This window comes from Trifolium pratense, linkage group LG7 (genome assembly GCF_020283565.1).
Source record: "Trifolium pratense cultivar HEN17-A07 linkage group LG7, ARS_RC_1.1, whole genome shotgun sequence".
Taxonomy (NCBI): domain Eukaryota; kingdom Viridiplantae; phylum Streptophyta; class Magnoliopsida; order Fabales; family Fabaceae; genus Trifolium; species Trifolium pratense.
Genome location: NC_060065.1, coordinates 34,464,070 through 34,606,628, shown reverse-complemented (window position 1 = coordinate 34,606,628; position 142,559 = coordinate 34,464,070). Strand labels below are relative to the sequence as shown.

Here is a 142,559-nt window from a genome sequence, read left to right as displayed (position 1 = left end):
CTAAGCACTTCCAAAATACTTCTACTACTAGAAAATTTCTCATTCCCTTCATCACAGTAATTCATATTCATCAGAAAAGGAAAACACACCGGAGATCTTGCCGGTACTTGATTCCTCCTAGAAGAAACACTTCCAATGTTACCATCTTTATCTTCTATTGAACCAAGAATCTTACTATTTGCTAATGAAATTTCATTATCAGGTAGATTTATTGAAACCTGCTTCAAATTTGATCTTGAAAGATTCATAGAAGAACTATGCAATGGTGATTGTTTTAGTATACTCTTTGGAAATTCAGAACTTGTTGTAGAATTAGAATTTTTCTTCTTTTGATTAGATATAACATAATCATCATGTTCTGAAATTGCTGGTGCTAGTGAAAACATAGCAACATTGAATGTCGCGATTCTAATTGGCTTTCTTGCATCACACTCCACTAAATTATGAGTACTACCATTTGAGTTACTTTTTGATGATTTGGTTTTCAATTTTCTAAACCTTTTGATAACAACTTTTGATCTTGGACGTTTCCATAGTAGAAATAATATTCTTGAATAAATGTACCTAAGTTTTCTTCTAATCACACTAAACATGTTGGATGAAAATTATGAGAAAAAGTAAGTGGTTATTGTGGAAGGAAAACAATTTGTGACATATCTTATACATAGTTGAAACGAGTCAATATATTGTAGAGGGAAATATTGAGACAAAATTAGGTTCTAACCACTCCATTTAGGGAGATAGATAGAGTCAAAAGAGTTGACAATTGTGGCTTGTTGTTGAGCTTCTATTGTGACATAAGGGGAAAAAATTATACCAACTACCACCAATGAGAGTTGACAACAAAAGTCCATTTATTTTATATTTCAATTCATCGAGACGTCTTTTACAAAGTACAAAATCAAAGTTGTCAGACTCACGATTCTATTCAGATTTGTAAAAGGTCTATACACTCGACTCGTAAATCAGTACGAGTCTATGTAAAATTAAAAATGATTTTCAATCTCGTCCTAAAACAGACAATATTTCAAAACATGGTGAGAAGTATTTAAAGTAGAACAGAACATTTTCTTTAAAAAAAGGAAAAAGGAACAATTATTTTTGTTACTCATTCCGTGATTTGCAGGCATTTTTGACTTGGTATTAGCCATTGCATAGGCTGATGTAAGATCCAATTTTAGCTTCATCGGATGTACTATTATAGAAAAAACTATGCTTTAATAGTTTAATTGCAATTATTGTTATTTCTTACATCCCAAAACAGAAAATTATATTCTTCTTTGATGTGAACTATTATTTTTTTCGAACGGGCCAAAACCCGTTCAAAAAGACTTGATGCCAAAAATCAATCAACATGCATATATTGCTCCTCTAAACATCACTCAAGAGAAATGTACAAATTATTATCACTATTTTTCACTCTTTCGATACATTAAGCGTCAGAATGTTAGTAGATACAATACCGCATAAAGCTCATGTCATCATCCTCTATAGTGTTAGCGCAACAATTGGGGAGGGTCGAGCGAGGAAGATTCAATTTTTGTGAGACTTTTTCTTTTGAGCAACGCAACTTTGTGGGAGACACGCCACTTGTCCACCCAAAACCTTAAGGTGATAGGTGAATGAGTTCTCCCACTTATAAATGTTCAAGTCACTACATTCCTATTCAATGCGGGACTATTTCCACAAACTTACAATTGCTATATTGTGAACTTATAGCATCTCAACAATTGTAGTCATAGTTAGAGATCCACCTCATATCAATTATTATATTAGAAGTAATAATAAAGATTCCATTCAAACTTAATTATTTAAACGACATAAACTTTATATAATGTCTAAGTTTTAATAAATTTGTACATGCACACTGTGTGGTACTGTGATGCAAGGATAGTTGTGAAGCAGAGATTGATGAGAGTCATTTTCACATAACAAAGAAGTCAATGGCGTAGGTAGAGAAAGTGTGGAGCAGTTAGACAAGATCTAATCTAATCTAACAACATATCAAAATCATCTCTTAGTTAATTGTTTCAATGACAATAGGAAAATTTTATAATACACATTTTTTGAGTTATACAGTATATGAGATAAATTTTACTTATAAACACTTTTATGCAAATATTTAAACACTACGATACAGATTACATATTTCTTTATATCTACATTTAATTGTAAATATTAAATACAAATGATATACCGTTGTGGACCATTTTTAATGGCCGGGGTCTACGTTAGCCGGCAGATAATATAACTTCTCACAATTATAGTTCAAAATGACATTAGAACCATTTAGAATATTCATATACCAGTCCACCGGTATTATTTATAAGACCGGTGATGGTCGGTTGCCACCACTTGTAGCGTAGGACGGAATAGGGGGATATAACAAAATAAGGGAGGACCGGGGCGTGTTTAAGAGGAGGATTGCACAGGGAATCAAAATTTTAGGGCATCAATTTTTTTTTTACCTAGTGTATGTATGCGTTCGTGTGTGTTAAAATAAATAAATTTATGAATTATCATAACTAAATTTTGAAATAGACTCAGACTCTTATGATCTTGACAGTGAAATTAATTTGAAGAACGAAAAGTTGTCAGAAAGATTCTAACAATTGAAAAGAGTAAACAAGCACTATGTTTTCTATGAAGGTGGGGAAATTTTCCCAGCTCCACAAGCTTTAATCCATCACTATGTTTGCTGACAACAAAGTCATACAAAGTTTGAAGATTTTCTAGTTTGGCAATTTGTACGGCCATTTCCCTCAATGCACTATCACTAACATCAAGGTGAATGAGATTAACCAATTTCCCTATGTCTTCCGGCAATTCAATGAGCCTTCTACAGCCTGCCAACAACAAGAATTGCAGATTGTAAAGCTTGCATGTTTCAGAAGGCAACCTTTCGATCTTAGTATGAGAAAGATTTAAGTATCGCAGGTATAACAAATTTCCAATAGAGTTGGGAACTTCAGTGATACTCTTGTAGTTTGACAAAGACAAGACGTGTAATTGTTTCATTGTTGACGGCAAGTCATATACTACTTTGCTTGATAGCAAACAAAGGGGCAATTGTTCTTATAATGGTAATGCTAGAAAGGTACGTAGACCTTTTAATCCATACAATTTATCAAATTTATCATATCCATATGAGTCATACATTCCTCTATTGTATGATAAGTTATGTATCATATCATGTAGGTTATGTTCGTCCATGTTGATACAATATGGAGATGAAACCTTTGTTGCTAAATCATGGATGAGGTTGTGCATTATCACCAATAGATCGCTGATGTATCAACGACCTTGACACTAGTACATCAAAGTATTCTTCTCCAATATTTTTGTGATCTGTGGACGATTCTACTAAGCCTTATGCAATCCACAACTGAACTACTAGATATTTTTCTATGATGGACTTTTTTGGAAAAATTGAACAATACGCAAAGCATTGTTTTAAAGGAGTCGAAAGATAATGGTAGTTCAATTGTAGAAAAGGTTGCACGTCATGATTTGTCAATTCCCAAATGTTACTTTCTAGCACATAATTCCAGTAATCTGGGGACAACTTGTTGCGAAGAAAATCACCTAGTGCTACTACAGCAAATGGTAATCCATTACACTTCTTTGCAATTTCCTCCGCCAATTTCTTCTAGATTTGATTGTTGTTGGTCGTTACATGCTCCAAATGCATGTCTGGCAAGTAAAGACCATCAATCTTCAGTTTCCAGAGGACTTAAGTAGTGGACAGAAAGATAGAATTGCCTGGAATACAACAATCTTTCATCTCGTGCTGTGATGATAATCTTGCTTTCCGTTTTCCCAATATCAACGATGTCCATCAGATGTAACAAATTGACGGATTTTACATCCAACACGCCATCCAATACAAGCAAAAAAGTATTAGTTCTAAGAACGTCTTGCATTGTAAAGTAGTTTGCCAAGAGTTGTTTTACCAATCCCTCCCATACCCGCAATGGAAACCATTCTTAGGTTACAATCACTAGGATGATCATTAGCATCTTCAGACAACACGAGCTTTTTAAGTTTCTCTATATCATTGTCTCTTCCATAAATACAAGATTCATAAACCACAACAGAACTTGTAGTAGGAGCAGTTCCAATCGAAACACTGCTTGAATTAGAAACACCACCTAATTCACCTTTTAGAGAGATCAATTTGAAGAATGAAAAATTATCAGAGATATTCTAACAATTGAAAATATAATCTTTAATTTTTCTTTCACATCATATATTTATAATTATATGACCTATAGAAAAAATGGCCTTTAATTATGTAACTGAATGAGCACCACCACCATCCTTATGCATGTGGTAAAATTTTAGGGCACCGATTTTTTTTTTTACTTAGTGTTTGTATGTGCGTGTGTGCACTCGTATGTGTGTGTGCACGTTCGTGTGTGTTAAAATAAATAAATTTATTAATTATTATAACTAAACTTTGAAATAGACTTAGATTCTTATGATCTTAACAGTGAAGTTAATTTGAAGAATGAAAAATTATCGGAGGGATTTTAACAATTGAAAAGAGTAAACAACCACTTTGATCTTTGAAAGTGACATTGAATCATAAAAAAAATATTTAAAATCCTTGAATGTAACTTTCGCTATTCAGCATTATCCCTGCCTTGATAGTGCTGACGTGGACGTTTTGTTGACCAATATGTGTCACTTCTCTTTAAAATTTGATGCCGTGTAAGTAGAGACCATATTGAAGGCAAAATAGAACAAAAAGGAAGCTGAAACGTTGAGGGACTAAAGTGACGGTTTACATTAGCGTTGAGGGACTAAATTGACTGAAAGAAAACTCACCCCCAAATATAAAACCCTAAATCAATTCATCTTCTTCCTCTTCTCATCTCCATCATCTTCCTCTTTTTATTTAACTTTTATCGATCATCATCTCCATCACTATTTTGGAAATGAGCAACACTAACATGTTAGTTTTTATGCTATTTTTTATGTTAGTTTTTTTTTTGTATGTTTGGGTACATTTTCATGTTAGTTTTAAAAATATATCTACAATTATCTATATGATAATATTAAATTAGATGTAAGTGTAAAATATTTTCATGGACAAAACATATCAATCAAATCCGATAAGCATAATTTAACACAACAAACAAATATGGTCCATGGACAAAGACAACACCGTGTTTATGTTATACAAAAGCAAGTCGAATATATATAGATGAATCTAGAGATCAAGAAGGAAAAGGTTGAATGAACAAAGTCAACCAAATAAAGTTTGAAATATAGGTGAAGTAGAATAAAAATATATATGTAGAATTGGTACATCCATTTATTTATTTTAAAAAGTAAAATTTTATTCACTAAACTATTTGACTAAAAAATATATCGACCGGCTATTTAGCACATTGTTTCAACATACTTTCTCTATTGGTTTAAAGATATATGGTCAACAGGGGTTCCCGAGGATGTTTGGGAGGAGCGGCCCGGACAGGACACCAAGTTTATTGGGCACCAAAATTATTATTTTTTAGTGTGTATATATGTTAAAATAAGAAAATATAAAATTGAATAATTAATATAAATATTTTTCAGGATAAGCATAAACTCTAAAAACAAAATTAGGCTAACACTAACATACAATTATAAATGTGACTTATAAATCCGTAAAACAGTGAAATTACGATTTATAAAAAAAAAAAAAAAACAAAAAAGGACATCAAGTTCATAATTAGAACAGGACACCCAGAATCTCGGGGATGACCATGATGGTCAAACTAAATTTACAGGACTCTAAAATTTTATTTGTGAGTTTGAAAGGGAGAACATGCGAGAGTTTTGAGGGAGAACGTACTTTTATATATATTTTTTTTTACTGATGCTTTTATATTTTTTAGAATGTGTTTTTGTAGGAAATAATAAATAAAGGGAAAATCAGTATTTTGGTTATTGGAAGTGTATCTCATTGTAGCATTTGTTTTTGAATGTATCAAAATTGCAATTAAGTAACAAATATTTTTTTTACTAATTATTTTGGTCCACAAATATATTTTTAGGTAGTCAATTTGATTCCACTTTTTCTTTCTTTTTTTCTAATATTCTCACCTCTTTTCTCTTTCAAACTCGCAAATAAATTCATGAGGTCAATGTGAATTTTATTAATTTATAAATTAGTATGTTAAAAGAGTATATTAATATTACCGACACTCCTTAGGTGAAATATATGAAATTAGGATCATTGTCTTGCATATGTACCTCAACAAAATATGTAAAAATTAAGTGCATATGTTTCCACTTTGCAGGGAAGAAATTTTTTGTATGCAATTACACTACTCTAACTTTTATTTATCAATTTTTCTCTGTCATTTTCTCTATTTTTTTTTTTCTTGGTTTGTTTACTCTCACATCTTTTTCTCTAATTTTAAACTTCATTATCTCTTATTCAACAACAATGATATTTGAATACACCTAATAGATTGTTTGGAACCACGTCCAAAACCCACCCAAAACACACGACTAGACCAAAATAGCTTCACAAATTTAATGTTCAAATGTTCAAATTACTTTGAGATGCCACAATTTGAGCACCAAATGCAAATCCAAACACATTCTAAATCTATCATATTTATCACATCACTCTCTGGTTGTTTCTATCTCAAGATTGTATACACTCACACGAGTGTCCACAAAACAAATTCTTTTGTCTAACTTTGCCTAAAGTCACTCTATTTTCCCCGCCTAAAAGGTCGACGATCCAAATCTATAGTTTAGCGTCAGTTTCATTGAATGAAGCACTGCCACACGCCCACACCACCATTGGACACTCGGAGTTTTCCTCTATAAAACCGTAAAAAATTATATTTGTCTATTAATTTGAGAAATGGATTCTCTCCATTTTTTTTTCCTCTCATGTTTTCTCAATTTCTATAACTCAACTATTAACAAACTTCTCTTCTTTTTCTTAAATTTCATTCCTACTCTCTTTTTATAATTTCAATGGCTAAGATTCCACATTATTTCTTATTTTTTTTACAATTGAGAGGATCAAAATTCGTTAAATTGTTGTGTGTTCATTAATATGCCTTCGTAACCTTGACTCGTTACTTTTCTCCCTCACATTCTTTAACAAACAATAATTTTTTTCCTCCACAACCAACACAAAACAAGCCATTAACTCAATTTTTGAATGAGGTCACTCTTTAAAAACATTTGAATTAAGAATCATCAAGTTAACTCACGTTTACCATTATCCATCACTTGCTGAAGGATATATGCTACGTCCATCCAAAAAATATAGATTTTGACAACCAAAATTTTAAAATAAAAAAAGACAAAATATGTTTGATTTTGCAGTGGCAAAAATTTAATTTAAATAAACTGATTCTTATAAATTTAGTTGAAAGCAAAGTGAGTTATATTTTGATTATATAAAAAATGGATGGTTGTTCTTTGCCCCACATAAATTGATCAAAAATGTTCTCCCCATCTACCAAGAGATATTTTCAGGTAGTGCTAATCTTATCGGAAGATATCTTTCAACAATGCAAATCTTACCGGGAAATATCTAACCGGTCCGGAAAATATCTTTCGGTAGTGTGTTTTCTAGTGTGACTAATTCAGGGGGCAAATAGCAACCGTCTAAAAAATGAGTTGAACGATAAATTTAAGGGTGAAAATCAACTCTAGACCTAAAACATCCAAGTTCTAGCTTCAAGTTAATTCTAAAGACAAAATCATTTTTACTTGAAAACATTCAAACATGTCAAAAACAATTTTATACATCTAAAATCAAGTTTGTCTTCCCTAAAAAGTGAAATCAAACATACACAAAAGAAAATAAGAAACCAATTTTCCTGGTAATAGAAAAACTACTCAAGAGAATTAAACTTTAAATAAAACCAAAACTGCAGAAGAAATAGAAAGAAGTACTGGAAGTATCAACCTTTTGCATTGAAAGTAACTTAATGTATCTGAATTCAAGATCCAAGATCTGAATGCATTATTCTATGGGAGTCCAAAGGACATTATTAAAAACACTCATTTCACTCAAATAAATAAAAATTACTATTATGTACGCGCATAACGCACAGAAATACGCTCCTGGATGGGGCTTCTGCAAGAAGGGCATTCTTGCATTCCCTGCTTCTCATGGAGCTCATTGCACTTTGTGCAAACAACCTGATGAGCACATGGAAGGAATACAACGGACATCTCCTCCGAAAGGCACATCACGCATTCCCTTTCACGTTTCACACCTCCACCCTTCATCGAGAAGTTATTTAACTTTTGAACCAGTTCTGAAATGGACGCGGTCTGCGGTTCTTCGAGAGCAGAACCATTTTTCATGTCCTTGCAGCTACCGGCATAGCTTCCATCGATTCCTCGTTTTAGTGCAGCGATTTTTGAAGAGTCGGACTTCTGTCTTATTTGTGCAATTTCCTTTTCAATTTTCTGGATGTCATCTTTGTATCTTTGAAGCTCCATCTCTGCTTCTAATTTGATCGTCTCCTCCTTGGCTCTGGCTGTCTCCTCAATTTGTTCTCTTTCTTTTCTTATAGAACTGGCTAGCAAGAGAAGCTCTTCAGTTTTCTTTGCTGCCTGCCGCCGTTTAGCCTGTGATATTTTTCCTTTACAATGAGAACAGATCCAGTAACACAAACTCATTAAGCATTCACTGATTGAATGTGTTTGCATCTGTGAAATCTCACAAGTGATGCGTGTGTACCAAGTGATTCATTTAACATAATGGTATTTCTCGCCCATTCAACATGGAAATTATGTTGAATGTTAAGCAATGCATTTGAATCTCTGATACATGTCAGTGCATGTGTCGGTTCAAACTTATTTCTAGGAATAAAGGATTGTATATTGAAGCCCCCATGAGAACAAACAACAGCTTGAGTAATACATGTTATAATGGCATTAAGACCTGGTGAAGATAAAAAGCATGGAAAAGCAATTGGAATAAAACATGATATAGTATATTGAAGCCACGTGATGAGAACAAATAACAGCTTCAACCATAAACGTGGGTATTAATATCTGATGAAGATGAAACGCATGGCAACGTAGTTGGAATAAACATGATTTATATTACCTCAAATTTCTCCGCTTGCATTTCGGCTTGCTTTGATTCCTTCAATATCTGTGCCAATTTGCTTTTTTCAGTATTTAGCTCTTCCTGTAACTGCGATTTCTGATTCTCCCATGATTGAAACTTCATTTGGGTCTTCTTTTCCCTTTTAGAGGCCTCTTGAAAGTTTGTTGCGGATTCTGCTGCACGTAACTTAGCAGCCTCCATCTCTTTCCTCAATGCAGCATTCTCCATCTCGAGCTTCCGTACTGCAGTATTAGCTCGTTCCACCTGTCCACCTGCTTTACCCAAGGCATTTTCCATCTCAAAAAGCTTTTTCATTGTGTTTTCTTCTAGACATTGTTTCTCCTTTTTAAGACGCTCAACTTCTTCTTTCTCTTGTTTTAGTGTCTTAAGCTCAGCCTTGTCCTTACTCAACCGACGAGCAGCCTGCATCACCTTTTGATTTGCCCACTCTGTCCATTCTTGAAGCTCGTTTTGCAGCTCCCGAACCCTTGGAACCATCTTTAAAATCAGCTCATCCTTTCTATCTTGGGGCAACCATTGTCCCATGGACTTGTCATATGGTATTCCCACACAGCTACTATTAGGTACCTTGTGACCACAGCATATAGGTGTTGTAGAATTACTTTTTGAAGACAGTGAAAGAGAAAGATCGGTATCTGTGGCTGGTAATGCATCTGGGGGGATACCGACTGCAGGTATAGGATTTTCTTCATGTTCTGAAGATGAAGGATCGGATGCACGAGAGATAGCACCGCTAGAATTCAGGCTAAATGAAGTAGGGGTAGATGGTCCATCATTAGATGATAAATCAGTGTTGAGATTGTCTTGAGTGACATTAATTCCCACCGCCTTGCTTATGTTTATGGATGCACTCTTTAAGTTTATGGTGGTAGATTCTGATACAGATTTAAGTTTTTTATCCAAGATTAAACCACTCAAGCCACTCAGCTTTCCTCCTCTTGAAGAGCCTTTAGACCCGTATGTCCGATAATTTTTTTCCACATGGATTGACTTCTGACGAAAAATGTAGTCCCTCTTGGTGCTACTGGGATGGACCTTTCTAACACTCCCACACTTTTCATGTAGCAAGGGAGAATGAGAGGTTCCAGAAGCATTAGATGACTTGTCAGCAGAATTAGCACCCTGTTTCTCTAAGAGTCCACCGACAGTTTGAGAATTTTCCGCCACAATGGATTTCTCAGATTGAGAAACTGATGGAATTGTATTACAAGGACTTGGAAGACTCAACTCGGGACTTTTTGTTTCAACTTTTGATTGTGATTCAGTCTGGACAGAAGAACAGCCATCAACATTGCCATCATTGCATAAACTGCTAAAAGGATCACCATCCATTGCACAAGCGTGTGACACATTCATGTCACAAATTAACAGACACCACATTGCATCCCCAACACTGAAAAATGGCCTAACCTCTCGAAGAACACAAACCAATTCAGCCAAGATATACTTCTGAAGCTGCACTAAATTTTCAAAATAGTGCTCCCGTGAAGGATCAAACTCTTGGCCGTTTCTTAGAAAAGCTAAAGTGTTCTCAACTATATTAGACACAGTGTCTTTGCATCCATAACAGACGCCAGGTCTTAACATAGCCTTTGTAGCAACATCTTCAGTGTAGCCACAAGCAACAACTTTTTTTATTGCACTCTTGAAAATGGTTTGCAAATTGCTCAAAACAAGTTCTTCCAACTGAGTTTCTGTGTGATCACTCCAATCAGCACCATGGGATTCAACCACCTCTAGTTCCTCCTTAGGATGGCTAATCCTAACCTCAGGTGAAACAACAGGGCTAGATAATCCAAGGTCAAGCTTCAAGCCATCAGAACAATCATGGCTATGGCTAACACTGCACAAGTCAGAAGCTGTGACTCGCCCAAAAGTTGGGGTTATTTCGATTTTTTCAGCAGCAAATTCATAACTTAGGCTCTCATGTTGAGGTGAAGATATAATCTTATTTGGCTCCCCTGAAGGTGGATCTGCCCTGAATTTTCTCTTATTCCTACTTCCTTTTTCTTGGACGGAAGACATTTGACTGTTACCACTGGCAACAAGTGATGCCATTTAGCTGCAAACAAAAAAGAAGTTAATAGCTGCTATAATACTTCTCATTTAGATTACAATAACAAGTTGATTAGTTTCAGGCCTTAGTTACAGAGCTTGAAAGAATTTAACAATTTTGCTCTCATTTTACAATGCAGTTTTAGTCCTTACAAATTCTACATTCTAAAATTCATTTTGCATTGTTGTCACATCATAATGATGGAATAATATTTCCACAATAAAACTTAGCTAATAACATAAGAAAGTGCTAAGATTCTTATTCATATTAGAAAACTACATAAACTATGTCAACAATACAAGTTACGATTTCTATTTCATTCATATAATTGATCCGTGGATCGCACGGTATCCACACTAGTTGTCTCATAATAATGGAATAATATTTGCACGGATAAAACTTAGCTAATAACATAAGAAATTGCAAAGATTCTTATCCATATTAGAAAATTACATATATTACATCAACAATACAAGTCGTGATTTCTATTTCTCTCGCATAATTGATCCGTGCATCGCACGGCATACACACTAGTAAATAAGAAAACTAATAACTTAAGAACACACTCATCAAGATTCATCACTTCATCCAGCTTCATTTCACAAGCATTCAAAATTTACTAATTCCAAAACCAAGTGGCATGAAAACACAATGGCATAATAAAAATCAATGAGGTAAATTCACAACAAAATTAATAACATTATCAATCAACATAAGTAATAACTAATAACTAACACTTGATTATAATATAATGCATTGTATAACAATTTAACAAGTGAAAATTTATTACCTCTAAATCTCAGTATTACAATCAACAATGAATAACTATCTGAAACATTGAAACAAATAAAAACAATCAAAAATTAATATTAATAACACTGCCCAAAAACATGCACCAGTAACAATATCAATATACAGAGCAAACCCAGTTGAAAAAAAATCAAAAATTGAAACTACCCAATTGAATTCAACAACATAACAAAACTCAGAACTCAATCACAGATCAGAAAATCGATCTAAATTTTTTTTTTGTCAATAAAATTTTACAATTCCAAGAAGATCCCCAATACATGATGAAAATTTTCAGAGCTAGAATCAGTATTAGAATCGATCGATACGCACCCGATTGATGAGAATTGATGAATAATCAATCGATCTTAGAACATCGAAGAATTCAGAAAGAAAAATCTATGAATTTTTTAGGTTTTTTTTTTCTCCTCTTTTTATTTTATTTTTTGTGCTGAGACAAAATGTGTTGAGCTTGGGGAGGCTTTAATAGCCTTATGAGCAAAAGAAAAATTTATGTATTTTACCCACTATAGTAACTAGGTTAATATAAAAGATTATATTAAGTCAAAATTATGATTTTTTAAGAATATATCAATTATATTTTGGTCAAAAAGATTGAATGATAATTATAATTTTGTCTTGATTCAAAAAAATATATAATTTAGTTTCATAAAAAAATTAGATAAAAAGATACTATTTTGGATGTTGCTATGAGTTGTTTATCGAAGATAATGTCATCAAAATACGGTAAGATATTGAATATGAACGCATCTTTTAGCGAAGGTTCTAAGTTCTAACTGTGTTTAGATATGTTATGGAGGTTTGTCGTTTTTAGTTAGATCTAATATACGTTGATAAAGACATTATGATCAGGTGCAAAATTATTAATTATATATATGAAAAATAATTATTTCTAACATATTGAAATTTCACAGATATCCATAGTTTAAAATATTCTTTAAATTTTCCCATAAAAAAACAAAAATAAAACATATTATTTAAATTTTAGTCAAAAGAAACATTCTTTAAATTAAGTATTTGAAACAAATTTCAACAATATTTGGTCAAATAGTATATTACAATAAAAGTCGCGTAGAAACAGAAATTAAATAAGAAATATACTATTTTAGTTATTCTTACGTACAATTTATCGGAGATAATGTATTCGAAATACGGTAAGATGATAAAAGTGAATGTATCTTATAATAAAAATTCTAACTTCTAATAGTGTTAAGCTATGCCATGGAGGTTTGTCTTTTTAGTTATATCTATTATATGTTGGTAAAAACATTATGATAAAAGTGTGAAATTATTTCTATCATATTTTTTAAATAAAATTTCACAAATATTTATAATATAACATATGCTATAAATTTGTCAAAAAAAAATACATATTCTATAAAAAAAAATTGGTAACACATATTCTATAAATTACTTAGTCAAAAGAAAAGCATATTTTCTAAATTATACTTTTAAAAAAATATCAACAATATTTGGTCAAAAATTATATGTCAATAATAATAATTTTGTCTCCGTGAACATAGTTTAGTTGATAGGGACATTGCATATAATATGTAGGGACCGAGTTTCGAACCCTAATACTGTTATTCATTCTAAAAAGGTGAAATTCTAGTCACAAAACTTCTTGACAACAAAAAAAAATAGATAAGAAATATATCATTTTAGTTATTATTGTTATATATCGTTTTATTGAAGGTAATTTTATTCGAAATACAATAAGCCATTAAAATTAACTCGTCTTTTAAAGAAGGTTCTTAAGTTCTAAAAGCATCTTTAGTGCAAGAGGGGTCTTTTACGCATCTCTTAGCATCCATGTATCATCTCATCATGACTCTTATACATGTGGTCCTTGGTTTTTTCTAGTACAACTCTTATGCACACATAGTCTCTTAGCAATAAATTGTACAAAATATTACTCTATGGACTCATTAAAGTATGAACTATGAAGTCAACTTTATGGACTCGTTTTTTTTTTTTTTACTAAACTTTGTGCAGCCGCCCGGATATGTGGGTCCTCAGTGACGTACTCCTCATAATTCATCTCTGACCTCGGCTTTCTCCAGTGACGAAAGCCAACTGCCCATCCAGCGGGTGATACGGTGCATGAAAGTTGTTCTCCGCCCTTTGTTCTGGTACCTGTTGTTGATGTCAGCCATAGGTCACGTTGTTGTTGGTTGATGAAGGAAGCTTTTGGTTTTTTAGGAAGGAAAAACTAGACGGTGCCACTGATCGTACCTGATCAGAACGTGCGACCGCACCGACGTTTGTTCTCGAAGGCCCCTGTTGAAACGGATGGGGGTTGTGTACCTGAAGGCTCTCCGACGCAAGTCAGTTTAGGTGTGGAGTAAGGTTTTCTTAGCTAGATAATACGTACTCCCTCCGTCCCAAAATATAAGCAAAAATGAGTCAAAGAAATTTGATGTATTTGGTTAAAAATTTGGACCAAATACATCCACTTTAGTTGACCACATTTTGCTTATATTTTGGGACGGAGGGAGTACCTCAAGAAATGGCAATTGGTTTCGTATATATAGCCCCCAGCGCTGGGCTAAGGCCCTTGATGACATTAATGGCCATCAAGTGGCTGCCGGAAAACGGCTGGAAAGCCATGATGAGCAGTTAATGCTCATCATTTCGGTAACAGTCGTTGCAATACGCGTTGGCATTGTGATCGTTGGTGGATTGAATATGCTGCTGAGCGTCCTTGTGTTAGGGCTTGCTCGGAAGCCGTTGCTCGTAGTCCTTCGGTATCCGAGCTTCTAATCCCAATCAAGAACAGTTTGCTCAAAAAATAAAACAAAAACAAAACTGAATTTTTTTTAGATTAAAACTGAGTCTTTAAATTAAAATAAAAAACAATAAAATCTTTTAATTAACAACATTGAACAATATATTTTTAGGAAAATAGTCATTTTAATATCTCAATGTGTAACTTGCTGTCATTATGGTCCCTCATTGAAGAAAAAGCACAAAATAGTCCCTTACTCTATAATCTATTAGGCAAATCTGGCGGTGGATAGACATAGGGTAGGTGATTTCGATCTTGCTCTTATTTGTTTAGGGTTGTTTTCTCTTTAACTATGTTCTATATATTATTCAAACTTGTTTTCTCTTTAGCTTCTAGCTCCAACATCGAGATACACATATCTGCTCTTAAATCTTTATATCAACCATTGAAATACAAACTTTATGTTTTTAAATCTTATATCAACCATTGTAATCATATCAACCATGAAGAAAAGAATGAGAGGAAGAAGATAAAGAAATGCAAAGAAAGAAAAAAAAGTACCGTCATTTTGGTCTTGCCATGCAATTTTCTAATTAATGTCTACTCAGAATGCCACGTGTTTCCAACGAAGGTCACGTCAATTTTTTTTGAAAATTTAACTGCCAATTACCAAAATAATAAATAAATTGCAAATTCAAGGACTATTTTGTATTTTCTCTTCAATGGTAAATGACTATTTCCCTTATTTTTTTTTATGATTAGCACATAATAAGCTTTGGAGCGATGGAAACAGAGAAGTGCCCTAGAAAAAACACTGCTCATAATCTTATTCTTTGTTTGATTATCCCGTCTCTTTGAGTCTGCAAACCAGAATCCCGTTTCTTTGTTCCTTAACCCAGAATTTGAGAGCACTATATAAGGTTTGCTCAAATTTGTAATTTTAAGAGCATTTCGCGGACACGTTAAAATGGAGCAACAACTACCTCACACGAGCGAAGTGAAACCGTTGGCGGCACCGCAACAACCTCACACGAGCGAAACGAAACCGTTGGTTGCAGCACCGCAACCACTTCACCGGAGCGATGCAGATGACGATGATGAGAACGTCAAACAGCTCGATGAGTGTTCTTCTCTCTATCTCTTGATGCAGGTAAACCTCATTTCTTCTTCATCTTTCCATAACCCTAAACCCCCTAAATTTTTTTGATTCGTCGATTTTTGGATGATTTTTTCTCTATTGATTCTCAGGATTGCGTTGTTCGTAGTAACAGGAATTGGAAAGAATGCCAGAAAGGTACATTAAGACTGTGATTTAGGGCTTAACATTTATATATTTTTAGTTGATTTTATGAGAAAGTATTGATGATTTACACATGTTTAGCACATTTTCAGTCATGTTAAGAGTTTGTGATGTTACTCTTACTAGTTTCTCAGGCGCTGTTTGGTAAAAAAAAAAAAATAACGGATAGCTTACAAGCTAGCTTTTAGCTTATGGTGATAAGCTAGCTGATTGAATTTGTAGTGTTCGGTAAAATTAGCTGTTGAACTATGAAATGACATAAAAAAGATATGTTTAATTAATATTTAATTTTTTTCAAGTAAGATGATAGGGTTAAAATTGGAAGAAAAAATGATAAGCTATAAGCTCATAAGCTACTTGAAATAGCATTTGAAAACTAAGCTATAAGCTCTTTTTTTTTAAATGTTACCAAACTGAGCTTTTAGCTTATAAGCTAGCTTATTGGCCTTCCCAAACAGAGCCTTAGAACAATGTGTTGCTACTAATAAGTTGTTTACGATTTCAATATTACATTAACTGTTTTTGACAATTATACCTCCACTTATTTTAAGGATTGAAAAGATTTTTTACACAGTTAATCAATCATATGTAACTTATAGATCATGAAACACAATTGACTTTTTTCATAACTACTTTTAAAGTCATACATATGATTGGTTGTGATTTGTTTACGGTGTAAAACTTGTTGAAGTATCAAAATTAGACTCTTAATCACTCTTATATGAATTGCTGATCTTTTGGCAGAAATACAAGCTCTGAGGGAATGCTCTGAAAACAGAAGGAAAAATAAGCGATGAAGATTTTAGTTAGTCATTAGGTTATTTACTTTGGTTCCTAGCTATTGTTCAAGGTATAACATTTTTTGTACGCATACACGTCCACCCATCAGCATGAATATTTTTGGGCTAGAATTCAATTGAAACTGATTGGTATTGAAATTGGGGGAATGGAACGTTTGTACAGAGATCTAAAAATAAACAGTGTTTTCAATAGGAAATTCCAATGATTAGTTTTGAAGTTAGAGTAATTACCTCTGTTGTCTTGATTTTACTTAAATAATTTCAACTGCACAATTCTTACTATTTGATGATAATGTTGTTCTGTGAACAATTTGTCAAGCACTAAGCAATTTGGCCTCAGGACTTGATGTAGTTTTAATATGTTTACTTTTAATATGATCATAGCTAATGAAGATACAAGTGAAATCAGTCTCTTATGTCATGTGCTAGCAGAAGGATGATTTTAGTTAGTAATAGCAGTAGAAGTAATAGAGCACTAGAATGCATAAAGTAGGATATTTGACGAAATCATACATGGAGAGTGGGCGATTTTTATTTGTAAGTGTTACATGTAGCATTCTGAGACACCTATCGTAGCCTCACCTTAGAGTCCAAAATCTTAGAAAAGTAGTGAGATTCTTCAACAATGCTAAAATCTGTAAATTCACAGTCTTGCAAGGTTCAAACTTTACAAGTTATTAAGGATTTGAGGGTTCATATTTATGGGCGAAGTCTTACGAGGTTCAAACTTTACGAGTTATTAAAAATTTGAGGGTTCATATTTATGGGCGAAGATTCGGTGCCTCTCGAGGCCACAACAATTTCTCATAGAGTGCTGTTAAGTTACTAGATGACAGTTGTCCACCTACTCACGCTTGCTTTGTCTTGGTTTCTAGGATTAAGAGTGTGTCAACCTCTCTCTTTTCTTTCTATCAAATTTTGTCTAGAAAAGCAAATGAAGTAGCTGATACACTTAGCAAAGTTTGGCTTGTCTTTAGATGTGGAGCGAGTGTTTAGTAATTAATGATTTTCCTGATATTATTGTAACCCCTTTATAGAGAAGGATGCTGGTTTGGTACCTTTGATGGTTAATATCAATTATTGAATTGTGATTGGGGCTCTGCCCCTTTATTCCCATAAAAATAGAACTACAATTTCTTGTTAGAGGGCAATCTTATTTAGAAAGCTCTCAGCGACTCTCGGCCAATACTATGACTGCTTGCAATAAGAATTATGTAAGTGGCCGATGCTTGAGAAACATATGTTGAGATAGGTTAACGTGTTAAATGAATTTATATCGTCTCAAGAGATTAATCTCTCTTTGTAGTTGTGTGCGACGATAGATTTGTTTATTTTTTAAAAATGTGTAAAATAGTTACAATTGGTGCCCTTGCACGTTGGCGTTTTGTAGTTTCTGGTAGCTGTAGTACCATGAGGGTGCTTCCACTTTAGAGTTTAGTCACGAAAAGATTTTAGAGTTTAGTCACGAAAAGAGAAGTGGGGTTTTACAAACTTTTTTTTAAATTCATTTATATGAATAATTTCGATTTCTCATTTACAATTTTTTTTTTTAATTCATTTATACGAATAAGATCAAACTCATCCAAATCAAGTGCAACCATAAATTGTCGACCGTCGTCTATGGCGTTGTAAATTGATAGTCTATCGGTGTGAATTTGAATCGCCAAGGATATGGAAGACTTCATTTGTACGAATAATAATTCAATAATTTAACATTGAATGTTATTTGTGCTATTATTTTAATTAATCTAGAAGACTCTTTGTACCAAAAACTACTGTCTTTCTTTATGTCAAATAATCTTTTAAAATCTTAATTCAATAACCCATTGACTTAATTTTCAGCACAAAGTAATAATAGTTTATTTTCAAGCAACACAATCATAATTTTAATGTAAATAAATTTTAATTTATTCATAATTTTTTGAAATGGTTAAATATAGTATTAATCAGTAAAGGATCGAAGTAGAAAATGTATTGAACGGAACAATCGTGAGAAAGTACAAGCAGTCCTAAAACCACTTAAAAAACAAATGTAGGACAACAAAACTACCTGACGTATACAACATAATCGCTCTACTCCTATCTCCTTGATAGGATCAAAAGGATTCAATTTGGTGTGTAATATTTTCAGAAGTGAGATGCATGTTATTTTCGTATTTAGAGACTCCATGTTTTTTTTTTTTTTTGATTACTTGCAGGTTAGATAGAAAAAAATTACTGAAAAAGAAAAGAAAAAAATAGCCATGTTTTATAACTAGCCATCACAAAAGATCGAACAAAAATAAAAGGCTATCAATTTTTTAAACAAGACTTACGAGCAAAGAAATTATTTCACTAAACAACTTTAATACTCCCTCCCACTTTTTTTTACGTCTAACTTTTTAGATTCATCGGATAACTAATATATTTGATCTATAATTAAGGCCACATACATTAGTTATCTAATGAATCTACAAAGTGAAAATTTACATATAATTAAAGTCAGAGGGAGTATTCAAATATAATAAGTTATTTAATAATTAATCAAAAAAATTATTTAATAAATAATAGATACATAAATGTAGGGTATCATAAAAGTAAAATAACATGAGTTAAAATTTACAATATAATCACTTTATATTTGAATCAAATATAATTTTCATATGCATGATTTAAAGAGTCATATGAAGAAAAAAAGATGAGATTACTATTATTCCTTAAAAGATATCTTGTGGGTATATAGTTGTTGGAACCAACACCAATAATATTTTATTATTGAAATGCATGACTATAATCATATTTAATTCAATGAAAAAAAAAACATTTTTTTTTGTTTACAATGAGTTTGGGATTGAATCCAGAACCTATAGTGTAACCTATAGTGTACTACTCAAACCCCTCACTACTATATTAAATAAATCTAATGACTTAAAAAAGTCATATTTAATTCACGAGAATGAGAGAAAATAATTGAGTGTACATTATCTAATATTTAAAATTAATTACCATTGAATTTAAAATTAATAATATATTAATTATTATTATATTTTCTTTAATTAATATTCATAACACTTAAATTTCTAGATTAAATATAAAATTATTAACTTCATATTAAGTTAAAAATTAAATAAGTTATATATAATTTTTATATGAAGTAAACTCTACGAATTTACGAGTCGAGGTTACGTTTAAATTCCACCTAGACATGTCAAGTTCTCATTGTCCTGAGAATACACCTAACCTGAACTCAGATATCCATGGAGTAGGGACTGTCCTTAAACTTGGAGGACTTCAATCATATATCACCGGACCTTCTCATTCCAAATTGGCACTCATCCTAATTTCTGATGTCTTTGGTAAAATTCAAAATCCTTCATCAATTTCTCTTATTTCTACTTTTTCTACACTAATTAATTTTAATGCTTTATTTACATTATTCAAAAATAAAAGGCTATCAATTTATTAATTTCAGGTTAAACTTTGCTCAATTGTTCAAGCTTATTATAACCATAATTGTTTTGGAAACACCAAACAAGACTTACAAGCAAGAAATTTTTTCCACTAAAAACAACTCTAATTTATGATTATTACTACTATAAAGCAATGTTTCATATGGAAGAAGTAGCATTTCCCGGAATATATTTGACAGAAACACTATTGACACAATGACGTTTCATCAGTTGGAACCTTGAACCCTTCTCCTTTGAATACATGACCCAAGTGCCCACCGGCCACCACATGCTGCACAAGTTATCTCAGTCCTCCTCCCATCTGGATCAGGCTGAAAAATGAGAAATTAAGTTCCGTTATTATCGCATTACAATTCCAAAGTTTCAAGTTTCAACTGTTTCTAAGTCCTAGTTGAACTGACAAAAATATGCCGAAATTGTTAGTCTGGACGTCATGATCGGGGTTCGAACCCCGTCTGCCTCACTTGTGTGTGTGAATTCATAATGGTTTAGTGATTTCGTCCATGTACCCAAAAAAATTCCAAAGTTTCAACTATACACATACACATACATATACACATGCATATAGATATAAGATGTATGTTATTATAGTTAAAAACCAGCATTGTAAATTCCACGGTACTGGGTTCGATTATAACTAATACAAACCAAAATTGTTAACAAGCAGCATAGCATACTTACATAGCGATTGATAGCTCCAGGAAAACCCTCAAAGAAAGCAGGTTGTGCATACTTACATAGCGATTGATAGCTCCAGGAAAACCCTCAAAGAAAGCAGGCCAACCACAACTGGAATCAAATTTTGTAGAAGACTTGTAAAGTGGAGTTCCACATCCAGCACAATTGTAAATCCCTTCTTCATAAAACTTGTTATACTCTCCGGTACCCTTCAATCTGCACAGTGACAATTCAACTCAGTTTAAAACTTGTTATCCTCTCCTGTCTAGACAAGGCTCAAACTTTACTAGTTACTAAGGAATAAGGATTTGAGGGTTCATTTTTATGTGCAAAGATTCAGTGCCGAAGAGCAAATGAAGTAGCTGATACACTTAGAATACTATGACTGCTTGCAATAAGAATTATGTAAGTGGCCGATGATAATGTGTTAAAGAACAGTTTAAGAAAATGATTTATACAAGGCTTTTTAAAAAACATTTCAAATCAATATTTTGTAGTTTGGATTCAACTAATTTGTAAGGATTCATACGATTTTAAATGATTCCATGGATTTATAAGAACCACATAGATTTTTAACAAATTTACAAAGAGTTGAACAAAACAGATAGAGATAAATACTCCTCCCAATAACCTAGTTATCAATTTGGTGTGTAATATTTTCAGAGGTGAGATGCATGTTCAAAAACAAATTTTCATCTTTAGAGAGACTCCATGTGATTTTGGTTACTTGCAGGTCAGGCAGAAAAAAAAAAAGAAGCCATGTTTTATATGTCACTCTCACCTTTGCACAGACCTATCAATCATACCAAATCCAATTCTTCCCCCATCAAATAGAAAGCCATCACAAAAGATTGAACAGAAATTAAAGGCTACCAATTTATTAATTTCAGGTTAAACTGTGCTCAATTGTTCAAGCTTATAACCATAACTGTTTTGGAACCACCAAACAAGACTTACAAGCAAGAAATTATTTCACTAAACACCTCTAATTTATTATCACTGCTATAAAGTAATGTTTCATATGGAAGGAGTAGCATTTCCCGGAATAAATTTGACAGAAACACTATTGACACAATGTCGTTCATCAGTTGGAACCTTGAACCCTTCTCCTTTGAATACATGACCCAAGTGTCCACCACATGCTGCACAAGTTATCTCAGTCCTCCTCCCATCTGGGTCAGGCTGAAAATGAGAAATTAAGTTCCATTATCATCACAATACAGTTCCAAAGTTTCAACTATACATATACATATAGATATAAGATACTACTATATGTTATTATAGTTAAAAACCAGCATTGTAAATTCCACGGTACAAAGTTTGATTATTACTAATACAAACCGAAATTGTTAACAAGCAGTATAGAATACTTACGAAGCGATTGATAGCTCCAGGAAAACCCTCAAAGAAAGCAGGCCAACCACAGCCAGAATCAAATTTGGTGGAAGACTTGTAGAGTGGAGTTCCACATCCAGCACAATTGTAAATCCCTTCTTCATAAAACTTATTATACTCTCCAGTACCCTTCAATCTACACAGTGACAATTCAACTCAGTTTAAAACTTGTTATACTCTCCTGTCTAGAGCATTAATTTAAGATCAGACGATTCGGACAATACAATGATAACATCAATTTAAAACGTTCTTGGTTGTTAATTTGAAACTTCACAGTTGAAATTCAAAATCGGGTGACGAAATTCGTGCACCAAATCCCTATTATTCATGCATGCTTACAAACATCAAGCCAGATTCCTCTAACTTCTATAGAAATGTCAATCAATCCAAACATGTTCAAAGGCATAAACATAAACATATTTTTTAATGAAAAATAAAACAGAACATTTATTTTCCTATTTATAAGAGTTTAATTGATATGCACTAGTTTTACACAATCGTCCAATAAAAAACCATTATTTTGCCATGTCATATCAAGAAAGTGGGGTGAAGTGACGTGATGTGGCGGAAAACATGATTGATATTGGTTGACAGTGTAAAATTATTTTACACCGTCAGTGTATATCAATTAAATCCTATTTATAAACCATGATCACTAAAAACTGTCAATAACAATATTAAAAAAAAATAAAAAATTGCACTTCGATTTTATGCATACAGGATACCCAACATACCCAAAAGCTCAAATCAAATCTCATTTTCATCTCAGAAACATGCAAATTAAAAAAAATTGAAATTTTTAAGTCCCAAATTGAATCTCACAGTAATTATAATTATAACATGAAAGAAGAAATAGATAGATTATTACTCACTCAGTTCCTTTCTGGCGGAGGATGCGAAACTGCTCAGGTGAAAGAATGGCTCTCCATTCTTCTTCACTTTTCTGAATTTGTGAAGGTGATGATCCTGTTGATGCCATTGACTTCGATTTTGATGATGCACACCAAGCAAGTGTGTATCTGTAAAAGCTCTTTATAGTGATCAAATCCAAACATGGTAGTAATTAAGATTTGTAAGCGTTTCACAGAGAAAATTTTCGAGAGAAAATGAACTTGGACAGAATACTAGGTAAGGAACATAGATAAAAAAAATTGTCAATAAGTTGTTGCTGATAATGTATTTGACTTATTTATTTCTTCATAGAATCTATGTATTTTGTCTATGACATTTAATATTTTACGAATTTAAAATATAATGTTTTTTTTATGATAAGGATTGGATGAAGTAAAATATTGATAGTTAGTTGGTCCAATAATAATTGACATCGAATTAAGTATGAAGGACGATGATGCGATTAGGAGGGGTTGTAATCAATCAATGACAGATTGACCTCATATTATTTAACCATTAAACTATTTGAAGTAAAAAAGTCACCGGTACAAAACTTGTTTGGGATCTTCCGGAACAAATTTCAAATATCAGGTCTAGTTTGACAAAGTACCTTAGTGAACCAATCAATTGTCTGAACATAGTAGAGTCTATAGTATCACTATGGGTATTTTAAAATATTATCGATTTCATCAAATTGTACTCATATTAATCTTTTTAAAAGTTAAAGACTAAGGTTTATTAATAAACTGATCGACAAATTTTCAAGTTCAAATCCTCCCGGTGTTACTTTCTGTGTTGGACTAATTTATATAGAGATTTTATTTTCTTTTTACTTTAAATAAATGGGCGCTATCTTAAATGGACGATAAAATTTATGTCCTCAAATTAGTCGATTTTTGAATCTGATGAGTCTTATAAAAAATCAACAAAATTGTCCTTAATTGAATATATGAATCACGTAATCACATTTATATAAACTAGCGGACTAGGCAACGCGCGTTCCGCGCTTGCCTATGTCTAACTTAAGTCCAAAAAAAAGATGGCTTATGTTATGGCGAGTTCGTTAATAAAAAAAAATTTGATATTAAAAAAAAAATGCCTTATATTATGGTGAATTTGTTAATAAAAGATTTTTTTGCTATTAAAAAAAAAATCAAAGGTATTGTTGGCATTATGAAAAGTCCACACAAAAACTCATGTATCCTCCTTATATTGACACTATAGAATAAATATAGATAACTGTTAAAATATAAGTATCTAATTTACCGGTATTGAACTTTTAAAACAGTCATAATTTCATACTATATATTCTAGTATATATATTTTTTTACCATTACTATTCGAGTGTAAAATACAAGTAAAAGTTAAAATGTCTTAACCTCACTTACATAAATTACATAGTCGAGACTTATAAGTGATAACTATAATAAACAAGAGTTCAAATTTTAGTTGGTCCATTGGTGATTGACTTTGAACTTGGTAAAGAAACCACAATTTGTCATACACAACTACGATCGAAAAAAGACTGAAATCACTTGATCCTAAAACTAACTCCCAAACTAAATTAGATGGTCCGGTGAATATTTGATGAGTCAGTTCATAATACATTTACATATCAATACAAAATAATCTCAACCACTAATTCATGATCGGACGACTATAATTCATTACAGCGGCACGCAGTAATTAAATTAATGTGTAAATATTTTTTGTCTACCTGAGAGTTTTGTTGGCTCTTGTTTTTGAATAAATAGGTTTATCAATCGCACAAGTACAAAACAAGTACACTTTGTTCATCGTGGGTTGTTCGGTTTCTCTGTTACGATTCAATTACATTGATTCTCCTCGAACCCAAACCCAAACCCTAATCGAACTTCACAAATTTCCATTGATTCTTGAAAGAAGAAAAAATTGATACCACTCTGCAACTATAAAATTAATGCCATAGAAGAAGAAGTAAAAGCAAGAAAAATATGGACAAGAACTTTTCCGGATTTGATAAGCTTTCAGGACCCGGCACATCTAATATCCGACCCCCCTCTTTTGCTTTTGGCCTCAAAGACCCTTTTTTGCGTCCTTCTTCTTCTCCCATCATAGCACCAAATCCTTCTACTCCTCCACCTTCAAGACCCAGGTATGTTAAATTCAATTTACGCCCTAAAAGATGGTTTTTTTTTGTTGGGTTTTTGTTTTTTTGTGTTGAAATGTAATTAGGGATTTGAATCAATGGCCCCTTTATTTGTTTTGGTGATTTCAGTTGGTAATGTTTTGGTGGTGAAAATTAGGGATCAGAAATATCACATTATTCATGATACTATATATGATTTAGGTTTATTGGATTAATCTTACAAACTGCAACTAATTGGGGTGTAATGTAATGTAATACTAGTGCATATGATTTAACCTAGATGGATTGATCGGATAAATGGTTGTAGTTATAGCAATAATGATACTATGTGGCAGTGAATGTTGGGATAATATAAGTTACTGGAGTGAAAATTTGGTGTAACTTGAATGAGTGGATGAGGGATAATGCAAGATAATACTATAAGATTAGGAATAGGTGAACAAGTTTATGTGGGATAATAATTAGTCAAAAAAAGAGTGTATTTTGGATAATGTTATTGTGGCCCCTTTTGAGGAGAAGACGTAGAACTTGTCTTTAGTGATTTGGTTGTTTCAAAAGTGGGATAAATGGAAGATAATTCAATCAAAAGGGTGCGGCAATTTAAGGAAAACTTCAGAAGAAACCATGAAAGTAGGCCTTACTTACTCTAGATGGATATGATTTTAACAAAGCCAAATGGAATTGCTTGATCCATGCAAACGACTCTTACTCTACCTAGTGCTATCAGGACTGGCTTTCATTGCATACCTGATTTTGTGCAATGTTCATGTTAACTCAACAGCTATGTAACAACTAATGTGAGCGAGTTTAACCCTGAAAACAGTGCTTTGGAAAAAATGAGTAATGTTGTGCTGTCTTACAATCTAGTTATACAATCAAGAATTTGGCTAATATTCCAGCAATTCTACGTACCCTGTTGACGATAATCTAATTATACAATCAAGAATTTGTCTAATAGAGAGAAATGAGTTAAATACTGCACTGACAATCAAGAATTTGGCTAATATTCCAGCAATTCTACGTACCCTGTTGACGATAATCATTGTGGTGTCGCTTATGTTTTTTCTATTTATACAAAAAGAAAAACGTTGCATCTTTTAGCCACCTTTTTTTTTCAATGAAAATAACTTAGGTTTAACCTTTGTTCGGACAAAATATTCTCTTCTCGTAGTTTACTTTCATAAATATTTCTTTTTGAGTACATTATAGTTTATATTTTCTTTCAGCTCCATTGGGTCTCCTGGTTGGAGTGACGGTCAGAATATGTTGTATAAAGATTTGGGTGGCCAACCTCCTAAAAGGCCAACTTCAGTCACAACATTTATTGCTTCGCGTGATTCCACAACTGGTATTACAGGCAGAGTCTATAGATCTCCACAACCAGAAAGAAACCGATCTCCTATATCATATGCGGATATTGATGATCTGAGGAGCCCAAGTCAAACTGTCCAAAGAAATAAGTAAGATAATACAGTATAGTTTTAATACTATATTGTTTCTTGATTAAATTTATTATGTATCAGGGCCTTTGCATTGATGTTTCGTTGTTTGATTGAATTATCATATGCATAAACTAGACATTATCAATCCAGTGATACGTCTATACAGACTAAACTTCTGTTATGCAGGTTGGCACTAGATAAAAAACTAAATGTAGAAATATTTTCTTGAAAGTTGTGCATTCAACACCATAAAAGTTTAAATTTTGATTTTTTCAAGACTAAAAAACTCTTCTTTTGTTTCTCTTTTTGGTTCCTTAACAATTGGACACTTGTTAGCAAGACCCTTTAAATAATTATATCAGTTGCCTTGTTGTTTTGATCTGAATCATGAACATTTTTCAATGATAGATTCATTGTGATATTCTGGATTAGGAAAGTCATTTTAGTTTTGGCAGTCTTCTGTTTACATCCTTTGAGCTACTATTCTCTTATATTTACTGTAAACTGTCTTGCCCGGTGTCATTATCCTTTTTGTTACAGTTACTTATTTGAGGCCTCACTTTGTTTTTCTTTTCTGTTGATTGCTGTAGCCGCCCAAATTTTCTTACGGAGGAGCACAATCACTTACTTCCTCGAACATCACAATCACCTCCTTTGGCGCCCTTGAATCATCAATCTGTTCAGAATTTTCGAGGTCCTTCTATTTCTGTTCAGCAGTAAGTTTCGGATTATACCCTACAATCCTCTCCCCTTCCTTCGTTAAATGTATCTCTATTGGTTAGGTATCTCTATGTGCATTCAGGAATCAGAAAACTAAAATCGTAGTTTTTATTAAATCTCCATCTATGTTAAATTATGAAATGTTGCATTTTGATCTATAAAAGTATTTGTATTTCACGGACATGTCTTTTGCACGCATGACATTCCATGTTCTAGTTTCAACACCCAGTAGTTGGTTGGAGCCTTGCTGCATGATTGCCACTCTTTTTGTGATAAGGCAGTGCTTTCATGCTTTGGTCAGTTGTACATTTGGATGCTTTAACATAGGCAATTTAATGGCTCTACAATTTGTGTTTCCTCTTTTCTTTTTTTTCCAAACATTCATTGCATATCATTTGCTTCATCTAGATTTTGGGCTGATGATCATAACCATTTGTTAATCATTTTCCTTTTTACTAATGGCATCACCGTTTTGTGATAAAGTGCTGTCCTAAGGCCGTGGCGTGGATGCTTTTCCAGGGTAGCCGCTATTTCCATGATGGGATGGCACATACGGCAGCCATGGCGGAAATGGTGCTTAAACCAACCTAAAAATAAAGGGAAAAGTTGGGTGAACAAGAAAAAAAAGGATAACAATGATGTAACCAATTTTAAACCCTAAAGATAATCATGTTGTTGACTTATAGTTGTGATAAGTAATGCTCATGCAGAATTGTGTTGTTATTGTGGTCGGGATGGGTTGCCTTCATCTTAGATTTGCTTGCATTAATTAATGTTGTATTTATTTTTTATTTTCAAAATTCCTATGGTGACTATTGATCCATGTAGCCAACCATACTAGTAGGGCAAGATTTTGTTATATTATCTCTTGCAATACCTAAATTCAACATTGTGTTTACTTAGATTAAGCTATTTTTGTTACAGACCCACTTTAGCTTGCAGCACATTGGATGGACAGTCCAATCTATCTGTCAATTATCCTAACTTTTCGGTCGGTCCAGTCCAGTCCTCAGTCACTCCTCCATATATTGATTCTCAAAATCCTCGACCTAGTTATAAAAAAGAACTTAACAGTCAAGGTTCAAAGAGAACTAGGTCCCCTTCTTCACCAGCTACCAACATACACGAGAATTTTAATGAAGCTCAGAAGGACTTTAGAAGGTAATGCCGTGGACTTTTTCCCCTAGCCTTTCCTTTTAGTTGCAATGTAATATGCAGAAAGTTTATCATAACTTTTCAGTGGCCATGTGGGAAATTCACAATTCATTTTTCTCTGCATATGAAAATGATGGTTTATGTTTACAACAATATAGCATAGCCCAGGAAGCTATTATACTATCAATGTTTGTTGAGGTTAATGATGTAGGTGCATGCTCTGCTACTGTAGAAAATGAAACAGAATATGGATTTGTTGAGCCTGTTTGTATTTTTGTGGTTCTTCTAGGCCCTCTATATCTCCTCCTAGTTTTGGAAGAACATCAAGTGTTCCAAAGGCCAGCCCTCATTCTCAACTTCACCAGCCCTCATTTAGTGTTTCGGAAGCTGCTGGAAGCAGGCCTATCATCTCCACTACTCCAAAAAGGACAAGGTCACCTCCTCCATCATTTTCAGCCAGGGAAACCTTTGAAGGAAACTCTGGTTCCTTGGAAAACAACTCTGAACGGTAAGATATTTGGTGCAATAGTAATATTTCCATTGTGTGTGTTTTATCTTTATTCATTTTTTAATGGATCTTTATTTCTGTTGTGTTTTCAGTGAAACATCAGCCAAGGCTAAGCGTTTAGCTCGCTTTAAGGTAGAATTAAGCAAATCTGAACATAATAATGATGATGTTGCAGACCATACAGCGTCTGTGTCAGAGAAGAAACATATGGGGGGGAATTTAATGGATTCAACTGCCAACTTTACCAATGGCCATGGTATTTCTGATAATGAAGGCCGGGAAACATCCAATGTTATTATTGGCTTATGTCCAGATATGTGTCCTGGTATATCTCTCAGATTTAAAATCTAAGAATAAACTTGTGAAATTGTTATATTTCCATATGATCTATAACTCAAACTATGCAATGATTTTTTTCAAGACGCGTTTGGAATTCATTATTTGGTTTTAGGGTGGAAAAGTCTTGTTTAAGAGTTATGTTTCACAGCCTGTAAAATTTTGACAGAATTCACTTAGACTCAAGGGTGGTTTTTGGATGGGTTGAAGTGATTGGGACTACTCATCCATCCAAGGGTTAATAAGCAGGCCAATTTGTTCTGGCAAAAAATTTCTTTATCTAGAATTTCCCTTCTTTTTGTTGTCTGGTATTCTCACTCTGATAAATGGTAGTTTTTCTATTGTATGGGGAGTATAAGCATGTTTTCATTTCTTTTTAATTTGATTTGTGTTTCAGAGTCAGAGAGGGGAGAGCGTGAAAGGAAAGGGGATCTTGACCAATATGAACGCGTGGATGGGGATAGAAATGTGACCAGCAGGCTTCTTGCAGTTAAGAAGGTGATTCTCATACTATTAATTCTTTGTTTATCATGTGAAAGAACATTACTTTTAATATAAATAATAATCTGAATCATGACTCATGACAGTATACTAGGACAGCAGAGAGGGAAGCCAGCTTGATCCGACCTATGCCCATCCTGAAGAAGACAATTGGTTATCTGTTAACTTTGCTAGATCAGCCTTATGATGAGAGGTTTCTTCGCATATACAACTTCTTGTGGGACAGGATGAGAGCAATTCGGATGGACCTTAGAATGCAGCACATTTTCAATCAAGGAGCTATTACTATGCTGGAACAGATGGTAAGTCCTTGTGTTCAAGTTGTGTATCTGTTTGCAATAGCTTGAGTTCAAAATTCTATCGGCCTCAGAGGCCACTTACTAATGACTAATGAAAATATGTAACTCCTGTCAAAAACCTAAAATATGGAAATAAATATGTGACTCATACCTTCTGTGCTATTAAATTTTAGCAGAATGAACTTATCACTCGGGTTCCTGCCTGGGTTGGAGCATGGTCATATTTATCTTGTTGGTGATCTAAGTTATACTGTCTGAGTTCCTCTTTATTTGATGTACCAACTACCAACCTAGCCCCTTGTATGTTTTTGAACCTGGCCATCTGTTGGTATTTGCTTTCTGAAACTTCCCTTTTGTTTTAGTCATGCCTAATGTCGTGGAATTGCAGCCACTACCTATTGGTAATGTAACTTTAACATGCAACACTTATCAGATAGCTTGACTTTCCAGTTTGTTACACTAATTCTTATATAGTATCACCATCAAGATATGTTCCAAATTAAGCATCATCTTCTCTTTTAATAATGCACATAAAAGCCAGATGATTGCTCTTGCTTTAGTGATAATATCATTCAAGGCTTTTGGTAGTTCAATTTAAAGCTATATATGTATTCAGAATATTAAATACCAAATATACATTTATTTGTTGGTAGCATAATTCATGGTACCTTTATCAATAACATGCATCTATTTGTACAAAGCTGTATCATATGATTATAAAGACTAACAAAGATGTTGAATTCCTTGGTTTCAGATAAAATTACACATCATTGCAATGCATGAATTATGTGAATATACTAAAGGAGAGGGATTTTCCGAGGGCTTTGATGCTCACCTCAATATTGAACAGATGAACAAAGCTTCAGTTGAACTGTTCCAAATGTATGACGATCACAGAAAGAAAGGAGTGGATATTCCCACAGAAAAAGAGTTTCGAGGCTATTATGCTCTTCTTAAATTGGATAAGCACCCTGGTTATAAAGTAAGTACCCTTTGTAGTGCTTTGACCTTTTAGTGTTTTATTTGCTATACACATTCTAAGGAAATGAGTAACTTATGCTAGGTTGAACCTGCAGAGCTCTCCCTTGATCTTGCTAAGATGACTCCAGAGATAAGGCAGACACCAGAAGTTCTATTTGCCCGCAATGTAGCAAGGTTGTGATTCCCATCGATGTTGTTACTTGTTACTTTGTTATTGTGGTTGCAGTCTAACCTTTTTTTGTTTTTTATTTTGCAGAGCTTGCAGAACAGGTAATTTTATTGCCTTCTTTCGGCTTGCAAGAAAAGCAACTTATCTTCAAGCATGTCTAATGCATGCTCACTTTGCAAAGGTATTGGGAATTTGGGATATTGTTTTATTTTTATTTTGTGCTCAACAAAGACCCTATGATTGTACTTTTCCACAAGCAGCTTAGGCCTGCCATGTATAGGCTGAGCATGCATTTACTCAACCATTCGAGGAAAGTTTAGGAAATTGCTTAAGTTGATCAGAGGCAAACTAATTACACAATATGCAGTTCACACTCGAATATATGATATATGACTGACTATTTTCATGCTTAAAGACTTTGAGTTTTCTTTAAAATGTCAAAAAAAGTGCGTAACTTTTAGAAGGGTGACTGAGTAATTTTATTTTATGTTAAATCTGCTATGCAACAGTTGAAATAAATTTATAGTTCACTTTAGCTATGGACCATGTTGTCAATAGCGGTCTGGGGCAGCGTAATCCCAGTTTTGGAGTTGGCCTCTCTGCTCTGCGATCCGGGATTGACAACATAGGTTATGGTTTGATAATATGTGACTAAGCTACAATGCTATGCTACATCTAATTTGAAATCCCAATGTTTATGTTTTTTGCCACTTTGATCAGTTGCGTACCCAAGCACTTGCTTCTCTACATTGCGGTCTACAGAATAACCAAGGTCTTCCTGTTGCTCATACTGCTAACTGGCTTGCTATGGAGGTATATTTTATGTGAGGATGAGCTCTACATCTTTTTCCATTTTTATATGTGTTTTAGCATGTTTTTCCAACTTTGTCTTAACTGACCTTTGTCATTGTAATTAGGATGAGGACATACAGGGTCTTTTGGAGTATCATGGGTTCTTGATAAAAGCATTTGGAGAACCATACATGGTGAAAGAAGGCCTGTTTCTCAATGCTGATACTGAATACCCCACGAAGTGTTCCAAACTTGTGCACAAGAAAAGGTCTGAGAGGATAGTTGAGGATGTTTCACCCTCAATTCACGAGATTCAGATGACTAAAGCATACAAGCATGAGCCCCAGACAGTTTCAGCTGCTGAAAACAATAATTATGTCCAGAAGCTTGATGAGGAAATTCAAGAATCTAAAGCCATTTACTCTCCAAAGGAAAATAAATCAGGAAAGGCATTTAATGAAATGCAAGATATTCATGACACTGTGAAAGATTATGATATGGCCAGCACTCCTCCATCACCATTGAGCTTCCCCTTTGATAACATTATGCCTGAACTGCAACATACAAGAATTGGCGGTTTGAAGAGTACAAATTCTTTTAAAGCTTTTGAAGCTTCCCCAAGGAGACACTCACCCTCTAATGTGGATGTCAGGCCATCGGAGGTTATACCAAAAACTATTCCACCAGAAAGTTCAATAGCTAATAGTTTTTCTTTGCCACCTCCTGGTGTCCAGACTGTATCCGAGGATGATTCTCTGTTTATTCACCAAGAACATGAAGATGAAATTCATCAAGTTGACACTGTGTTTATTCACCCTGAATATGAAGATGAAATTCATGAAGTTAGAGAAAGTTGTCACGATGAAGAAGTTGCTGAGGCCAAGCTGAAGTTGTTCTTAAGGTTTGCATTGCCTTCTTCCATTACACAATTTTAGGGCTTTGGCATATGAATTACTCATATAATAATCTTTATTTATTGCTATTTTAAAGCTAATGTACTTAATAATCCACTTTAATCTTCCTTCCTTGTCTGCTCTGTCAGGTTATGGAGGAGACGGGTGTCAAAATTAAAGATGTTAAGGGAAGAGAGGCAATTAGCATCAAATGCTGCACTGAACTCATTACCATTGGGCCCCCCAATTCGACATTGTATAGAAGTAAGTTTAGTAGAGTTTTGTGAATTTTTCATTAAAGTGCTCTTTACTAGGTGAGAGGCATTGGGGATTGCCGGATTGGATGAAATAAAGATGATTGCTTCTAATGGAGCTTCCTTTTAAAAAATAATATGAGGGGAATAATGAAATTGCTCTTCCTTTACCATTGGATTGGTATCCATGTGGGATACACATACACTCATCCTTCCACGGCTATTAACATAAGTTATCATTTAGCAATTTTCATTTTCTGTATTAGGAAGTTTTTATGACTAGCTATTGTTGATTTGATTTATTTTATGTTTTCCTTTTTTGATGCAGAATACTGGTTACTTTGACAAGTTTGATATTGATACAACGATGAGGGAAAGATATGAAAAACAGGAAAACTCACGGTCAAGACTTAATGTTTCTAATATAGTTGGCGATACACTAGGCAGAAGAAATCCAGATGCTAAATGCTTGTGCTGGAAAATTATTTTATGCACTCAGATGAGCAGTACACATGAAATGGGGACCGCAGGCTTGTGGTTAACATCGAAGTTAATGCCTTCTAGCGATGATGATGTGATGATTTCATCTCCTGGCTTGGTAATATGGAGGAAATGGATTCCTAGTCAATCTGACATTGATCCTACCTGCTGCCTCTCTGTACTTAGAGATACAGCAGTTGGTAGTCAAGATGAGGTAGTATCAGGGGCAAGTGGAATTTTGTTTCTAGTGTCTGAGAGCATCTCTTGGAACCATCAGAGAGTTCATCTCCATAATCTTTTGATGTCAATTCCCTCTGGTGCTTGTTTGCCTCTACTGATCCTTTGTGACTCATACAATAATTCCTCTTCTGTTATATTCAATGAACTGGGCCTTCAAGACATCGATAAATTGCGTGTTAGTAGCTTTCTTCTTGTTTTTCTCAGGGAAAACCAGCAGAGAAAACACATGGATGGATTTTTCAGTGATACCCGGTTAAGAGAAGGGCTGCAATGGCTGGCAGGTGAATCACCCTCACAACCCAACCTCCAGTGTGTGAAAATACGAGAACTTGTTCACACACACATTAGTTCCTTCTCAGGGGTGCAGGACATCATTAGTAACTCCAAGTTGGGCCCTAATGATTGCATCTCATTGTTCAATAAAGCCTTGGATTGTTCAATACAAGAAATAGTTGCTGCTGTGAATTCAAATCCTGTTGGTTGGCCATGTCCAGAGATTGGTTTACTTGGCAAGTCTTATGATGAAGATAGAGTAATAAAATGTTATTTGCCAACTTTGGGATGGAGCTCAAATGTGAAAGCTCAACCTATCATCCATGCTTTGCAAAACTGTAAGCTCCCTACTTTTACCGATGATTTATCGTGGTTGGCCAGAGGTTCAAAACTTAGGCAGGAGATCGAGAATCAGAAGACACAGCTTGAGAATTTCTTGATCCAGTACCTGACTCATACTGGTAATATGATGGGAATATCATTGGCAGCAAAAGAGGCGCATGTCATAACACAAAGATGTGCTAGACTTGAGTTGTGTGGCACAAGCTACCGTGTAGTTCCACATTGGGGTATGATTTTTCGTCGAATTTTTAACTGGCGATTAATTGGTTTATCTAGTAGGGGGGAAGTTTCCTCTGCTTACATCTCAGAATGTCATCACAACGTTGCTCTTCAAAATGTGGGCACGGTAGCATGTTTATCGCCGCCTTATTATCCGGATATATCTTTAGATGAAATGATCAGTCTTAGCTGTGACTTTCCTCTTGCTAATGATGGGCGGCCTAGGCCCGAAGCACTTCAACGTCTTCCACAGATGGATTTTGATGATGAAACTACTAACTCGAGGGACGCTGAAAGAAATCTTCGACTTGATGAGTTGCCTAGCATGACCACAGCTAGCATGTATGATATCAACAATGCGAAAAGTGAAGCTTTAATGAGTAGGCAACCAAACAAAGAAGCTGATAAGTTAAGCAAGCTGTTGGAGCAGTGTAACTTGCTGCAGGATGGCATAGATAAGAAGCTGTTTGTATACTTCTGATAGGCACCTATCTTTTTTTTGTTGCCCGTGTATGTATCTTTCACTAAAGCAATATTAATTCAATGCTGGTTTACATGCAATTTTGTATGGTAAGTAAATTATTCATCATCCGTCTCATTATAATTATTGTTTAAGGTCATTCATGCTTTTTAAAGAAGTGATTAATTATGCTGCTAATATTTAAGGGTAAATAATATGTGAAGATATGTACCCAAAAAAAGAAGTGAAGATTAACATACCATTAGGAAAAGTAAAATATCATATAAATTGTGATTGTAATAACTAGTAATAATAGTAGCAGTTGAGTAATTAGATGCATAAGCTATATAAATACCGTCTGTGTAATTAGATACATTACTACCCCCTTGTCTCAAAATAAGTTTCGTAGTTGACTATTATATAATGTACAACTTTGTTCATTGTTATGAATTTTGCCACTCACATGCTTTTTGTGTGTTTAGTTCGACAAAAATAGTAACAAATTTTTTAACCGAATTGATTTTTTGACTAAACATGAGTTGAATGTAAAGTGATTTTATGTTTATATACATTCATGTAAAATTCAAAACTAAAAATCGATTCCAGTTTCAATTCTAAAGGAAAATGAATTATATTCAACAACTACCAAATATGTCAAAATCATTTTTAAATCTCTAAAATTAATTTTGCTTGCTCTAAAAATACAACCAAACATACGCAGTTTACAAGTTTATGTAGAGTAGCACCCAAGTTTCACAACAGAATCCTCTATATAACATCGAAAGAGAGATCCATGTAGCATTAAAAACTAATTCATAACACAGGACTAATTGCTGCATACACCCCATAAAAACCGTATTATTATAAACTTTTATGGTATTGTTACTGTATTCTTTTTCGTTTATTTTTCATTTTAGGTAAAGAAAAAACCGATAAGCCGCGTGAAACTCACGTGCAAAGAAAAATACAAGTGACTGAATGCGTTCATACAATTCACACATATGAGCCGTCGTGCCATATAGCATTCATTGCTGTAAAATTATTCACATATCAGCTACGACTTAATACGTTATGTCAAAAAGAAAACTACTACTGAATGTGTTTGTATAATTCACATATTCCCCGTTGTGCCATATATAGCATTGCTGCACAATAATTCATATCAACTATGTCGTTAAAATGAGTCGATTTTCTATGCCCATAACCATTGTTCAGCCACTTGTTTGCAGTAAAAACCTGATATGCAATAAAAAAGTAAATCCAGATACGTTCCTAAAAGATAAACTGAATCCAGTATCAGCATGAGAATAAGGATAATGGATTTACATTCTAATTAACTAACATAACATAAGCCTTCCAAGTTGGCCATTGACCATAATTCCATGCAAGTAGTAAAATTTAGACTCTCCTTTTATTTCAAGTTCTTTTTACATCCCTCTTCTAATGTTTAAATTCGGAGAGAGGAATTGCAGTTAAGTTTAAATGTACTCCTGAAGTGCTACTGGCTGTGTAGTTAAATGACATGTCAACTTTAATTAGCAAAAGATTGAAAACAGAAAGTATGCTTTCTACAAATCCAAGAGAAGTCCTTCAGCTGCTAATAGAATGCACCTTAAACCTGCTACCTTCAGCATTTTGACTCGATGAATGTTATATTGGTAATGCAGAAGGCTCAAAAAGATAGAACTTAGATATGTACCACCTAAAAGCTTCCATGAAGCCTCTTTCCAATCACTGTAAAAAGGAAAAAATAAAAAATAATTACACAAATTCTGATTAGATGATTAATAGTATGGAACGATGCGACTGAGACTGTACCAATTCAATTGGACTTGGACATGTGGGAGAGGGAACCACTATGGCTTGGCTTCTCGATGAAACCACATGCTGACAGGACATAGAATCGGATAAACTACTCCTCACGGCACGATGAACATCTCCACCGGTAGGGGCAGATACAGCAGAAGTTCCCTTCCCCTTTTTGGCTCTTGTTACAGTACTGACGTTGATCTCTCCTGATCCATATTCAGATGTACCTGACTACAGAAAAATTGAAGATTAGCTAAACATGTCAAAATGATGGGAAATAGTAATGGAGTTTTCTGTTCTTCATAGGGAAAGTGTATTCTAGAATCGAGACGCAAAAGGGTAAGGGTAAGAGGAATATTTAAGAGGTCCATACATTAGACAGGCCTTTGATCTGAACAATGATAATTGTTATATCATCTGTTCGACCCTCGTGTTCCAACCATAATTTGTAAGACTCTCCAGCAATGGCAGCACATGCATCACGGGGATCTGCATAACTTGAAGCCTACACACCATAAAAGAAATCATAGAATTTATCAAGATAAGAAATTGAATCATAGCATAGATAGAACTTCACCAAACATTTTTAAATCAATAAACACAATATGCCAGGTTCTACCCACCATATTTAGTAGCAACCACAGTGAACATATATGTGTATACTAAGGCAACAGATCAGAGACGATAGGAAGAGAGCAGAAGAAAACTAATGTTTCTCTCACTAATCGAACAACTTATGAAGGTTGTGCAAACATTTTGGATGTAAAGAATGATTCGCAACTAGTATTTATTCTTGTGGATGTGAACTATTTATTAATCAATTTTACACAGCTATGACAGTCAATACAAATATCTATCTCCCTGAATGTAGGACCCTTTCAAAAAAGTTGTCCCTAGCTTTAAGTCCTTTTCCACATTGCTAGATGCATTTATTATTTTTTTCCAAATACATACTCCTAATCAACACTAAATTGTTTTGTAATTGTAGGGTAACTTAGGAAGATTGATATATAAATTGGATGGACACATTAAATACACTACCTACTTTTCTTAATACGCGCGAAAATGGCAAAAGGTGCTTATAAGTTATAACAAGGGACAAAGGTCGTATGATACATAGTTGATAGATAATATAAGGAAGAATGTGGATAAGAGATATAGGGAAAAAATCACATATATGAAAGCAGAAAAGTTAATAAACATAGCTATATTAGGAAGAAAATAATATGCATCAAGATTTGTTAGTCCTAGTTTTTAATTGTAAAATCAAGCCAATAACAACTAACATACAATTCCATCAAATGTAATAAATGCAGTGTTGCCAATCGTGGATTGTAGAAAATAGTGGTTTATTCAAATTCTACTACTACCCTGGGTGGAACAACTTGGCCAGGCTTTACTTACCTCGCGGCCGAACTCTGGACTACTAGGGCCCCTTTCCCCTAGGAACCAGAGGGTTATAAACAAAAAAATAATAATTCTACTACTACACTGCAATAGCTTGCAATAGTCGCTATCTGAAAACATTTTCTACTAAATAGTGTATCACAGAACAATGGCGGTTAATTAAAATTCCCTAGGCTGTGCTATAGCGCTGCTGCTATTTGACAACAATACTAAGAATTTGTCGTACAATAATTACAGTATGATTTAACCAATGAAGACAATATCTGCATAATTAGTAAAGTTTATACCTTAAAAAAGGAAATAGAAAAAAAATAAGGAAACAAAAGGTTGCATTTGCAAGTCATAACTCATACCATATCAACAACAGTTTGGCTTGATAGGAACTCAAATACACCATCACTTGCAACAACAAAGAAAAGATGATTCGGTGTAAGCTTAACCGTTAACACCTCCGGAACTGCAATAACACCAATAGTCTCACCCAAACTATCCCCTACACTCCTTGTAAAAGCAGCTCCAGGAATCATCCCATTCTGAACCCACAATCGCGGAGGATCATCACCCTGACTCTCTTCATCACCCCAAGTTTGAATATCCGGATCCTTATGCCCTTCAACCTGATCAACACTCAACACCCTAGCACCACAAAGCTTCACTCTCTCATATTCATCTCTCCTAAAAGGTGTCTGATCAGAAGACAAATCCTCAGCAACAATTCTATTCCCATCCTTAACAGCCAACACCGCCCTCGAATCACCAACATTAGCAACATAAAGTGTGTCCCCTATCACCAACACCGTAATCGCAGTAGTACCACTCATACAATCATCAATCTCATTCTTATGCAATTCATCATTTGTAGCTAAAAATGCCGAATTATAAGCCTTAACAGGATCCTCTAACAATGCAGAATCATTTGACAATTTTTCAACCAACTTATCCTTAACAAAATTAGAACACCTTCCACCAAATTCACCATGTCCATCATAAACACCAAAGAAATGAACACTTGGATTACCTTGCAATATTGTCCTAACACAGTAACAATCTTGGTTTTCTTTATCAGGTGAGTCAGGGTAGTAACCTCTCTGAGTAAGAACAGAGTATTCCAAAGTGAAATTGTGAGAAGGAACATCAACAAAATGCAGTGACCTTTGTGTGAGTATGTGCTTCCTCTGTGCACTATAAGGACCAAGTTCTCTATAGTCCCTAGAACCACCAATTGATGGTGCAGGATAACGACTACAACACTTTCCATGAACACAACCCATCTTTGAAAATAAAGCTATATCACACTCAAAGCTAGAACAAACAACTGAATCTCAAAAAACACAATTCTGGGTGTAAATCATAAGCTTAAGAGCTTCTGAAACTCAGCATTGTACTTCAAAAAACAGATTTTGAAAACATGAACAAACCCTAGAGACAAAATTAGGAAAATGGAACAAGAGAATGAAAGATAAGATTTTGAGGTTGAAATTGTGATAATAGATTGATAAAAACAAAAGGGTAGTGAACAAAAAAAGAGAATGAATTGAAACAGCCACAAAAATTAAAAAGGGGTGAAAAAAAGCAGAACCCTAGAAAACAGAGGAAATGCAGAAAGAAGAAAAAAGTAGAGACATTTTGTTTGCAAATGAGAACGTGTGAAGTGGGGTTTTGGGAAAAGGAAAGGAAGAATTGTACGTTAGAGATCAGAGAGAGAAAGAATCGAAGGAAAGATGTGGTAAGAAGGAAGAGTCCAAGAGAGAAATTCAGAGACCCAAAGAGAATGACAGTGACACACAAAGACAGACACAGTCACAGGTATACATCATTTTTGAGATTCTATACTATGAGTGCAGTGCAGTGCAGTGCATGCTTGGCTTTTGTTTTGTGTGTTTGAGTGTGTAAAGCTCATATTCCAAGGAATCACAAACCAACTCAACTCAATGATTTTGTGAGTAGTGAATCATGTCAATGAGTGAGTGAACATGGTGGGTACTTTCTTTGCTCACTATTACTATCTTCGATTTTATATATAAGAAAATTTTTATTTTTTAAATTTATAGAATGATTAATATATTTAGCCTAAAAAATATATTAGATACATCGATCATTTCAGTCACCGGAGTAAGGGATTAGAGGGAGTATAATTTGTAAGTAAAAAAATTACGTATTTTTTAGATTCATTAGAAAATTAATGTATCTGATTTATAATATAAGTTGAATACAACAATTTACTTGTTTGATTGGATGATTAGTGAGTGAAACATGCTTTTTTTTTAAAATATAATATAATAAAAAAATGTTAAATAGTATTATATTTTTAAGTTACATCTAAACCATTCATTTTATTTTTAGAAAAATGTTAAATTGTAGTACTTTCTAGATTTTAAAGAGAAGTCAAAAATAAAAGACAATAGTTAAAGAAAATAATATAATTTTAAAAGTAATATATTTAATACTTCAAAATTTCAAATATTCAAAACATTAAAAAAAAAGTTTCCATGTGAAGAGGGTGTGAAATTTTTTTCTTATTTGATTTCATTATATTGAGAATTTCATATACAAACTCGACTCTACATATACTTACTACAAAACTACCATAATATGATTTAATTTGTGGCATGTCTCAGAACAAAAAAAAAAAGCTGAACACTATTAAAACAGGAATTAGTTAATTTGAACAATGATATCTTAATTTTGACGTAAGCATTTATTGACATTTACATTATTGAAAGATCGGATTTCGAACTATATAAACCGTTGTTTTGAATTTAAAGAGCGTTGCGTTTCCTCTATATTTTATTTGAATTTGAAATTTATTTGAATTGAATGAAACATAATAGTATATGTTTTACGGTCAGTTAGTTTGAATTGAACTCTTTTTAGAAAACATACATTAAATTTTTATTTTATTTTTTGTGTTTTTCATAAATTACAAATTTAAATATTTGAAAGAATATTTTGGTGGTTTTTCTATAAAATTAAAAAGATAAAATAATTTTTCCCTAGGATTTTGTTTCAGACTTAATTGCATATTTGGTCTCTTATGTTTATTTTATGTTTCAATTTGATCTCTTTACGTTTAGGATTGGGAATAGGTCAGGAGGCCTACAGGCGCCTTCGGCATGGCCTGAGTAAGCCTGACCTGTTTATTAAAATGTTAGGTTTAGACTTTGAAAAGAGTCTGTTTACATAAATAGGTCAGACCCAGGCTTCTAAAAAAGCCTACAAGGCTTGATAGGCCGACCTGTTTATATTTAATAATTAGGCAAATGTTAACATGTACCCTAAGGGCACATTTTAAGCTGCAATTAATGAACTAATATCATACTTAATGTGTTTTAAAATAGTAATAATCAACTTTATTAATTAAAAGATATGATCCATAATATTTATTAATGATTTAAATCAATTTCAAAGACAAAATGTAATACTTGCCAACCATTGGAAATAGATTACACACGCCTCCTGGCTAAATTATTTTGGTAAAAAGCAGTTTTTTTTTTTTTTCAATATTAGCAATTAAAAAGGAGTAATACATATCGTTTTTGTGCAATAATTTATAACACTTAAAAATAAAAAGATATGGGTATAATTTTTGGCCATATATTGGATGCATAAAGATATGTTGATTTTTTTTTTGACATCATGATCCTGATTGTTAATAATAACGGAAAAAAATAGATTATTAAGGATGAACAATGTCAGGTGCGTGTAACCATCATCATGGTTGGCAAGTATCAAAATTTCTCTTTGTAAATGATTTAAATAATTAATAAATATTGTGGACCATATCTTTTAATTAATAAACTCGATTATTACTATTTTTAAAACACATTAAGTGGGATAGTAGTTCATTAATTACACCTTAAAATATGCCCTTAGGGCACATGTTAGCGGAACCCTAATAATTATTATTTATATAATATTATTATTTATATCTTTTTTACAAAGAAAAAAATATATTATTTAGACATAATATTTCACGCAGCACACAAAAATTTGTATTATGGCATATTTAATAGATTTTGTCGTAATAATATTTGTTATTTTATTAGTTTTTAATTATCATGTTAATCATTTTATTAGATTTTTCTTAATGTCGTAGAAATTATAAAATTTAAATGTGAAATAGGCTTTTAAGGCTTGTTTAGCCTATTTAAAAAGACTATATAGAGGTCTTTATGCAACACAGACTTTTAAATAGGCTACAAGGCCAGACCAAACTTTCAAAAGGCTCAGGCCGGGCAAAAAAAAACATTTGATAGGCCGTATACCAGGCTCAGGCCGGAAGAAAAATCGTAGTAAGCCTGAGCCTGGCCTGTTCCCAACCTACTTACGTTACTAATATCAACATAAGTTCGTCATTTTCAATAAATTTTAAGTTATTTTCGTCTAAAACTTTCACGACACCCTTCTAAATTGTCCACATGTGAAAATCCGTTAGCCACATATACATACGATTTAAGCAAAAATTTGACTAAAAAAACTAACTTAAAACTTTTTAAATTTAAGAGACAAAATATGCAAATTTTTTTTAATGATTAAAACAGCTAAAAATAACTTCTACTTTGTCAAAAAAAAGATAAAATCTACTATTTTTTTTTTTGACACAACAAAATGGCAATTGAACAACAATGTAATTTCAGTTTTCTCTATACCAATCTCAATCCTACATAGTGAACCAAATAGAGGCTACTCCAGCGTCTATGCATGGGGTTGATACTATGGGTTGGAAAAATACTACTATTGTGAAAATAAATATTTATCTAAGTATCTAAAAAGTATTTTTAAACCAATAGTTAGTTGGTTCAGTGATGATTGACACTGAATTTGGTAGAGGTGATCGTAGTTCGATCTCCGCGCAACTGCAATCGAGAGGAGATGAAACCACACCCCTGAATCAGATTAAACTGGTGATGAAAAAAAACATTTTTTAAGCATTTATTTTACCATTTTTTTACAAAGATTTTAACCCTAAACTAAAACTATTTCTGTTTGGTAAAAATAAGCTATAAGCTTGCTGATAGCTGATAAGCTAGCTGATAACTGAAAAGCTAGCTTATAGCTGATAGCTGAAAAGATAGCTTATTGAAATTAAAGTGTTTGGTAAAATTAGCTTTTAAAGTGGTTATTAAATATAAAATTACATAATTGATAGTGGGTAGTTTATTTTTTAGAGTGTGTAGTTATTAAATTAAAGGGTAAAAATGGAATAAAGTGTAAAAAGCTATAAGCTATAAGCTCAAATGCTACTTGAAATAGCATCTGAAAAAAATCTATAAGCTAGTACAAAAAGCTTGTTACCAAACACCTCTAATTTTTTGAAACAAGCTTATAAGCTCATATAATAAGCTATAAGCTAGCTTATTTGTGTGACCAAACAGAGTCTTAATAGCTAAATTTCGTCAAAGAAATAATATTATGTTTAGAGGTACTATTGTTAATATATCTTTTATAATGTACCATTATTGTGTTTATTTCTTGATTTTAATTTATAGGTCGATTAGGGAGTCACACACCTTTTGTCTATTATGATTAGTGTAACAACCTCTTAAATTATTTTCTTCGCATACAATGCAAATAGTGTTTCTTCGAATCATAAAGGTTTAGTACACATTGTACTAATTATAATTCAAAATTTTATTATTAAATAATGAGTTTTCTGTAAATGTCACTCTCGTATATATTATATGCGGACATTTTATGTGTATACCCACCTATCAACATCTTACAAGATCCTATCACAATATAATTATTTCCTAAAGTCATTTTTTTATAGCCAATCATACTTACTTTGATCGGATATTGTAGTTGGATTGTTTGAAGTGTGCAATATTTTATACTAACTTACTAGAGTTAGGAATTATTTATAAGCTAGTTCACTTTTTTTGACTTATTATAAGCTAGTTCACTTAGATAATAAGATATTAAAACCACTAGCATGCCAAATGTTATCAAAATAAAATAAGTGTGGGATGGATGATCCATGCACTTTCCAAGTCATTCATTCTTCAAACTCGTTTAGTTTTTGTGCTCCATTCAAAAAGTGGCCTATCAACAGATTAGATTGTTGAACAAATTTGACTGAAATGAGAGGTTCAAAATAAAACATCTTAAAATTGTGTTCCAACAACTTCAAATCATTTCAAGTGATTTAAAAATTAATAGTAGTGTCTAGAAAATTTCCAAAAGTTAGTGGTTTCGCTAACAAGTAATATGTGCATGTATTGTTAAGGCAAAAGCAATCTCTGATCTTTATTCATCAAGGCAAGGCCTTATATAGTACATACAAAGAGGTTACAACAAACTAATCAACAAGCTAACAAACTTAACCAACTAACTTGGCCTACAAGTAACCAACGCGCGCAGGCCTTAGCAGCTGCGGTTGGCTCACACGCGTGCCTAGCTCGCCAATGAGCTTGCTTGCTGCATACACACTAACATAGCCTCTCCTAAACTGCATTCTGTACAAAGATTCAGTTTACATCTTCAATCTTACACAGGCCCAACACATCTCTGAACCTACAAAAAACATCAAGACTCAAAGCCTTAGTCATGATATCAGCAACTTGCTCAAAGGATGAGCAATGCAGCAGCTGAACCTTCCCATCCTTGGTTAGATCCCTAAGAAAGTGAAACCTGACATCTATGTGCTTGCTTCTTCCATGCATCACTGGATTCCTTGACAGCTTAATTGAAGAGCTATTATCACAGAATATGGTGATGCATTCCTCTTTGCTTGCACAGATGTGAGCAAGCCTAACTTGGCCTACAAGTAACCAACGCGCGCAGGCCTTAGCAGCTGCGGTTGGCTCACACGCGTGCCTAGCTCGCCAATGAGCTTGCTTGCTGCATACACACTAACATGTATCACCCCTTCTTTTTTAACGGGGTTCAACCACTAACAACAACCAATTAAATTATCAACTAAAGTGCTATTACAACGACCGTCAACATCATATCATCTAAATCTTAGGTCCTGAACGGATCAAAAATAAAGAAAACTAAAAAAATTTACAAACGAAAGGTTGAACTATCTAAAAAATATATATTTTTTTTTATATTAAAAACTAATTTATACATTATCTGAAAAACAAATCGTATATATTAAGTAGATTTGAAAAATACACAACAGAGTTAACATTGATGGCATTATCAATGGTGGAATGTACCTAAGTTGAATGATCATCATAACTCTAATTTCAATGGTGGAATGCACCTAATAATCACAATATTGGTTTATCGAAAAGATTACAATGGATCCTATTGCATCCACCAAAATAAGTTGGTAATCCATAAATTGTCATGTCACTATGAAAACGGTTTATGGTCATACTCATACACTATGGTTAGATTAATGGTTGCACAACTATCTAGGAATTATATATATAGATGTTTATACATTTAAAAAACTTATTTATACATCACATTTGAAGTTACTTTGGTATCTTCTTCATTAAAATTGATTAGAAATATCTTTAACTCATTCTTCAAAATAACTATGGAAATAACAACATATAATTGACCATGGAAAACAATCGATGTTGAAACATAAGTTTTTATTTATATTATAAATCTCATTGGAGGATTCTGAGTTGGATAAACTACTTCATTATCTCTTACCAAAAAACTACTGTATTATCGAATTTGACATTTATATTAATTTGAAACTTATTAGAGCAAATATAAATCAACTTAACTCATACTCAAATATCGAATATGATAAAAGGCATAACAACCATTAGTAAATTTTATTTTATCTATTTTTTTTACTAACATTAGAAAGTAGTCCTGACAATCGACCAACTTCTTATATTTACAAAGATCGGGGACAAAAGATTATTAGCAAAAACATTAACTTTTTTTGAAAAAAAAACAATAAAATACACAAAAAAATAAAATGAACAAAAAAAATTTAAAATGAATAATAACCCCCCAAAAAATAATAATAATAATAATAATTACAATTAGTACCCCACATTAAATGGATGTAAGTGGATGATGTGGCTAAATGAAATGTTTTCATTGGTTTGTAGATTAGGGTTTAGATAGGCAATTCCACAACTATCTGGGATTTATATATATAGATAGATATAACCTATTTCATTTTTAATTTAATTAATATGAAGTTAATAATTTTATTTTTAATCTAGAAATTTAAGTGTTGTGGATATTAATTAAGAATTTAATTTACATGCACCGTCAGTGTAAAGTTATTTTACACATGCATCCAATAATATACTGACACATCATGTATGATATTTAAAAACACATGACGTGTCAAATTCATTAAATGATGTGGCAACATATCATTGAATGTATGTGTAAAGAATCTTTACACCGACAATGCACAACAATTAAACTCATTAATTAAATAAAAATAATAATAATTAATACAATATTAATTTTCAATATTAGATAATGCACACTCAATTAATTTTCTCTTATTTTCATGAATTAAATATAATAGTCATGCATTTCAATCACAAATATTATTGGTGTTGTTTGAAAATATACATGTTTAAAAGTCTTGATTTTCCAAACAAATGACACCAACAACTATATACCTACAATATATCTTGTAAATAATAAAATCAATCTCATTTTTTTTATATGACTCTTTAAATCATGCATGTCATGTAAAAAAAAATATTATATATGATTGAAATATAAAGTAACTGTATTGTAAATTTTAAACCCAATTATTTTATTTTTATGAAACTCATATTACATTTATGTATCGATTATTTATTAAATAACTTATTATATTTGAATACTCTCCCCGGCCTTAATTATATGTAAATTATCACTTTTTAAATTCATTGGATAACTAATGTATCTGACCTTAATTATAGACCAAATACATTAGTTATCAAGTGAATTTAAAAAGTTGACATTTGCTTATAATTAAGGCCGGATGAAGTAATTGCATAAAATATTATTTTTTTTACAATACATAAAATATTGTTATATTATATTATTTTATCAAAATCTTTTTACTTATATATTTCGTCTCTGATACGTTTTCATATATTCTTTTGTATATTTTCCTTTTTCCTTCCTTATTTTCGCACACATGCATAAAATAAGAAACATTGTTCTCTGCTGACTGCTATAAGCAAAAATTCACTTTTAGAATAATTGATATACTTGATCTATAATATAAACCGAATATTAAACCTTATTAAAATACTCACAAAAATTCTTATTGTAACGTGATATAACCAAAAATGAAAAATAAAATCCCCAAAGTCTTTTTTGTTTTAAGAGTCCTCTCTGAGGCCTCAACCACCGCCACCAAAACCTTCCCTGTATGCTAAATGAAGGAGATTTGATATTGACAAACAATGAAATAGAAGGAGGAGATCATATAAGAATTTCAGAAGGAGACAGGTCTGCGACCGACCAACATTCGCGGGCTGCTACGCATCCAAAAAACACATGAATATCATCTTCTACCTAGGCATGACAATAAAACCCATACCCGCGTGTACCCACCCAAACCATACCCGCTTTGACGGGGAAAACCCGAGTTGACTGAGTTTAGGTTCGGGTTTGGGTTTTCCTCGATTTCAAAAGATGGATTTGGGGCGGGTAAGTTTGGTGTTTTAATTTATATATGTTGTTTTGTTTAGCTACATTGCGTTGAATGCAATGTCTTCCTGCCATATACTTATGACATTGAAACCCAATGTGACCGATGTGTTGATCAATGGCTTCAAAGGAATAAGAAGTCAAACCATGCTAACGAGATGCTTGCTGTTTTGTACGCTAGTCAAAAGCTTGGTTTTTTTTTTTATAATCAACATAGCCATCAAGATGTAACTAATCAGTAAAACAACTTTGTAGACCTATTTTTGCTTATTTGACTTTGACTTGGAGATCATACGTTTCTGTTTAGGTATCAACTGTAATTTTCTATGAGGAAAAACTCGTAAGAAGTGAATTTTCTGTTTGATTGGTTCACCTATAACTAATTTCTCCAAACGTATTAATACTCAGAAAAACTAGTTTAGAAAGCACAAGTGTGTGGTTTTAGAAAATAACCGTATCTACTTCAATTATAAAGGTATTCTAAACTCAAGTGTTTTGCATAGTCAAAATTTGAATTCGGCATAATTATGGCCTTTAAATATTTACTGCATGTGAGAAAACACCAGTTACTCGCTTGTCCTACGCGTTTCCCATTTTACCTTTCCGCTACTACGTTATAACGTGAGAAAACACCCCTAACATGAAAATTCACTAAAAGTCTGGCTACAAGAACAACACCAGTGCAAGGAACAAGGCCACCAAATCAAATGGATAAAACACCACTCTACAAAACCTCTGCTATGCTGTCAAGAAAAGAGAAGAAGAGGCACTAAACCACCAACTAGGCTGCCCATACAACTAAAGCCAATACATTCCAATACAAATAAGCTAATACAACTACTCAACACAGACAACATAGTAATGGTTTTCATTGCTTCCTGAAACAATGATTTCAGGTAAAGGAAAAAATGAAAATTCAAACACGATTGCTTCCTGAAACAATGATATAGGTGAAGAAAAAAATGAAAAGTTTGCTTCCTGAAACAATGATACCAGGTGAAGATAAAAATGTGAAAACCAAAAAAACGGCAGTTGAATGAATTAAATGGAGCAACAAATTCTCAATCCTATAACTTGATTGTAATCGAAACAGTACTTGAACAATACAACAACAAATGGAGAAAACTTGAACTCAAAAATTCTGCAGAAGGTGGATATCTTTTTCAGGTTCAGTTAAACAAAAAGGGGACAGTTCGAATGTGTAGACATCCGGCATCTGCTCCTTTTATCATTTGTCTTCAAGCCATTGTTAACACATTTTGAATAAACCAAATGAAATAATCAATTGTAGAAAATAGATTACTTAGTTTTTTGAATAAACCAAATGATAATAAAAGAAACAAAAGCACAAGTGCCTAAAATCAAGAGTAAGAGAAAATAAATAGGAAATAGCATGACAATATTTAGAAGACTGAAGCTTTTCTCAAAACAATAAAAGCTAAAATACTCATAAAAAAAATTGTGAGCAATTTGATCTTTTCATAACTTGTTAACAGCTTAAACTTGGTGCCATTTTGGCTGAATCCAGGTACCATTCAATTGTTCTCTTACATGATGAAAATTCACCACTTCATCATTTTTGAATGTGTGATAATTGTTTGTTTCTAAAGAATAAAACACAACACTATCACCATAAAATCTATTAAAATAGATTTTGTTTTCCATTCCAGGAATGTTTGCCACTGCAGAAAAGGATGTTTTGCCAACAAATAGCATATGATTTTTTAGGCTTGTAACTTTCATCCATGTCATTGTATCATCATTCAACTTGAACACTTGAACCCCTTTTGCAAAAGGACTCTCAAATACTGTCAATAGATTGCCATCACATTCAACTAGAAAGTTATTGAAGTGGCTGCTACATGGAGCTTGAGGCTTCTCAAGTATTTTCCAACTTATTTCTTCCCCTTTTTCTTCTATAATTGCTAACTTTCCTGTTACACTAAGAAAATAAAATAATCCATTATGAAAAGCAGGATTTATGTTGAAGAGAGGAAATTTCTTGTCTTCAAAATTGATAAGGCGATGACGCCCTTCCCGAAGTTGATGTACATGTGCTGTCGTGATGTTTTTAATTTTAATCAACTCGACAGTCACACATTCATAAGAGGTTGGGGAATGTGACATGCCAAAACACCTGATATTCGATATTCGTTTATTCCCAGATGGAAGTGGTAGCACTTCTTTTGTAAAGGGGTTGAAGAAAACTTGATAACCTCGTTGAAACGCCACGAGTAATAGCCAACCATCTTTTGAACAACAAATTTCATAATTCATGAACTGATATAGATTCTGAGGAAACTTTATGATGTTTTTGTACTCGAGACCATGCTTCGGATGCACAAAATTGATGATTTTATCCTTCTCTGAGAATGCAAATATAGGACACATTGAGAGATCATCGAACCTTGACATTGACATGGAAGAAGATGATCTCCATTGAATCGGCGGTGCAGCTTGACGAAGGAGTTTATTGCTAGCTCGAAAATGCAAATAATCAAGCACATTGTTAATACGTTTTGCAATCACTTCAATCACATCTCGAGGGAGTGACAATCCATTAGGGGCTTTATCCTCTGTATCCTTTGAATGAACTACTTCAGATATACTTTCTCTTTGTCTAACTTGATGAGCTTTTCCTATTTCTTCTTTAAGCGGACCAGTCATCCTACAAAACATATATATATCAATTCACTATTTTAAAATCATAATCAAATTAAAAATAATCCTTATACATAGGACTAACATATTTTTGAAATTAATGCGCCAAAAAAGCTAAAGTACCTGGTTTCTGGCATGAACCACATTGAGTAAGCAAGAGTTTTTGATAAATTGGAGAAATGTTGAGAAGTTGCAAGACTTTTGTCTTCAATATTGTAAATATAGAAAAAATTGCAATTCTTTAAGGCGATATAGATGCGACTTCCTTCAGTTTCTGGATTGATTGCTTGGCAAGCAAATGCCGAGTCATAACAGGATATAAAGAACACTTTATCCTTGATGTTTTCCACCTTTTTCCACACTCCTTGATAACAATCAGATTTGTGAACAAAAACTGCAACAACCCTATCGTGCGCATGCAAAACTTTTATTCGAAATATTACATTGTCGAATCCAATCAATTTACATATAATTTGCTCAAAACCACTAATAATAGGTGGTTGCCTATCCCAAAGTGGTCCAAGTCTTAACTTGACATTAGGTTTAACTTCAATTGCTACAACAATGATCCCAATCGTAGTCCACATTCTTGCAGACAGGCAACCACGGAAGTAAACAGGTTCTTCAAACAAGGTAAGTCTTCCCCTACGAGGAGCAGCACCCTTCATGGCTAAAGCCTTCACAATGTCGTCATAAGAACACAATTTAGTCCATTGCTTATCTCCAAGTTGGTAGTAGAATATTGAAGGGCTATGTGATGAAAATAAAAAAATGGAGCATATTTCATCACATGTAGTTGGAGGGGATGACAAAATGCAATTACCAAAACTATTGCAACAGTGTTTCAGGGGTGGTAGCATGATTTTCTCAAGGTTGAGTGGGTTCCAAAGAAATAATTTACTATCATAATTTGATATCTTGTCTTCCCAAAGAAACCAACCATGTTGTACAGTACATAGCCTTAAATATGGTTTGCTCCAATCATCTGGAATCGTTGTAGAGTAGGATTTGGTTGGATCAGATATGCTGCAAAAGGTTAGATTTTTTGGAGCTTTAGCTGAAAAATACATAAGCCAAGGTTTTGTCTCTCCTTCCAATTCCATGTTTGGCAATATACCTTGAACACGTACTAAGTTGAATGGAATTAAACACTCTGCTCTTGCAAATCTGTTAAAGAAAATTAGGAACTGATTATTTCGTTAGTCACACAAAAACTACCTAATAGATTACAGAACACGCAAACAAAATCATTGGCATATGGTGAGAAAATAAAAGTTATGTAATTACATACATACAATATTAATTATCAAGCAGCAAAACAAAGAAACGCCCCAAAAATTCGTTGATTAAACGACAGAACAAAACTCTATTTTCTGCTACTATTCCAGAATAATTAGCGAATCAGAGATGTATATATATATTATATGAAAAAAATATGAAAAAAAAAAAAGAGAATCAGTGAAAGATATTTTCTTAAGAGATTTGAAAAATAAATAAAAAAACTACATCTCCATATGAAAAAGATATGAAAAATTAATTAATTTGATCCTTAATAAATTTATGATTTTTGCTAGTGACACCCCTTAATAATCTAGCTGCACCCCAATTGGGCCTTCACATGTTCTGAAATTTATACACGATTTTGCCAATTGTACTTCTAATATATATGCTCCATAAAAATCACAAGAGGAATAATAATACTTAAATTAAAAAAAAAAAGAAGTTGAATTTCATCATTTAGTAAAACATAAATGAGTAATGTGTACATGTGGAGTTCAATTAAGTACTTTTAAAATCAGTGGTTTCATTGTGGATGTTCTGACATGTGACATAAGGAATGGTAAGAAACTCAGTAAAAAAAATATTTCATCTTGAGCAAATTTTTATTTTTTAGATTCATTAGATAACTATAACTAATGTATTGTCCCATGAACTTAGCTCAGTTGTTAGAAATATCGCACTATATATGCAGGAGCTCAGGTTCGAATCCGGGACACTCCAGTTATTCAAGTGGATTTTATAGTCACTAGGATACTTGACCAAAAGAAAAACTATAACTAATGTATTTGGTTCACAATTAAGGTCAATATATTAATTCTCGAACGTGATTTTACATTTACTTTAATTACTTGAGTTTTATTTGGTATTTATTTAAAATAACAAAAAAATAATTATCCAACTATTAGTTGGTTCAGTGATGATTGAGATTGAACTTGGTAAGGAGCATCACAGTTCGATCTCCGCAACTAATTTCAAACCTTCCAAGTACACTTTGACTCAAACCAACAAATGTGTCACTTTTCATCCCAAATATACTCTTGCTAATTAAAATAAACTGTTTTTTTTTTTGTTACAAAATAAACTGTTTTTTGTATAAGTCTAATTAGATAAAGTGTGATCTAAAGTTAAATCATCATCATCTATTATTTATATGTTTAGGAGTTTCTCTCTCATAGTCTTATTCCTATGTGGCACCATTTCATTGATCCATATCTTATGTGACATTCTAATATTTCTCTAATTCCTATGTGGCTAACTATGAAGGCCTTTGCAATTTCTCTAATACATGATGATATCATTTTACTTAGAATTTTTGGCTAATTTGGAAATTCAATCATTTCTCAATTATTGTTTATAAATCGTATTTAATGCACCTATTAAAAATAATTTTAAAAGGAAATAACTCAAATTCAAATATAAATAATTATATCTCATTAATATATATATATATATATATATATATATATATATATATATATATATATTAATATAATACATAATATTATACATGAATTTTTTTGTTTGTGAAAGTATTATATATGAAATTTTATATATACCAAACAATGGAGTTTTTTTATGTAATATTTTTTTTATATATCCCACAAGAGTTTTTTTTATAGAAATTTCTCAATCAAGTTTTATGAACAAATGTATTAATATTTTGATACAATTGAAATTTTACGTATGGAAACTTTTGATTATTGACCAACTCATTTTTGGAATATATTGATTAAATTAAATCAATGCTGAAATGGATGGAAATTTCAAAAATTAAGGACTAAAAATCTACTATAGTTTCTATATATACGGGTCAACATGTTAGAGTGAGGGTCATTGAGTGTCTCAACGCCCCTTCACTATTTTCTCTTCTCTTCTCACCTTCACTACTCTTTTTTTTTTGACAGAATCACTACTTTTTTTTTCTATCTATTGCTATTGTTGGTTTTTTTTTTAAAATAAAAAATCTATTGCTATTGTTGGTTATTTCTTATTTATTTGTTCAATATAATTTTTGTTGCTCTCAAGTGGAATGAAATCTAAATTTTATTTGTTTTTCTTTGCAGTTATTTTGTTTACTTGTGTTAGACTACAATAAGAGTATTCAACATAAAAAAGAGAAATCATTTTCTTCTCTAAAGTCAATAATATTTTGTAAACTTTTTTTTTTTGGTAGAAATTGTAAACTTCTTTTTAAGAAGCCAAAATATTATTCATCTATCTTTGTAACTTTTATTTACTATTTGGATTCTTGCAGAGACTGATGAAGATGACTACGAGGGATAAATAACATCTGGATTGGGAACAGAGGAGTGGATAAAATATTCAAGTTTAATTCTACAATCAGAAAATTGTACTAATTTTGAGTTATAAATCTTTATTTGCAGGTCCATATACGGAAGAACAACATTGTTTGTTATTCAAATTAGGATCAACTATTATCAATTGATGTTAGAGTTTTAAGTATTTATTTATATTTTTTATATTTTATTGTCATTTTTTTAATCATATGTTTACTTATTAAAAAAGAATTGTTGTTCATATTATTTTTTATTGGATTTAAATCATGCTTATATATGTTTTTTTACTATTATTTATAAATAAATGTTGTACTCTATTTTTTTACTCATTATTTTTTTATTTGTCTAATTTTTCATGTGATATTTAACAAATACACTGATAAAATAATAGAAACTCCTCGAATGACTATACTATAGAATGAATTGGAAAAATATGGAATTGAAAAATTGATATGCTTAAAAAAAATTATTCTTAAACTTCATACTTATCAAGTAGAGAAAAATGTGTCATTGTCTGAAATATAAAAGGAATGAAGTAATTGACTTCATAGATTATTTTTCTATTTCATTTTATTATTCTATTAATTATGGTTTACCTTAACGTGATTTTTCTAATAAAAAAAATACATAGTGATTTGTACCAAACAAAATATTAAAATACGGGGGTATTGATAAAAAAAATAACCTACATGGAGGTATTAAGAAAAAAATAACTTACACGGGGTGAGACATACATTTGCAGATTTTATTATATAAAAAATACGATATCAATTGAAAGCAGGGAAAGTAACAATGATTTTATATATATAAAAAAAGAATTAAAAGCAATAATATCATGTATTACTTTATTTTTATTCTCCATACATCACTGTAAAATAAACAAATAAAAATAAAAACAAATAGATACATTTTTTAAAATTTGCACATTAACAAATGAGATATGCTTAAAAAAATTATATAATTTTTTTTTTGTGTCAAGCAAATGACAAACAATTCTACTGTTCATTACTTTTAAATAAATAATATTAAAATCGCCCCATTTTGCTTCTCAAATGTGAAATTTTTTCACACGGGGACATGAGATAAAATACTCCTGAAGAAAACAAATGTCTAAAGGAGAGAGATGACGATTAAGAACAAATATATTAATCGTTAGATTAGTTTTTGCATAATGACATTTTTTTTATGAAAATAAAAGAACAAATATATGAACATGTGAGTTGGGAACGGAGAGTGGAGTATCACTCTCCATTATGCCATTTCTCCTTAAAATCTCCAAAATTTGGATCTTTTATCATATTTAAATAAACTATTACATTAAATATAAAATTAATTTTACAAATAATTAAAAAAATCACAATATTAAAATTTTAATAATCCATATTTTTCATGTGTGAAACAAAATGATCTATATTTTTCATAGAATATTAACCTGGGCGATAGCACGGGTAAGTTATACTAGTTCATATATTTTTAAGGAAAAGGTTAACGTGTGCCATAAAGGCATATGTTAAATTAGGGTTAGGAACAGGCCAGGTCAGGCCAGGCCTTGACAGGCCTGAGCCTGGCCTACAATTTTTTTTCAGGCCTAAGCCTGGCATGTGGCCTATCAAATGATATTGTTTTTGGCCTGGCCTGAGCCTTTTAAAAGTCTGGCCTGGCCTTGTAGCCTGTTTAAAAGCCTGTGTTACATTAAAACTTCTCTATATAGTTTTTTTAAATAGGCTAAACAGGCCTTAAAAAGTTCACATTTAAATTTTTATAATTTCTACAATATTAAGAAAAAGCTAATAATATAATTAACACAATAATTAAAAACTAATCAAATAACAAATACGATTACGAAAAGTCGCAATAATTAAAAGCTAATAATATTTATATAAATAATATTTTTTTTATAAGATATAAATAATAATATTATATAAATAATTATTATTATAAACAGGCCGGCCTATCAGGCTTCGTAGGCCTTTTTAGAAGCCTAAGCCTGGCCTATTTATGTAAACAGGCCGTTTTCAAAGCCTAAGCCTGGCATTTTTAATAACCAGGCCAGGCCAGGCCAGACTTATATAGGCCAGGCCGAAGGCCCCTGTAGGCCGCCTGGCCTATTCCCAACCCTATGTTAAATAAATAAATATATAAATATTATTTTGGAACTTGTGTATTTAATGTTTTAAGCATTAAATTTTCTATCTTATCAAATTCCAATTTTCTACATTTAGATAACTTATCATTAGAGCACATGTTAACATAACCCTATTTATAAACCTACCAATTCAATGTGTCTGTTTCATTTTTTATTTTGTATCTTTTAACAATGAAAACCAATAAATACTGACATGATATAATCATTATTATCAAAAATAAAATTTTACATCATATGAATGAGGGTGGTCTAGGCATTAAGAGACCTCAACATATTAATGACGCTTTTCTTATGAAAATGCTTTGGAATCTGATCAACAAACCAGAAGACCTTTGGTGTAAGGTTCTTTATAGTAAGTATGGAAGAAATAAGGACTTGAGGGTAACAATAAGCTCTCAACCTTATGACTCTCCTTTGTGGAAAGCTTTGACAGGTATTTGGGAAAAATTCCAGTAGAATATTGTGTGGCAGTTGGGAGATGGAAACAATATCAACTTTTGGCTAGATAAATGGACCCCGAGTGGAACTTCTTTGCTCTCTGTAACTAATCAAATTATTATTGACACGACTCTTTCTGTGAGGGATGTGCTTAACCCCTCAAGAGAGTGGGATTTTGATTTCCTTACTTCTAATTTACCATCTAATTTTTCTTTTCAGGTTCTTGCTATCCCATCACCTATAGACATAGACGGGAAAGACACAATTGGTTGGGGAGGGACCAACACTAGGAATTTCACAGTTAAAAGTGCTTATGAGAATCAAAACATTAGAGCTCAACCTATTGAGGGAGATTGGAAGGCCGTGTGGAGTTGGAAAGGACCTCATAGAATTCAAACTTTTATGTGGATGGCGGCTCATGATCGGTTGCTCACTAATTTTCGTAGGAGCAAATGGGGTGTTGGAACTTCTCCCACATGCTCTAGATGTGACAGAGTCAATGAAACACTTATTCATGTTTTGAGGGATTGCCCTATTGCAACCCAAACCTAGATAAGGTTAGTCCCTTCAAATCAAATCACTAATTTTTTTTCTTCTTCTAATTGCAGTGAATGGATCTTCAAAAACATCAACCTTCAACTGAAAGATATCCAGAATAGGAAGTGGAAAACAATTTTTATGGTGGCATGCTGGTACATGTGGAAGTGGAGAAACCAAACGATTTTTGAAGATGACTTTCAACGTCCGACTGACCCAACTTACATGATTATCAAGATGGCTGAAGACATAGACAAGTGCATCCACCATCCTCTGAATATTCGCCAATGTGACACTATTTTCATTGGATGGAAAAAACCTCGAGAAGGGTGGATTAAACTTAACTGTGATGGAGCCTACAAGGATTCTTTGGGTTTAGCTGGTTATGGTGGACTCTTTCGAAATTCAGATGGCAGATGTATTAAAGGATACTCGCGCAAAATAGGAACTTGTGACGCTCTCTCCGCTGAAATGTGGGGAATGTACTTGGGAATGCAACTTGGTTGGAGACAAGGTTTCTGTCATCTTCAGGTGGAAAGTAACTCAAAAAGTCTGGTTGATATGATCACGGGGAAAGTTAAATTCAATGGTAATCTGCCTACCTTGGTGCGTCGTATACAAGAGCTTTTAAAGTTGGATTGGCAGGTGCAATTCAATCATACTTGGCGAGAGGGAAATAGAAGTGCTGATTGACTGAGTAATTTCAACTTTTCTCTGAATTCTTTTAATATTCATGTTATGGAGACTCCTCCAAATGAGGTTTCGAGTTTTCTTTATTATGACTTTTCTGGGGCTTGCATGCCTAGAAATTTTCATGTAACTCTATAGTTCTTTTCTTTTTGGGCGTTAGCCCTCTTTTACTACCAAAAAAAAAATAAAAAAAAATTTTACATCATATTTTAAAAATATATACTCCTATACAATTTTATAGGTAAAATACGGGTGAATTATACTAGTATGTGGGTCCATTTGGATTAGCTTATTTTTGAGTTTATTTCATCGTAAAATACATTGGCAAACTTATAATGATACATAAAAATTGCATAAACTCAAAAATAAGTTAATTTAAATGCCCTCTATATATAGTTTATAGAATTTCTTTAAAAAAAAAGTTTAGAGAATCAAAGTTTATATTGCATAAGCTAGTTTATAGAATTCTTTCCTTAAAAAAAATTATATTACATTAGCTGTTTGCATAAACTCAAAAATAAGCTAATTTAAATGTCAGATAAAGGTTGACTCAAAAAAGCTACATGTCTGCCTTGTTGCATTAACACAACACCTAATCCTTTATTCAAAGCACCAGTTCCGATAACAAAATGTATTTCCTTCATCCTTAATTATAAGCAAAAATTTACTTTTTAGATTCTTTGAAAAATTGATGTATGTGGTCTACATTATAGTCCATATATATAAGTGATTCAATGAATCTGAAAAGTTGACTTTTGCTTATAATTAAGGATGGAGGGAGTAAGGAAAAGTCAGGTACCGTGAGAATGGACAATTGAGTCATCGCTGCCTTCAATATGGAAAAAAAAAACGCTATAAGCTAGTTATAGAAGCTCATGACTAAACACTTCACATTTTTATCAAACAAATTTATAAGCTAGTTCAATAAACTATAAGCTAGCTTATTGGACTTACCAAACCGTAAGCCTATTTGACATTTTAATTTGAGTGTTTTTTATGACATTTCAATGGAATCTTTTTTAATTCATTATTAAAAAAAAAAATCAATTGAATGTTAAATATATCCCTCCACATAAAAATTTACCGATTTGAAACTACTTATATGATATGAAAGAATGATGATTTTTTATTGGATGTCGGTGTAAAACTATTTTACACCGGCAATGTACGTCCATTAAACTCTAATGTGAGAGTTGTTTTTTCTTTTTCTTTTTTTAATTTTACATTTGAGTTAATGAGAATCTTAGGAAATTATACATATTTTCAAAACTCTTCACCACTATTGGGGAACACTACCCCTTGTGTAATTATAGTATAATTCTCTTCATTTCGAGCTTAGGCCCTCTTGAATATCAAACAAAAAAAAAACTCGTCACCGCTATACGTGTAGTTCAAGTGGGAGAGGTTTCTGGACTATTATCGGCGCTTAAATGGGTCCATGAATTACAATTGGGACCGATTGATTTTGTGTTAAACTCAAAAATTGTTGTTGACAATTTTTCTTCTCAAACCTACAATGTTATGGAATTTGGTGATATTTGTCATCATTGTAGATCTTTGTTTTTCACTTATAACGAACATTCTAGTATCGAGTGTATTAGAAGACAATGAATAGATTGCTGACACTTTAGCTAAGTCAAATTACATTTCATAGGCTATTTCTATATTTCTCCATTGGTCCATTGTATAATAGTCTAACAGACAGTGGAACATCCCTATTTCAATACTTTTGGTGGAACATAATCAACTTAACGATAATTACCACCCTAAAATCACTAAATTATGTTTATGTCTTTGGTGATGTATATATACTATATACTGTATTATGTCAAAACTGGTACTAATTATGAAACTTTTTAGAAAGATCTCCTAGTAGTAATTTATAAAGGGATTTAATTAAAAATTTGGAACATATTATTATGAATTTGGTATACTACAATATCATGATTCATGAGGCGTGGCTCATCCAAACCAATTTTAATGTAGCAATAGCACTCTTGACACATCATAAGCTAAAAATTCAATACAAACAAAGCATAAAAGACAAGAGAAGTAGATAAAACATGAGAGAATGGAAGGACAAAAACAGAAAGAAAAGTTGAATATATAAACCTCAAACATGAAAACTTTTAAGGCCACTACACATAATATAACATAACATAACATCCTCCTTAAATATCTTAGGCGTGACAAACCTAAGTGGGGTGCATTATGATGAACATTATATGTATATCTTAGTATCTCAACCTCCACCACTATATACCTTCTTTCCCCTTTTGGACATTGCATTTCAAAACTCAATCATCCATATTTGGAATACTATAGATCTAACTTTGGATTTTATTCACATAAAAATGTATATTCACTATCAAAATTCACTTGTAAATGAATACCAAAAAAAATTCACTTGTAAATAATGAAATGAAAAGCTTACAAAATTTCATAAACATAAATATAATATTCATATGAAATTAGAAAATCCAAATATCTAAACTCTAAAGTAGTACTAAACTTGTTCCACCCCACTTGTCCTAACTTTCTAAACAAGTCAAACCAATACTATTCATCATCCATACTAACCAATAACATCGTGCCATGTCACCATTCCTGGAATTTTCAACTAAACTCTAACTCACTCTTGTTAGCTTATGCTCTCTACTTTGAAGGCATGGATTCTCTATGTCAGAGAATATACTTATATCGTTAGTACATTAAAGATGATTCAATTAAGATCGGACCGTTTAAATTTGAAGTTCAGTAAAAAAACATTATAAATTACAGATCAAATCAGATGATTAAGATCTTCTTATAGTCACTATTCTGAACAAATCAAATGATTAAGATCTTCTTACAATCACTACTTTGAAGCATTTTTTCGGCGAAGAGGTGTAAATGTTTGAAACACAACGCTACCTAACGCCGGAAACTGATCCATAGCACAACTCCTACATTTCAATCCAAGAGGCTCCAGTGCACTAGCAACCTTCCTCCAAACCTCATTATTATACTCACTACATGTCGTTATCGATACCGACATTGTCCCCGGTCGAAAAATCTGAACAACCTTCCTTAACACATGAACTATGTCATCATCATCATTGTTCACAGACCCTACACATTCAAAGCTTGCATAGCTATAACCATCTTCTGGAGTTACATGAATTGTAGAATACAATCCTCCATCCATTCCATTCATTGAATAGCCACAAGGATCAAATGCAAAATCACAAATGAATGCTTCTTTGTTGATTTTGTTTATTCCGGTTAGCTCCGTCATTTCTTTTCCGGCCGAGTGTCCGGATTTTTCATCGCCCGGTTTCCGGAAGAATTTTCCGGCAAGTACAGGATCAAGCTCTGTCATGCAGATCTCCATTGTGTATGGTAACTCATAAGGTATGTGATCATGATCATGATCATGATGATGAGGGTTTTGTGTTGCAGTGAAAACATGCCATGAATGAGAAGAAGATTTTGAAGGCATAATGGAAGCTTTTTTGTAGCAAAGATTTGAAGGGATGGTGTTTTCTAAGTAAGAAACTTCTTCATTGAATGAAGTATGAGGAAAAGGTTGTGAGTTTGGGAAGATGAAGCTACCTCTTGTGTAAGAAACAGAAGAGAGTGTGAGGTTTAAGTGATTATTTGAAAAGTAGATTAAGGGAATAATTGATTTGAGAAGTTGTGTAGTTCCACAAGTTTTGATTATGATTTTTGTTGGATAAACAAAAAGACTTGATTCTGATAAAACATAAGCATCAAAGTAAGAGTTTCCAACTGCTGAAACAACTGTGCATTGAACAGCTTGTAGAATTTGTTGAATGGATTCAAACTCAAGTTTTCTAAGACCAAGTTGGTGATTAATGGTTGGATTTGGATCATCATTAAGGAATTGAAGTTCTAATCTTTTTTCAAAGCCTTCAAAACCAGAGAATGCCATTTTGGGAGAGAGAGATTTGGTTTTAGTGTTGAGGTGAGAGAGAGGTTAGGGGGTGTGGATGGTATTTATAGGTGTGTGTGAGTTAGAATGAGAATGTAGAAGAGTGCATGCGGGTGATGAAACCAAGAATCATGATTTTAAGCATAATGAAGTGAATGGGATTATGATATGCAAAAATAATTTTGTTCTGTTTTTTTTCTAATTATATATTTATAGCATAATCTTCACTTCTCTAAGACAACACCAGGAAACAGAATTGATTTTGGTCACGCTCATTTTATAGCCTTCTAGCTACCTCTTCATAGTTTCTAATACTTAAATAAATAAAAAATTAAGAATTAGTTTTTGGTCGAAAGTTTCGGGTCACAAGGATCCGGGATTATCACATCAGACTTTGATCAACTACATACTTTTACGCAAAACTTTAAGGCATTAAGTTTATAGGTCCCGCACCGTCTGAACACTCCGTCAATAAGACTTTTGACTCAAGGATTTGGTTCAAGTTCAATCATCGACTCTGATACCACCGTTAGGTCATGAGGGGTCCGGGAATCATCAGTAAGCTCTCTTCTCTATTTGCAAACCATCACATCGGGCCTTGAACGACTACATAAGTGAGTTTGACACCACATTTTTACTCAAAACCTTAATGCATTAATTTTATGGATAATCTCACTTATAAAGCGTCCAACATTCACTTTTTCATCGATGTGGGACTACTCACACTTGAAATATCAATAGAAAGTTATAAATTCAAATTTCATCAATGTCTTTCAAAAGAGTTAAATATAAATTTTTTTTAGCATGTAAATTTTCCTTGTGTAAGAACACCATCCTCTTGTCTAATAATTTTTTATTTACTTTTTGCGCTTACTCAAAGCATTATTGAATAACTAACATTACATTGATTCGAATGAAACTAGATTTAAATTTTTTAAGTATATATATATATATATATATATATATATATATATATATATATATATATATATATACTTAAAAATTGTGAATAGAATTAATTTTTAAAATGGAAGGATATGTGGTAATTTGACCAGAATGATTGGTTAAACTGATGATAAGTGACAGAAATAATTGTGTTGAAACCATATCATAGTGTATACACTTCTTTTCACAATTAGTACAAAGAAACTTAAGATTTTGTAGGGGTTCAAGACCTTGTGAATTTGATCTCATGACTAAGCATTCAACCTAACTATATCAATGATAAAATCTAATAAAATACAAACATAATCATAAACAAGAGCTAGAGCCTAGATATATTTGTATCTTGTTCTGCAAAACAATGCAATTATGAACTCTCTAGAGAGGTAAAAAACAATTAATTAGAGCTATATCACTAGGTTAAAACAGAGGAAAACAGATTATTTTGTTTGTAAACGCCTTTAATTATTTTCATTTGTTTAATGTTAACTATGTAGCACACTGACACTTTAAATCGAATTTGAACACAGACATATAATTATATTCAATTTATTAAATCATTACTCGTGTTTATGTATATTTTTTATCTGATATTCGATATTTTTTTAACGAATAATTAGAATATCCTTGAATTGTGGAGGCCCCTAAGTGAAATGAAAATCAATAAAATTATTTTTATTCTTCATGCTGTTTACTAGCATGTAGCAAGTTGGCACATTATCATTATTTTATCAATTTGTTTGCTGTATTTTTATCAAAGCTTGCATAGCTTTGCATGCACACTTTGTTAACCATGTGTCACCATCTAAACTATAAGGATCCTTCCTTTTTGTCCTTCAAATTAAGGATTAGTCTTAAAAGTTTGGGTTATAAAATAATTAACTAAATAACGTTCATCATTAATTATGCATGTTACCATGAAACTCATTTTTATTAACCTTAAAATATGTTAAAAGTATTTGAACATAAAGTTGATCTAGATGGATGATAATGTTTAACTAGCTAATTTGATGTCTAAGTAATAGAGAGTAATTAATTAGTGGTTGATGGTCTTTTAAAGGAAGTTTTTGAAGCTTGTCTATGCCGACAGCTAAAACAAACTAACTTCTCCATCATGTAAGATGTTCTCCTCCTTGCAACTTCCAATTTACGAGTTGTGAAGATTATATCAATAATTCACCATAATCAGCATTATATCCATAATCTTTCCCTTAATTGGTAGTATAAATTACGTGTACAAAATGTGTTATTTACTAATTTAGAATCAAAAGGGAAAGATACAAAAAGATAACTAGTGAATTATGAGTTTTAAATGTGAGTGGTTAAGTCATATATCGACTATGAATGAACAAAATATTGGCTATATAAGAGAGTTAATTCATATACATGAGCAGCTCAGCACGTGTAGAGGCTTAAGTCGGGCCAATATCAATGAAAATTTATAAAAAAAAAAATTTGGTAAAAAAATTTGTTGGGTTAGGAGGAGGCAGCCGAAGGATCATTCGCATTGAGTTTAGAGCAGAAAGACTTTCGATGCTATACAAGTGAGTTGAACACCACACTTTTAACCAAAACCTTAAAGCATTAGATTTATGGGTCATCTCACTTCTAAAATGATCAATCCCAACTTTTCTAAAGAAAATAAGATTTAATTCACCTCACACTTACCACATCATTTTTACCCTAAATTTTGCTGCCTAAACCTTTGGTTTTTGGACAAATTTGTCTATATATTTAACGTCTTAAGATTTTGAGTGAAAATGTAACTCTTTTTATGTAATTTTGAAACATTGACATATGGTACATAACAAGAAAATGATAGGAAAAGGGTATACTAAATTTGAAGGCAATGATGAGACTTTGTGAGCTGAGAATCAAACAAAATTTTGCAGTTTTAAAGAGGTAGAAATGATGGAAATGTATGGCGTCATGAATACTAGTAAATCTTATGGTTGTGGCTGGAAGCCACTCTTTGAAATGCATGCGCACTAACACTAACACCAACTCAAACACTATCTCACATTTTGTCCATACTTTCACTCTCTCACACGCAAGCCAAACGGAAATACCAACTACAAAATCTTGCTCATTGCAATAGATTCTTGCATAAACTAAAAGATTCACACCCTTGCATATCCATCACTTACTTAGAAAAGATAAAAACAAACCACTATATATATGTTGATCGAATCAAATCATGATAAAAAGGTTTCAAACAAACACTCAAAAGATATCTCCAACTTTTTTGAATTTGGATTCCCTGCGGGGCGGTTAGTGATATGCATTCTCACATTATCGGTTCGGTTGACAAAAAAATGTAGATTTTGAGTTTAATTGCATAATTCAAAATATTGAGTTTAAATTTAGGTCTAACCTTAATCAGACAATCACTAATGTTCAGAATATATGAATGCGCTAGAAATATTGATTGTAGATGAGTCAGGTTTCTATGATTAAGACTTAATATATCCTTCATTTTTCAAAAGATATTGATGACTCAATTTATGAAAGAGGTACATACAAAGAGGATATTGGTGGAACTTATTTTGAAACACGAGTCCCGTCAATGATTAAACTATACTCTTTGTATATTTCTCTCTTTAAATGAAACCCTATATTTTTTTGATAAATAACGAAAATCAATCTCAATCCTACGTATGTTATTCAATTTAAGTATATATTTTCACCGTAGAGATGATCCCACCTCACTGTATTTGCTTCTCGCAATGGTGAAACGGAAGAAACAAAAGCACTCAAGTCACTCATCCTCGTGATGGAGACGCGCGCCTACTATTGGCGAGAACCTCGTAAATTTTTATAATCATATTATAGTTATTAAGTATATACAACTCATCCACAAAAAAAAAAAGGAAAATGCTAAACAGTGCCCCAGGGCACTAGTTAAGGATATAAATATGAAAATTTCATATCATAAATTGTGCATTCAATGTTTTAATATGTAAAAAGTTATTCTCTCTCATCATTTATTTTTTCATTTGTTTCTTTTTTTTAGTATGTTTAACTAGTGCCTGCCCGGGGGGACTGTATACAAAAATCAGATTTCAACATTTGATCACTTGTTTAAGTTCTTTGAATTGCTTGATCAATCGTATGTTGGCATGACTTGGTAACTTTAATAGGCAAATAAAAAAAATGTTTAGGAAAAGAGTTAATTTAGTGAAAACCTCCTTAATCCTAAATTAGTTAGGCCCCACTAAAAGTATAGGCACCTTTCTAAACCCCATACAAGCAAAAAGCCCCCACCCTCTTCACCCTCCTCATTCCTTAACTTAATTCATTCACCATAATAATGCAAACCTATGATTGGTCCCACTGTTTGACAACAAATGTGGAAGACCCCACAAGGGTACAAATCATCTAGCATGTATCCCAACTTAATGGCACACTTGGGTCCAGTCCATCTTTGTATCAAGTGTTAATAAGATTTTGAGGGACATGTTGTCCCCACTATATGCCCTTAACTTCAAGACAGTGCCATGATCAGTTGGCAAGGAACAAACGAGCTTTAGCCGCCATACTTGTTAATTTGCATGCGTATATTTTAGTGTACATGAAGAGTTTTTTTTTTTTTACTAATTGTTCACCTATAAATAACAAATGGAGAAAACTAATATGTATTTTAAGGATACATGTTAAGATTCTCGATAGGAAAATAATAGTCTTATATAATAAAGCTAACAAGTCCTACTACTACAACGTTATGTAATTCTTCTTATATAGGACCTACCTTAACCAAGGACCAAGGTGTTGATTGATTGAGTGCAAAATCTAGTATTAGTCTTATAGTCGGTTCAAAATTTTGAGTCTTTAATTTCTAAGGTAGTGGTGGCAAAATCAATTTGGCTGGTCACGTTGGCATGTTTCACCATTTGGTAGGGCGGGATGAGATTTACAAACTCCTCATTTGTGTTGATCAATAAAAAAATTAAAGATTATGCTGACAAAAGTCATTATCAATTTAGCTCGTCAAGTTGTTGAAAAATGCTAAATAGTTAAAAAAAAGTTAAGTATAATAAAAGTGTCTTGAAATTGTGTAATTAACTTTTTAAAAGTGTAAATAAAAATATTTTTAATGCAATTTTTTTCCCTTAACTAGTGCCGCCCTCAAGGGCCACTAGTTAGTAGTTAGATGACCTTAATTTGTTAAAGAGAAAAAATCTATCTCGAAAGGGGATTAACACATGCATACATGCCACATCATTTCCTCGGTTTGTGTTTGTGTTGAAAATAAACGCATGTCTAAGTCCATTTGTTTGCTACTACTGCGATGAGGTGTTACATAGTATCAAAAAGGAAACCAGGGCTCCGCTACTGGTATTCGAATATTGATGGCAACAGGCAACGCAAGCATGATTTTGTTGTGTGATACTGATACTACACTCACTGTCCTGTCTCTCTATTGTCTAACTTCACGTACAAGTATGGGAGGGAGAATTTTACATGAGCAAAATCTTTATTTATATGAGTCTCAATACACCGAGTTTGGAAACTAATGTACAATAATAACGAGCTAACAAATGAGCCACGTCATTTGTTTGTCTATGGATGAAACTTATGTTAAAGTTTTGTAAGTACAAAGTGAAGCTCTATAAGCGTCAATGATAGCTCCGATCATAGAATTGGTACAAATGCTATTAGAAATGTCTTTCACCATTTTATCGATTTTTAAGCCCCGTGCTTCCGCTGTTAGGATTTTTGGGTCACAATAGTAATATTACATGTGTTAGGGCCATTATGTAATTAGCCAAAGCATCAATGGTCTAATTAATAATTAATAATAAGTCTATGGCTAAAAGCATAAATATCATGAAAGGTAATTTATTGTGTAGATACCATAAGTCAATATCTAATTTGATGAGGGGCCAAATTAGAATATTGAAAACTAAGAAATAACCCTAAGGTTATTTATAAGGGTTATGGTCCCCAACTGTAGAAATAACGTGAAAACGGCGCTCAGTCAAAAGTTCTCTCTTCATCCCCATCAGAAGAGGTTTCAGGAGCCAATAAGAAATTCTACAGTTGGAAGATCACACATACCCGTGACCTTTGATCATCACATATGGAGAACTCAAACTCAGGTACGCTTCCGCTTATGATTATGTTTTATTTCTTAATGATTAACATGATCGACTCTAGGGTTTATGAATCAATTGAATTCTAACAAGTGGTATCAGAGCCACTCATGTTTAATCATTGAGAAAATAAGGTTTCATTATAATTTCATATAATTCAGTATGCTCATCTTCTGTTTTCGGATTGAATTTAGTTGAATTCTGTTTTTCGGTTTCCGTTTAATTTGGATTGCGATGTGCAATTATTCTAATATTGCACAGTATCGTATTATAGGTTTATGCTTTTCAGGATAAAATTTTCTTATGCTACCGTTTGGGAATTTCGGTTCCCTTTTTTTGTGATATCCATTATGTTCTGGATGTTCCATTCGGCCCCAATTTTGATTTGGTTTATTTTTATTCATCATATGATCTTAAGAAATAAATTGTAAGGTGTGCGTCATTATATGCTGTTTGTGATTAACAAACCAATCAGTGATACGTTATTTGTGCCTTTTTTCTTTAGTTTCTGCAATAATGAAACAAACTGATGTATTTTAAGCTAAGGTCCTCTTTTGGTTTTAAAGGTTTTAATTTTTTTCTACTTTTGATGCCATACAGAAATCTTGTTCTAGTTTTGTTTTTATGATGAGGATTCAACTTTGTTTGTGGGCTGCCGTTTTAATTTCATGAGAATCCTTACTTTAGAATTCAGTTTTCCAGTTATGTACGGCAGTGCCAGTCTATTGATGTATATGGCATGCACTTATCGTTTTCTCAGTTTTGCAGAATGAAACAAACAGAGTTTAAGTTAAGGTATTCTTTGTTTTGTTTCACATGTGCTGCAATTTTCTTTTGCTTCAAATTGATCCCATATATTATGTCATTTGGTTTCAATTCAATAAGAATTGATTGCGATTTTCTATAACTTTTATGGGTTTCAATTTTTCTTCTAGTGCCATACAGAAATCTTGTTCTATTCTTTTTCAAATATGTAAAGAAATTGGAACAAGACTCAAGTACAGTTATGGAAATTGCAAGTTGTGTTCTTATACTTGCAAATTTGGTTATCATTTTGGTAAGTATTTTAAATTCAAATATTGGACAGTTTAAGGATATGTATTTTAAAATAAGTTGATTGAAACATAACGTTGCCAAAGTAACCTCTTTTGTGGAGATTAATTTATTTTGAAATACAAAAGGTTGTGTGCTTGTAACTTATGTGAATATTTAACCGGCCCAAAGGAAGGTAACTATTTTACAGAATTATAAGTGCAACTGTGGTGATAAACGTGTGATAATTATTCGGTTTTACGTGTGAATAATAAATTGGCCCAAAGGAAAATTTGTTATTTGACATGTTTTTTTTTATTATCAGTGTTTGATTACTACGCCAAGGTATCACTGAAAAGTTAATATTTTGTCCAAAGATAGAATGTTAATGGATTCCCGATATCTTGTAATGGGATTTATCTTTATTTGAATTTAAAATTACTTTTATTTTAAAGCTTATTTGAGCATATTTTGCTTGTTTTTTTTGTTCTCTCTTCAGTTATGAATAACATGTTGAAGTTTACTTTCAACGTCAATTTAGTTAAATGGCTCAAACTTCAAGTTCTAGAAAGTAAATCTTTTGATAGTTCTTGAAGTATGGATCTCGACGTTGCGTTAAGGATTGATTCTCCCTCACCTCGTACGGATGAGAGTACCTCTAAACAAAAGAGGGAAATTGGAAGGTGGGAGAGGTCAAATTGCATATGTTCGATGATCATAAGGAATGCCACTATGGGAACATTCTAGGGCAGACTATCTGAAAAGATAAATACGGTAACAGTTTTCATTAAGGAAATTTGAAAAGAGGTTTTTCAATAACGAAAAGTTTGATATACCTATGTTTTTTTTGGAAACCTTAATTCAATAAAGTATAAGGATAAACTGCAGATAAAGTGTCTCAAAAGGAACAACAACATAAATAATTTAAATCAGGTAACGATAGTTGTTTTTTTTTGTGGAACTAAAGGGAAAAGAAATATTACGTTAACTGTCAAACATGACATGTTAAGGGAAGGTATATTTCTTATCTGGTTTGTTTTAAGGTTGATTTAACTTTGGTATGTAGACACACATGTTGGATAGATTCGGGTGTCACAACTAACAACAGTGTGCCTATGTAAGGTTTTATGAATTGTCGGCAACTAAGTGATGGTGAAAGATACATCTATATGTGGTTGACGACAAAACAGTTCAAGTTGAGGCAATTAAAAAAAAAAAAAAATTTAGATTATTGATAAAGACTAAATTGTATTTGGATTTTGATGAAACTATTTTTGCACTGTCTTTCAAACAAAAATTAAGTTCTATTTTTATTTTGAACCTATTTGGTTTTTTCTTGTTTATTTGGGAATGAAAACTTAAATTATTTCAAAATTTAAAATTAGTTGGTTTTGGTTCTTTGTCAGGTTACAATAATCTCTATTCAATTTAACACAATTGCTTCATTTAATTAACCAATGAGAATTCAGGTACATTTGACACAAGATATTGGGTGACATCTCCAAATGGAGAATAAAGAGACTTATGTCAAGTGAAATCTCAGACTCAGGTTTTCCAGAAAAGGGAAAATAAACCAATAAAGGAGATATGAGGCCAATGAGACTTTGGATGTCTTTGAACTTATAAATATTGATATTTGTGTGTCATTCTTTCCGGCTGTTTAGAATGGTAAACAATATTTATAATGTTCAAAGACGATTTTGTATATGGCATCATTTGTCACATTCATGAAACAAGAAAGTCATTGGACATATTCAATTTTTATTTAGGCTGGAGTTGTGAATCAACTCGACTAAAGAATCAAAAAGAGTTAAGTTTAACCGTGGTGGTAAATACTATGGTAGATTTAACAATTCATGTGAACAACGTCCAATAATTTATTCAATTAAAACTGCAGCATATGCCCTTAATGTCCGGTTAAAGCAAGACCTTATAATACAAATGAGAAGAAGGTACATGTTTTATGATCCCACAATTAAATTTCATTTTTTTATCAGGAGTTCTTTGAGGATGTCGAGTTTGCAGGGGGAGATATGGTTATGGAGGAATATATTGATGTTTCCACAGGTGTTTAACTCTCCATACAAGAAATTGTTCCATATGAACAAACTCTTACACCTCAAGAACATATGTCATTCAGGAGATCCACGAGAGAAAATAGAAATACAATAGATGATTATATTGTATTTATCCAGGGACATAAGGTTAACATTGGAATGATGGATGATGATCTAATCAGATTTCATCAAGCAATGAAAAGTTCTAACTCTCAAAGGTAGATCGGTGCCCTAAATAAAGTGATAAATTCCATAAATGACAATGACATTTGGGATTTTCTCATTGCCATAAGGTGCGAAACTCATTGGTCTTAAATAAAAATTTAAGACCAAGAGGGATTCGATAGGCGATGTGGAGAGGTAAAAAGCTCGTCTTGTCACAAAAGGATTTACATATAAAGAAGGCATTGATTATAAAGAGTCTTTCTTTTCGGTTTTTTCGAAAGACTCTTTTAGGACCATAATGACATTGGTGACACATTTAGAACTTGAGTTACATCTGGTGGATATAAAGACAATGTTTCTAAATGGTAACATTAATGAAACAATGTATATGGTGCAGCCGGAAAATTTTGTTTCAAAAGATTCAAAATATATGGTTTGCAAATTTAAGAAATCCATATATGAACTCAAGCAAGCATCTCAATTATGGTATTTCAAAATTCATCAAGCGATCATCTCATTCGGTTTTGAGGTGAATTTGGTTGATGATTGTATATATCATGAGTTGTGTGGGAGCAAATATATTTTCTTGGTTTTGTTTGTCAATGACAAGACGGTGAACCATGTGGCTAAGGGAGACAAGTTTAGTCTCAAACAGTGTCCTATGAATAACTTTAAAGAAAAGTAAATGCAGAAGATTCCTTATGATAAGTAGTAGGGAGTCTAATGTATATTCAGTTTTGTATGCGTTCAGGTATTGCGTACAATTTTTGGGATGTTGGGCAGATATTTAAGAAATTTAAGATTAGACCATTTGAAGCAGCCAAATGGGTCATACAATATTTAAAGAGAACAAAAGACTACATGCTAATGTATTGGAGGTCAGATTTTTTTTTTTTTTTTTTTTTGAGATCATTTGGTGTACTGACTCCGATTTTTGTTGGATGCAAAGATAACATATCATGAGGCATCTGATTATAGAACTTTGTCACGGGGCTGCACATAGTGGATAAGGAATTGAAACACCACTAAAGTTATTTGTGACAATAAAATATTAGTTCTATTTTCAATAACAAGGAACTCGACAAATTCAAGAATATAGAGATCAAGTTCTTGTTATTAAAGATTAAGTTCAGAGTGAACGGTTGTCTATAAAGCATATCGGTACAAACTCCATATTTGCGGATCCGCTTACTAAAGTTTTTCACCCAAAAAGGCTCTATGAGCATATTTCTCGTATGGGTGTCAAGTCATTAAGTGATATTAAGTTTTAGTGGGAGTTTGTTATTTTTAATGCTTTTATAATATAGACACACTTCAGTTCAAATAAGGCTTAAGAATATTTTCTGCAGAAATAAAGTTTTGGTATGTTTACACTCTGACTTTGGTTAAGGTTTGATCTCACTAAGGATAAGGAGGACCAGTTGAAAATCGACATATACAGACCAACTTCATGTGATTTTCATGCTACACATTTCATGATGGATCTATGTCATTTAGTTATGTCACTATTGGTGATCATTGATGGGTTTAGTTATGATTAATGTAACGAAAATCACCTTGGTTCTATATATTGGCATGACTAATGGACGAGATAATTTGGATATGCTTAAGGAATATAATGGCGAATTTTGAGCTCATAAAGTCTAACACATGTGTATATTACATATGTGACCAGTGGGAGATTGTTAGGATTTTTGGGTCACAATAGTAATATTACATGTGTTAGGGCCATTATGTAATTAGCCAAAGCATCAATGGTCTAATTAATAATTAATAATAAGTCTATGGCTAAAAGCATAAATATCATGAAAGGTAATTTATTGTGTAGATACCATAAGTCAATATCTAATTTGATGAGGGGCCAAATTAGAATATTGAAAACTAAGAAATAACCCTAAGGTTATTTATAAGGGTTATGGTCCCCAACTGTAGAAATAACGTGAAAACGGCGCTCAGTCAAAAGTTCTCTCTTCATCCCCATCAGAAGAGGTTTCAGGAGCCAATAAGAAATTCTACAGTTGGAAGATCACACATACCCGTGACCTTTGATCATCACATATGGAGAACTCAAACTCAGGTACGCTTCCGCTTATGATTATGTTTTATTTCTTAATGATTAACATGATCGACTCTAGGGTTTATGAATCAATTGAATTCTAACATCCGCCTCATGTGGTTGTGGCCGTTTTTGCCACTAAATATTCTCCTCTTTACCCTCTAAGACACATACCTATACGGCTATACCATAACACTCTTGTTCCTTAAAAAAAATTATTCACCTTTATTTGACTGCATGCTATTTTGTCTTGCCCGTTCAATCTAGGGAAGGTGTATCTGTATCGCACACGTGCTATATATTTGGGCATCATAACCACATAGTTAAGAATATTGCAATAAGATTTCATGTTTCATAGTATTACAATAAGATTTCTCGTGCCTTAAACACATAGCCAAGAGATTTCTTTGAAGTAATTGATAATGTGAGTGATAGATTGAGGCATGTTGGAGTGGATACACGTCAACATGGATGCCATCATGTTCCCTTTGCTCCAAACTTTTTTGTCCTCTTCATAAAGCTTATTATATGATTAATTAATACTACTTAGTATATTTTTTTCTCTAGATTGAACTTTCTACATTCTCCCTGACTCCAAGTTAAGGCAAATCTCTTGGACATGGAAAAATCTCTTTCTACATTCTCGTGCCTTATTATTATTATTATTATTATTATTATTATTATTATTATTATTATTATTATTATTATTATTATTATTATTATTAAACTAGTTAGTAAAAAAAAAATAGATAAAATAAAATTTACTAATGGTTAGTGCCCTACATGATTTTTGTCATATTCGATTTTGAGTATAGGTTAAGTTGATTTATCTTTGCTCCAATAAGTTTTAAATTAATATAAATAAAAAATTCGATAATGAAGTATCCAATTCAGAATCCTCCAATGAGATTTATAATATAAAAGAAACTTTTGTTTCAACCTCAATTGTTTTTCATGGTCAATTAAATTTGATGTATAAATAAATTTTTTAAATATATAAATATATATTTAACATTTATATCACATTTAGATAATTTCTATTGTTACTAATACAAATATTTTTTGACGTTATAGTATGAAATAGCGCATAAGACACGAATGTAGTAACCGTTTACTATTTTATGGCTAACAATGAAGTATTACCATAAGAGATCTTGAGATTTCTTATGTATAAAAGAAGTAATAAAGTAGGCATGCGCATATTATCAAAATTAGAAATCTTGATATGAAGGATCCTAATTTTCTTTGTCCTATTTGGTTGATCTAATAACAACTAGTACATTTTTCTTCCTTCTTGTTTTTAATCATTAACCATAGTGTTGACAACTGTCTAAAAATATATGGCATGCATCATAGGCATGTCCTTTTGCAGTGAACTTTTTCACTGCCAAGATTCTCTCTTTATCCAAACACATACTATCATATTATATGGGGTTAAAAAGTTAATCTATATGGTAAATATTAATGGATAAATCCTAAGGGGGGCAAGAATCTTCTAGTACTAAGTCATTAAGAATTGTTTAGAGAGCTGTCTATAAGGATTGATACTAAGATTATGAAAGGAGTAGATACTAATACAGATGTCATATAATCATTGTAATGTTGATAATATGTTATGAGTATATTACATATGCATAACGTGAAGTGAATAATACTACTGACTCAACCGGTCAATGAATAAGATTATTCAACTAATTAACCTAGATGCTTCAAATTAATTACACTACTCATTAGCCATGATAAGGGGACCCTCCTTAATTAGAAATCCTTAAAACAGTGAAATATTAAAGATATTCTGTTTAGGATATCTATGAATATGATCCTCTCCTAGAGATATACATACTGAGTACTAGTAGTGACTTTTTACAGCTTCAAAAGTTGGATTTAACTTGAGGTAAAAAATCCTTCAATGTCCAACATTGATATGTTAGCAAGTTTGACTTGTTTTGTACCTCCACTGCATGCGTAGCCTCTTTGGAGGGACAGAGAAAACATAAGCACTTATATTTATGAGTTGAAACATGAAAATAAAAAAATGTTAACAAGTTGATGAACAGAGAAATATTAACGAAGAAAAATAAAGAAACTAAAATACAATATGACAGTTAATATTTGACATACTAAAATAATGAGAACCTATGTCAAGAAATTATGAGAGAATCAAAGATACGCAATTTTTAGCTATAAATGAAATAGTCATTTTGTCTCTCAAACCTCAATTACTTGTTCACTGAAAAGAATAAAAGTTTAAAAATCAACTTAATTGGGAACTTTAACTAATCAAAGTGTTTTGGAATAATAATAGTGATTACTTTTCTGCATTTTTCTGCATGCAAGTTTATTCTTAACATAATTACATAACAAGTTAACCTTTCTAACTTTTCCTTAATTGACCATAGAGATTCAGATAAGGACTTCATGAATAACCAAATACAAAAGAAGTTCTAAAATGTTGATGAAGATTAATAGAAAAGAAATTTGAATCCAGAATTGAGGTAAACAATCTCCAGAAAATCCAGAAAACCATGCTAACTCTTATTTTGTGTTGCTTGCTTCTGCTATGTCCCTTGGAAAAACTACAACGGTGAGGACTGAGGAGCATAACATTAGCAATAAAAGAAAAGAAGATGGAGAAAAACCATGAAACTAAACATATCAAAACCTGTCAAAAATTCCTTTTTTGTATAGGCAAAATAATTTATTGAGATATAGAAACTAAACATAAGGTGTGCGACAGTAGCCAAATCAATAACATCAAATCAAAGCAAATGTTTATTTGTCTTAACAAAGTTGTGTTACAACAATACCACTTCAACTATATCTATCCATAAATTACAACACATTTAACTAAGCATATTGGTTCCTACCCTCTTGGCACTCCTACGACAAGGTATCTGGAGTGTTCATGAGGCTAAAATATGATAATTATTACCAGAAAGACCTTATTGACTAAGGGAACAAAAACTTCTGTTTGAGTGGAAAAACATATACAGTCATGTATCCTACCATTGTATCCATTTTTGTAGCTTGCAAATTTATTTATATTCACACCCCATATTGTAAAAAGCTTGAGGATATGCATAATTATTTGGTAACACGGGAAGTCTAAAGATCCACGCACAAGTATGAAATGACAGAGCCAGCCCGGCGCTTGGTCCGCGGGCTAACCTTCGACTTCTCAACAAGAACCTTTTTTATGTTGGGACAACTAGAAACCACGGTGGCCACTCCAACTGAAGTTATGCTTGAGCAATAAACCATGTGGCATGACTCTAGCATGGTGCAACTTTTTACAAGATGGGCTAAACCAACATCTGTTATTTGACGGCAGTGAGAAAGTACTATTTCCTTAAGCAATGGACAGTTTTCTCCCAACTCAGCCATAGCCATATCGCCCAAATTCTGCAGTTATATTGAGCAATGTATGAAAAGGAAAAGTATAACAATAAAATTGCAAGACTTCCATAGGTTTATAGCATATAAGTTTGACCAGATCAGATATTCTTGTGTACAACCTTGTGCTCATTATATAGATAGAACATGAGCTTTCAACAAGACAATCCAAAAAACTATCTCTACCACATTACTAATCTTCCTCACTTCAGACGATATCCATGCTAATATACAAGCCTTAAAAGAAAATTTTGGTATCATAATTCATAATGCAGGGGATGTATCTATCGAATGGATTTTCTTTAATGCGAGAAGAGTAAATCCTGACCATACAACAATTAAACAAATAGTCAAGATTAGAAGTTATTCTATTCACTCAAAAGAGTCACATTGATTTTATGTTTAAATCTTTACCATTCATGGTAGATCTAACGATTAAGATTTACTGCTCATTTTATAATAGGCCTTCTCACTAATCACATTATACATCCTATAAAGGGATACATACGACATATAACATTTTGGTAAGAACTATAACTGAATCAAGAAAGCACTAGAAATTCCTCGGAATGTGCAAATAATGAAGGACGGTAATTATTATTTAAAGAAACTACATCACTTTTGGTATAAAGGAGAGACTTGAATACACACCTGCAGTACACTCACATCCAGATAACAGAGTTGAGGGGAACCCCTTGCAACGGCCATCAGTCCAGCGTCTCCAATTTGATGGCAACCACTTACATTCAGATAATGAAGGGAACACCCCTCAGCTATAGCAATAAGGGCCCCATCCCCCACCCTGGCAATTTAACAAAGCAGTTAAGGTTGGCATCATCCACAATAAAAAATAAAGAAAATGCTAAAGAAGTAATCAAGAGCTAGCTAATTCCCAAAAAAAATCCAGAGCTAGCCAACCAATTCAGAAAGAAACTAAAAAAGAAAATGATGTAATAGGAATGCTAGGAATATGCTCTTTTTGACACAAACTTAATATGATCAGTTCATTAGTTCATTTCCTATATAAAGTGAAGACATTTTCTAAAAAGTAATCAATTTATGATGAAACTAAATTGAGTTATAGAAAAATGAACCGATCATAAAAGTATTCCAAGAGTCAGTTGCGAACATTTCTCTAATTACAACAATGACATAATATAATACAGCAATGACATAATAGTGTAATGTAACTGAGAGGATTTCAATGGAGAGGAAGAATAAAAAAGCTGTGAATAAGGTCTAACCTATCACAGAATCGAATGCTAAGATCAATTAGGGACTTGCAGTTCTCGCCAACAGCAATGATCCCCTTGTTGCCAATCTGATATAGGGGAAAGAAAGCGGAAAACGTCAGGAGAATGAGCCAAAAATGTATAAACATTTTATATAAAACTTACTATTTTACGCGGGAACTATATTGTGTGTGTGTCCTAAATACACACATTAACATTACCCTAGTAACATGATACTATCAAAACCATAAATACTTATTTACATAAATTCTAAACTCCACCACTACTATGTGTTTACATCACTTATAACAATTTTCAAGTATTACACTATCCTCAAATACTTTTTCCCATATTCTTCACTTAAACTTCGGATGCAAAAACAGCACTACACTCTTTGAAATGTGAACAATTCAATTATATCAGTGTAAATAAGGGAGCCTGAGTGGGTACTAATAAGTAAATAAACAAAGTGAAGGATCTTATGCTAAAAACCAAAATAACAACGCATAGATGTAGCCTTAAAAGGGTGGAGACAGCACAGAACTAGTAGACCGGTCAATTTGCTATAAGGGGGCCCTGAACTAATCTGTGTTTGATTCGACTGGGAGATAAGTAAAATCTGACTATAAATTCTTCATACACCAGGGATGGAATTCAGGTACCAGCTGAGCTCATCCCTTTAGGTGGAACACATTAACTATTTGTCCAACCCTTGTTAGGAACCCGACATTTCTCTCTCTGCCCAATCCTAAGATTTCTAACTAAATAATGGCGAATACTTCTCTTGCTATAGAATAAACTAGTTTTTGGAAAAAAAAAAAGAGTTCTGGGTATTTTTACATCAAAGTAAATTTGTAAGCATAAGTTTTCTTTTGTTTGGATTGTTGTAAGGCAAAATGACATCTAAAAGTGAAGTTACCAAACGAAAAAGAAATTACTTTGAAATATTTAAATATTATTAGACAAATTAGTAGAATCATATACTTGTGCTACTATTCATTCTGGCCAAAATGAATAACACCACTATCCTAGTTTATAATGTGCAATATGCATTTTAAAAGTGAGGCACCCAAAAAACACATTTGAAGCCAAAAACGAAGCTACACATACAGAACGACATTTCCATAAAGAAAATCAGACATGAAAATAGACAGAGCACCTCATAACAACGACGGATATGAAGCTTCCTTAAATTCCTGCAGCCAGCAGCTATGCCACACATGGCGTCATCTCCTATGCTTGAGCAATCTACTAAGTGAAGAGCTTGCAGGAATTGACATCCCTTTCCAACCTGAAGAAGCCCAAGATCACCGATTCTTTGGCAGTAAAGCAATGCTAACTCAGAGAGATGTCTGCACAATAAGAGCTGAGATTAGAAATCATTAATGGATACATTTAACATTTTAGAACTTGTGTCATCAAATATTATGTCAACATCAAAGGCTATTATTCAAATTTAGGACCAATCATCCAGTTTTATGCAGTTCTGTAAAATTTAAAACTAGTAAGGGATGTGCACAAAATTCACCGGGTCAAAACAAATTCTGTGTTTATTAAAACGTTAGAAACAGTATGTAATGAGCACAAATTCTGTCTGTTTGGTGACTCTTTCTTAAATGTATTGTTTGTACTTTATATAACATGTGAGTTTCCGGGCAATGAATCTACAACATATTAAAGTTTCCCTCAGAGAAAAACATACTTGCATGATTTCCCAACAGATTGAAGTCCCAAAGTTCCAATGTTGTGGCATCCATTGACTTCGAGATGAGTAAGTTCCTTACACCCAGTAGCAATTGCTTCCAAGCCCTTGTCACTTAGGAAATAGCAATCACTTAAAGTCAAATTCTTTAACTTCTTACAACCATGCCCAATAGCACGCAAACCCCTGAATGGAACAATAATAAAAGGATGGATATTACTAACTAAACCGCGAGAAGAAAAAAAAATGCTGAATGTAAAATTAATAGTGTGCCCACATACAACACAAAGACTGCATCGCCCATATTATTAACTAAACCGGTAAAAGAAATAGCTGAATATAAAATTAATAATTCGCCCACATGCAATCCAAAGACTGCAGTTCCCTCTTAAAGGTCATACAAAAGGAAAATTTTAAAAATAAATATATAAAACAACTAAGTAGATAGGGGTTGCCTACATGGATCAGAAGAAGCCATTGAGCTCTATCAAGACAATTTTAAAAATTAATCAGGAAAAGGGATGGCTAGAACAGCTGCTTTAAATTGATCAACCCTTCAAACGGTTGATCAAGTCACAACACAAGAAGAGAATTTGCAATTTGTACCAAGTTCAGTGCATCTTATGTTATAGCATATCATAAGAAATAAAGATGAGCATTGTTTGTGAAAATTAAACCATAGTCAAATGAAGTAAAATCCTCAAAAAGCAATCATGAGAAAGCAGCTCACTTATCAGTAAATCGCTGAAAACTATATAGAGCCAATAACTCCAGAGACAAACAACTAACGCCTACAGCTTTCAAAGCATCATCTGTAAGATTAATACATTGCAGCTTTAGAGATTTCAAAAGTGGACATCCTTTAGCCACAGCAAGCACCCCTTGATTGTGGATGAACTCAGAATCCAAAGACAAGGTCTCAAGGGATCCACAGTGTGATGCTACAGCTTCCATTGAGATATCAGTTATTTTGGCACAAGCCGCTACACCAAGAGATTTTAATGACTTTCCCACTCCTAAAGCTAATTCAACCAAACCCATATCAGTCAAGCCTTCACAGAAACGCAAATTCAAATCTTCAAGTTGCTTGCAACACTGTCCAACAGCAGCTAAGCCTTGATCTCCAACATAACAACCCTAAAGGAAAATCTTAATGGTTATACCAATAAACATTCATCATTCATACTATGTATCTTCTAGAATCCAATATATTAATAGAGTAGCAGTTCAAATAAAGCACTGATGTAGAAAATGGATTGGGACTAGTGTCTCATATTTTAATGCTCTAGAGAACATGAACTCTTGCCCTTTCAGAGTTAGGGAATATTTGGATTGGCTTAATTGAGCTTATCTACTAGCAAAAGCTTTGTAAGACTCTTTCGGGGAACTTTGAAAACAGCTTATGACAATTTTTATAAGTTTTTTCCAGCTTAATTTCATAAGTTCTTCAATATAACTAGTGAAAACAACCGGTAGCATATATAAAAATCGCTTATGTAAGCTTATACATCGTCATCTTGTTATGATATGCATCTGTGCTATACTCCCTCCGGTCTTAAATATAAGCAAAAGTCAAAACGTATTTGGCTCAAATTTAAACTAAATACGTTTTGACGTTTATTTAAGACCGGAGGGAGTAAGCTGCAAATAAGTTTTTATCCAAACAAGCCCATAGGGTCTATCTATCTGTATTGACTTATTTGAACTTATCTACTAACATAAGCACTTGGAGCTTGGGAGACTGTTTAGAAGAGCTTACGGAAACAGCTTATGACATGTGACCATAAGCTGTTTTTAGCTTATTTGCGGCCCATTTGGATTCCGCTTATTTTTTAGCTTATGAAAATAGCTTATGCAAATAAATAAGGTTTTATGTTCATTTATAAGTTTTCACTAACAAAAATTGTATTTTTATAAGTTGTTTTCTCATAAACTACCTTGAAAAGTTTATAATAATGCATAAAAGCTTATTTATTTGCATAAGCTGTTTTGCATAAGCTCAAAAATAAGTGAATCCAAATGGGTCCTTGTTCTTGTTCATTTGAATAAACTCTTTAGGATAGCTTATGAAAACAGCTTATAGCTTACATGATAAGTGTGTATGCTATAAGCCCTTAATTAAGTTGTTTATCGAAATAGGCCCTTAAAACACTACTGAAGCTTAACTTTCAATTCAAATCATCTACATACATTAGCCAATCAATAATCACCACAAAACTTTTTTTTTCCTATAACAGAACTTAATTTTCCTAAAAAGAACAAAAATACCAATTTCATTAATCTAATTCCACAACATACCTAAACCTAAACAGCTTATGTATGCTCCAAGGAAATGCAATATTGTGAAAAAAAGCAAGAAATGAACATTAGACAAAAAATAAATAAAAACCTGCAAGTCCAAGGCTTTCAAAAAAGCACATTTTGAAGCGAGTGATGATAATCCATTACTAGTAACATTAGAACACCAAATTAATCTCAATTTCTCAAGCTTAGGAAATCCATCCGCAAGTGCAGATAATCCATTATCAGACAAACATAACGAATCACAATCACTCTCCTCAGAAGAAGATCCATAATGAAGCTTCAACAACGACGCCGGCGAAGAATTCTCTCCGGTAACACGTCTTCTCCCCTACAAAAACCAAAATTTGATCAAATTGATCAAATTGAATAAATTGACCAAATTTGGGATTGAATTGCGAAAATTGGTACCAATTGAACGGGGAGAGAAACGGAGAGACGTTCATCGATGTGAACGGCGGTGACGTTAGAGAAACGAGAAGCGAGGAGCTGAACGAAGAGGTCAGGTGAGCCGGTTGCGCCGATACGGATTGAGGAGCGAGTGTGGCGTTCGAGACGGAGCCAACGGTTGCAGACGAGAGAACAGGAGTCGCGGCTTGATTTGGAATCGAGACGGCGGAAGATCTCGACGATTAACTCGTCGGGAAGACATGTGTTGATCCAATCGTGACCTTTCATTGAATCGTCGCTATTTTGCTACGAGAAATAGAAGAATGAAAGTGTGAATTTTTTAATTGATTTGTTGAAATTGAGAACAGAAGGAACAGAAACAGAAGAAGCAAAGGTTGTTGAAATGAGACACTTGCGTATCGTACGGTGTGTTGTGGCTATGGTTATTGTTAACATTATTTTATGTGTGAGACCAAATGAGTGTTTAACTATGGTTATGGATTTATGTATTTCTCATCGGTCCCAAAGTATAAAAATTATTTGACCGCAGCACGTACACTGATGTATAATTTTGATTACGAATATTTTTAATTGTGTATTAGTAAAAATTATAAAAATTTGATATTTTGAAAATACTCGTCGAAACAAATCAAACAAGATCTTATATAATACTTCTTTCGTACCACAATATATGTCGTTTTGACAATTGTACACATATTAATAAAGGTAATTAATGTTGTACGGAAAAGATAGATTATAAGTTGATTTACAAAATTGTTCTTCATTTATGATAGGGAAAAAATAAATTGTAAAAAGAGAGAGTAATAAATAGTTAACGGTATAATAGGAAAAATAATATTAAACGATTCATTGGTAATATAAAGCGATATATATTGTAGTACAAATTTTTCTCCCAAAGTGACATATATATTGTGGTACGGAGGGAGTAATATTTATATTTATATACTTGCAAAAAATACGGTCAAAACAAAACATATGAATAGTATACATTTAGTCAAACAAAGTCTTATAAAATGAGACGAAAGAAGTACTAATTACTAGTAATATTTTATTTTACTAGTTGATACTTAATTCCTGTCACAACCTAATAGATACTACAGCATTGGAAGATTGTCTTGTGGACAATCATGTCCTAACTCCTAAATTTTAATTTAAAATAAAATAAAGTTAAATAGTAATTAAGTGGTGGCTGTAAAAAACAAAAGGGGAAAAAGAGAAAAGTAAAGAACGAAGAAAAATAACCCTTCTTGTCCTTCCACTTCGATGAAATTGCTATATGGTTCATTATTGTTGTTGGTTCATTATGACGAACTCATAGATCATAATTACCATCATCATCATCAATAAAACAACAACAGCCACTGCATCATCACCATTTTCATTTCTTTTCTTAATCTCAACATTCTAAACACAGACACATAAACGATCATCATCAATCATCGTATCATGTCGTTCTCTTTTTTTAAGGTTTCGAGACCTAAAACGCCGCAGGAAGTTGTCAAGTCTATCAAAGAGAGTCTCATGGCACTCGATACAAAAACTGTTGTTGAAGTTAAAGCCCTTGAAAAGGTTAACTTTTTCTCTTACCCATTTGAGATTTACTATCCCCTTGTTCTAAATTCTCAATTTTTCTATCTGGGTTTTCATTTTTTTTTCAGTTAAATTTTCTTTCTTGAATTATGGGTATGTCTTAAATTTCTCTAACAAGGTCGTGTAAAATTAGATGATTTTAGAGACACCTTACTCATTATTACTTATTTATTTGTTAGTGTGTTTTGTGATCGTATACGAAGTGACAAACACCACTTGAAACTCTGGCACACCATTGCAGGTCCTAGGTTCAAACCTGGGTGAAGATGTCCCGTCTAACAATATCAACATTGCCAATTGAGCTAGGCGTTACATACATTTTTTAGTGTGTTTTGTGTTATATATGAAGTAGTTTTGTTTGAGAGGCAATTATCACTGAATTAAACTTTACATAACTCATAAGCGATTCTAACTTGCAATTCATAAACCCAAGAGCGATTGGATGAGATGACACATATCTCTTCTAGTTTAATCAAGGTCCTGGGTTGGATCTGTGACTTGGGCATGCAGCAACGTTGAAACTCTTAGGGAGAGTTTGCGGTCCATTTGGGTCCCACAAGGCTCGAGGCATTAGTTTCTGCAGTTGCGTGTCCGATTTACACAAAAAAAAAAAAAACTTGCAAAGTCATAATAAGCTTTTTGAAGTGTGTTACATGATGGAAATGGGCTGGTTGTCTCCTTGTATAATTTTCTGTGTAAAATGTTCTTTTTTGCATCCAAATGAGTTATGATATGATATCTGTTAAAAGAAATCCCAATTACGTGAAAATAAGATAACTCATGCTAGCTTTTTGGAGGGTAAAACAAGATACAGAACATTAAGGTTGCAAAATCAAGGATCCATTACTGGCTATGGTACATGGTGATGGTTGTAGAGTATGAACTTGCAGATTTAACACTCTTTCAACTTAATATAGCATGGACAAAACTAGCGCTAAAAAACTAATTTTAAAAAATAAATTATATAACCAGTGTTTCATATACTCTTATTATAGTGGGATGTAAACAATTGTTTCATAAGTCAGGTTAATCATCTTATGAGGATTATGTCAGTCAGTGAACTCACTCCTTAACAGATTATAAGTGTTGTTAAATTGCGGATTTAACACTATAGTCTATCGGAATTTGAACAAATTGTTTTTGTTCCGCAATACGCTACTTAGTACAAGATGTTGTCAAATAACGGCGCTATAGCACTATTGTGTAGTATAATTTGAACCAACCGTTGTTTTCTGCGTCCACAATTGACTACACTTTGTATGCTTTCTAATTGTTATCATTATGTTGTACATATTTATGTTTACTAGAAGCAAAAGATGTAAGAATATATCTTCTATTGATAATATGGCTTTCTTTTACTTGCAGTTACTCTAGGTGGTTACTGGTTATTGATGCTTCTTGTACTTTATTGCAGGCTTTAGAAGAAGTTGAAAAGAATTTTGTAACAATGAGAACTATGCTTTCTGGAGATGGGGAATCAGAACCGAATTTGGATCAGGTTTCACAGCTTGTGGAGGAAATCTGCAAGGAGGATGTTCTTACTCTTATAATTCACAAGCTGCCTATACTTGGATGGGAAGTAAGATTCAAGATACTCGACATTATCATATGCATGCAGTTGACTTAACTGGTTGCTCATCGTTTGGTTCGTGAATTTTGATACAGGGTAGAAAGGATTTAGTCCACTGTTGGACCATATTGTTGAAACAAAAGGTTGATTCCAACCATTGTTGCGTAGAATACATTGAACAACACATTGAATTACTAGACTTTCTTGTTGTATGGTAAGTTTTTTACTCCATCGCCTTTTTATTTCATCCTCTTCCAATGTGGAATCACTATCGTTCCTAATTACATTCAATTTGGATGGATAAAACTGATGCTCTATGCCAAATTGAAAGCATAAGATATGGTGTATGAAAAATTTGGTGAAAGATTGCATTCGTAGTTGTTTGTAGTTTGTGCAGTAGTTGATATCACAGTAATGAACAGACACGACTGTTTATGCCTCAAAATTGCTTCTCCAATTGTTGGAGAACTGAAATGAGTTGTTTTTAGTTTGTGCAATTGATACATGATAGAATAATGAGTTGTTTTTAGAGTGTAATGCGAACCTCATTGACCTTACGTGAAATCTTCGATGAAACCAAATTTTCTTGCGGTTGTTAATAAGGATTGGTTTGGAAATATATTGGAATCTTACACTCACTTTTATATGCTCAAAAGTATTTTTCCGTTCATTTTTAAATGATTTTTTGCATGTTCTAAAAGGTTTCTGAATTTGCATTTTTTTCGCCATTAATGATACAAATTTGACCAAGTTAAAATTACCCAGAGAATATTATTGAGATATAACATATGGCTTTCTCAAATGGAAACTTTTTACTTACAACACTTTGAACATTATTGTCTTGGGTATAAAATTGATTCATGCAAAATGGTTTCTTACTACATCATTGATTGCAAAAGTGGTTTTTCTAAAATCAGGTATCTTAGAGCAATCTGAAACACATTCAGTTTCATTGTCTACGTAAGTAAACAATTGTCTAGTGCTATGTGATCAATGTTCTTAAATATGGTTAGTTTAAGTAGTTGCTAACATCTCTGTATCTTTTCCCAAGCAGCTATGATAACAAAGAAGTTGCCTTGAGCTCTGGCCTAATGTTGCGGGAGTGCATCAAATTTCCTAGTCTTGCAAAGTAAGTTATTATGGGTTGTCATTATATGTTCTTTTTCCTTATTTAGTTTCCTGTTATAACTTTCTGGTTTTTTTCGGTGTTTTCAGATACATATTGGAGTCTGCAAGCTTTGTGTTGTTTTTTAAATATGTAGAGTTGCCTAACTTTGATGTAGCATCTGATGCATTTTCTACATTTAAGGTCAGTTTTTAATTCTGTCGTGCCTTTATTAAGTCCTATAATTACTTATCTTGCTTTTTGTCTACAGCCATTTCATACATAACTTTTGGATATTATTGCTTTGCAGGACCTTCTCACTAAACATGGAAATGTGGTCGCCGAATTTTTGACAGCACATTACGATGAGGTTTGCACCCTCTTTGGCATGCTTATCCGATTTGAACATAGCATGTCAGTTTGATGTTTACATCAACAGATAAAGGGTCTGTTTGTTACAACTTTGGTTGTGGAAAAAAAAACACTTTGTAAGAGTTTTTTCATCCGTTTGTTACATATTTAAAAAAGAATGGAATCTAAAAGAAAATATAAAAACTGCTTCAAATGAGAAGCTGTTTTGTTTTGAGTAGCTTATCTTGAAAATCATTTTTATGATAAACAATCACAAAATAACTTCTACTTTCTATAAAAAAAATCTCAAAATAACTTTGTTTTTAATCTGTAACAAACGGAAAATCTCTTGGAAAATAATTTAACCAACTAAGTAGCCGTTCTTTATGAGACAGTCAAGTGTGCCACTGTCTACTCTCATCTTTGAACATGCTATGAACTCAATGATTGGAGTGGTTGCATTTCACTTTGTTATACTCACGGTTTTCTAATAGGACTTCTTATTCCCAGTTCTTTGATCAATACGAGACGCTCTTGACGTCACCTAATTATGTTACAAGGAGGCAGTCTATAAAGGTCTGTTATGACAACAATTTTAAATGTTTTTGCTTTCTGATCATCTTTTCTTTTTTATGTACTTGAATTTTAACAGTTAATTTATTTATATGGATTTTAGCTTCTCTCGGATTTTCTTTTGGAATCTCCCAATGCTCAGATAATGAAGCGCTACATCTTAGAAGTTCGTTATTTGAAAGTTATGATGACGTTGTTGACGGTATATCTATCTTCTCTTAATCCTGCATCATTGTGTCACATTCCTGTTTTTCTTCACGATTGATGCTCCTCGTTTCTGCTAGTGCTGTAGAGCTTGGTTTCATAGTTATAAGCTTGGCATTTTTTGAACCTTCTCTTTCTATCTGTCGGTAACACTATTTATTTGTTACTTTGTCGGTTGAGCAGGATTCAAGTAAAAACATTCAATTATCAGCTTTCCACATTTTCAAGGTGATTTTCCCCTTCAAATTTTTAAGTTTATACAATAAACTAATCCTTTTGTGGGTTTAAACAATATTATGCCTGCTAATCAAATGTAACTGGGTTACTCGATCACATCTTTGTAAACTTTTGCATCCTTAGAGCTTTGCATTTATCATGCAACAAGTTTGAAATTTGGTTGACGGAAGGTTATTTTATGAAATGTTTTAGCCTGTGTTTGGTATCATAGTGAGTATGGCAGAATCACCATGATTCACCGTGATTTTGCAGAAGAGACACTTTTTTGTATAACGATAACTGTGATTTTGCAAAAGCGACATTGTTTTTTTGTATAACGATATAATATGCAATGTGTTTTAGTTTAATCAATATAACATGTACATGAGTCTGTTTCATTAATCTATGTTCTATAAATTCTTACACGTTTATCCAGATTTTTGTTGCTAATCCTAATAAGCCGCGAGAAGTAAAAATTATTCTGGGGAAGAACAAGGAGAAACTGCTAGAATTGCTTCATAATCTATCTCCGGGAAAAGGTTAGTCTGCTTTCAGCTGATTTAAAACATATAATGACATGGTATTCTTCTGAATTTCGATTGTGAATTCCTTAATAATTGAAATGAAATTTGTCACTACTCTTAACTCTTTCGCGGTTTTCAGGTTCAGAAGATGACCAGTTTGAGGAAGAAAAGGAGTTTATCATCAATGAAATTGAAAAAATAAGTCTAGGTAGTTCATTCTAAAACAGCTGTGTTTGATTGTAACAATTTTTGCTTTTATGTGTATATTCAAATTTAATTTAATGCAAGGCTTTCATATTGGTGTTTGTGAGCAACTAATGTGTTGGAAGGTTCATGAGTTTTTGAAGGCAGAACAACTTTGCTTTGATACTAATAGTAATTAGGTGAATTCTCAACCCACCCCTGAATTTCTCTTTTTGCATTTGGAAAACGTTTTTCAAATTTTTTTAGCGTAAATTTCAGTAATTACACTAGAGAAAAAAATTCGGAACGTATTTTCCGATTTTTTTTTTTTTTTTTGCGTGGGGGTGAACAAGAAACATGATGGCTGGGTTTTAGAATTTTTCATATTATGTGTATATTCAAATTTAATTTAATGCAAGGCTTTCATATTGGTGTTTGTGTCCTCCGCTTGACCAAAAACAAAATTGTGTTGGAAGGTCCAATAGATTTAGATTAGGCTTAGAGTTTAATGGAGATCACCAGTCTAAAATAGTTTTACACCGACATCCAAATGAGAAATTACCACTCACCATACATGAATGAGGTGATGTGGTAAATTGAGGAATTTTCATTGGATGTCTGTGTAAAACTTTTTACATTGACCATGCATATCTTTAAAGAGTTTAAAGATAGTGCACCGACGGTGTAAAGTAACTTTACATAGTCATCCAATCAAATTTTATAGTTTTGCCATGTCATTAATTGCATTACTTTCAAAATTCATTCCCCCTTTCTACAAACCAGATTGATGACACACTTCTGCAACTTTTCATCTTTAACTAGAACCCATTAGTCTGACACATATATGTGGGGTGTTGATTGGAAATCAAGGGTGGAGGTTATATATGATGGTGGGATGAAAATCCTGGGATGTGATGTGAGATGCAAAGAGGGGGATTGTAAATAAATTCTCAATCTAAAATGATATGATATGATATGATATGATATGATATGATGACAAAGTGAAATTTGTATGCAAAAGGTTTCGGAGTATGTTTGTAACCCAAGAAACAAGATGAGGGTGGAGAGACGTGTAAGAGAACGTAGGGTTCTTGTGACTATTCAGTAATTATTTTCTTAACAAATTAAAAAATACATGGTAAAAAGAACATACTCATCCAAATTTGGGATTATCTATAATTCTATATAATTTTCCCACTATGGGAAACAATAATTTTAGCCATTGATATATCATATAAGTAAGGCTTAGATGACATGATTGTATCTTTTGTATCAATTCCAAGACTGTACCGTTTGCAGGTTTGGCTTTGCACCAAATTTCATTTGCATTTACTCTATTTATTAATATGATTTAATTTTAGAGTTCTGCTATTTGGTACGAAGCAGTTGGCAAACGAAACACAAGAATTGCACTATGGTCATGTGCTAAATAGTAGTGTTTGCAGTTAATATTTGTTTTTGGCAGAAATCATGGGTGTAATGGTTTGAAATGAACGGTGGATATTGATTCTTGCCTTTCTTGTTTTGACTTTTTCGTATACATAAGCATTATTCTTAATTTTATTGTAGAATTTAGCATTTGTATTAAAGATAATTGGATTAAATATATTTGGACTAAACATATTTTTAGTCTTGTAAAATTATGAGATTTGCATCTTGAATTATTTTATTTTTTAATGGGTATGATGATGGATATATTGACTCCAAAAGGTAAGTTACTCCAAATCCTAACTTTTAATTTTAATATTAATTGATGGCTAGGATTTATTGATAATAATTATTAAGATGATACTTATTTCTTTGCTGCACCGGAAACAAATATCACACTCCATTTATTTATTTATTTATTGTAAGAAAGCTACAAAGAGTACAAGGGAAAAGAAAGAAAAAAGACAAAAAAAGAAAGACTAGTCTTAGGAAGAAGGTTCCTAAAGCATCGTTCTTGAGCATATCTTGAATGCCTTATGGAGGACAGTCATGGCTAATAAAATCAGCATCTAAGGAGGCTCCTAACTTTGCGAAGAAGTCTGCACATTGATTACCTTCTCTAAGAGTGTGACACGGGGAAATATTACTCTGAGAAATCAAATCCTTTATGTCCTGGATCAAAACTGCATGGATATGAAACTTAACTTGATGACCTTTTATGTGGCTAATACAGTATAAAGAATCTGAATAGCATACAAGTTCGTCAATGCCCATGTTTATGGCCAACACGAGGCTCTTGTAGATAGCATAAAGTTCAGCATACAAGATATCATAAGACCCTTGAATGTAACCAAAAAACCCTGCCAAATAGTGACCAAAAGTGTTTCTAATGATTCGACTAAATGGGGCAGCCGCCACCCCATCTACTATATAGTGTTAATATAGTACCATTATGTATGCATACTCTGCCACCCCTACCATTCAAAAACAAAACTAGAGTCAACCCCTGCTCCATTTGGTCCACTCATTCTCTTGTAAAGATATACTCCTATACTCATCATATAATATTTGTTTATTATTTTATTTTAAGCCACTTTGCATAAAAAAAAAAAAAAAAAATTAATTCATACTCCCTCCGGTCACAATTATAAGCAAAAAAATATTTTTTAGATTCATTGAAAAAATAATGTATTCAATCTATATTATTGACCTGATACATTACATTTTCAATGAACCTAAAAAGTAGTTTTTGGCTTATAATTGTGTCCGGCTATGTTGCATAGGTGCTGGTACGGTCCGGAGGGAGTAGTAACTATCTTGTTCATCCTGTCTATTCCTATTCTCAAGTAGTCTAGTTTTTTTGGAAAACACAAAACACTTGAGGTGAGTTTGATCTGCTAAAAAATAGGGATTGAACTGAATAATTTTTGTTGCATCCTATTTTGTCCCTAAGTTTTAGCTTGAACAACTAATATACTATTCTATTTTGTCCCGTCTCACAATCAGTCTCTTACTACTAATATACTATTTGCAATGTTTGTAAAAAAAAATAAAAATAATTCTAAGCATGATTCATGCACTACTAGAAAAAAATTCATTTGGGACGGAATATTCTGTCGCACAACAGTTGAAATTTCCGTCCCAAACTAATTTTGGGACGAAATTTGTGACAAACCAAATTTCATCGCAATTCACCGCATCGCAATTTGTTGGGGACGGAAATAATCAAACTGTCGCAATTTTGGGACAGAATTCGGGACAGAAATAATTATCAAACATTGGGACGGTTTTTAGCATTCCGTCTCAATTTACTGACAGATTTTAAAATTCCGTCCCAATCAAAGTGCTGCATAATTTTATCCAATTTCTTGTTTCACTCTAATAAAATCCTAATAAAAGTAATTAGTCATATAAATTCATGTAATAATCATCAATTTTCATTCAACTTGTAAGAAATTACATATTTACTTGTCCGATACAAAACATAAATTGCTCAATCATAAACATAATATACATAATCCAAATTATAACAACATATCCAAAAGACTAAACTTCTAATAATTTTGAAGTTTTTACGTTCAAAGTCATCACTATTATTATGAAGGCATGGACACACGTGCTTCCATCTAAATGCAATCCATATCAATAGGCTTCGGCAAGTACTCCATTATCACCAACTCCTAATATGATGTAGAGACTCAAAGTATGAACATAGCCGGAGAATGTTTTCCCTGTAAACTAAAATAAAAATAGAAAACATTAATTGACGCGTTCCCTGTAAAAAAAATAAAAATAATTCTAAGCATATGATTTAATCTTTTATAATATATGAAGCGGAAATACTCTTTGGATTAGACGCGTCCCAGTATAATACACCAACACTTATGATTACATTTAATTATTTTATCTTTCAAATTCAGGGCTGTCTCCGACAATTTGGAGGCCCCGGGCTAATAATAAAAATGGACCCCAAATGAAAAAAATATAATTTTTTTTATAAAAAGAACATTATATATTTAAATTGTAAATGACATAAAAAAATAGTCATTATAGGATAGGATGAGCAGCTCAATTGATTAAGCTAGTTGAGTTCAAGGTTTAATTTATTGTAGTAATATACTAACAACTAACAATTTTCCACTAATTGTAAAAAAAAAAAAAAAAAAAAATAGTCATTATATTTACTATGAATTGACCTCAAATAAAAAAAAAATAACAACTAACAATTTTCCATTAATTGTGAAAAAAAAATAGTCATTATATTTACTATGAATTGACCTCAAATAAAATAAAAAAATGTCACAGGTAACCCACTATCCTAACAACTTGGAAACACTAAAGCAGCCAATGACCAATGGACCAATAGCCAATTCATGTTTATTGGTTTCCGAAGAAATATTTAAAGCAATAATTTTAATTATGGGCTTAAAAAAAATTGAGGCCCCAATTTCTTAGAGGCCCTGGGCTGGGGGTCTGGTTGCCCTAACCCAAAACCGGACCTGTTCAAATTATTATTAGTGTTTGCGTGTCAGTGTTGGCTAGAAAATCTACCTTTAAGGTGAATAACTGGAGTGTCCCTGATTCGAACCCGGACCTCAGCACATATAGTGTGATATCTCTGCCAACTGAACTAAGCTCACAGGGACAAGATATATGTTTTTTATTTGGCATTATATTTCTGCCACCCTCAATAAATTTTTCTGGTTCCGTCCCTGACGGTTACGCCTCCTTCTGATTCACACTCCATTTATTTCTTTCTATCTTTTGGTACAAACTAATTTTCTTTTTACGAACAAAAATTGCAAAAACAAATACAGGGACAAGAAAATTAGTTTTTGCAAAACTAATGTTCGTCTTGAAGACCAATTCTTGAAGACCATAATTATGTCTTTGCCCAAGACGAACAAAGATCCGTAAAAAAAAATTGCAAAAACAAATGCGCCTTTTTTCTTTTTATATTTTTAATCCCCTTGCTGTTCTGCAATTTTGTATGCTTAAAAGAAATAAACAAGGAGAGAAATTCCTTGTTACTATGTTGTACCAAAAAAATCCTTGTTATAACAATTAATTAATGACTAGAATAAATTCATTCTATTTGAAGTATGTTTTGATAATCCTTTTCCAATTTTTCAATGTAGCAAAAAAATAAGTCTCACTTTATCCATTAATCTTAGCCATTTATTGATATTGGAATTAAAGGTTAAAATTTGGAGTAATTTATCAAACTTACTCTTGGAGTCAAAAAAATTCGTCTCCTTAGCTTAGCTTTCGTTATTAACTTTAATTAATGGAAGCTAAAGTTATACGGTACATAAAAAAATACAAAAAAAAAAGGAGGTAAAGGCTAATATGTAATTTGGTGATTTTTTTTTATTTACAATTAGCTGTGAATCGAACCCAAAATCTATAGCGTACTATCTAAATCTTTTACCACTAGACTAAATCTAATGGCTTTACTTTGGTGAATTTTAGTAATGAAACATTTATAGAACCCGGACTTTGAAAAATTATAATAAATATTGAGCGTTAATGCAAATTTGTCAAATGTAAATATATTTTTAAGAAACATGCGTCAAAAAAACCATTTTAAAAATTAAATATTTTGTATTAAACATGTAAGTTTAGATACCTTAACATATACATTAAGACATAAATTAGTGTGATTCATATACATTTAAGACATATATATTTTTAACCCTCTGGTTTTTACGGAAAAGTGGCCCAGCCCCCAGTAGTCCAAAGTTTGACTGAAAGATAGGTAAAGTCTGACCAATAAATAAATTATTCCACCTAGTAATTAAATTTGAGTTCTCCCAAAATCTGTCATTTGGTGAAATTCAGCGTGATTGATATTTATATGCTTAATATATTAGGCTTATTATTCAAGCTTCATTTAAAACTCCTATAAATTAGGGGTGGGGTACATGAGTTAAATAAAATCAGCCAAATCGGTTTGGATAGACTCAAATTGAGTCCAATAAGGCACTCTTTAAGCATTTTATTTAAATAAACTTTTTATTCAAAAAGTTAAACATTACAATTTCCAATGCTTTGATTTTACGCATTTCCATAAAAATTCTATAAAAAACTTACTATTTAAGGCCTTAAAGAGTGCCCCGAAGATATTCGTTAACATTTGCATAATTGGAATGATTGTGATTAAGGAATTTGACTAATTTTAATTTTAATCATAATTATCTTATTATCTACTAAAGTGTTTTGTCAGAATTGTTTAACAATAAAGCTCTGTACATGCAACGTTTGTTTTATGAATCACAAGCATGCAACGTACATGAATTTAAAGCTTCATATGATTTTATTCCATTTGCCTCACAAAAAATGGCACATTCTAAGAAGTCCTGAAATGATGGGAATATGCCAAATAGAGAAAAGAATAATCATGGACGAATTTACACAGCAAACGAAAATGCTCTGGATATTTATGCTCACAAACACTTTGGATGAATCATTTTATACATTATTTATTTATGCTTCATTATGGACAAGTCATAAAGCACGTGTGCAAAAGAATTCCTCAACTTGCACCAAGCTATTTCCTTTCACGAAAAAATCAAAGAATCCATCACATTATGGATGAAGCAACGGTAATTAATGCACAAATCTTTGTGCCAAGCTTGCAAGTTGTCTTCCATGAGCTACAAGGAAGAATACGTGGAATGCTTTCCTCTAAAACAGTACATGCAAGCAAAATACATAACATAACAACCAAAATGATCTATTAATCATTCACAAAAGCAACGAATGACATTATGACATGTGTCCTAAGGCTTAGAGTCTTTATACAAAGAGTTTACAAAGAAATTATCACACAACATCACTTATAATAGAAGAAATCAAACTAGTATCAAAATCCAGTTGACTGACTCTTCTATCTTGAGCTGAGAAAGCATTATTTTGAGTTTTGACCTCATTATAATTGTGGTACAGGTCCTTTCACCAGTGCCCAATTGCAACCAAGCAGCTAACACAGAGGTCTTCAGGTTGCACCAAATTTGCACGAAAATGAAAATGGTTATGCATTGGCCTACAGTTAGGATAATCCTCGCAGAACTCAGTTTTGTAAGTATTCTAAAACAAATTAGATTAATTAGCATACAAAATAAATTAGATTTGTATGCGAATTAATCTAATTTGGCGGCCGAGTAGAAACATAAGGAAGAGAGGAAAGATCTGCGTGCGGCTGAGCAGATAGAATAGGGCTGGTTTTTTCAAACTTTAGAGACATATTTATAGGAAAAATTTTTTTCCTACCCCAACAATCTTCACTTTACCCCAACATTTTTTTAAAAATACCCAATATACCCTTATTAAAAATTAATATATTTTAAAAAAACAATTTTTGTCGTATTATACTGTTCCGGTAGAATTTTTATCCTCACGAAAAACTGTTCCGGTAAGCAATTATTCATACCGGTAAGTTAACTTTACCGGTACACTTTTTTAACAGTGTTCCGGTATGTTAATTATACCGGTACACTTTTTATAACGTTTCCGGTATGTTTATTTTACCGGTACACTTTTTAAAAAGTGTACCGGTACGTTAATGTTACCGGCACACTTTTTAAAAAGTGTACCGGTATGTTAATTATATTTCGTTTATCATTATACATACCGGTACACTTTTTTAGAGTGTTCCGGTAGTCAAAGTGTTCCGGTATGTAATAAGTGTACCGGTATGTTATTCTTAATTTTTTTAATTTTAATTTATTTTTTTATTTTTAAACAGATATGGCTTATCTCGGCGATACAAGTCAAATGTTGGTAGATACTACGGATGTTTTTACAACTCATCAAAAATTTGCTACCCCAGATGATGTTGTCAAATGGGCTCGAGATGTTGGAGATGCCAATAAAGTCGGTATTATCATTACTCGGTCGGATAAAAAGAACGGAATAAGAGGAAGAAATGACAAGTTGATTTTGGGTTGTGACAAAGGTGGAAAGTATGACTCTTCAGAAAGTTCCACGACATCTGCATCGAAAAAGTGTAACTGTCCATTTAAAATTAGAGCTGCACCTTCAACAGATGGTTCAGGATGGAAAGTTCAGGTTATTCATGGAGTTCACAACCACGGGCTACCTGACCAATATCATGGTCATCCTCGCAAGGCACGTTTAACCGCTGATGAAAACAAACGTGTTCAAGATTTGACAAAGCGTAAAGTAGCACCAAGACACATTGTTTTAGATTTGAAAGATCAAAATCCAGAGTCTGTTGTTGATGCCACACTTGTATATAGGAAAAGACACATGATGCAAATACAGGAAAGAGGTTCCAGAACAGAGCTGCAACACTTGCTACAGTTGTTAGATGATGCAAAATATGTCAGCTGGAATAGAAGAAAAGATGATGGCTCCGATGTTTTGAGTGATATTTTTTGGGCGCATCCAGATTCAATCAAGTTGTTGAACTTGTTTCCCATTGTTTTGGTTATGGACTGCACGTACAAAACTAATAAATATAGACAGCCACTGCTTGAAATTGCTGGCATAACGTCAACTAACATGACATTTGCTGTTGGATTTGCTTACATGGAATCTGAGAAGACGGACAATTATCATTGGGCGTTAGGTAAGCTGAAGCAATTGATTACAAAGCATGATATATTTCCTAGAGTAATTTTGACTGATAGGGAGTTTGCTTTGATGAATGCAATTAAAGATATATTTCCACATACTACTAATATGCTTTGTACGTGGCACATAATCAAAAATGTGAATGCGAGATGCACCGTGCAAATACCTAAGGATATGAAACAGAAGGTGAAAAATTTGTGGAGAGATGTTGTTCAAAGTCCGGATGAGGTGGAGTATCAGCAACGGTTGAATGCGTTTCAGCAAGCATGTGTTAATTCAAGCAATTTTGTCGAATATGTCAATAACACCTGGTTGGCCCCTCACAAAGAACAATTTGTTGAAGCATGGACCAATCGAGTGATGCATTTAGGAAACACAACGACTAATAGGTATAATTTTTTTATTTTAAATTGAAATTATATTTTTCTTTTTTTGGCGTTTATATTGAGTGGATATACAACCAGCGGTGTACCGATACCGTTAGATTCAGTTCACGGTCACTGGAAGAAATTAACTATGGAAGAACCATTGGAGGATGACACAGAGGATGGATATGAGTTGGACATGAGTAATGCAATGGAGGCCATATGGACTCGATTTCGGTCACTTGATATTGTTGGTAAAAGAGCGTTGAAGAGTAAAGTGTTTGAACTTGCTTATCCAGCCTCAAGTTCATTGTGTCCACCACCTGAAAAAATAAAAACCAGAGGAGGAGTGAAGAACAAAAATAAAGGCAAAGCACCAAAAGGTTATGATGTGTATCGTGATCCATCATACTTTGAACACGTTGAAAGAGAATATGGTGATTCACAAGGTGACTAATTTATTTTTTTGATAATATAGTTATTGCTTATATTTTTATGTCAATATTATATTATTATATATTCAACTTTTTTTGTTTTTACATAAATCTAGGTACATCGAAGAGGTTGTGTACACAACAATCACAAACATCTCAGAAGGAACTATCTCAACCCTCTCAGAAGCAACAATCTCAACCATCTCAGAAACAACTATCTCAGATGTCTAAAAAACTGACATCTCAGAAATATTTGGGGCAATTTCCTGATCATATGCATCCACATATTGTTGACATTGCTGATGTGCTTGAAGATGGAAATTGTGGTTTTAGAGCTGTTGCATCTTTACTTGGTTACACAGAGGAAGGTTGGTCCATCGTCCGCCGGGAGTTAGATGAAGAGCTTAGAAATAATAACAATTTGTATGAGAAATTATTCAGACAAGATTTGCAGGTTGTGAGAGATTCGTTGGTAGCAACTAGATGGTTCACCATACCTGCTATGGGTTACTTGGTAGCAAATAGGTATAATGTCGTTCTCGTCACGTTGGGTAAACCTAGTAAGACTTTCTTTCCTATGATGACTTCATATTCCTCTTCAGCAAGGTTTTTTTGTATTGGTTTTGTCAATGGAAATCATTGGGTTCCGGTAAACATGTCAAAGGGGTTTCCGTTGCCCGAAGTTACAGCTGATTGGAAGAAATTTTGTTCACATGAAGCAAAGTCTTGGATGTCAAACTTAAACGGACGCCTACAATATTGGAACCTTCTAAATCCTCCGGTGAAACCTCTTAGTGGTGTTATGTCTGTTGAATAATTTTTAATTGTTTATTTTATGTCGAATATTTATATTACTTATGTTTTATCAAATATCTAAATTCGTTATTAACGTTTATTGTGTTAAAAAATATTTTATGTCAATAAAATGCAATGCCTACTTTAGCAACGTTATTTGTGTCAAAAAATAATTATTGAAGTATAAAAAACATTTGATCGATAAAGTTCATAATCTAAATAAAGTACACGATATAGTAAAAATAGTTCAACAAAATACACAATCCAAAAATAAAAGTACATAAACCGGTGTTCAAAAAAACATAACAATAAAAAACTAGTCATGGGTATGCACCACGACATACATCTAGTGCAAAAAAAAGCTCCTCAAAATCCTCATCATCCCTATCAGCGTCTATCCTCGTAGGAAAATCCAGGATTATCACAATTAAGATCCGACTGAGCCCGCCTACCAAGGGTAGGAAAATACTCGTGGATCCAACACTGTTACAAAAAAGAAAAAAAAAGAAAATTGTTAACAACGCAACAAAGAGAAAAGAAAATTAAATTACGCAACAAAGATAAAAACAAAATTTAATTGCACAGCAAAGAGAAAAAAAAATTAATTACGCAATATTTAAATTATGTATTTGTAGTGAGTGTCGCATACCTGAAGAAGTGTCGCATACCCTGCAAGGGCCCTCGTAGAAAACATGGATGCATCGTTCAAGTTATCGTATAAACAAACTAATGCAATACTGGCCCACGAATATGTATGGACTGCAGACAAATCACTAAACAGAAGTAGCCATTTGGCATCCACACGTGTATAACTCTTATCGGCCAGAATGGTAGATCCCACCAACATCAACATCCATGCCCTAGCTGCGCAGTCATATTTCCCGTAGAAATTGGCATTCCTATTATAACTCTCATATAGCCACTGCTGTGAAAAATAACCACCCCTCTGCGCTACAGTCTCTCGCAATGCAAATTCATACTCCTCTCCTAACAACTCAACTGCAAGTTCCGCAGCTTGTTCTTGAGAAACTGATACAGGAGTATAAAACTGACCCCTAACAGGTAGATGCAGAAGACATGCCACATCGTCCAAAGTAATAGTCATCTCGCCGAACGGCATGTGAAATGACGATGTCTCAGGGTGCCACCTCTCAACAAATGCGGATATAAGCTGCGGATCGGTAAATTTCAAGCTAGTCCGCTCAAGCCAGCACAACCCCGAAATATTCAACCACCCTTGAATAACTTGAGGATGGTGATCAGGAATCCTGTCAGCTAACTTTCTTCCTAAAGATACTATTCGTAGCTCAATTTTGTCACCTTCGACACGTTCCTACATATATTTAATAAAAAAACATTGTGAATAATAAATTAGACCGGATAATTGGATGCATATCATAAGACATTGAAAATGAACTATAATAATATTTTAACACTAAATTTGTATGTAAAATAAGGATTTAACAGTTGTAACGAGAGTATAAACAATACAAATTAAAAAAAAAATGATCAATATAACTTAACAAATAATAACAAAAAAAACAAAGTAGTACCTGACCAAACCATACATGACGAGCAACATGATGCTCGTATCGAGTCAAAAGACTCGTATCGATCGGCCCTCCAGGCCAAGCCTGCTGCACAGCCTGCTCCTCAACCTGCTCCTCAACCTGCTCCTGATGCACTGGCGGCATCTCATCGTCTTCCGGCTCCTCCTGATGTGGCCGAGACTCTCCGCGTCCTCTGTTATGCCTAATTCTACCGTCTCCTCCTCTTGTACGCACCACTGAAAAAAAAAAAAAATTTAAAAAAAAAAATTCACTGTGAACCGGTACACTTTTTTAAAAGTGTACCGGTATGTAATATGATACGCAGAAATCGTCTTTACCGGTACACTTTTTGTCAAGTGTTCCGGTATGAATATTCATACCGGTACACTTGAAAAAAGTGTTCCGGTATGAATATTCATACCGGTACACTTGAAAAAAAGTGTTCCGGTATGAATATGCATACCGGTACACTTTTTTTCAAGTGTACCGGTATGAATATTCATACCGGAACACTTTTTTCAAGTGTACCGGTAAGGAAATCGAACCGGCACACTTCGAAAAAGTGTACCGGTATGTAAAATTGTACTTACTCGCTCAAATTCGCCGAACTCACACCGGAACACTTTTTTGACTAGGGTAAATAATGATTTTTTTTTTTCCAGTTTTACATTATATATGAGGGTATATTTGTCATTTCAAATAGGATTGTTGGGGTAAAGTGAAGATTGTTGGGGTAGAAATTTTTTTTTTCTATTTATAGACTTTAGTGGGTTGGTGGGCTTATTCAAAATGGCCTGTTATTGGCTTATGGAGTATTTTTAATATTCCAATTCTATCCCTTATCCTATTTTACTAGTATCCCACGGGTAAAAACACGTTTGTAGATTTATTGACTTATAAATAATATACTTTACTTCAAACTGAAAAATTAAAATTTTAATTGTTAATAGAAGATAATTAACGACAACTACATAAATATTTATAATAATATAAAATTTAATAATTAAAATAACACTCTGTGATAAAAAAAACTAAATGTAAAATTTATGTATAGTGTCATAAATCTTCTTAAGGAAGATTCCTATAGTTAGTATTTTTTCTTATCAAATTAAAAATGTATCATAATTTTTTTTTTTTTTTGAAGGAAAATGTATCATAATTGTTGTTTATATGATTCTCCACTAAAAGAATCGTAAAGTTGATCGAAAATATATGGAAAGACTTCTTTGAGGTTTCGTAAAAAGGCTTTTAGGTGAATTTGAATTACAAAAAAAAAATTGTGTAACAATATATGAGTAGAAATATAGACTACAATATAAATAACAAAAAAAAAACCGATTCCCGTATTAATATTTAAGCAGAAATATACAGGTTCCCGTTGAAAGTTATAAAATAAATAGGTTTTCGTATTAATATATGACTAAAAATATAGAATCTATAAAAATTATAAAATAAAAATTACCGTAAAAAAATTATAAATAAGTAGGTCTTCATATTAATATGAGTGAAAATATAGAAATTATAATGTGTCAAAAAAAGTAGAAATTATAAAATAAAAAAGTCATTTATATTAATGCATACGAAGAAATATACATTCCCATAGAAATTACAATAAAAAATAAGCTCTCATATTGATGTATGAATTGAAAATATGAAATAACTAACTAACTCATAAAATCATAATATATGCGAATAAAATGTAAAAAAGGTGACTAACTAACTCATAAAATCATAATATCTGCAAATAAAATGTAAAAAAGGTGACTAACTAACTCATAAAATCATATCAATAGAAATATATGATTAAAATGTATTGTCATACTATAAAAAACATACCAAAAATAAAATAAATAAGATTTTGGAATTGAACATGTGAAAAAATATATGACCATAAGAAAATTGTTTCAACGAAGAAGAAAAAACCAAAAAAAATTTTAGAAATGTGATACTCAAGAGCAATATTTATAGCAAAAAAAAAACAATTAATCATATCAATTATTCCCTTAATTCGATGAAGTAATTGAAACAAAAAAAAAATTATATATTTCTTAGGGGTATATTGGATTGAGATTTCATAGGATTTTAAAAGACTTTTTTTATGACAAAAAAATCTTGAGGTATTAAATCAAAACTTCTACAAAAGTTAAATAAATCTTGTGGTATTCAATAGACAAACAAATTTTTTTTTCAGGGCAACAAAATCCGTTGGTATTCAATTGAGATTTGTTGCTACTTTCAAAATGTCTATTGGTATTCAAAAGTCTACCGATTTTAATGGATTCTTTTTTGGAGTGGATTTTGAGAGACTTTTTAGTTGAAAATACACTTGATAGACTTTTTCAACAATCTCACCAAAAGCCTTGAGACTTTTTTGAACTCTCCAAAGACTTTTTTCTTTCATCATCACTGTATCAAACTTCTTCGTTATTACTTTCGTAGATCATCACTATACCCGGTTTTTTTTTCTTCTTTTCTTTTTTTCACTTTTTCAACAATCTCACCAAGCCTTGAGAGTTTTTTTTCTTTACTTATCAAATATGTTTTTTTGCAAAAAATATTTTAACAAATTCTACATCTTTTTTACAAACTTTTGATTCATTACAACTTTTTACAACTAACGAATTTTTTTCGTCACATTCATCTGCTTTTGTTTTACATCAATGGTGGTGGTGGTGACTTTTTTATTGGTGATTAGAAACATATACGTAAAAAAAAAGTAAGGGTTTTTTTTTTTAATATTTGGATTCCAAAAAAATATAATTTCTTTTATTAAAATTTATTGATTCTTTTAAAATTTTCCAAATATACAAAAGTTTCCTAATATATAAAGTATTATGAAATCTTGATTGTAAAAAATCTTTTGAAAAAAATCTCTCAAAATTCATTCAAATCATATGTTAAAAATCTTGATTGTAAAAAAGTCTTGTAAAAAAGTTTTTAAAATTTCACAAAATCAATATAGTTCAAGAAAATCTCATAAAATTATCAAGATTTTTTTTGCCAAAATTGTCTCATAAAATCTCAATCCAATACAAAGATTATGCCTTCTAGAAAAGGGAAAAAAAAGATTATGCCTATTTAACGCCAATTTAATTTCAATTGCCTATTTTGATACCTGGTAGGTTATGTGAATTTATTGTTTTTATGTGAATTGCCTATATATATTTTTTTTGACACAATGTGAATTGCCTATTTTAATTCCTTTATTGCAACAAAATAGTGATTCTACGCGGTGGAGGAACCAATGGAAACCGTACCAAAGGATGGTGAAATTCGTTGTCCTATAATCTCCTGGTTAATATATGAGTATAAAACACATCTCTTATTAATATATTCGAATAAATATAGTTTCCCGTGGTAATCAAGAAAAAAAATGGTTATTAATATAAGTAAAAATATAATTTCTTAAAAATTCCTAAAAAAAAAGACGGGTCTATATATATATATATATATATATATATATATATATATATATATATATATATATATATATATATATATATATATATATATATATATATATATATATATATATATATATATATATATATAGAAATGTAAGTTCTCGTAGAAATTACTAAAAAAAAAAAAAGTTATCCATATTAATATATGAGTACTAATATATGTACCCATAGACATAGACATTAAAAAAAATAGAAACTCCAAAGGCTTGGTCTAGTGTGGTCAAAAGACACTAGCTGGTGTCTTTGGAGGGAGGTAAATGACATTAAAAAAAATAGAAACTCCAAAGGCTTGGTCTAGTGTGGTCAAAAGACACTAGCTGGTGTCTTTGGAGGGAGGTAAATGTAATTACCTTTGTAAGCGTTGTTTGAGCCTTAAGGTCTTCCTTGTCTTGGATTAGAGTATCATTCCTTCACCCTAAATTTTAAATATAAAAAAACATTAAAAAATAGTACTTCCAAAGTCTCGACATCAATCTATCAACCACATACACATGCCATTAGATATATCCGACGAATTATAAAGAAAAAAAAAATCTAAAATAACACCAAAATTCACATTAATAATTCATCAATAATTATTTTTCTCAACTCTGACATATCTCAAAGTGTTTTTGAGATTGAAAACGCGCATGCAAATCTTCTTTATCTCCGTAATTTTATTTATGTTAACATACCTGAAAAAAAGAAGAAAACGAAATAAGAATAAAATAAAAAAGAAAAAGTTTAAGAAACATAAAGACAAAAGAAATTGTAGAACAACCCAATTAATAGTCACAAATATCTATAAAATAAAAAAAAGGGCACTCAATTAAAAAGAGGAGGAGATGAAGATCAATGCTTATTTATAAGTAGATCATGATTTACGTACGATACATAAAAGAATAGGAGAAAATTATACAGTATGATTGAAGCATACCTTTTAAATGCTTTTCTATGATCGCAACATAAACTAAAAAATCAAGATATATGTAAATTAGATCCCGTAAAAAGAACAAAATTCTTTTCAATAACATGAAGAAAAAGAAGCAAGAAACAAAACACGCGGGTATAGATTTGTACCATTTGCAACTTAGATATTGTACAAATCTAGTAGCATCTTAGCATGACCATTTTAAAATAGAACAAAACATCCTTGTTTAGCTAAGTATAAAATGCTAGCAACACACTCTTTAACAAACACACTCCAACACACTCTTTTTTATTGGTTGAAATTCACATGGGTCCCATAAAAAAATATTATATATAAAAACATGCGTTTTGTGCTTGACAATCAGCTAAAAGGTGCAAATACATAGTGTATACTTAATAACAAATTTGAATAGAAAATAGTTAATAATAAGTAAATATAAAAAACCCTAAGCAGGATTTAACATCTTAATGTATTCCCAATAGAAACTGTCAAGAGTCATCCAAAAATATAAACTGAAAAACCAACCAAATTTACTGCAGATATTAATAATAGAGCAAAAACCTTTAATTAACATCTTATTTTATCAATAAACAAAATTCCTTCGAGAGAACCAGAATTTTGATATTACCAAGGGTAGAAGTGATGTGCAAATCTCTAGAGTAAGTCTGTAAATAAAACCACACCATTATGCTTCAAAAGAAATTCCTAAAAATTAAATTAAAATAACATAAAATAAAAAAACTAATCAAATAAAATAAAATGGCATTTGAAACAACTGACAATGGGTGAACCCAAGAAATAAAACTCCCAACTTGAATTGAATTCTCTAATAAAGACATAATAAGATTTCAAATTTCAATCATTAAACTGCAAAAGATAAAAAAGAATTAAGGAGAAATAGAAAACAAACAAATCTGCGTTCCATGGACCCAGAGGCAAAACCTGGGTTACTGATTAAATGAGTTTCGAAGAAGCACGATGCATCCCATCGTTAGTGCACATTTCCTAATCGGAAAAAGAGAATATGGATCTGCATTCAACAGAGAAACAAATAATTAGATATTGAATACATATTATTTGAATTTGATAGATTTGATAGGTAAAAAGATTACCTTAAATTGAAGATTGTTTTGGAAACAAAGAAATGAATGAAACGGACTATGGTGGACATAGGAGAGACAATCAAGAACAGAGGCATTGAGGACGATCGCGTGTAGTCGTGGGTGTTTGGGGTTTGGGAATTGGGAGGCTGCCGACAACAGATTTAGAAGAGGGAGATGATAGTATAGTAAGTAAAAAGAGTGAGAGAAGAGAAAAATTGATGTGCGATGCAAAAATTTGGGCTGAAACATATTCTCATATTTGGAATCAATTTTTCAATTAAACAATCAACATTAAAATTCATAATTGTATTAAATGTGAAATCAACCACAGAGAAGAATGCATGAGAAGCAAGTATTCTAGAGGAGAGAGAAATGCAAATAAGTATGGCTTTATCATATTTATAGATTTTTGAGTTATACTTTTCGCACCCCTCGAATATCCTCACCCCTGAAATGACCAAACTAAGGATGCGAGCACTTTTTCGCACACTAAGTAGTGAGTGTCAATATTTTAACTCAAACCCAAACCCCTAGAATGAAAAAAAGAGCTCACATTCTAAAAATCATAGTGTGCTTCTACATATCCACTCAGAAGGTCTTTTCGTAATGGATGACCCTCGAAACCATAATTGTTGATATACGGCATAGATCCGGATGATTGGTGGAAGAAACACCAAACATATCCCAAACTTCTTCCTCCCACCGACCGGCTGATAGAAATAGACTAACTACCGGAGACAGAAGAAGAGAGAACTGATCTTTAGGCCAAACATAACTGAATTTGTGTTAATGTAGTAGTAGTCCTCTCTTGAGATATAAGGTTACATATATATCCTAGTTGAGGCTGTGTGATCGCATCAGCTAGTTGTACGGCAGAGTTTTGGTTTAAAAAATTTGAGCTCATATGCGGTTTAATTTGGATCGGTTTTTGAATATCCAAATTACAAATTGTACAACTAGCAGCCAAATACGGCGCGTTCCGCGCCTATCTATGTCTATTATGCCGAAAAATGTTATGGTGAAGTTAACATATATAATTGAGTCAGATCCGTTGATACTATGTGTCAAATTAAAATTTGACACCAAATCTCAACCTTTCAAATCAATTCATCGTATGACTTAGATTTATTCACTTAACAACATCACGTGACATTCTCTCCCAATTCTCAACTTTGAAATTACGCTAATTTTCTTCTTTTTTTGACCCACCATCAAAATAAAATATGGTGGTAGAGTGAACCTTCACCACAGCCAACAACTTGCAACCAACCGTCATGGATCAACGGTTTGTAACCGGAAACAAGCTGCATCACCATTCAACCGTCATATATACATCGTTTTAATTGAGAGTTCTTCATTACTGTCTTCATCGCATAACCACCGCAAAGGGTGCATCCTTCTTCGTCCTCGTCCATCCGCCGTTGAAGCTTACTGCTCATTCTTATACATGAGTAATTTCCGTCTCCAATTTTTCAGAATTTTTTTGGTCTTGGGATTAAATTTCTTTAGATTTTAAGAAAAACTAATTGATTATTTGAATATAAAAGAATTTTGTAAAATTAAACAACTACAAGAAAAGAATGGGCCAATTCTATTTTGACACGGCGGCGGAAAAACCCAAAGAGAAAGAAAAGAAGCTACACACAAGTCAAGTGATATTTTTGTAAACTGTATTATTTTGTTAAAATATTTTAAATGATATATTTTTCAGCCGTATGATCAATTGATTTAAACGGTTGAGATTTGGTAACGGATCCTGACTATATATATATATATATATAGTTGTTCCGTTCAAATACATGCATTTCTGATTCTTGATAGTAACAGAAAATAGCGTTTTGTTCTGTTATCTAATCAACCAATTTTTGGTGCGTTTCTTTCTTTTGCTGCATCATATTATTCTATGTATGTATGCATGTTTACCTGACTTTTATTTTCTCACCATATACCAATGATTTTTTGGTTTCGCTCGAGTGTTCTGTAATCTACTAGTTTTTGTATGACCAATGAACTAATTAATTCCTATTTTCTCAAACAGATTTGCAAGAGCAGATGGATTCATTCGTACGTCTTAAAGGTATTGCCAACAACATACTCACTATTTTGTAACATTTTTGCTTTTTTTTTTTTTTTCTTTTTCTGAACTGAATATATTTATTTTGATACATAATCATTATTTTAGTTATTATTTTCAAGAGTGGTTGAATGAGTTGAACTTGAATCTTCAATTTTCGTAATAGGTTTGGGTGTATGTTTGATTTTACTTTTGACGACTTAAAATTGATTTTAAGTTTTACTCAAAACAAAATTATTTTGCATCTAAAATTAATTCATAGAACTTGAAACTTTTTATTATATAATTGACTTTTAACTTGTTCAATTTACTTGAGTCACACAGAAATAGAGAGGTGCCTCATGGAAGGAGAGAAAAAACCTTGGCTTTTGTATTTATCTCGCGACAACGACGTAACGACTCAAACCTTTTGCAACATATCAGATCCAACCAAATCCTACTCAAGAGAGATTCCAAAGGGCTCTATAGATGAGATTGCAAAGGGCTCTGTAGAGATTCCAAAGGGATCATATAAGGTAAGGTTACTTACTGTACAATATGGTTGGTATCTTTTGGAAGTCAAGCTATCAAAATTTGTTAGTATTTTGTTTCTTTGGAACCCACTTAACCTTAACGAAATCAAGCTTCCACTCCTTCAACATGATGGCACTGTATTAGGTAATTGCATTTTGTCATGCCCTCCAACCACAAATGATGAAATATGCTCCATTTTTATATTTTCATCGCTTAAACCTTCAATATTCTACTACCAACTTGGAGAAAAACAATGGACTAAATTGTGTTCTTATGACGACATTGAGAGGGAATTAGACATGAAGGGTAATGCCCCTATGAAGGGAATCTATACCATTTTTTAAGACCCAGTTTACTGCAATGGTTACTTGTATGCAGGAATGGAGACTTTCTTTGGGTTTATTATTGTAGTAATTGAAAAACTTCAACCTAATGGCTTTTCAATAAATTGCACACATGATCCCATGTTAAAACATGAACCATCTTCTCATGTTTGTGAGGAAGTTATAAGTTGCTCGATCGGATCCAACAATGTACTATTTCGAATAACAATTTTGCATGCACAAAATAAGGTTACTGCAGTTTTTGTTTACAAATTTGATTGTTCTCAAAGGGTGTGGGAAAAGGTGGAAAACATTAAGGATAAAGTGTTCTTTATATCCAGTCTTGACCCGGCCTTTGCTTGTCAAACAATTAATCCAGAAATTGAAGGAGGCCGCATCTACATTGCCTTAAGGAATTGCAATTATTTTTATATTTACAACATTGAAGAGAAAAGTATTGCGACTTCTCCACCTTTCTCCAATTTACCAGAAAATCTGTGTTATCCGAGATGGTTCATGCCTGATATTGGGTACGTTAATCTTTGCCTCATTTGTTTTAAGAATGTGTGTATGTGTGTGTGTATATATATGGACTATTTTTAATTTGATTATGTTTTTAACATATATTGTTTGTAGGATGACCGATACACCGAAAGAAGAAATAGGAAAATCTCATCAAATTAGAGAAAAAGAAAGTATATGTAATGTAGTCTATTTAAAGGATGGAGGGGATAAAGTTCATAAATATGCACTTCCTCTAGATGTGGTTGAAGTGATTGCAAAACATATTAAAAATGTGCTTGATTATTTGCAATTTCGAGCTAGCAATAAACTCTTTCGTCTAGCCGCGCCACAAATTCAATGGAGATCATATTCTTCCATGTCCATGTCAAGGTTTAATGATATCTCAATGTGTCCTTTATTTGTGTTCTCAGAGAAGAACAGTGTCTTCACTTTTGTGCATCCAAAACATGGTCTCGATTACAAAAACTTCATAAATTTTCCTCAAGGTGAACATGGAACTTGGATTCCGAAATTTGTTGTTCAAAAGAGGGATGGCTATTTCTGGTGGTAGTTAACACAGGCTTTCAAGTTTTCTTCAATCCCTTTACTAAAGAAGTGCTCCCACTTCCATTAGAGAATAAAGTAATATGAAATATCAGATGTTTTGGCATGTCAGATTCCCCAACCTCTTCTGAATGTGTAATTGTTGAGTTGGTTTATAAAGATTTATCATTCATTAGCAAACCTATTGCAACAGCGTATATAAATTTTTTGGAACGAGATTATATAAATTTAACATTTGAAAGCAGGAAATTTCCTCCCTACAACACAAATCCGGCTTTTCATAATGGATCATTTTATTTTCTTAGCATAACAGGAAAATTAGCAGTTATTGAAGTAATAAGAGGAAATATAAGATGGAAAGTACTTGAGGGACTTCAATCTCCATGTAGCACCTGCTTCAACAACTTTCTAGTTGAATGTGATGGCAATTTATTGTCAATATTCGAGAGTCCTTTCGCAAAAGGGGTACAAGTTTTCAAGTTAAACGAGTCTACAATGACATGGATGAAAGTTGAAAGCCTGGAAAATCATATGTTATTTGTTGGCAAAACATCATTCTCTGCGGTGGCAAACATTCATGGAATGGAAAACAAAATCTATTTCCCTAGATTTTATGGTAAAAGTGTTGTGTTTTATTCTTTAGAAACAAATAACTATCACACATTCAAAAATGATGAAGTGGTGAATTTTCATCATATGAGAGAACACTTGAATGGTACCTGGATTCAGCCAAGATGGCACTAAGTTTAAGATGTTCTCAAGTTGTGAAGAGATTAAATTAGTTACTACAAGTTTTCTGTTTTTGGCACATGTCTGTTCCTTTCTAGTCTTATTGTATCATCGATGTTGTGTGTTGTAACTTTCTATATCCTTTCCATCAAGCAGCCATAGTCACATGTGTAATTCCCCCAACTTTTTGAAATAGTTAATTTATTTGAATTTAATTGTTTTAGATGTTTTTGCGAGTTAGTAAGAAGTTATGTGTTAATTATTTGATAATTAATTTAATGATTTGGAATAGTAGTGGAATGACGAAGAGAAAAATTAATTGGAAAGAAGGTGCGAATTTTATTATGAGCAAAATATTATTATACGGGAGTATAAGGGGTACTCAATTTCTTACAAGCAAAGCAAGTTATAATATGCTTCGATGGCTGTCTCATCCAAACCCTAGCATCCAAATCCGAATCCATCATTGAGAATTACCAAAGTGAGCCGAGTAACGCGTCACCGCTACTAATTGACTGCCAACATATAGTTGTGTTGTTAGTAAGAAGGGAATCTCTATCTTTAAAATTCGAAGCACTTTCTAGTGTGCGTTGTTTTTGTTCATGCTATAAGCCAGAAAAAAAACTTATGAAAATTGTGTCTTACAAAAAATTTATGCTGGTAGATAAAATCAAATAAACTAATTCAAACATGCCCCAATTTCATATCATTGGAAAGTTTTTTTCTTTATAAAAAATGTCAATTAAAATTATAAACGTGTACCAGAGGCTCAACAATGTTATGAATTATGGAATCATATGAATGAAGATCATACTCATAAACAAGATAGAGAGCATAAAAGTATTCATGAGGAAGACACTCATAAAAATTCATATTGAATGAATATAGATTGATAAAAAAAAAAAAAGTAAAATGTACAATAAAGTATCTTATTTATAGGACTATTTGGAGTAACTAACTGTCTAACTAACTTTCTAGCCTTCTAACCAACTTAGTAACCTATTAACTAACTCTAATTGATTAACTAACTATCTATATTTTTAATAAGCAACAAATTGTTGCTTCTCATGGAACGGAACTTTGGAAGTGTTTGTACAAACACGATTTCTCTGGTTCCAATTACTGAATATTGTTATGGCTAATAGAAAATGATAAATATCAAAAACTTTTAATAGAAGAGAGGAAAATAATTTTGTATTTCAGTGCAATCCTAAAAAGTATAGCAGCATATTTTGAAGAAATGTAAATGGATAAGAGAAGCAACTAAATAAAGAATGGAGGAAATGGGAATAAATTGTGCAAAATTAGGGATCTAAAATTATAAGAACTTTCTTCAAAATAATAAAATTTGTCAAGATCTAAGTTCTTGTTTTGATTCCACATGGATCTCTAGAATCTGTTTTTTTATTTATTTTTATTTTTTATTTTTAGATTAGTTGTTTATTTGATTCTATTCACGTTTGAGTTCTCGCCCGCATTTTTTAATTTTTTTTTTAACAATAATCAGTTATATTACATGAAGTTATAGTTATTTCGTGTAGGTAGCTTGATTGATAAGTTAAGTGACATGCTGACATTGATGAAACGTTTAAGAAGGAGGTTTAATGTTCAATTCAATAGACTAATATAATTATTACTAATTATTCGATGCGGTATTTTTTTATTATTATAATTTGGGTTAAACATAATTCAATCTTATAGAATCGACTTGTAAGGTAAGTAAACAATTTTTATAAGGTGCATACCTCCCAAAAGGTAATAAAGACATGCAAGTTAATAGCATAAAACGACTTTATCTTTAAGCCTACTTATCATTAAGCCTACAATTGATATGATGATATACAAGTGTCCGGAATAGTCATGTCTCCGGATCTGCAACGTTGAAGACGCTAGAGTCATTGAATCTGTATTAGATCTGGATCGAAGCAAATCTGCAAATTTAAACAAAACAAACATCGTACAAAGGTGAACGTCAAACAACACCGGACAAATAAATCACAAAGATGGAAAACTCAAACAAACTCAAGAATATGTGAAAATCACTTATCTGAGTAAAAACGTAATTAAAAAACGATCTAGAGGGGTGATTTTGGATCAAAATTATCCGAAATCACCTCTCTCAAATGGATGAACAAGAAGAACAACCAAAAAAATTAGGTTTTTTTTCTTTAGAGCGGCGACTTGTGGAAGATCATTTTCTATTTGATATATATTTGACATCTTATAATATATTACTAGTTAACACATTTGAAAAAGAGAAAAGGAAAGAAAAAAAAATTTAGATTGTTATATTCATAACCAAACAGATCCTAAAATTACCAACAAAAAAAATTGGACTAGGATTCATTCATTGTCACAGTTTAACACAATTTTTTTTATCACAAGCCATCAATTTTTAATCGGACGTTGATATTACATATTAATATGACCATAGTTTGATCCTCGAAACTATGATTGAGAGTGGCTGAAACCAACATAATGTGATGAGTTCAGTCACGAGGTAAATAAAATCTGACCAAAAAATATTTTCAACATAAATTAAACTCGAATTCTCCCGAATGATTCGTTCTAAAAAGGAGCTCAATATTTTTTTTTTTTTTTGAAAGGTTTATCCCAAGCATAAAATATTCATTTTAACAGTTGAATCTCACATCGGTTAATCATAGCATGTTATAATAATCCCACGCCATTGCCACTCAAATCAATTCCATCCGCCAATTTCTCCAAACAATCCCCCTTCCACCCCCCGCCATGAATTTCTTCAATTCCGTCTTCTCCGATCAACCCGACTCCCCGTCACACAACTCCGACCAATCCGACTCCTCACCACACGATTCCGACCAACCCGATCCAGACCACGACACTCCCACCGCATCCACCGCTTGGAGCTTCGGCGGTCTCATCCAAACCCTAGCATCCAAATCCGAATCCGTCATCGAGAATTACCGTCGCGATCTCGAAGAATTCGGCTCCGGCTTAAGAATTGAAACATCCGTGATCCGTGAAGCCGCTTCACGCGCCGTTAAAGACCTTCCTGCTTCCCTCGATGTCGGCGCTTCGGTTGCTCAGGAATCCCTCGAAACCGTCGGACAAGCTATCGATGATATCGGTAGTAGCGTTTGGAAATCGACGGCGCAGATTATCTCTCATGGTAGGGATTCTCTCTTATCCCCTGATTCTGATTCTGATTCTTATGATTCAAGTAATAATAGATTGAGGAGTAGTGGTAGTGTTGGTCAAGGTTTGGATTTGAAACGTTATAGTAGATTTGATTCATTGGTGCGTGCTCTTCAGAGTGATGTTAATACTTATTTGGAAGAACCTGAAGATTTGGGGAATTTCAATGAATGGAAATTAGGGTTTGAAATGGATAACAAGGAAGAGGAGATTGAGAGTTTGATTAAAGAGAATGATGCTGTTGAGGAAATTTACGAGAAGGTTGTGCCTAGAAAGATTGATGATGAGAGATTCTGGAGTAGGTATTTTTATAAGCTGCATAAGCTTAAACAAGCCGAGGATGCAAGGGCGACGCTTGTGAAGCGAGCTATTTCGGGCAATGAAGAGGAGGATTTGAGTTGGGATTTCGATGATGACGATGATAATGATGATGGGTATGTGCCAAATGTGCCCAAAGGTAGTAGTAGTACTAGTGGGGTTTCTGAATTGAAGGAGGATAATTCAGCTGAGGTTGTTGCCGCCGCGGATGGTGCTATTGCGAATGTTGAGATTATTAAGGATTTGAAGATAGAAAATGATGAGAAAGGTGTTGTTGTTTCTCATGAATCTGTATCTGCTGATGGCGGTGATGATAAGTTGGAGGGGGTGAATCATAATGACAATGTAGAATCTAATGTTCCTGTAACTGTGACTTTGAGTGATCAAGATGATAAGTTGGATGTAAAAAATGAGGGTTTAGAAACGAAGACAGATAGTGATATTTCGGTTGTTTCAAGTCAACCTTCAATGCCTGAGGAAGAAGACATTAGCTGGGACGAAATTGAAGATGTTGAAAGCAATGATGAAAGTAAAGGAGACGTTGCTGGTGGGTCCGAAAGTAGGATTGATTTGCGGAAGAGGTTGAGTTCGGCAACAGCAGATCAAGATGAGGATCTCAGTTGGGATATTGAAGATGACGACGAGGCTGTCAAGTCATGACCAGATTGTTAGTTCATGATTATTATTATTGCTTCATTTTATAAACACAAATTGTTCATTAAGGGTATGATTTTTTTACTTGTAATTGAATGATGTAAATAAGCTCTGTTTTTTATGTCTTATACAACAAGCTCAACGGGATAAAATGAGCACCAGTTGAAATTAAGTTCAATTTGTAAGCTCGTGTGGACCCTTCATTCTCTGTGAGGAAGGTTCTTTCACAATGTTCTTTGGCATCTTTTGTGAGAAGGAATGCTCAGTTCTTTGCAATCCCTTTATTATAGGGATTGCATAATAGCGAGTCTCCTTAATATTACTGATATGTGTTCAGCATTAACTCAAATGGAATTACTTCACCTGTGCGAAAGTTGTACAGGTGAAGTAATTCATGTTCATCTAGCAGCATCCTGTATTTGTTTGCTCCACTTAAATAAACATGAGTTGCTCTGCAATGGGGTAAGTCTTTGTATGCACTGTTTCTTATAAAATACAAACATGGTTGACAATCAGCACCTTTTTTGATTCACTTTTTGAATACAATGTTCCTATTTTTTTTTTTTCTTCGAAAACTCGGTATCCGGCCCTAGGATCGACTAATTCGAGGGACCAATTCTACCGCTCACTTGCGGAGGCCCCATTTAAAGCCAATGTATTTTGTGCTCTGTATGCACTAGCCCACCGAAATTGGCACTTTTGGAATACAATGTTCCTATTGACCCTCCTCTTTTCTAGAGATAACATAAACAATCAAATCTACCAAAGTTGTTGCTTGTTTGGTTTGTCTTTGAAAATGAAATCCGTTATTTGAAATATCCAAATTGGTTTTTGAAATAATTGTAAGACTATCAATTTACTCCCCTGGACATTATTTGATATTTTGGAGGAATTGAAGGTAGCAGAAGAAGGAAAGGTAAACAGTGGTCTTAAAACTCGGATTGTGTGGTGGACCATCAATATTTATGGCAGAGTACTCCGGCAAACTCCGCCGTGACACAGTTCCTGCAGCTTTGTCTTGTACATTTTTACTTTCACTCCCACCACCACTATTGCTAGCTACCGCACCAAAAAATCATGTGAATGTGCCTATATGGTCACATAGTCATGGAAGTCTTACTCTCACATGATATACATATACGGTTGCATACATTCAACTCTTTGTTAGCCATCACCTCATCGCTAACCCAACGCCCACACCCTCACCATTGGAGCCACCATCTTCAATATATTTGACCTTGATTTGTCCTCCATCAAAGCCACTGAATGTAGGTATGAGTTCTAATTTATAATGACAGTGTTGTCATTGTTCCTTGTGGTAATCGGTTTTTAAGTTTAGTTTTGAGTAACAATGCATTTTGAAAAAATATTTTGTCTTTTTAGCCAAAGGTGTCTGTCACCGTTATCATACTCTTTACTCATCAAATTGCTGCTAGATTTATTTATAGTTAATATGGACAAACCTTAGACCACATTTAGTCAAATTAAGCTTGAAAGAATTGAAGAAATTATTCGTAATAAATTTTCGAGACATTATATTTAAGGAATGGGTTCATTTTATCTAGTTTGTTTCTTTAGAATGATCCTAAAGGCTGCTGCATGTTAAAAATATGTATTAGACACAGAAAAAATGAAATAGATTATTTAGGGATGAATATATAATCCAAAAGTTATTAATATTAGAAATCTTTTCAAACGTTAGTAAACGGTCTGGATCAGCGTTAGGAAGCATAGCAACCTTAAAGCTACAACTGACACTGCTATCGTCTTAACAACTCTGTGTGTTATGACTCGCATTTACATAACACTGACACTGCTATCGCAACGACTCTCTTACAATAGCAGGGTGGCAGTATGATAACCTATATAATATAATTATTTATATTATATAGTGTGTGTGTATATACTATACAGAGAAAGAGAGAGAGCATTAAATTCAAAGTTAAAATAATAAATCCCAGATGAGATTCTTATATCACACTTAAATACAATTGTAAACCTACAAATTTTCCATCTCACCAAAAGTGCTGTCTGTCAACTGTAAAGAAATACTACAGAAGCATTGTATATATCTTCATAATGCTTACTAGAGCATCACAAAGATGCCATGCAACAAAGTAGTTTCACTTATTTTTGGTCAACCTCAATTTACATAGGATGACTAATTGTTTGCCTCCTTCAGAATCCTCAAGATGGAAAGGAACAGGTTTAGAATGTCAAGATAAAGAGTGACAGAGGCCCCAATGTATTCGTCATAAGTGAAGCGCTTGATCAGATTGTCAGTGTCGTAGACAATATAAGCAGAGAAAATCATAGCACCAACTCCACCATAGATAGCATGTGATACTGGTCCAAGAGGGAAGAACATCTGCACCAAAGAAAAAACTACTCTTTAGCAAGAGAAAAACTGCAAGCATAAACCACGTACATATATACACAGAAACATACATGTGTCTATAGACAAGCCTATTTTCATTAGGTGACACAACCACATGAATGCAACAATTTCACAATGTGTTATAAATTACACCTAGGAAGTGCTTAAAATCGTTGGCCCAGCGATCTTCCACACATCGTTCCGATCAGTTCTGTCAAAGACGTGGCCCATTTCGAATTGTCCTGACCCGATCGGCTCATTTATAACCCGGGCTGAAACCACCGCCCTGACCCGAAAACAACCCGCTTCAACTCATAAACTTCTCGTTTTGCAGCGAAATAGGAATATGCGTTATTTACATAATGGGGAATCCGTGGGTTTTAATGCATTCCTCTCTCCCTAATTCACTCACCTGCTACTTAATCCCATTAATTATTCATAATTATCATTCAATTCTATGCTATTTTCGTTAATTATTAATAATCACATTAATTATTCATAATCATCATTTAAAGTACAGTATAAGCTATTTTAGTTATGTTAAAGATTAATGAATGTTTGGCTTCCTGTCCTAGAGCTTCAAACTATGAAGCTTCTACACACATTCCTCAACCACCTAGACTTAGATTACATGCATGTTTGGCTTCCTGTCCTAGAGCTTCAAACTTAAACTGCTCCAAACCAATGGTATAGCTTCTAATGTTACCGTAACTCCACTACCATGTTCTACAATTGGAGGTACTCAGTTTTTCTCTAATAATTTCATTCTAAATCCTATCTTATCCTATCCGGTGTGACCAGTGATCCATCCTAACATTATCATTAGGCATATAACATGCACACACACAAAACCTTCCATTCATATTGAAAAACAGAAAACAACAAGCAATAAATAACTAGTTATCAACCAATCATCAATCAGATGAAACAAATGATATGAAATTAATGTAACATAACCAACCTGCATCATGCCGGTGAGGACAAGAGTAAAGAGACAGGTAAACAAAAGAGGACCAAGGTAGCTAAAGTCCTTGCCCTTCTTAGAAGCCCAAAAGGCATAACCAGTTAGAGATGAAACCACAGCAGATGTCAAAATCAATGCCTCAAGTACAATTTTTCCTAGAAACCAACACATGTATTAGCATTACAATCAACAACAGTAATTGACACCAAACACAACACAGACACTAATACAGATAATTTGAAAACATTGCATTAATTCAACGTAATTATATGTGTCGGTGTGTCCAACATCACGACACGTCTAATGTGAGGATACAAAAAACACATGTATTACAATCAACAACAGTAATTGACACCTGACACAACACAGACACTAATACCGATAATTTGAAAACATTGCATTAATTCAACATAAGTATATGCGTCGGCGTGTCCTGATGTGAGGGATACAAAAAACACACGTATTACAATCAACAACAGTAATTGACACCAGACACAACACGAACATTAATACCGATAATTTAAATCATTGCATTAATTCAAGGTAATCATATGTGTAAGCATGTCCAACACCGAACCGGGACACGTCTAGGAGTGTCGGTACTTCATAGATAATAATCGAATAAAACCCTACCATCGGTGTTAGCACAGGTAACTCCAACAGTGAAGCTAATCGACAAGGTAAAAAGTCCAAGCAATATATAATTATGAGGATGCTTTTGTTGATACCTCAACAAAGGAATCAAAACTGCAACAACAATACAAATTTCAGAATTCAGATCAAATAAAAAAATCAGATCTATGCAATTGAACCACAATTCATTCAAAAAATGATGGAAGAGAAATAAATCATACAGATAAATGGGAGAAAAACGAGGAACAAGAGAAGCGGTGAATTTCCCCTAAGAAGAAGATTAAGAGGAGTATAGAAAACGGTTATGACGGAGACGATGGTAGTAAGGAGGATCTGAGCGGAGAGAATTCCGTAAACTTTACGGATGAAACCCCAACGGAGTTGATTTTCACCGAGGCTAAGACCAGGGTAAAGGGTTTCTCCTGATTCGATGTCGAATTCTCCATCGTTTTTGACGGCTGTGTAACCTCGCTTATCTTGTTGATGATGTGGTTGCTGATCAAACATCATCTTCGATTTGAATCTGATCAACGAACCTCTTTTTCTTCTTTGATTGATAAAACCAGAAAGAAAATTCGATAGTGTTTGTTTATATTGAGGACAAAAATGAATGAATACGCGTTGTTCACTTTTTCAATGGTGACGGGCACTTGTGAGTCGTTGGATTAGGTTTTCGATCTATAAAAACTTAATCTGACTCGAATGTGCAACTTGTTGTCATTCTGGTCTCTGAAGAAAAAAATACAACACAGTCTCTGACTCTATAATTCGCTAGTCACTCTCGGTCTCTGACATTAAAAATGACCGCTAACTTTACAAAAAAGCTCATTGGACATTTTTTTTAGACACGTGGCACGTTGACTAGACATTAGTTGGATAAGTGGCCTGATGATATGGCGAAGGGACTAAAGTGACATTCATTTTTAATGTCATGGACTAAAATGACTAACGGATTGTAGAGTAATGAACTATTTTGTATTTTTTCTTCGGTCAGAGACTAGAATGCCAGTAAGTTGCATATTCAGGAACTAAAATGATGGTTGCATATTCAGGAACTAAAATGATGGTTCCCCTTTTTATAATAAACTAGAGAATCTTCGCATTTTCTACTAGGGGTAAACCAGAAAATGGATAATCCAAAAAAAATTATTGCGGGAATAAACCAATTTGCTTGGTGTTGAGCTTTTTAGCCAAATCGGTTTTGGTGGTGAGATTATGATCTTCTTGTTGTCTAAAACTCCTTAATGTTGCATTAGTAGAAAATGGTTGGAAATTTGTAATGGTGAGAAGGCGGAAAAAAAAAGGATTGGTAAAGAAAAATTGAAATTACTGTTTGACAGAAAAGAAAATATAAAAAGGTTAACAAAGCTTGTCAAAAAAACAAAACACAAACCTTATGGTAGAAATTTTTTAATATTAAATTAAAAGGTAAATGAAAAATTGGAGTAACATTAACCATTTGTTCAATAATAAATTTAGATAATTTTTCAGACAACAAAAATAATGATATATTACGAAATTGTTTTTATAAACTATATTAGAAATTTTATTTTGTATCTTCACTGTTTTTGTCGATAATAAGAATCTTTAATCCTTTTGTAGAAGTAACTTTTAAAATTGCAACATACAACTGACCATGTGAAAATACCGGTGACGAAAGATATATTTCAACATATTTAAGAGATTGTCTCTGAATTTTTGTTTTAAATTTTGATTAAATATTAAAATTTCACATTATGATCTCTAAAATGGTTTGACACATGCTATAGTGGTTGAAAGACCTTTTTGTAAGTAAGAGATGTAAGGTTTGATTCCTATCGTAGACAAACTCGTATTTTTTTAAATATAAAACTGCAATAAAAAGATAAGAAAAATGAGAGAAAAAAGAATTAGTCTTAGGTTTGGGGAAAATTCAAATCTCCAAAATAATCATAGTTTTGCACCTCTCTTGTACCGACCCATGAACAAGCTTTTGTTTTGCAAGTTCAAATTATCAACATGACAAAACTCTTACTTTTGTTTGTCGATCACATGTTTTTTTTTTTTTTTTAATCTTAGCTAGCCAAATGATTGAGGATAAAAAAATGTAAGATTTTTCGTAAAATAAAGCACAAAAAAATGTATGATTTGATGATTTACTAGATTTCTAATTATCGGTTTTTAATTGTATAAACTTTGCAATGAAAATTGATGGTGCTTAATAATCCTATGAAATATTTCCTATTTGATTGATGATAATTGATTCCTCAATATGTATGTAAATTAATTCTGCAATAAATTTAATTGATTCATAACGTGAGTTCGATTTAACACTTTGTGGACATAATTTTAATCACAAATTGGTCTACATGTCACGGTGGTTGAAATATTGGATTGTAATAAAGAGAAGTAGGTTTGAATCCTAGTCAAAACTTTAGGTTTAAGGTTTGCTTGTGTATCCAAACTTATGTATATATTTTTTTGGTAGAAGTACCGAAGCTTATATTATAAGAGATATAAGAGATAAAGATAAAAGATAAAAATATTAGTTTTTCTTTTGATACAATATTAACAATATTCGTGGAGTTGATCTATTTAATGACTCCGCTTAATAACTTCAGAAGTAAGTCTCTAACGACTTACTCCGCTTAATAACTCGATATCGACATTATATTTCTTCAATTCAACCGTTGAATTCAAAGATCTCATTGAGTAGATCAACTCCACAAATTTTTATAGAAATTCAAATAATGTAGTTATGTATTCGGTTATTGAAATTCAACGATTTTTTAAAAAATTTGTCGTACGTTCAATTGATTATTAGAAAAAGTATTAAACAATTTTGAATTTTTATAAAAAATTGCGGAGTTGATCTACTCAACGAGATCTTTGAATTCAACTGTTGGATTGAAAAAATATAATGTCGATATCGAGTTATTAAACTGTAGAGACTTAAATCTGGAGTCGACGGATCCGTGCTCTTTTAGGAATATTCATAATATTTGACCCAATCCAACCGCGAATGCTGCGAACCCGACCCGAATATTGTGAAAGAGCAAACTGAACTGACATAACTGTCACACACTCGCTGCGCCACCGCCGCCAACCATCTTTCCCCGTTGCTCTCACCGGTTTCCCATCGCCGCCTCCGCAAAAGGTATGCTACAATATATTCTCTCTCTGTTTTCACTCTCTTTTTCTTCTTCAGAATCTTCGATTTCTAATCTTTTTTTTTTTTTGCTTCTACAGAAAAACAGTGTGCAATATTCGCCTCTGTTATATTCTTTCGTTACTCTGCACTAACCCCTAGTTCAAAAGGTACCAACTTTATTCATGATAGTTTCACACTTCACTCACCATTGCACACTTTTTTCTCTGATTTTGTTTAGTTTTCAAAGTTCATTTTTTTCTTTCTCTATTTCAGAGCTTTCAAATACTCGATTGAGTATATGGCAGTTGCTAGAGAAATTGGGGTATCTGAATTCCTTCAGGTTTGATTTTACTCTATTCCCTCTGTTTCAATTAGCTTCATAAAATACTGGTTTTGTTTCTTACCATTTAGAATCAGAACAATTGTGGCTCTGTTTGTGAATGCCAAATTTTGAGCATACAACTTATGGTTATAGTTTATAAGCTGATATGAGGACAAAAGAACTGTTTTGTAACATTTTTTCTCACAAGCTTATAGCTTATTTTGGTAAGCTAATTGAATTAGCTTAAGATTCTGTTTGACAAAAAATAGTGGATAGTTGATAAGCTAACTTATAGCTAATGAATTTATAGCTTATAGCGGATAAATTAGTTGATTGAATTTGTAGTATTTGATAAGATTAACCGTTGAACTAACTTATAAATATGAGATGACATAAAAAAATATATGTTTAAGTAATATTTAATTTTTTCCAAGTAAGCTATAAGCTAGTAAAAATAAGCTATAAGCTCGAGAGAAAAAAATGTTACCAAACACATATATTTTTTCAATATAAGCTTATAAGCTATAAGTCTTAAGATCAAAATTTGGTATTGCCAAACAGAGCCTATAGCGTATAATCTTTTCTCTCAATTTTATCTTTGTCGTCTTATTTGAAAAAAATTAAATATTAATTAAACATATATTTTGTATGTTATTGTATATTTATAAGGTAGTTCAACCTCTAATTTTACCAAACACTACAAATTCAATTAGTTAGTTTATCCGCTATAAGCTATCTATTTTTTGCCAAAGTGAGATTTTATTATTTTTGTTGAAATGGACCGTTTAGCACAATTGTGTTTATGGGGTTTGTGATTTTGGTTTCAGGGTACATGCAGACAAACATTATTTTTGGCAAAGAAGCCTCAGAAACATAGAAGTCAATTGCTATGGGGTACCCTTTGTAATAGGGGCCGTGTTTTGAGTTCAACTCGAAAATCATTGCGTCTGAGATGTCAAGCTCAAGAAAATCCAAGAGTTGTAGTTTCTGGGGGTGTATCCAGTTCAGTAGAACAACAATCTGGCTTGGTTGAGAAGCTTTCCGCCGAAGTTATTCATCTGTACCGTGTACCGTTTATCCAAGAAAGTGCAGCTTCCGAGCTTCTAAAGGAAGCTCAAGCGAAGATCTCTAATCAGATAGTGGACTTAAAGACTGAGCAATGCTTTAATGTTGGTCTTGGTTCACAACTTTCAAGCAAAAAGCTTTCAGTACTTAAATGGCTTCTTTCAGAAACATTTGAGCCTGAGAATTTAGGAACTGAGAGCTTTCTTGAAAAGAAGAGGAAAGAGGGTTTGCAGAAAGTTATAGTAGAGGTTGGTCCCAGGTTATCATTTACCACAGCATGGTCTGCGAATGCTGTGTCGATTTGCCAAACATGTGGTTTGACGGAAGTTACTCGTTTGGAACGGTCAAGGAGGTATTTGCTGTACACAAATGGTGAATTACAAGAACATCAAATTAGTGAATTTGCAGCTATGGTGCATGATAGGATGACTGAATGTGTTTATACTCAGAAGCTAACATCCTTTGAGACCAGTGTAGTTCCGCAGGAATTTTATTATATACCTGTCATGGAGAAAGGGAGGAAGGCATTGGAAGAGATTAATCTGGAGATGGGTTTCGCTTTTGATGACCAGGATTTGGAATATTACACCAAACTTTTCAGAGAAGACATTAAGCGTAATCCAACAAATGTCGAATTGTTTGATATTGCTCAGTCCAACAGTGAGCATAGCAGGCATTGGTTTTTTACTGGAAAGATTTTTATTGATGGACAGCCTATGAATAAGACTCTGATGCAAATTGTGAAAAGTACTTTAAAGGCAAATCCAAATAACTCAGTTATTGGCTTTAAGGATAACTCAAGTGCAATTAGGGGTTTCCAAGTAAAACCGCTACGACCAGTTCAGCCCGGTTCAACAAGCCCGTTAAACTTGGAAGAACGCGATATGGATATCTTATTCACGGCTGAAACACATAACTTTCCATGTGCAGTGGCACCTTATCCTGGTGCAGAGACAGGTGCTGGAGGTCGCATTAGGGATACACATGCAACAGGAAGGGGTTCATTTGTCCAAGCAGCTACAGCTGGTTATTGTGTTGGAAATCTCAACACAGCAGGATTATATGCTCCATGGGAAGATCCTTCCTTTACTTATCCGTCAAATTTGGCACCGCCTTTGCAAATTCTTATAGATGCAAGTAATGGTGCTTCTGACTACGGGAACAAATTTGGAGAGCCGTTGATCCAAGGCTTCTGTAGAACTTTTGGAATGAGACTTCCTAGTGGGGATAGGCGGGAATGGTTGAAGCCGATCATGTTTAGTGCAGGCATTGGGCAGATTGACCACCATCATATATCAAAAGGAGAGCCTGACATTGGAATGCTCGTTGTTAAAATTGGAGGCCCTGCTTATCGTATCGGGATGGGAGGTGGGGCAGCCTCAAGTATGGTTAGTGGGCAGAATGATGCAGAACTCGATTTCAATGCTGTCCAACGTGGAGATGCTGAGATGGCACAAAAACTGTACCGTCTTGTTCGTGCTTGTATTGAGTTGGGGGATAAAAATCCAATTGTGAGTATTCATGATCAAGGTGCTGGTGGGAACTGCAATGTTGTGAAGGAAATTATATATCCAAAGGGTGCGGAGATTGATGTCCGAGCAATTGTTGTTGGTGACCATACAATGTCTGTTCTAGAAATTTGGGGTGCAGAGTATCAGGAGCAAGATGCAATCTTGGTGAAGCCAGAAAGTCACGAGCTCTTAAAATCAATATCTAAAAGGGAAAGGGTTTCAATGGCCGTGATTGGAACTATTAGTGGCGATGGACGAGTTGTGTTAGTTGATGGTTTAACAACTAAGAAGTGTCTCTCGAATGGACTCCCTCCACCTCCCCCTGCTGTGGATCTTGAACTTGAGAAGGTCCTTGGTGACATGCCTCAGAAATCATTTGAATTTAATCGAATTGTTTATGAGCGGGAGCCACTTGATATTGCCCCTGGGATTACAGTAATAGATTCTCTAAAGAGGGTGTTGAGATTACCATCGGTCTGTTCAAAACGCTTCTTGACAACAAAAGTCGATAGGTGTGTTACTGGTCTAGTGGCACAACAGCAAACCGTTGGCCCTTTGCAGATTCCCCTTGCTGATGTCGCTGTTACTGCTCAGACTTTTACTGATGTGACCGGAGGTGCGTGCGCCATTGGGGAACAACCAATCAAAGGTCTCTTAGACCCAAAGGCGATGGCACGGTTAGCCGTTGGAGAAGCACTCACCAACCTTGTATGGGCAAAGGTGACTTCACTTTCTGACGTCAAGGCCAGTGGCAATTGGATGTACGCTGCCAAACTTGATGGGGAAGGGGCTGCTATGTATGATGCAGCGATATCTTTGTCGGAAGCAATGATTGAACTCGGTATTGCTATTGATGGAGGAAAAGACAGCCTTTCTATGGCAGCCCATTCTGGAAGCGAAGTTGTCAAGGCTCCTGGAAATCTTGTAATTAGTGTTTATGTTACTTGTCCTGATATTACAAAAACTGTGACTCCAGATTTAAAACTTGGAGATGATGGTGTTTTGCTTCATATTGATTTGTCAAAGGGAAAGCGGCGATTAGGTGGATCTGCTCTTGCACAAGCATTTGACCAAGTTGGAGACGAATGTCCTGATCTTGATGATATTCCTTACCTTAAAAAGGTCTTTGAAGGTGTTCAAGAGCTTCTTACTGAGGAACTGATCTCTGCCGGTCATGATATCAGTGATGGTGGTCTACTAATTTGTGCCTTAGAGATGGCATTTGCTGGTAATCGTGGACTTATTTTGGAATTAAATTCACAAGGTAAGAGCCTTTTCCAAACACTATATGCGGAAGAGCTTGGATTAGTTCTTGAGGTAAGCAAGAAAAATTTGGCTACTGTGATGGATAAATTGAACAGCATGGGAGTTTTGGCTGAGACCATCGGTCAAGTTACTGCCGCTCCATCGGTCGAAGTTAAGGTTGACGGGATGTCTTGTTTAGAAGAAAAAACTAGTATTCTTAGGGACATGTGGGAAGATACTAGTTTTCAGCTGGAAAAATTCCAAAGATTGGCTTCTTGTGTGGATACGGAGAGAGAAGGACTTAAACATCGATATGAGCCCTCATGGGAACTGACCTATACTCCTTCCTTCACCGACGGTAAGTACATGTCTGCTGCTTTAAAACCTAAAGTAGCTGTGTTAAGAGAAGAAGGGAGCAATGGAGACAGAGAAATGGCTGCAGCGTTTCACGCTGCCGGTTTTGAACCATGGGATGTTACTATGTCAGACCTTCTTAATGGCGTGGTCTCATTGCAAGAGTTCCGTGGAATTGTGTTTGTTGGTGGATTTAGTTACGCCGATGTGCTTGATTCTGCTAAAGGTTGGTCCGCTTCCATAAGATTCAACGAGTCCGTTTTAAAACAATTTCAAGACTTTTACAAGCGTCCCGACACTTTCAGTCTAGGCGTATGCAATGGTTGTCAGCTCATGGCTTTGTTGGGATGGATACCGGGACCTCAAGTTGGGGGTGTGCAAGGTGCCGGTGGTGACCTATCACAGCCTAGGTTCATTCACAACGAGTCCGGACGATTTGAATGCCGCTTTACAAATGTGGCAATAAAGGACTCGCCGGCTATAATGTTCAAAGGTATGGCTGGCAGTACAATGGGGATATGGACTGCTCATGGTGAAGGAAGAGCTTATTTCCCGGACGAAGGTGTGTTGGAACGCGTCATTCATTCAGAGTTAGCTCCTGTAAGATATTGTGATGATGCTGGTAATCCAACAGAGACATATCCTTTCAATGTGAATGGTTCTCCTTTAGGAGTAGCAGCTATCTGTTCTCCCGATGGAAGACATCTTGCAATGATGCCTCATCCAGAGCGTTGCTTTTTAATGTGGCAGTTTCCATGGTATCCAAAGCTGTGGAATGTTGATAAGAAGGGACCTAGTCCTTGGTTGCGAATGTTCCAAAATGCTCGAGATTGGTGTTCACGAGATGATTAATTTTCTTTGTTTTTAACCTTTGTTCCTTGCTTAAGTTGATGACTGGTACATTTTTTGTTTCAATAATTAATGGACAGGTTACTCAACAATGATAAAAGCAAGTGTTGAGGTTACAAGTTTAAAGTTATTCTATTTTCTTCTTTTGATACAACTCTTGCATTTTACTTACTATAAGTGGAACTTATCTGTAAGGTATTTTGTTTTTAAATGGGATGTTTCAGAATTTGCAATCCCTTTATAGTTTTGTCTCGGATACGTTGGTTCACGCTCAATGTGAATTCTGGTGTCAAATGTTGCTAGATTTGAATTTTATTTTTTTAGAAGTCCAATTTGAGCTTAAATATTGATAGATGATTTATTGTGCAGAAGTTACTACTAAGGATAGGTTTCTGCACTGCTGCAGGTTATGCTTTTCAATTGTAATAACATGCCCTTTTGTAACTTGAGGTTTGAATATTTTAAACCAGTTTGTATTTGGTGTAGGAAGATAAAGAAGACACCAACCAAGTTTGGATTTCAAACTATATATGATTTAAATTTTGGTAGTCATGAGTTTATAATTGTTTTTTGTTTTTTGGGAGGTTATGAATTTTGATTTCATTCATGTCACTTGTTATGTTTTCAGTTGCTAACTAGCTGCTTTTTGCTTGAGTGAAAGAAACCATTGTGTTTGGAGTGATTGACTGTGTTACTTGATTTTCTTTATACTAATCAAGAATCTGTCTAAAGTTTAGTTTCAAGTGATTATTAAAAGAATTAGTTATATATTGAATGATTTGTTGGAATCCAAAAATGGACAAATTATTAAATATTGCAACATTTTTCTCTCATTATACGAGAGCAGCTCTCTCTCACTTAGAATTCAAACTTTGATTTGACACGTTGTAGTGTCTAACTCTTTCTGTTAGACTCAATTTTTGTTGGTATAATTTGAATCTTTATATTCATTTAATTTAATTATTACTTATTATGATGTTGTGCCTCTGTGATAATGGCAAATGGGTGGTGTCACTGGTACGTGAGGGTAGAGCCAAGGCAAATTCTTTAGTCGCCTTACCATGTCAACAACACTAGAAGTATGAATGAATGAATGAATGAATATAGATGAAGAAAGTTCATTTATCTCTCAATGTTTAAAGCTAAGTTTTCATTTCTATTTATTCTTTCATCTATTTTATATTATTTGGAATCATGTTTCATAGTACCTGTGATTGAGACAATAAATGGTAATATCGATATTGGTGAGTGAGACTTTGTTTACAAGGTAACTCTGAATTGTCTTTTATTTCAGATTTCAGGTGCCGTCTATAATATAGAAATGATTTTTATGTGTGATGTATTATTTATCACTGAAAGTGAAAACATGTCAGTGTTCGTAACACAAATTTGTTTTTGGTAGTATGATGTGATTTATAGATAGTTGGCATTTTACAGTGTAAGTCATTTGTGACGCCTCCGTCTGTTAGGTTGCTATGGCGTGACAGATAAACGATGCATCCGGTGCACTTGTTAAGCATATCCAAAATAGAAATAAAATATAAAGTTAATATTGATAAAAATAATTTTTTACACTTTCAATCCATTAAATGCACGAGTTTCAAGACAAAATTTTCTTATTTATCTGTTTAACCAGTGCACCTGGTGCACTATTTAACATTTTCCAATTTTTAATATGCATGGAACAATAAAGTTTTGCTTATAAATAACACCGAAGAGAGTAATCATTTCGTCCTACAATAATCATCGCATTTAATCATTTAAATTAAAAAATGATAAATACAACCAAAAGTTGGGTCTAACGACTAACAAGAGTTGAGAGATATTTCCATATTTAATGTGTAACATGCCTTTAGTGAGATTACTATAAAAATAAAATACCTTTAGTAAGATTGTTTATAGTTGAGGAAATATAGAGAAAATAAAAGGGAGTATATGAAAGAAAGATAATACTACTAATAATTTTACTGAATCATATTTTTTTTGTCAGATAGTTTAGTGACTAGAAATTCCACTTACTAAATCATCTTTATTTACTATTGATGTATTCTGATTATCATCATGCAAAATAAAAGCTAAAAATGACACTTTGGATATAAATAAAGAAGATGATGATGAGCTTCGTGAGGTTCTGGAACTTTTTTAGCAACTTTAGTCTATAACACTTCAAAATTCATGCAAATTGCATAAAAAGTTGGAGGAAATTGAGGGACCATGCACAAAAGTTCAATTGAAACATCATGATAACTCAAAGATTCAACAAAATCTCATATAATAAGGTCATAATAATAATAATAATAATAATAATAAAATGACTTTGAATTTTCACGTGTATATTTGAATATTTTGAGTTCTAAAACTTGAATCATGTTTTTAAAATTTCTAGAACTCGAACAATATTATCTTCGAAAAAAGAAATCTTGGACATGAATGTGGGAAAAAAATGAGTATTATTACTATTTTTTCTCCGTTCATGTTTTAAAACACAAAAATATCATTACAACATTTTAATTCTAAAACTCTAGCAAAATATATTTGAAAACTAAAAAGACGCGTGAGAGGCTTAAGAGTGAAGAAAATCTCCTTTTCTCCAAAACTTTATAATTTATAATTTCATTTTTTATTAGATTGTCTTAAAAAAATTATTAGATGGATTTATCCAAATCGGGGATGGGTTTTCGGATCCTCATCCGGGTCTATCTATATTCCAATTACCGCCATTGTTGACGCCAAAGCTCAATCTCAACAACAAACTTCCGTACCACCATTCTCCTTCCAAACCCTAATTCCACTATTTCTCTCTCAATTCCATTTTCAATCAATGCTTCAATTCCAGGTAAATTTTTTATTGCTAAAACCCTAATTATTTCAATTGAATCCTGTTGCTTTGACTTTTCATGTAACTTTATACTTTTTCTCAATGCTTCAGCTTTTCACCAAATGATTGTTTCTTCAATTACTCTCAATTTCTTCAATTGCTTCATTTCATTTTTGCTTTTATTTTTTTCCTGCAAAAACTTAATTTTTATGTGGTAATGATATTTTTCTGATCATAACTGTGTTAAATTTTGCATCATAACATTCCAGTATGAATATTTTTTATGTTGCAGGAATAAATGTTTGATTTTTAGAGTGTGGAATGTGCTTTTGCATGCAGAATTAGGGATCATGATTGTAAAGGAGCATCCTGTTGGTACTGAACTGGTAATGAGTAATGCAATTGGGGATGAAGAAATTGATTTTTCTTGTGATCCTTATATAGGGTTAGAGTTTTTTAATGCAGATGATGCACTTAAGTTTTATATATCATATGCTAATCGAATGGGGTTTAAAGTTCGGATTGGTCAGCTTTATCGATCGAGAACTAATGGATCGGTTTCTTCTCGAAGATATGTGTGCTCGAAGGAGGGACATCAGCTTAGCTCAAGAACTGGATGTCCAGCGTTCATAAGAGTACAATTAAATGATTCTGGAAAGTGGGTTGTTGATCATTTTCACAAGGATCATAACCATAGTCTTGAAAATGAAAGTGAAAATTTCGCTCCAACATTGCAGTCGAATGGTGCTGCAGCTATTGACTCTTCTACTACTGAAGTCACTCGCAGGCCGAGGAAGAAAAAGATTGAAGTAGCCAATGATGAACCTATTTGTCCCTTTGGTGTTATTGATTTCAAGCGCCTGAGAAAGGAAGAACTTGAAGGACAGGCCAGAATCGAACCACATGTTGGTCAAGAGTTTAATACCCCCAATGAAGCCTACCAATTTTATCATGCTCATGCAGCATATTTGGGTTTTGGAATTCGAATTGGTCAATTGTTTCGGTCTAAAAATGATGGATTGATTACATCGCGACGCTTTGTGTGTTCAAAAGAAGGGTTCCAGCATCCTTCAAGAGTTGGTTGTAGGGCTTATTTAAGGATTAAGAGACAACCATCAGGAAAATGGGTAGTCGACCGTCTTGAAAAAGATCATAATCATGATCTAGGCCTTGAAAAGGAACATAAGACAAAAATTCTTCCTGCTTCTAATATTTTGACTGAGGTAAATACTGAATTGGTGAATGACGACATATTTAGGATAGATAACTACCCTGTCCTGAGAGGAGGTAGACAAAATCACATTCGAAGTGATTGGTACAACATGCTTTTAGAGTATTTTCAATCAAAACAAGCTGAAGATACAGGATTCTTCTATTCCATGGAAGTCGATAATGGTAATTGCATGAGCATATTCTGGGCCGACGGAAGATCTAGATACTCATGTAGTCAGTTTGGTGATGTCCTCATTGTAGACACATCTTATAGAAAAAGTGTCTATATGGTACCATTTGCTACTTTTGTTGGAGTTAACCACCACAAGCAACCTGTGCTTCTTGGATGTGCTCTAATTGCTGATGAATCTGAAGAGTCTTTCACTTGGTTGTTTCAGACATGGCTAAGAGCAATGTCTGGCCGGCAGCCTCTGTCAGTAATAGCTGATCAAGACGTTCCAATCCAGAGGGCAATTGCAAAAGTCTTTCCAGTAACCTATCATCGCTTTTCGTTGTGGCAAATTAATGCAAAGGAACAAGAGCTCGCAGGTCTGATGGGTAATGTATTTACAAAAGATTACGAAAAGTGTGTTTATCAGAGCCAGACAGTTGACGAATTTGACACTGCATGGAATGCTCTACTCATCAAATATGGATTGAAGGACAATACTTGGCTAAAAGAAATGTATGAGAAGCGTGCATCATGGGTTCCATTCTATTTAAAGGGCACATTTTGTGCTGGAATTCCTATGAAAGAAAGCATGGAATCATTCTTTGGTGGACTTTTAAATGGCCAAACACCTCTCGTGGAATTCATTCCACGGTATGAAAGAGGTCTTGAGCGACGTCGTGAAGGTGAAAGAAAAGAGGATTTTGATACTTCTAATTTTCAACCTTTTTTGCAAACAAAAGAACCCATAGAAGAACAATGTAGAAGGCTTTACACTCTTGCAATATTCAAAATATTTCAAAAAGAACTTTTGCAGTGCTATAGTTATCTTGGGTTTAAAATCTACGAAGAAGGACCCCTCAGCAGATATTTGGTGCGTAAGTGTGGACATGATGATATGGAGAAGTATGTAGTTACATTCAATGCATCCAATCTTGACACAAGTTGTAGCTGTCAGATGTTTGAATACGAAGGTGTTCTATGCAGACATGTATTGAGGGTTTTCCAAATATTAGAATTAAGAGAAGTTCCTTCTCGCTACATCTTGCACCGATGGACAAGAAATGCTGAGGATGGTGTTTTTCCTGACAGAGAATCATGGAGTAGCTCTCAGGAGCTAAAAAGTTTGATGCTATGGAGTCTAAGAGAAACAGCATCTAAATACATTGATGCTGGTGCATCATCTATTGAAAAGTATAAACTTGCCTATGAGATTTTGCGAGAGGGTGGGAGAAAACTGTGTTGGCATAGGTGAATTCTTCCAACTTATGTGATGTTGTATATTAGTTGCAAAATTAACTTTTTAGCTTGTGTTGTTTATTTTGGTTGCAATTTTGCTCCTTTAATCAAATACCATCTTTTATCAATCTTAGTAGTTCTACACTTAAACACTTGTGTTAAGTAATGTATTATTCAGATTATCCTCTACAGCTGCTGCACCATGCAGAAGCTGTAGGAGATCCAATTTTGTTCAGATTATTCGTAATGACAACTCCAACTTTGCCATCATAATAAACATCTTAGGAGTCACATTGATTTCACCTTAATTATGCTACACCTGTCCATTCTGTTGTTTGTATTCATCATTATAAAAACCAGAATGGTTTACCTTCCAATGAGCAAGCAACATCTGCTGTTTATGATGGAAACTTGCAAAAGAGTCAAAAGTAATTATCTTTATTCTTTTTATGAAAGAAAAATGATCCAGAGTAACTGTTATATTATTCTTCTTGTACCAATTGGATTCATGAAAGTGGAGAGGACAAGTATTTTCAGTTTTTGAGAATTAGATTGATGTAGACATAAAGATGTATGATAATATGATTAATGGAAAAATCAAAAGAAAAATCCCCACTACCCACCACAGGACTGTCTTCTTTCCGCCCCCTGTTTCATTGGTAGGCAGCAAATGGAATAGATGATAGCCGCTGATCAGCAAACTGCATACTCACATGAATTTTCAGGTATCCTCTTCGTTCGTGTCTTGTAGGACCCAAATGGATAGAAAATTCTTCTAAAGAGTTTTAATATTGTGCATGTCCAAAACTGAGATCATATCTTAGTTATTTTGAAAAACCTGTCTTTTTGCAATTGGAATGAACAGAATAGGATTATCATAGTTCTTGTGAATCCCATATAAAATTTACCTGAATTCCATGCAACCATATACTATATTTTATAGTTTTGCTTAATATACACACCGTACTTTATGTTCATGATTGTTTGTTTATTTAACAGTGACATAATGAGTGGCTTTGGCGTTTTACTCTTATTATAAGGAGATAAAAAATGTCTCAATATTACTAGCCATAAAAAAAAAAAGTCTCATTGGGAATGAGAATATACGTGTAGTTAGCAACTTCCTCCAGGTTTCAGTGCCACGCTTGACAGCAAACTTTTTGTAGCTTTATGGGAGTTGTGTCACCTTAGCTTTGGAGACAAAAATGTTTTTGTTTGCATGATAAATGATACATAAAGGTTTAGCGGCAAATGACTCTAGTCCGACTTTATGTCATGACTTGAAAGGTGTAGGATAAATGGGAGCTCGAAACAGTGAAAATGAAATACCACTACTTTTAACATTATTTTCCGTGAATTGGAGTCGGTTGGCTCGTCCCTTTTGTTGACGATGTGCTCTGGCCTCGTATATTTTTATTTATGTGTAATTATTTTATATATATAATATAGTTTTTTTTTCACTGTCTTCTCACTTTGGCATTAATAAAGTTGCAAATAATAGCTCAAGTTTAATGTTGGCTCAATACCCTGTTCCAAATTTAATGTAATGAAGCATCTAAATTTTTACCAAAATCACAAATATACTCCTGATAAAAAAAATGTAGCACTTTTTTTTTTTATTTTTACATTATTTTATATTTATTCTGGTTGTAGAACAAAATTCATATATTCTGCAAGTTCTGGTTTTTTCATATCTACTGAACAAGCCACAAATCTGCTTCCAGTGTTGTGCTAGAGAACCAGATTCTCAAGCTTTTTACTTTATTCCTTTCATGGCTTCAGTATTGTGCTTGTTTAGTGCAAAAGGGTTTAGTATATAGTTGCATAGGGATATGAAAGTTTCCTACTTTTATCCCTTTTACCAACAGAATATGCCCTGTTTCTCAAAAGCTGTTAGTTACTTATCTTTTCAACTTGAGAAAACTCAATATTCTTCTTTCAGAAATGCAATAGAATCCAAGACTAGTAGTTAAAAATATGCTTAGTTACAATAATACAAGAAATCATATACTTGTCCATCTTCTGTCAATATCAATTGATATATTCTAAGAAAAATCTACCACCTATAAAACATGTGGCAGAATTTTACATATCTATATTCTTTTTTTTAAAGACTATTCAATCTTGTACACAATCTTTACTAGTTTTACAACAACAGAGATTTTAGATTTGAATCTTAGAAAGCACCAACATTAAACCTCTAGAGGAAATTTTTTGACATCCATTGTTGTGTTACTCACTTAGTCCATGTCCATAGAAACCACCAACATTAAAACTCTTGCACTAAACTGATGTATTCAACGAGTCTATAGTCTTTACTGGCAGGTCCGAGTAATCTTTGAAATTTCATTGTGATGGGGATAAATCATTGTGATTGTTGGTCTTCAACGAAGAACTCCTAGTAAGCACGAGTTATTAGCTCGCGTCGACTATGTCCATGCCCTTTGTACACACCTCAGTCCCTTCTACCAATTGAATGATCGGGTGAAGTGAAAGATTGTTTACATCTATTATAGTCTTAGCAGGCTCTAGAAATTAGTCTCCCTCAAAAAGTACCAACATTAAAAACCTTGAGGAAGAACTTTGATATCCATTGTAGTCTTATTCAGCTCAAAAAATCAGTCTTCACATTTGCGCACAGAGATCTCGATTTACACAAAAATTAACCACAACAACATAATCACCCCACATGTCAACAAATATATGAAACTGTATGTTTTATCTTATAACATCCATGTGTACAACACATAACATAACCCAACAACACATAACTGAGCTTCATCAAATACTAACAAACAAAACCTATATACACTGTGCTTTGCCTCTCAGTTCTGCACATACATATTATACATCTAATAATAGCATAATACATGAACAGAAATTTAAAAACCAGAAGAATTTCAAACACTTCGCACATCATTTTATTCTTCCTCACACTTCACTTGCATAACAGAACCTCAATCCTTCATTGGTGAAACCAAACTTTCAACATAAACCTCTGCATCAAACCAACCTTTCCCACCTTCAATCCTAGGATACCTAAATGAATTATCTCTTGGATCATACAGAATCAAATCAAACTCAAACATCAACAACACTTCACCATTCTCTGAAATACAATAAGGCCCTGAATATGAAAAATCTTCAGGATTAGGCAAATAAGGAATTGTCATAAGCTTAATCCAAGATTCTCTTACACCATAATCCTTCATCAACCAAACAACAAAATCACTTTTTTTGTAATCATAATTCATGCAAAGACAACCCTTTAAAACACCTAAACTAGGAGTTGAACACTCTTCCTTTTCATAATCAGGTGGAAGCACTTCTCTATAAGTTTCCTTCTCCAAATCCAAAGAAACAATAATCCAAAAAGAACTAGTCCCAAGTGAATAATTAGAAGCCCAATTAAGAGTACCACTTACAAATTTCCCAGATGAATTTTGATAAGGTGAAACACCATGTGGAAAATCATGAATCTTCCTCCAAGTATTAGTATTCATACTAAAAATCTTAACTTTAGATTCACTGAAAAACTCATTAGGATCACAAAAAACAGCAACAACTTTATAATCATCATTCTTATGATCATAACCAAGACCAAAAGAAGTAAAACAACCTGGTCTCCAATTATTTCCTAAAGGTGGTGACTTTTTAGAAACCTTAATTGAAGGGTTCCAAAGAAGAACACAATCACCTTTTATAGCAAAACAAAGGAAGCCATTACAAGAACCAACAATACCATCATGTCTAAACTTGTTTTTAACTGGGTAGTTAATATCTTCAGAAATTGTTGATGGGTTATTGAAAAGAGATGATATTGAACAAGATTTGATATGAAATTCAGCTGTTGTTGCACTGAGGATGATTCTATGGTTTGTTGTGAAGTGAGTGTTTTGTGTTGAAAAGTGAAGTTGTTTTTTTATGAAGTAAGGATTGGAAATTAAGTGTAACCATGATTTGGATACACACTTGAAACGTAGAAGAGATTTTATTGGAAGTTTTGTGAGGATTTCAAGAATGAGTTCTTCAGGGAGAAAGGGTAGTGGAACAAGAAGAGAACTGTGTTGTGTCATAGGTTTGTTTTGATGGTTTGGTTCATGTGATGATGACATGTGAGTATGTGAATGATAGAGAAGAGAGTGAGTGTTGAAGAGTTCATTCATGTGGTGGTTGATGAATGATATCTTGGTATATATAGTAATGAAGATGTATGAAGCACATACACCATTTATGTCCCCCGTGTCAACCATAAATTGATAGTGACAGAGCCAGAAAATTTATAAAATTCGGGCAAAATTTCAGTTTTTTTTAAAAGAAAATCAATTTTGTCTTAAACTAACTTTTAAAAATTTCAGTTTTACCTTTAAATTAACTCTTAAAATATCAATTTTTTTTACTAGAGCCTGGTCAAGTGCCCAGCTGGCTGACCGGACTGTGGACTCGCCACTGTGCATGAGTATCGACATAACATTGTAATTTTATTGAATTGTGTCATTTTATTATCATATCAATGCGTTAGTATCTCTGTCGTAATCGGTTTGAGTATATGTGGTCATAAATGAAGATAATGGAAAATAGATTGATATGGTTTCATATATGATATATTAGTATGATTGAATTGAAAGAGTCTAATAAAGAAGTAATAAGATAACATGAAATGGAAGATGTGAATGTTCGAGACATTGTAAAATGACACGTTGCTGTTAAGGTAAGAGTAAGACACTAGCGTATGTGTGTGACAAGATAAAAGAAGAGGAAGAAAACAAAATAAAGAATCTATTGACATAATGATTGATTTGATCAGATCCGTCCGATCAAGAAGTAATGACTGAGATTGAAACTGCGTGAAACTGTGTGATTTTATTCCTGTAGCAAATCCAAATCCTGATCCAATCGACCAACAAAGCTTGTCTTTTACTTGAGAAATTTTTTAACTTTTTATGGAACAAGAGAAAAGAGAAAAGTTTAATTTGGTTAAATGCTTTTTGATTTTTACTTAACTTTTTCTAATCTATAGTGATTGCACAAAAAATTAAACTTGTCAACCTTTGCAACTTTTACTTTTCAAAAAAAAATTGCAACTTTTTTTTTTTCTCTTATTTCATCATCGGTATCTGGTTCACTAATTTTTTTTTTTTTTTTCTTTCTCTCAGGTTAAATTTAACTTGATGTGAGACACACATAAATTCTTCTTCATGAAGCAATCGATTAAAGATCAAAGGATTGCCATAACAATAGAAACAAGGCTATACCATCATACTACAAGTTGTTGTGGCAATTGCATATGATATGCACCTTATCAACATCATCATTTTTCTCTTGAAGTGATTGCCATGATGATCTCATATTATGGGAGAATACCTTCTTATCATAAAGTCGTGCATCCACATCATTCTTCTCTTTGTTTTTGATTCGTTCACTTGTTTATCATTGCCTCTATGGATAAGATAACCGCAAGTTTTTGAATTGTGTGACAATCATAAATCTATTTATTGAGGAAAAAGACAAGCCAAAATTGAAAAAATTTAATCTAGTAATCCTAATCCTATCATGTTAATGATACGTGCTTATGTAATGTGTTAATGGGAATATTCCACTATAGGAAACTGTCTTGAGCACAATAAAAAATACAGAAAATTTTAATATGGATGTATGTACTTTTTTAATCATAAAAATCTCAGTGTTGTTATTTGAACTTTTCCTTAATTGAACCATTAGCCTAAATCCTTGTGTAAGTTAAGTTCACATAATAAAAAAAGGTGCTTTACACAGTGGACCATTTTCTTGTGGTCCAGAACCTGAAAAAGAAGGAAGAAGAAACTTCACTCCTTGATTTCTAAGATAATTATAATATGGACTTGACTTTGCTATTTTCATTAAATTTTGCTTATATGTTGTAAGAAGTGCCACAAAGTATGAGTTAGCATAATTTATGAAAAATTCGCAGATGAAATTGAGAAGCTTGAATTTTTTTTTACACTTCATAGATCTTAGACCATCTATCACATTAACTAACTCAGCTTAACCCACTTGGGTTGGTCCGGTGATATTGGCTTGGGACCTGGGAGTGTGCTCATCCTTAAGGTCTCAGATTCGATTTTCATTAGTGCCAATTTGGGTAGGCTAATTTAGTTTCTTCAAAAAAAACTAACTCTGCTTAGTTTAGTCTCATAAATTAGCTATAGGGATACTTACTGTGTTTCTCCTATCCCTTAAGGACAAGCATGCTATCTAAAGCAAAGGAGAACATATGTAACTCCATGATGTAATCGTCTATGTTTGGTACCACAGTGAATTTGATTTTGTTGAAGCTTCAAAGTGTAGCTTTAACAAAATTGCGGTAAACTCACAGTGAATCCAGACATACATATATTTAGATCAAGAAAAATGTATCACAATGTTGGAGTTCCAAGTCTGACATCAATTGCTAAATCAGTAGAATATCACAATAAAGATACCTTAAATTCCTTTGGTTTGAAAGTGAGGCTGAGGATGGCCATGGACACAACCTGGTATCTGAGACTTAAATTTGGATGCCAAGCCCTTATTGCATTTTATCATCTATATGATCTATAGTGTCAGCAGAAAACCAGACTTTCTAAAGCTAGCAAACAATAAGTACTTAGATGTCACTTTCTGTCACATTTACTGCTTGCCACAGAGCTTACTTAATAACTCTTGGAATTTCGGTAGAACCTAACTCAACTTTATAAAACCGGCTGGTAGAGTGAGAGCTGCCCAAGCTTTATGAACACTACAAATGCCATATCTCAAGGCAATGTGGGACTAAATCCACCCCTTCACACCCAACACAATGAAGGTGTTGGAGGCTGCACTGCAATGCAGGCAATCCAAATTCCGCAATTAGGAGGCTAGGGGCGGACGACAATAAGGGCGGAATTTTCAAAATTAACCAATGAGGTAGCATGCATTACACACCTCGAAAGTGACATTAGAAGGTAATACTCATCAAGAAAATACTACACCACATGCTAAAACACAGTGTGGAGTAAAAACAAGCCCATCCAATGAACTTGATTCTTAATATTGGTCATGGGCAAAGGTAGAACAAGAGCTCAGTAGTGGAAATGCACAATAAAAGATTCATCATAAAACTCTTAGAAAACTAAATCAATGACCATATAATGAAATGCACAATAAAAGAACCAACAAAAAACTCTATGTAAGAATCTCTTGTCCACTAATAACAACTATGTTAACGTTATGTCGTTTGTACTTGTACGGAGGCAAACAAATAAGGTTGCTCAATGCATCGCTAGAGCAACCTTATCTCAGTCTAGTCCCCATGTTGTTTTTTATGATGTACCCTCTTCTTTGTACCAATTAATTATCAATGAGATGATCTAGCTTTGCTTTTGCTCAAAAAAAACTAGGCTTTGACCATCTCATACATTAGCTATATGTAGGTCTAATACTTACTGTGTTTCTCCCATCTCTGAAGGACAATCATATCATATGTTATCTAAAGCAAGGGAGAACATATGTAACTCCATAATGTAATCGTGCATGTTTGGTACCAATGTGAACTCTGAATAAAGAATCCAAACATTATAGTGTAGCTTTTACAAAATTGCAGTGAACTCTGAATCCAAACATACATGTATTTAGATCAGGAAAAATGTATCACAATGTTGGAGTTCCAAGTCTTGCATCAAATCATCAGCAGAATATCACAATAAAGAGAACTGCTGAAATTCATAGCACATAATTCATGTTTAACACAAACAATGTTGACTACAATAATATAATAATATCATATATAGCAGTCCTCTTAAATACATTTAATCAATCTCAAATGACCAATTCACCCTTAATTTTTTCTTTTCTTTTCTTAATCACCATAAGAAAACAAAACAATTGAAGTCAGTTACTTACTACTACAGCAACTAGTTTTGTCAGCAAAGCATCATAATGAATTCCATAATTTGAATGATCAATCAATGAATCAACATGCACAATTGTAGAACTCAACCAACTCATCCATTGACCCCAATTGTGCTGTTTCACTTTCAGCACTTTCCAGCATCCACAACAAATGTTCAAACAAAACAACCTCACAAGAAACAACCACAACACCATCATCACAATTCACAACCACCACCAAGACTTGTCCACTAGCACAATGATCTGATTGCTGGGTTGATCCTGTTCTTATAGCATTTTAGAAACTTACCAAATTGAAATTTTCCTTTAAGTTTAATTTGTTTATTATTTATTTATTTATTTTTCTAGGGATGATTATCAAGTCATCGACAATATTGTGGAAGATTTTTTGCAGAAGTTATCGCTAATGTTTCCTAATGAACTGAACGACCTTGTTAAAGTTGATGAAAACAGTGAACATATTGACTTATTAGTACCAAGGATTTGGAATTTGTGGCATGAGTGGAATAGGAAAGACAACCATAGCCGCCCATTATGATAATGTATGCTACACAATTAGATGATTTATGTGGAGTGCTTAATGACCTTGGACCTAACAGTAGACTCATTATCATGGCCGAGGAAAGCGTAGTCGACTGATGGATGCTAAGTGAGTGCAAACAGCTGATCAACATCCCTGATTTGTCTAAGGACACACTTCATACTTTGCTATTGGATAGGTGCACAAAATTGCAAAGTCTGATGGGTGAGAAGCATTTAACATCTCTAGTGTCAAAGGCTGCTCAAGTCTGAAGGAATTTTCACTGTCCTCGGAGGATTGAATAAAAATGTTGGATTTAAGCAATACAGGAATCAAAATATTGCACTCATCAATTGGTGGCATGAAAAAGCTTAGTTGGTTGAATCTAGAAGGTTTAAATCTAACAAATCTACCGAATGAATTGTCTCGCTTGAGATCTCTTACTGAACTTGGGGTTTCTAAGTGCAGTGTAGTAACTAAATCAAAGTTAGAAGCTCTTTTTACTGGTCTGGGATCATTAACATTATTACACTTGAAAGACTGTTTTAATTAAATTGCTATGGATCTTCGAATAGATGTCCGGTGAAAGATATAAATTATCCTGCACTGGTGATTCTTGTTAGGCCACGTAAGCGTTTCAATGTTAAGATTCATAGAATAGTGACAAATGTTAGCTCTCCTACCTCAAGCTACACGGCTACTATCATTCAAAATCCAAAAATCAAGATTAAAATGGTGTCAAAACATCTCTCGTTCAAATCCTTACATGAGAAAAAAAACCATTTGTCAGCATTGTTATCGGAGGAGTAAAGTCAAATCAAACTATGTTTTCTACTTTTCTTCATCACTTGTTTGGTCAGATGGAATCCACAATGTGAAGAGTCCAATCATTGTACAAAAACTCTTATATATCCTAAAAAAATGTTGTTGTTATGGCTACTAAATAGGATAATAGTTCCACAAAAAAATTGATAATTAGTGTAAATAAATTATGATGTTCTCGCTCTGATTGTTCATATATATTTATATTAATTACATAATAATATATTAAAATGAAGAGTATAGATTAAATTACACAAATATAATTTTAAAAGTGTTGCACTCTATTTAATCTACCGATCTAGTTTACATCCAACTATTAGAATTTAATTACTATGTGACCTAGTAAACTGAAAAGAGATTTTCTCATTATACGATTAGAAACTTCCTAGTAGTTGCTATAGATCAATATAAAGCAAAATCCTTTTCATTGGTTAATACTAATAGTGATGATTTTTTGTTTTTTTTATAATATTGGGAAAAGAGTTTTATATATGATACTTAATATTAATCTGAAAATGAAATCAA

General features: G+C 33.0%; 17 protein-coding genes and 3 pseudogenes across 25 annotated transcripts in view; 8 read left to right on the top strand and 12 right to left on the bottom strand.

Annotated features, from left to right (window-relative positions):
• LOC123895612 overlaps positions 1 to 781 on the bottom strand; it is a 3,549-nt gene extending 2,768 nt beyond the window's left edge. Inside the window, exon 1 of the mRNA XM_045946068.1 lies at positions 1 to 781. This exon is cut by the window's left edge and continues 207 nt beyond it. Within this exon, the coding sequence (XP_045802024.1) occupies positions 1 to 593 (593 nt within the window). The 5' untranslated portion in view covers positions 594 to 781.
• A 1,790-nt stretch (positions 782 to 2,571) lies between these two features.
• On the bottom strand, positions 2,572 to 4,329 carry LOC123896320 (annotated as a pseudogene).
• A 3,585-nt stretch (positions 4,330 to 7,914) lies between these two features.
• Positions 7,915 to 12,485, bottom strand: LOC123895610 (putative E3 ubiquitin-protein ligase RF298). Of its 4 annotated transcripts, none has more exons than XM_045946064.1 (4): positions 12,288 to 12,485; positions 11,956 to 11,994; positions 9,086 to 11,171; positions 7,915 to 8,601 (listed from the first exon to the last, which is right to left on the bottom strand). In XM_045946064.1, the coding sequence occupies exons 3-4, from the start codon at positions 11,165 to 11,167 to the stop codon at positions 8,056 to 8,058; spliced, it is 2,628 nt and encodes an 875-aa protein (XP_045802020.1). In that variant the 5' UTR covers positions 11,168 to 11,171; positions 11,956 to 11,994; positions 12,288 to 12,485; the 3' UTR covers positions 7,915 to 8,055. The 4 variants fall into 4 exon arrangements, with proteins under 4 accessions (XP_045802020.1, XP_045802022.1, XP_045802021.1 ...); XM_045946066.1 differs by having other exon boundaries at positions 7,915 to 8,615; positions 12,288 to 12,471; XM_045946065.1 differs by lacking the exon at positions 11,956 to 11,994 and having other exon boundaries at positions 12,288 to 12,471.
• Positions 12,486 to 15,469: 2,984 nt separating this feature from the next.
• LOC123898085 lies at positions 15,470 to 17,030 on the top strand. Of its 2 annotated transcripts, XM_045948948.1 has the most exons (4): positions 15,512 to 15,531; positions 15,582 to 15,853; positions 15,952 to 15,997; positions 16,748 to 17,030. In XM_045948948.1, exons 2-4 carry the CDS (start codon positions 15,671 to 15,673, stop codon positions 16,798 to 16,800), a joined length of 282 nt encoding a protein of 93 aa, XP_045804904.1. In that variant the 5' UTR covers positions 15,512 to 15,531; positions 15,582 to 15,670; the 3' UTR covers positions 16,801 to 17,030. The 2 variants fall into 2 exon arrangements, with proteins under 2 accessions (XP_045804903.1, XP_045804904.1); XM_045948947.1 differs by having other exon boundaries at positions 15,470 to 15,853.
• A 3,206-nt stretch (positions 17,031 to 20,236) lies between these two features.
• On the bottom strand, positions 20,237 to 21,794 carry LOC123899600 (annotated as a pseudogene).
• On the bottom strand, positions 21,782 to 23,422 carry LOC123899599 (peptide methionine sulfoxide reductase B5-like). The gene is made up of 3 exons (XM_045950768.1): positions 23,198 to 23,422; positions 22,305 to 22,461; positions 21,782 to 22,112 (listed from the first exon to the last, which is right to left on the bottom strand). The coding sequence occupies exons 1-3, from the start codon at positions 23,302 to 23,304 to the stop codon at positions 21,948 to 21,950; spliced, it is 429 nt and encodes a 142-aa protein (XP_045806724.1). The 5' UTR covers positions 23,305 to 23,422; the 3' UTR covers positions 21,782 to 21,947.
• A 1,487-nt stretch (positions 23,423 to 24,909) lies between these two features.
• LOC123894622 (SAC3 family protein B-like) lies at positions 24,910 to 35,509 on the top strand. Of its 2 annotated transcripts, XM_045944674.1 has the most exons (15): positions 24,910 to 25,350; positions 26,571 to 26,804; positions 27,377 to 27,502; positions 28,431 to 28,667; positions 28,951 to 29,169; positions 29,262 to 29,494; positions 29,903 to 30,003; positions 30,093 to 30,308; positions 31,060 to 31,287; positions 31,369 to 31,460; positions 31,543 to 31,636; positions 32,176 to 32,268; positions 32,373 to 33,148; positions 33,290 to 33,404; positions 33,723 to 35,509. In XM_045944674.1, exons 1-15 carry the CDS (start codon positions 25,190 to 25,192, stop codon positions 35,427 to 35,429), a joined length of 4,632 nt encoding a protein of 1,543 aa, XP_045800630.1. In that variant the 5' UTR covers positions 24,910 to 25,189; the 3' UTR covers positions 35,430 to 35,509. The 2 variants fall into 2 exon arrangements, with proteins under 2 accessions (XP_045800630.1, XP_045800631.1); XM_045944675.1 differs by lacking the exons at positions 24,910 to 25,350; positions 26,571 to 26,804; positions 27,377 to 27,502 and adding an exon at positions 28,127 to 28,146.
• Positions 35,510 to 36,650: 1,141 nt separating this feature from the next.
• On the bottom strand, positions 36,651 to 40,615 carry LOC123894623 (probable protein phosphatase 2C 35). 2 transcript variants are annotated; one of them, XM_045944676.1, is made up of 4 exons: positions 38,978 to 40,615; positions 37,591 to 37,722; positions 37,227 to 37,448; positions 36,651 to 37,142 (listed from the first exon to the last, which is right to left on the bottom strand). In XM_045944676.1, the coding sequence occupies exons 1-4, from the start codon at positions 39,893 to 39,895 to the stop codon at positions 37,140 to 37,142; spliced, it is 1,275 nt and encodes a 424-aa protein (XP_045800632.1). In that variant the 5' UTR covers positions 39,896 to 40,615; the 3' UTR covers positions 36,651 to 37,139. The 2 variants fall into 2 exon arrangements, with proteins under 2 accessions (XP_045800632.1, XP_045800633.1); XM_045944677.1 differs by lacking the exon at positions 36,651 to 37,142 and having other exon boundaries at positions 37,256 to 37,444; positions 38,978 to 40,571.
• A 9,061-nt stretch (positions 40,616 to 49,676) lies between these two features.
• On the bottom strand, positions 49,677 to 52,034 carry LOC123898385. The gene is made up of 2 exons (XM_045949321.1): positions 50,994 to 52,034; positions 49,677 to 50,877 (listed from the first exon to the last, which is right to left on the bottom strand). Exons 1-2 carry the CDS (start codon positions 51,971 to 51,973, stop codon positions 49,707 to 49,709), a joined length of 2,151 nt encoding a protein of 716 aa, XP_045805277.1. The 5' UTR covers positions 51,974 to 52,034; the 3' UTR covers positions 49,677 to 49,706.
• An 8,712-nt stretch (positions 52,035 to 60,746) lies between these two features.
• Positions 60,747 to 62,208, bottom strand: LOC123898545 (S-adenosylmethionine decarboxylase proenzyme 4). Its single transcript, XM_045949529.1, has one exon. It carries the CDS (start codon positions 62,191 to 62,193, stop codon positions 61,117 to 61,119), a length of 1,077 nt encoding a protein of 358 aa, XP_045805485.1. The 5' UTR covers positions 62,194 to 62,208; the 3' UTR covers positions 60,747 to 61,116.
• Positions 62,209 to 76,287: 14,079 nt separating this feature from the next.
• Positions 76,288 to 83,038, bottom strand: LOC123897325 (F-box/LRR-repeat protein 4). 2 transcript variants are annotated; one of them, XM_045947916.1, is made up of 8 exons: positions 82,578 to 83,038; positions 82,255 to 82,497; positions 80,596 to 81,002; positions 79,866 to 80,051; positions 79,323 to 79,515; positions 78,176 to 78,252; positions 77,583 to 77,733; positions 76,288 to 76,940 (listed from the first exon to the last, which is right to left on the bottom strand). In XM_045947916.1, the coding sequence occupies exons 1-8, from the start codon at positions 82,842 to 82,844 to the stop codon at positions 76,644 to 76,646; spliced, it is 1,821 nt and encodes a 606-aa protein (XP_045803872.1). In that variant the 5' UTR covers positions 82,845 to 83,038; the 3' UTR covers positions 76,288 to 76,643. The 2 variants fall into 2 exon arrangements, with proteins under 2 accessions (XP_045803872.1, XP_045803873.1); XM_045947917.1 differs by having other exon boundaries at positions 76,288 to 77,254; positions 82,578 to 83,030.
• A 737-nt stretch (positions 83,039 to 83,775) lies between these two features.
• On the top strand, positions 83,776 to 89,024 carry LOC123899168 (calcium-binding protein 39). The gene is made up of 11 exons (XM_045950238.1): positions 83,776 to 84,146; positions 85,582 to 85,746; positions 85,833 to 85,951; positions 86,792 to 86,866; positions 86,953 to 87,046; positions 87,153 to 87,212; positions 87,704 to 87,769; positions 87,870 to 87,968; positions 88,154 to 88,198; positions 88,623 to 88,725; positions 88,850 to 89,024. Exons 1-11 carry the CDS (start codon positions 84,024 to 84,026, stop codon positions 88,930 to 88,932), a joined length of 1,032 nt encoding a protein of 343 aa, XP_045806194.1. The 5' UTR covers positions 83,776 to 84,023; the 3' UTR covers positions 88,933 to 89,024.
• Positions 89,025 to 97,871: 8,847 nt separating this feature from the next.
• On the top strand, positions 97,872 to 99,125 carry LOC123898190. Its single transcript, XM_045949082.1, has 2 exons — positions 97,872 to 98,233; positions 98,335 to 99,125. Exons 1-2 carry the CDS (start codon positions 97,936 to 97,938, stop codon positions 99,033 to 99,035), a joined length of 999 nt encoding a protein of 332 aa, XP_045805038.1. The 5' UTR covers positions 97,872 to 97,935; the 3' UTR covers positions 99,036 to 99,125.
• A 275-nt stretch (positions 99,126 to 99,400) lies between these two features.
• LOC123896319 (protein MAIN-LIKE 1-like) lies at positions 99,401 to 100,809 on the bottom strand. The gene is made up of 3 exons (XM_045946725.1): positions 100,567 to 100,809; positions 99,663 to 100,346; positions 99,401 to 99,496 (listed from the first exon to the last, which is right to left on the bottom strand). The coding sequence occupies exons 1-3, from the start codon at positions 100,705 to 100,707 to the stop codon at positions 99,401 to 99,403; spliced, it is 921 nt and encodes a 306-aa protein (XP_045802681.1). The 5' UTR covers positions 100,708 to 100,809.
• An 8,547-nt stretch (positions 100,810 to 109,356) lies between these two features.
• On the top strand, positions 109,357 to 110,801 carry LOC123899162 (annotated as a pseudogene).
• Positions 110,802 to 113,318: 2,517 nt separating this feature from the next.
• On the top strand, positions 113,319 to 115,198 carry LOC123899014 (protein DOS2-like). The gene has a single exon (XM_045950071.1). The coding sequence runs from the start codon at positions 113,499 to 113,501 to the stop codon at positions 114,900 to 114,902; it is 1,404 nt and encodes a 467-aa protein (XP_045806027.1). The 5' UTR covers positions 113,319 to 113,498; the 3' UTR covers positions 114,903 to 115,198.
• A 1,628-nt stretch (positions 115,199 to 116,826) lies between these two features.
• Positions 116,827 to 119,527, bottom strand: LOC123897186 (BI1-like protein). The gene is made up of 4 exons (XM_045947719.1): positions 119,092 to 119,527; positions 118,871 to 118,984; positions 118,235 to 118,392; positions 116,827 to 117,264 (listed from the first exon to the last, which is right to left on the bottom strand). The coding sequence occupies exons 1-4, from the start codon at positions 119,378 to 119,380 to the stop codon at positions 117,058 to 117,060; spliced, it is 768 nt and encodes a 255-aa protein (XP_045803675.1). The 5' UTR covers positions 119,381 to 119,527; the 3' UTR covers positions 116,827 to 117,057.
• Positions 119,528 to 121,795: 2,268 nt separating this feature from the next.
• Positions 121,796 to 127,579, top strand: LOC123895559 (probable phosphoribosylformylglycinamidine synthase, chloroplastic/mitochondrial). The gene is made up of 4 exons (XM_045945980.1): positions 121,796 to 122,006; positions 122,099 to 122,167; positions 122,274 to 122,340; positions 123,150 to 127,579. The coding sequence occupies exons 3-4, from the start codon at positions 122,299 to 122,301 to the stop codon at positions 127,347 to 127,349; spliced, it is 4,242 nt and encodes a 1,413-aa protein (XP_045801936.1). The 5' UTR covers positions 121,796 to 122,006; positions 122,099 to 122,167; positions 122,274 to 122,298; the 3' UTR covers positions 127,350 to 127,579.
• Positions 127,580 to 129,855: 2,276 nt separating this feature from the next.
• On the top strand, positions 129,856 to 133,057 carry LOC123897376 (protein FAR1-RELATED SEQUENCE 7-like). 2 transcript variants are annotated; one of them, XM_045947977.1, is made up of 2 exons: positions 129,856 to 130,182; positions 130,457 to 133,057. In XM_045947977.1, the coding sequence occupies exon 2, from the start codon at positions 130,515 to 130,517 to the stop codon at positions 132,798 to 132,800; it is 2,286 nt and encodes a 761-aa protein (XP_045803933.1). In that variant the 5' UTR covers positions 129,856 to 130,182; positions 130,457 to 130,514; the 3' UTR covers positions 132,801 to 133,057. The 2 variants fall into 2 exon arrangements, with proteins under 2 accessions (XP_045803933.1, XP_045803934.1); XM_045947978.1 differs by having other exon boundaries at positions 129,895 to 130,182; positions 130,504 to 133,057.
• Positions 133,058 to 135,484: 2,427 nt separating this feature from the next.
• LOC123897377 (F-box/kelch-repeat protein At3g23880-like) lies at positions 135,485 to 136,978 on the bottom strand. Its single transcript, XM_045947979.1, has one exon. It carries the CDS (start codon positions 136,948 to 136,950, stop codon positions 135,742 to 135,744), a length of 1,209 nt encoding a protein of 402 aa, XP_045803935.1. The 5' UTR covers positions 136,951 to 136,978; the 3' UTR covers positions 135,485 to 135,741.
• Positions 136,979 to 142,559: the final 5,581 nt, after the last annotated feature.

Excerpts from the sequence above, each read along its gene's own strand:
- LOC123898385 (XM_045949321.1), bottom strand. The coding sequence starts at position 51,973 with ATGGAATTGGAAGGAGAGACAAAACCTTGGCTTATGTATTTTTCAGCT. Across the intron at positions 50,878-50,993 it reads TGGTTCATGCCAGAAACCAG|GATGACTGGTCCGCTTAAAG; the intron begins GTACTTTAGCTT and ends TATGTTTTGTAG.
- LOC123898545 (XM_045949529.1), bottom strand. The coding sequence starts at position 62,193 with ATGGCATTCTCTGGTTTTGAAGGCTTTGAAAAAAGATTAGAACTTCAA.
- LOC123896319 (XM_045946725.1), bottom strand. The coding sequence starts at position 100,707 with ATGCCGCCAGTGCATCAGGAGCAGGTTGAGGAGCAGGTTGAGGAGCAG. Across the intron at positions 100,347-100,566 it reads GTCATGTATGGTTTGGTCAG|GAACGTGTCGAAGGTGACAA; the intron begins GTACTACTTTGT and ends AAATATATGTAG. Across the intron at positions 99,497-99,662 it reads GGTATGCGACACTTCTTCAG|TGTTGGATCCACGAGTATTT; the intron begins GTATGCGACACT and ends TTTTTGTAACAG.
- LOC123897186 (XM_045947719.1), bottom strand. The coding sequence starts at position 119,380 with ATGATGTTTGATCAGCAACCACATCATCAACAAGATAAGCGAGGTTAC. Across the intron at positions 118,985-119,091 it reads CGTTTTTCTCCCATTTATCT|TTTTGATTCCTTTGTTGAGG; the intron begins GTATGATTTATT and ends TTGTTGTTGCAG. Across the intron at positions 117,265-118,234 it reads TCCTCACCGGCATGATGCAG|ATGTTCTTCCCTCTTGGACC; the intron begins GTTGGTTATGTT and ends TCTTTGGTGCAG.
- LOC123897377 (XM_045947979.1), bottom strand. The coding sequence starts at position 136,950 with ATGAATGAACTCTTCAACACTCACTCTCTTCTCTATCATTCACATACT.
- LOC123899168 (XM_045950238.1), top strand. The coding sequence starts at position 84,024 with ATGTCGTTCTCTTTTTTTAAGGTTTCGAGACCTAAAACGCCGCAGGAA. Across the intron at positions 86,867-86,952 it reads AAATTTCCTAGTCTTGCAAA|ATACATATTGGAGTCTGCAA; the intron begins GTAAGTTATTAT and ends CGGTGTTTTCAG. Across the intron at positions 87,213-87,703 it reads TGACAGCACATTACGATGAG|TTCTTTGATCAATACGAGAC; the intron begins GTTTGCACCCTC and ends TCTTATTCCCAG.
- LOC123899014 (XM_045950071.1), top strand. The coding sequence starts at position 113,499 with ATGAATTTCTTCAATTCCGTCTTCTCCGATCAACCCGACTCCCCGTCA.
- LOC123895559 (XM_045945980.1), top strand. The coding sequence starts at position 122,299 with ATGGCAGTTGCTAGAGAAATTGGGGTATCTGAATTCCTTCAG. Across the intron at positions 122,341-123,149 it reads GGGTATCTGAATTCCTTCAG|GGTACATGCAGACAAACATT; the intron begins GTTTGATTTTAC and ends TTTTGGTTTCAG.
- LOC123897376 (XM_045947977.1), top strand. The coding sequence starts at position 130,515 with ATGATTGTAAAGGAGCATCCTGTTGGTACTGAACTGGTAATGAGTAAT.
- LOC123899599 (XM_045950768.1), bottom strand. The coding sequence starts at position 23,304 with ATGGCATCAACAGGATCATCACCTTCACAAATTCAGAAAAGTGAAGAA. Across the intron at positions 22,462-23,197 it reads CTCCGCCAGAAAGGAACTGA|ATTGAAGGGTACTGGAGAGT; the intron begins GTGAGTAATAAT and ends GTCACTGTGTAG. Across the intron at positions 22,113-22,304 it reads CTGGAGCTATCAATCGCTTC|CCTGACCCAGATGGGAGGAG; the intron begins GTAAGTATTCTA and ends TCTCATTTTCAG.
- LOC123895610 (XM_045946064.1), bottom strand. The coding sequence starts at position 11,167 with ATGGCATCACTTGTTGCCAGTGGTAACAGTCAAATGTCTTCCGTCCAA. Across the intron at positions 8,602-9,085 it reads TGCAAGCGGAGAAATTTGAG|GCTAAACGGCGGCAGGCAGC; the intron begins GTAATATAAATC and ends AAAATATCACAG.
- LOC123898190 (XM_045949082.1), top strand. The coding sequence starts at position 97,936 with ATGGAAGAACCATTGGAGGATGACACAGAGGATGGATATGAGTTGGAC. Across the intron at positions 98,234-98,334 it reads AGAATATGGTGATTCACAAG|GTACATCGAAGAGGTTGTGT; the intron begins GTGACTAATTTA and ends ACATAAATCTAG.
- LOC123894622 (XM_045944674.1), top strand. The coding sequence starts at position 25,190 with ATGGACAAGAACTTTTCCGGATTTGATAAGCTTTCAGGACCCGGCACA. Across the intron at positions 30,309-31,059 it reads TTACTATGCTGGAACAGATG|ATAAAATTACACATCATTGC; the intron begins GTAAGTCCTTGT and ends CCTTGGTTTCAG. Across the intron at positions 33,149-33,289 it reads AAGCTGAAGTTGTTCTTAAG|GTTATGGAGGAGACGGGTGT; the intron begins GTTTGCATTGCC and ends CTGCTCTGTCAG.
- LOC123897325 (XM_045947916.1), bottom strand. The coding sequence starts at position 82,844 with ATGAAAGGTCACGATTGGATCAACACATGTCTTCCCGACGAGTTAATC. Across the intron at positions 77,734-78,175 it reads AGCATTCGATTCTGTGATAG|GGTGGGGGATGGGGCCCTTA; the intron begins GTTAGACCTTAT and ends TTAAATTGCCAG. Across the intron at positions 76,941-77,582 it reads TGGATGTGAGTGTACTGCAG|AATTTGGGCGATATGGCTAT; the intron begins GTGTGTATTCAA and ends ATATAACTGCAG.
- LOC123898085 (XM_045948947.1), top strand. The coding sequence starts at position 15,671 with ATGGAGCAACAACTACCTCACACGAGCGAAGTGAAACCGTTGGCGGCA. Across the intron at positions 15,854-15,951 it reads CTCTCTATCTCTTGATGCAG|GATTGCGTTGTTCGTAGTAA; the intron begins GTAAACCTCATT and ends ATTGATTCTCAG. Across the intron at positions 15,998-16,747 it reads TTGGAAAGAATGCCAGAAAG|AAATACAAGCTCTGAGGGAA; the intron begins GTACATTAAGAC and ends ATCTTTTGGCAG.
- LOC123894623 (XM_045944676.1), bottom strand. The coding sequence starts at position 39,895 with ATGGGTTGTGTTCATGGAAAGTGTTGTAGTCGTTATCCTGCACCATCA. Across the intron at positions 37,723-38,977 it reads GCCAAACTGTTGTTGATATG|GCTTCAAGTTATGCAGATCC; the intron begins GTATGAGTTATG and ends TATGGTGTGTAG. Across the intron at positions 37,449-37,590 it reads AGATCAAAGGCCTGTCTAAT|TCAGGTACATCTGAATATGG; the intron begins GTATGGACCTCT and ends ATTTTTCTGTAG.